The sequence below is a fragment of the Camelus bactrianus genome, chromosome 2, assembly GCF_048773025.1.
Source record: "Camelus bactrianus isolate YW-2024 breed Bactrian camel chromosome 2, ASM4877302v1, whole genome shotgun sequence".
NCBI classification, from domain to species: Eukaryota; Metazoa; Chordata; class Mammalia; order Artiodactyla; family Camelidae; genus Camelus; species Camelus bactrianus.
Window position 1 is genome coordinate 283,329 of NC_133540.1, and position 126,815 is coordinate 410,143.

The 126,815-nt window shown below is 40.8% G+C and overlaps 1 long non-coding RNA gene across 1 annotated transcript; it reads right to left on the minus strand.

Annotated features, from left to right (window-relative positions):
• Positions 1 to 53,986: 53,986 nt before the first annotated feature.
• Positions 53,987 to 120,292, minus strand: LOC141579447 (uncharacterized). Its single transcript, XR_012510898.1, has 7 exons — positions 120,267 to 120,292; positions 115,701 to 115,853; positions 93,637 to 93,709; positions 91,625 to 92,270; positions 88,354 to 88,425; positions 75,793 to 76,439; positions 53,987 to 60,572 (listed from the first exon to the last, which is right to left on the minus strand). It is a non-coding gene; the product is annotated as an uncharacterized LOC141579447 (long non-coding RNA).
• Between the last annotated feature and the right edge of the window lie 6,523 nt (positions 120,293 to 126,815).

Genomic DNA, 126,815 nt, shown 5'->3' on the forward strand with positions numbered 1-126,815 from the left:
ACTCACTTACAAACACCTCCCAGTCCATCTAGGGGTGGACCCATGGGTGGGGGCAGAGGAGGAGAATGAAGGGGGCAGCCTTAGGACCCCTGACCCACACAGGGAGCCAAGGGTCAGTGGGAACATCTTGGGAATCAGACGCAGGAGAGGAAGACGGGCACTAAGAACATGCCAAGTCATGCAATAAAGTGACCCGTGACCACAAGACACAGGCGGCCTTCCACCAAAGCAGGGAGATAGAAATTTAGACCCAGGCTCTGAGAAACTTGAGTGGGGCTGGAGGGCCACAGGAGCCCTGAGGAGCAGCTCTCCTAGGGGCAAAGACATTCCAATACACACATTTCTCATGGATGCTTTTTGGGGTGCAGAGTGAGTTACCAGAATCCTGAACTTAGTATGGAATCCCATCCCCTTGTTCATCAAGGTTCCTGGCAATAAATTGCTGTCATTTGTCCCTGGACATGCACAGGGGAGCTGACTGTTGTGGGGGTCACTGCAGGACTGGAAGCTTCTGGTGTGGGCTCTGTGACCACAGAAACCCAGGGGGATTTCTTAACGGGAGCAGCTGGAGATCATGCCTGCCAGGACCACCCTCATGGGATGGTCAAGGAGCCCATGGTACCAGGCCACCAAGTGACCAATTTGTAAGGCTGCCTGGGGTTTCCTGGGAGCGTGTAGATTCCTCTGGTCAGCACGTGGGCCCAGGACAGCAAGACGGTCTGCCCAAAGAGGGGCCTGCCCTTCTGATGATGGCTCCTAACACCTGCAGGGAAACTGCTCCCAGGTCTCCTGGAGGTCCATAGTGAGAGTGGCCTGCCTGCCACGTGGGGTCACCTTCCCCTGATGCAGAGGCACACGTCTCCCCCTTGAGGCCCAGGGGACACCTGGCTCAGGTCCCACCTGTGTGCCCTGGACAAGCAGAGCCCCAGAGCTCTGGCACAGCCTGGGGTGTGGTCGTGTTGGGGCAGGGAAGGCCCAGGGAAGGGGTTCATTCAGGGTCAGGGTCCACTCTGCAGGGATGCTGTACCTGGCAGCGATGTGGTGCTTCAGAACTCCCCTGGGTTGGGTTTCCAAGCTGTGGGATGGAAGGGTCTCTCCTTCCTGCGGTGCAGTGGGGGGAACTAGATCCATCATGAATGTCAGCCCTGAAAATGGAGGCTGCGCTACATCCATTCCTGGAAAGAAAAATCAGGCCCCTCCATCCCAGGTGACTCAGAAAGTCATTCAGTCCCCAGTTTAGGCTTTGAATTAGAGCTGAGTGGCTCAGGAGGCCAGATCCCCGTCCGTGGATCCAGGAGTAGGCTTTCTTCTGGGAGACAGGATCCTCACAAACACCTGTGTCTTTGTGGGACACTCCCCTCTGACCAGCTGGGAGGCAGGGTGCAGTTGTGGGAAATCTTGTTTCCATGAGCAGAGGGCCACCAAGTGGTGGGGGCACAGGAGACAGTGAGAATGAGTCCCGTAGCCTTTCTGGAATCAAAAAACTGGCAAAGGTGAAAAACTGCATAATTTGTTTTATTGAACAGGCTGCTTATGTACGTTTGGAGGGCCAGGATCAAGGACTGCATCCCTCCAGGACAATAGCCTCAAGAGAAGAACAGACAGACCAGGAGGAGATCTGGGGTTTCTCCCAGGAATGAGGCAGAACTGGGATTTCTGCACATTTGCAAGGAGTCCCTGCCCACTGAGCACAGGGTTACCATCCACGTGACCCCTGTCGTGTTTGGCTTGGGCTCTGGGTCTGGCCTGACCTTGTATTCTTCCAGCTGAGTTCCAGAAGCTCAGAGGGTGGGCTTAGAGGGGCTGCGTTTGGAACCCGGTGAGGAGTTGGAGGGTCCTTTATCCTGAGTCCCCTCAGCCTAATCACTGTAGCTGAGGCCCAACACCCCTCAGGCCCCCAGGGTGGCCGTGGAGGGAGAGCAAGCCTGGAAGGAGACCTGGGGGTCCCACTGCTGTGTCCCTCCCTTGTCTGTGTTCCCTTTCACCCCGGAAGGTGTGATTGTCTCATGTCACGGCAATATATTCTCTGTCAGGTGGGGTCCCCACCCCCGCTCAGCCTTCTCTCTGCATGGATGCTGAAGGACCAGGCCCACCTAAGTTCTGAGCTTGAGCAGTAAGGTGGAAACAAAGAAACCAATGGAAACAAAGAAACAAGTGATTGTGGCAAAGCTCCCCACCACAGAGAAGCTGCCCTGAGTGGAAGGGAGGGTGTGGGCATGCCCATTTGCTTCCTGTCTCCCAGTGCTCTTAGCTTTCTTATTGCAGACCTGCATGGTTATAAAAAAATGATCTGCCAAACTGAAAATATTTACTCTCTGGCTTTTACGGAAATGGCTGGCCAGTCTCTGGTTCCCATACCGGGCAAGTGACTGGAGTACCTTTCCAGTATGGAAACATCTGGGCAGGCCCAGGTTTGCACATGTCTTTAAGAGTAGTTACGGGGTTTTGCTTCTAAAATTTTTTTGACGGCTGTATACTTCTGAGCTGAGGTTTTGCTGTGTAAATCTGAGCTGGGATTTTCTCACACTGTTTCTCACTTCTTATACCGGACATCCCTAAATTCCAAGGGGAACTGGATATTAAGGAAGCCATGGAGTTTAGGAAAAGGATACAGATCTCATTTCCTTTTAAGCATCGGTGTACCTCCATCCTAGGCCGTATCGGTTATGTGTTATTGCTATGGGAAATAAATAGTAACCAAATTTATAGAAAACAGTGGGTCTTTAGGTATACAAGTTCATCTTTTCAACATTTTTTGTAATGTTTTCAGTTTAAGATGACCATTCCTGAGAAACCATTCTAACAGGCATCCTGTTAGAATGAAGTAGCATTTTCCCTGAGCCATACTTAATTTTTATTTCGTAGACAGCAGGAAGGGCAATCACACATCACACATTTGTGGACCTCAAAGATAAAATGTGACTTTCTGGGAGCACACTCACCCCATCTCCCCCTGCTCTTTTCACTGTCCCATTCTCCCTGAAGGCTCTTTCGTATCATCTGCTCATGACTCCAGTAACTCTTCCTTCCTCCTCGTTCCTCAGCTGGTGAGTTTACTTTTTTACTTCTCTTCTGAAGCCAACAGAAGAGAACTTTCACCAGCAACTCCCAGCACATCTGCTCGCTTTCAGATGTCTGTGACCTCACTCTCACTGCCCCACCTCTTATTACAGGTGACATCAAAAGCCAGTTTCTCCAAAAGTCCCCGGGGCCCTGTTCCTCCTATCTTCTCCAGGCTATCACTCCCAAAACTATCCTCTCTCTCACTACCTCATCTATTTTGTTCTTCTGCTTGTTGGCTCCTATCAGTATATAAACGTCCATCCTCTTAAAATAAACAAACAGCACTCCTTGACCCTAATTCACCCCCACTAATTGCCACCCCATGTCTTTGCAGAAAATCTTTAAGGAGTTGTTTAAATTCACTGTCTGCATCTTCTCTTGAGCCATCCCTTTTTACACCCACTCTGGCTTTTCCCCTGATCCCTCGCTCTATGGAAACTGCTCTGTCAAGGCCATCAGTGACCCCACGTTGCTAAATATAGTGGTCAGTTTTCAGTCCTCATCATGCGTGGCCCCTCGGCAGCATTTGTCCCAGCTCTTCCATCACTCCTCCCCCATGTTTCTGCTTTACTTGGCCTCCAGCCCATCGCTCTGTCTGCTTTCTGCTTTTGGTCCACTGGCTGGTCCTTTGCCAATGTCTCCTCTTTCTTCCAAACATTTACTGTGGGTGTACCCCAGAGTTGGGTCCTGGGTCTCTCCTCTCTCTCTCTGCTATATCTTAGGTGGAAGAAACCAGCCTTGAAAATTGACATGCCATCAATTTGTCGATTTGTCAAAAACTCCCTGATTTGTCCTTTCCATTTGGACCCCTCTCCCTAAGACACATACTCTTTTTCTTTCATTCATCTTGCTTTCACATTCATACATATGTTCTACTATGTAAGTTACTTTTCCAAATTTTGAACCAGTCCATATATATCATGTAAAATGCTCAAATCTCTATTATTTCCACTAAGATGCTTATTCTACCTTAAAATATTTCTGCATTTCTGTATTTATGTGAATAAAGCAAATAGTATTTCTACAAGCCTCATAGTTAAACAGTGTGTTTGTTTGGGGCTCTTATGTAACATGAAATAATGATACATCAAGATAGTCTTTTTTCATTTATTTTTATGTAACACCAAGATGAGGTTTTTGCACTGAGGACTGGTTTTATTGAAATTTTACCCACGTTATGGACAGTCAGTTTATGTGAAAGCCCTCATTTCTCCCCTTTTCTGATATATTTTCCATTTGGCTATGTATAACATATACCTTGGCATGATATAAAATTCCAAAATCATTCACATAATACAATTAATATATATAAATTATAGTTTTTAAATGTTAAAAAGAAAAAAAAAACCAGACTCCTCTACCTATTAGGCATTTCTGTGGCAATATCTAATAGACCCCTTAACCATGACATTGAAGAACTGAGCTGATTCCAGCCTCTTTCCACCTGCTCAGACTCACCTTGTCCCATCCCCTGTGGATGGAGAGGACATCCCTCCCATTGTCCAGGTCCAGATGTTCAAACCATGTTCTTTCTCTCTCTTTCTCTTACACACACACACAGCAAATCCAGCTTGTTAGAAAATTCTGGCTACTCTGTCTTAATTAACCATCTGCTCCCTGCTCCCTGCCCTCATAAGAGCCACCTTCAGCCCCTTCTTGGACACCAAATAGCCTCTTTCTTCCATCTTTGCTTTTATACAATCTCTCATCCATACAGAGTCAGAGGGAGCCTTTAAAAGCATACATTGAGGTGGTGAGTGTAGCTCAGTGGTATAGCGCATGCTTAGCATGCATGAGATCCAGGGTTCAATCCCCAGCACCTTCATTAAAATAAATAAATTACCATCCCCCCAAAAAAAAACAAAACCAAAGCATAAATTGGACATGACCCATCCCATCAAAACTCACTAAAAGGTTCACCATTTCATTAAGAGCCAAAGTTGTCACAAAGGCTTCCAGGACCTGGAGTGCTGTGCCCCTCTGCCCACACTCTCTCCCTCAATTTGGGGGCCTCTGGCCCCTGCTCTTCCTTCTTCTTCTGGAACTATTCTGCTTCAAGTTCATTACTCCGTGAGATCTGCCAGGACTGCCTTATTCCCTCCTGCCTGCCTCCCACCCCACCACCATCACCTGAGTTTGCACATATCACTCTTTTTTTCCCAAGCTCTTGTTACCTCCAACATGCTGCCTGTTTCCTCTACTAAAACTCTGAGCCCCCAGTGATGGGGAGTCTTGTCTATTTTGTTGACTAATAAAGCCCAAGAGCCTTGGGAACGGGTTTAGTTACTAGATTCCCATACATAGTAGGAGCTTATACAGATTTGCTGAATGAATGCAGAGGCCCGGGTCCAATCCGATGGAGCACTTCTGTGTCCTGCTCAAAGAATAACTCTCCTTTCCTCCTGAGATGGGGTGACCACTTCCTTGCTGATCAAAGGCAAGATCTTTTAGCTTTATGCTGTTAACCTTAGGCGGGGGACTGGGGAATCTTCATATATATTTTAAAATTTGATTCACTTTGCAGTTTGTCTTCGGTCTATGTATCCTTTTGAGAAACGGTTTATGAGTGATCATTCTTCCATCAGATTGAACAGGGTCCAGGGGGGAGGACCAAGCCTGTTCCATCGGCCATCCTGTGTGTCATGTCCTGTGACCCAGTGGATGCTCAGCACGTAAATGAACAGAGAGGAGTGAGTGAAGAGATGGGAGCATCTCCTTATTGTGGTGGTTGCTCTCTGCCCGATGCCTTGATATTTGGTGAAGGGCTTACAAGTGCAGAGGGGTGAAGACAGGGCCTCTGTGATCTTCCTAAGTGCCCTGGCCTTACCCATTCCCCCAGCCCCCTCTGGGCAGCCAAGCCGAGGAGCTGGGCCACCGGGGGTTGTGCTGATCACTTCACCCCAAGTCCGGGGGTAGGAGCGTCTAGCACACATGGTTGTAGACACTGGAGTCAGGTCCTTGGAGGAATTCCTCACTGAATGATGTTTTGGACCTTTTATTTTTCTCTATAGCCTCCAGCTGAAGAAGCAGATTGCCTTAGATACATGAAAGTTGAGGACGCCTACTATCCCCATGAAGCCCAGTTGGGGCTGTGAGTCTGCTGTTTGTACAGCCGGTGGGCTCGTGTTGCTTCGGGCATTCCTGTGCCTGAATTCCTGCAGTACACTCGGTGGTAAGGATGGGGGTGCCTGGCAGGGAGGGAAGCGGGTCGGGAGTCTGCACAGCTGGGGATACGTTAACCTGGGGTGAGCGGGAGCCAGCTGATGCATGGCATCTCGCTGCAGGGAACTCTCCACACTCAGAGGGGTTCCCACTCCCACAGAGGCCCTTTGATCAGGGTGCTGGGCTGTCAGCACAGCAGGGTCCCTTTGAGGATCATGGTGCCTTCAGGCAATGGGAATTGAGGGGTCCAGTGGCACTTAAATTAACTGCATCTGAAGCCAACCCCCATCTCTTTCAGCCTGTTTCCTAGTCTGCAAAACTGGAATGATGTTAACCATCCCGCAGGGTCATTGATGGGCTGGGACACACTAGACAGTCAGGAGCTGGAATTCCTCTATCCCCTGATTGTTTTCCTTCCTTCTCACTATTTGCTCTCAGTCTCTCTGCCTCTCTCTCTCTCATTCACTTGTAACTTCCTCTCCTACTCTGTTTCATTTGATTTCCACCCTCCTCCCAATTCCCAGATGAGTGAACTTGATTTCTGTGTGTCAGTTCCAAATTCCCAGGAAACATGCTCTGTCTCCCTCTGGATCTGTTGTCCAACCCATCAGTTACAGCTAGAGGAGCGATTCCCTCTGGGACCAGCGGAAGGGCTCTGCCCAGCACCCAGCCACCACTGTGGGAGCACATAGGTCTCCGAGGAGGAGGTACTGGCTGTGACTTGGTGTCACTAAGTGTGAATTTATGTCTCCTCTTGCCTCACCTTCATCCTCCTAAACAAAGATGAAAAACACTCCCAGGATTTGTGTCATGGAACACTCAGGATGGGGGCTCAGGAGGCTGGATTCCCTGCTGCATTTTAGGGGCTACAGTGACCCCCAAACGAGAGCCTGCAAAGGGAACAGCACTGGCCCCACCCGGCACTTAGGGTGCTGAGTCTGCGTGACATTGAGCCAGGCTTCTGACCACAGCTCAGTGGTCTGGTCCGACCGGTTAGCCTTTGAAACCAACCAGCTTTGGATTCCTCAATCCCTCCCTGAGATTTTACCTGAACCACCAGCTTCTGTATCTCTGAAGACAGATGATGTGGACCCTTCACGTAAGCCGTTCACACAGCCCTGTGCGGGAATTTTTGCTGCTCGGTCTGCCCCACGAGCTGACCGAGGTTGGTATTTTACTGATCTTAGAAATAGTCTGGTTTCCCGATGCACTGTTTCACTGAACAAGCAACAGAAGCCACCTCTGGCTGATAAAAGCAAAACAGGGACTTAATGAAAAGATACTGGGAGAGTACATGGAGTGGCCTGGACCAAAGCTGACCCGGGGGCCGTGGGAGGTTTTGGGGAGCCCCAGGCACCAGGCCGGGCAGGGTACTGCTGGGTCCCCTGCTGCCCGAGCAGGGACTCCCCTCCTCCTGACCCTCCACCTCACTCACTGCAGGTTCATGTCCCAGCAGGGCCAGGTCACACTGAATCCACCAGCACACACCTCAATGGGGGAGTTGGCCCCGTCTCAGCTGAGGGCGTGCCTGGTGTGGAGAGATGCCCAGTTAAAGGAAGGCGGTTCTCCTACTGTTCCGAGTTAATGTGCAAGTCAGTGCCCGTCACTCAGGAGAGCCAGGCTGGTTGGAACTCATTGTGGTGACTAGGCCGTCTGAGTTCACTTATTGCTTTTTATGTTCGAAGGCCCTGGAGGGAGCAAAACTGGAGGTTCTAGTACTTATTTTATATTTCCCATGTACCAGGTATGGTAAGCGAGCCACTTCAGACAAGGCCCAGAACAACCACGTAAATAAGCCATGGAGCAAATCATGCAGTCAGGCCTCTGCAGCCCCGAAACCCATGTCACCATCAGCTCCGTAGTTACCAGTGGAAATTGTAGGGATTTATGGGACTGTGTGCTCCTGTGGGGGCTGGGATGTGTGTGTTTAAATCCACAGCTTCAGAAACTCGGCTAAAACCACAGCCACTGATTGTCTGCATGGAGGGAGAGGAGGGGAGGCTTCCAGCTTCTGGTCCAGCTTGTGAGGAGCTCAGAAATTGCTCCTTCTTTCCTGAAAACAACACCAGAGCTGAGGGAGCTGCAAACCCACAGCTCTTCTTAGATCCACCAGAAAACTGAGGGGAAAAGCTACTCCTAACCCAGAAAGGCAGCCAGGCAGGCTTGGAGAGTCACATCTCCCAGGGCAGAACACACTGCTGTAAGACCCGCTGGGGCAGGCAGATTTCAAAGCTCCCTGTGACCATCAGGAGGCTCAGCGTGGGGAAGTCTGAGTGTGACAACTCCAGGAGGCCAGTCAGAGGGGCCCTCTGCTCTTTTACATGCATTTTACCTCCAGGACCATGCACTGTTCTCAGAGTGAAGATCAGAGAAGAACCCCTCATGCTTCCTGCCAGTAAAGGAGAAAATATCTCTATTGAAATACACCCAGAACATTCTGTTCCATTGTGGGGGGTTGTGTTTGTTTTTTAATGAGAAATTATTTTACCAGAGCCTAACCAACCTAGGGGAAGGGAAATATCTTCTGTGTCACCCAAATTGGGGAGGGGGGAAAGAGACACACTTGTGGAGGTCACAGCTCAGGGCACAGGCTCAATGAGAACTAATCACAGGAGTATAGATGCTCTGCTCTGTCCCGCTACCCCAACACCTTACCTCCATGTCATTAGGGCCCCTGTGTGATAACAGGAATAAAACTAAAAGAAGTAAATGTCTCAGTAGTGCTAGGGAAAACCCAAAGACTGTGGGGAGATGAAAACAAGGACACAGGTGGCTTTAGCCTCTCACACCAATAGCTGCAGCAAACTACACACAGCCCAGCCCCAGTAGATTAACAGAAAACCTCACAGAAGAAACTATAAATTTTGGTTCTCTTACCCAGTGCATTCCATGGTGCATCCCCGCCTAGAATTGAGTGGAAGCAAATCCATCTCAGAAGAGACCTAACTGAAAAGGGATGGCTTTCCAGACTCTGACTGGCAGAGAAAGCACCAGCCTGGGTGAGAGCAAGGTGAGGGCTGGGGTAGGGGGTAGGCTGCCCCCTTCCCCAAATAAACTTCCTGAGGCCAGCACCATGGGAGGGAGGGCCATGGGGTGGAAGCAGCCAGACTTCTTCCTGAGAACTGATGGGATGCCTCCAAGGGACCATTCAGGTGCCCAAACTTGGCCTTGAGGCTGGGAGCCAGTCTGTCAGCCTCAGAGACAGGACTGAGGTGGGTGAACAGCAGGTCTTACTTGGCCGGGGCCATTTCACTTCCCCAAAGCCCTGTGTAAAACATGAAGCATGGAAGGCCAGGGGAGCACAGCTCTGCCCTCAAGACCAGTTTCAAGTTCTCTCTTCCCAGAGTGTTATGGAAACGACCGGCCAGTCAAGAAACAAGCACCACTCGAAGGGTTGGAGCACTCAGATGTATTACGCCAGCGGGCTCAGAGGGGTTTCTGCTCCGAAGCTCTGAGCACCTCCAAGAAGTGCGCATGAGGTCTTATAGGGTAAAGTGCAAGCTTGGGGTATTCGGCCAATAGGCATGGAATAGCTTTAGCAGCATTATCATCACAAAAGTGGAGGCGGGGAGGCAGCAAACCACCATTCCAAAGCCAGATATGTATCTTCGAAAACCCAGCTGGCTAGCAAAACAAAAAACATGAACAACAAACCAACACTAATTAACTTAGATTTACAAGTTAGTCCAGCAGAACTCAGATCAGTATACTGATACATAGATTTGTGACTTATCTTTTTAGACCAGCCCGGCTTTTCCTTCACACTAGTAGATCTTTTGCATTCTGATTGGATCACCAAACTTGCATCAAAATGCTTGATCTTAGTTTAGACTTCAAACAATTTATGGTTGAAAATGCAGATTCACAGGACTAAGTTTGCCAAAGAAACATACTTTTCAATATCTGAATTAAGTGCCAAAGTTTTTTCTTTTAGTGTTTTTATCTAATTTGATAAAACTCTTTCATTTTTTTAGAATTTAAAGCAAAAGTTTAACAGTTTCAAATCTGTGCTACTTAAATTAAGCAAATTCACTAATTCTTGTGTCAACTTAGCGTTATTAACATCATTTCCTAAGGATATTGCATAAATTGAACACCAACTTTAAATTCGGTCAAAACAACAAACTGTTCAACTATTTCTGATTATTTTTGCAGCCAATTTTTACAACACTCTGCATTGTAAATAAAATATTCTGTATATTGTTTCATGTTAGAGAAAAATGTAAAATCTTTATTATCAATTCATATTATTGTGGGTTCGTCACCAGTCGTGGGTTCTGGCCAGCAGAAGCCCAACCGAGACGGAATTAATTACTCAAGACTGTGGGAAAGTCAAGTGAGCAAGAGGGAGTTGGGAACCTGGAGCCTCTCAAATCTCCCATATTTGTTGAGTACAGTCAAAGGAGGAATGCAGGAATTTAGGAAAGGATAGGTTCGGATCACAATGAACACAAAGGCTTTGTTTATAGTTGGTGTTTGGCTCAAGGTCAGAAGAGTCTTTTTGGTGAATCATGTTTGTGTTGAGCCTTTCAGCTTATCTGGGCGGAACGTATGAGAATCAGCTGTTTAACAATTTGGACTCAGGCGGCCGTGCCTGTCTTAGGTTGCCCCTCTCAGGGTACCTTTCCGGTCATTGGCTAACCAGCCTTCTCACCTCTGAGTCTACAGCTTTTTACCATTCCAGCCCAAGGCTGTTTTGGGGATAGAAGACTAACAGCAGGCACGCCCAGCGTTTATAGCCAGGGGCCTTTCTCATTGCTAAAACCTCAAGGCAGTTACTAAGCACATCTCCTTTAAGGAGATAAGCGGCTGGGATCTGTTACAATTTGTTAACCCATCATGGGCTCCCACAATTATGAGAACTTTCAATTTCAACATAAATGTCTGTACCTGTGTAACTAGGTCGTAGGTACAATTTTTCTTTCTTTGGTACTTCAAGCCATGCTTGTTTACCTGTACTGAGATACCAGTGAAAAAACATAAGCACTACCATTTTTGTCTTTGATTATTGAATATTGAAAAAAATACTTTCTTGATCAGTGTTAATAATACAGTAAATCTTTGTGAACTTCTTCCTCTTCTCAACTGAGCAAGATACACAAGATTCTTAAATGTATTGTTTTCTATTTTTCCAATAGTTTTGCAAGCTGGTTAGGATTCTTATTATTTTCATGTACATACTTATCAGTTTTAACAACTTAATACATGCTACTTTTCATAGCTTTAGAATGCTGAGCACAAACATTTTTTCATTCTATTTTTTGAGGGGGAGGTAATTAGGTTTATTTGTATGTTTGTTTGTTTTTGATGATGGCACTGGGGATTGAATCCAGGACCTTGTGCATGCTAGACACACACTTTATCGCTGAGTTATACTCGCCGCCTCACAAATCTACGCTATGTATATCATATATTGGAGCAGAGCCATAAGAGGAATATCAGTTTCTTTTTTAAAAAATCCAATAAGTGTAGCTTTTTAACCTAACATGGCTGGAGCTCTCTATTGAGACAGAGACTAATATTTTAATATATAGCTGAAATTCTTTGGCCGTGTAAAAGATGAAAAATTATCCATGCTACAATTTTGATTTTTTTAAGGTATATATTGACATTTATTCTTAAGTTTGGAAGTTCTTTCAAACAAAATGTGTCTAAAGTTGTACTTTGGTAGTGTCTCTTGTATCACATGGCTTATCTAAAGCTAAAAGAAAAGTAATTTCTCATATTTTGAATCTACTGATTTTTGATAATGTTAGACATGTCTTCCATATGATGGAGAGTTGTTTCGTGGCTTCATTGAAGGCCTTCTACTTTTTCTATAATATCTGTTTTAGTATTCCTCATAATTTTCTAATAAAATATCTATAATTGAAATAATTTATTTACCATCTCTCTACTTAAATGTGGTTTCTTCCCTCTTCCCTTCCTTCCATTCTTCCTTTCTTTCTTTCATATCTCTCTCCCTCCCTCTCTTTCTTTTTGCAAGAATCCACACCATTTTATAGCTCACTAGATTAAAAAGCCCAGATCCTTTATAAATCTTTTAAAAATGTTTGTTGGACATTTAATTCTGATCTCAGGTGAATAAGTTTGTTGCTTCTCTTTTGAATTAGGAAACTTCTTATGAAAATTTACTATGTATTTCCTGAAAATGTCTCTTAATACTGTCTACTTTTTTTGTTTAAAATATTTTTATATAAGTAATAGTTTCTAAATTTTGCTTTACCAGAGATAATTGTGATTATTATTCATGTTAACATTGGTTCATTGTTTTCTTCTAGTCTCACTTCACTGTGCCGGTGGCAGCGCTATCACAGCATCTGCTCACTTTATGTCTTTGTGTTACATTTTAGCAATTCTTGCAATATTTCAAAATTTTTCATTATTATTATACTTGTTTTGTAATCTGTGATCAGTAATCCTTGATGTTACTATGGCAATTGTTTTGGGGTGCCAAAAACCACACCCATTTAAGATGGCAAGCATAATTGGTAAATGCTGTGTGTTCTGGCTGCTCCACAAATTGTTCATTCTCCCATCTGTCTCCCTCTCTTCAGACCTCCCTATTCCTTAATACACAACAATATTGTAATCAGGGTAATTAATAACCCTACAGTGGTCCCAGTGTTCGAGTGAAAGTAAGAGTTGCATATTTCTCACTTTAAATCAAAAGCTAGAAACAATTAAGTGCAGTGAGGAAGATATGCTGAAGCTGAGATAGACTGAAAACTAGGCCTCTTGTGCAAATGAGCCAAATTGTGAGCAAAGGAAATTTCTTGAAGGAAATTTACAGTGCTACTCCAGTGAATACACAAATAAGAAGAAAGTGAAACAGGCTAATTGTTGATACGGAGAAGGCTTTATTGTTCTAGATAAAAAATCTAAGCCACAGCATTCCCATAATCCAAAACCTAATCTAGAGCAAGGCCCTAATTCTCTTTAATTCTTTGAAAGCTGAGAGAGGTGAGGAAGCTGCAGAAGAAAAGTCTGAAGCTAGCAGAGGTTCGCTGATGAGGTTTAAGGAAAGACACAATCTCCTTAACAAAAAAGTACAAGGAGAAACAATAAAGGCTGATGGAGAAAGTGCAGCAAGTCAGCCTCAAGACCTCAATAAGAGAATTCATTTTGGGGTTCACACTAAATGACAGATTTTCAGTGTTGATGGAACAGCCTTATATTGGAAGATGCCATCTAGGACATTCATTCGGGTCTAACATTGCTGGTGACTTTAAGTTGAAGCCAGTACTTATCCAGCATTCTGAAAACCATCAGGCCCTGAAGAATTATGTTCAGTCTGCTCTCCTGTGTTCTATGAATGGAACAACAATGCCTAGATGAGAACACATCTATTGACAACATGGCTTATTGAATATTTTAAGCTCACAGTTGAGACCTCAGAAAAAAACAAAAAGATTCCTTTCAAAATATTTTTGCTCATTGGCAATGCAAATGATTACCCAAAAGCTCTGATGGAGATTAATGTTATGTGCCTACTAAAAAAACTTATGTTCTGCAGCCCATGGATAGAGTGACTACAACTCTCAAGTCTTATTATTTAAGATATGTTTTGCAAGGCTACAGCTGCCATAGGTAGAATTTCCTCTGATAAATCTGTGCCAAGTAAAGTGAAAACCTTCTGGAAATTATTCCCCATTCTAGATGACATTAAGAACATTTGTGACTTGCGGGAAGAAGTCAAAGTATCAACATTAACAGGAGTTTGAAAGACATTGATTCCAATCCTCCTGGATGACTTTTTGAGGAGTTCAAACCTTCAGTGGAGGAATGAACTACAGATGTGGTGGAAATAGCAAGAGAATGAGAATCAGAATTGGAGCATGGAGATGTGACTGAATTAGCTGCAATCTCAGGATAAAATGTGAATGAGTGAAGAGATGCTCCTTATGGATGAACAAAGACAGTTATTCTTGAGATGAAATCTACTCTTGGTGAAGATGTTATGAAGATTGTTGAAATGACCAAAAAGGATTTAGAATATTACATAAACTTGATAAAGTGGCAGTAGGGTTTGAGAGAATTGAGTCCAGAATTGAAAGAAGTTTTACTGTGGATAGAGTGCTATCAAACAGCATTACACATTAGAGGGAAAACACTTGTAAAAGGAAGAACCAATTGATGCAGCAAGCTTCACTGCTTAATTTTTAGAAATTACCACTGCCACCCCAGCTTCCAGCAAACACCGCCCTGGTCAGTCAGCCGCCACCAACATGGAGGCAAGATCCTCCACCAGCAGAAAGATTACAGCTCACTGTCAGCTCAGTGGGTGATTAGCATTTTTTAACAATAAAGTATTTTTTGATCAAGGTATGTATAATTTTTGACATAAAGTTATTGTGCACTTAATAGGCTATATTATATTGTAACTATAACTTTATATGTACTAGGAAACCCCAAAACTCCTGTGACTTGCATTGTTGCAACATTGACTTCATTGTAGTAGACTGGAATTGAGCCTGCAGTGTTTCCAAGGTATGCCTGTACTTGCATTGTCTTTGTGGCATGCCTCATAGTCATGCCAAATTAAAAAGAAAAAAAATTCAAACACTGTTTATGGATAAAGGCTATTTAGGAATCAAATATTTGGACACATGTATTATATTTGAAATCATGGCTCATCCCCCATTATTCTCCAAGTATTCTGCAGGAGTACTTGGGGAGTGGGGGGCATGTCTATATTCTAAAGCTGATTTCATCATTTCAGTGAAAGACCAAATGACAACAAAAGAGGGGAGTAATTTTGTTTAAGCACTCTCTCACAAGTTAAAATTTAAGAACATCTCATCTATAGAGATCTATAGATATCTCATCAGGCATACAACAGATGTTTAAATTAGGAAGTTTAATTTCAGCTGACATGGACTGTGGAAAGAGGTTAATGGAGTTCAAGTATTTAATATTCTGAGTTTGGGTAAGAATGAAAATGTTTTTTTATGCACACCTCAACTGCTTTGTGATTTTTAAAGCTAGGGCTCTCTCAACTAGTTATAGTACCAGCCTTTCTCTCACTCTTTCTTTCTTTCTTGCTTTTCCTTTTGCCTTCTTTTCTTTCTTTCACTGTTCTCCTTTGAGCAAGCCAAGCGTAAGTTCTCCATGTTTCTGATTTCCACAAAATAAATGAGTGTAAATACATATTGAATTCTCAGCCATGATCTGTGAATAGAGGGGGATGTGTAAAGACCTATTTTAAAAATCAGAGGAGCAACTCTATGAATAAAAAAAGGAATTGAAACTTGTCAATTAGAGAATTTGTCTACTAGATTGTTTCCAAATGCATTCTGTAGTAGTCACTAGAGATGGCCCTTGAAGAAAGGTTTCTGTGATTAAGTTTGAAGAAACACTGTGTACCATAATAGTGGCCTATTGATGATTTGTAAAGCACAATGGTATGTTAAAGATTCTGAGACATCTTACAAGAAAGAAACTTGTAAAAGCTTATTTATCTTTTGTCTCTTAAAATTCTTGGACAGTGGAATTCTTTTATATTTTTCATACTTGTATGAGAAATGCTGCCCTCTAGAGGCATAATTTTTTTGTTCTTTTGGTTGGGGGAGAAAATTTTCTTATATCTTATATGTCTAACATGAGAAAAAGGACAAATCTCATGGACTAAATTCCATAAATTTAATGTAATTGTATGTTTTTCATTTTTTAAAGTTGTATTTTAAAAAATCTGAGACAAGAAAAACATATAAAACAACGGTGAGAAGAGAAAACAGTAAGACCTACTGGTAATGTCTAAGTAAGAGCTGGTTAATATTTTCAAATCAGAAGTTCTTAGAAAAAATAAATAGAGCTCTATCTCTCATGTCCAAATGCCTTTAGATGATTCTCCCAATTTTCGAGAAATACATTATTTTTCTACACATATTTTCCTTTTCTGCAATTTTACCTAAATGGTTTTTTATAAGGCTAATACTACACAGATGACAAAATTGGAGAGACGGTACTCACACAAACTTCACACTTTTATTTTATTTTACAAACACATAGAGGTTACATACCACAGTGTTATAATAGCACAGAATAGAGGTAGAAATTGACAAAACAGAACATTGTCTAGGAAAGGATCCATATAAAATGCAGTTTTGCATGTAACACATTTGGCAATTGAAATGGTGAGGAATGGCAGATTATGCAATATATTTTGGGATAAATGATTAGGAAAAGCCCATAAAAATGAAAATATTAATTTAAAACAAGTACAATTTCTAAAATAAAAGAATTACAAGACAAAAGAGAGCAAGATGATGAACACATGACTGTAAAGAAATGGAAATAGTGTAAGCATAAAAATATGCTCAGTTGCAGTCACCAGAGACACTGCAAATTAACCCAACCAGATACCAGCATCCTATCAAATTAGCAAAGAAAAAAATTTAAAGTGATAATCAACGCTCAGAAAGTTGAAAATAAACAGGTAATTTAATCTCTGCTGCAGGGACTACAGGTACAGCTTTACAGGAGGACAATCTATTAATATACAAATAAACATATACTACAAACTGGTGATTCCATTTCTCAGTGTCTACCCTAGAGAAATAGGTTTTATCTTTTACAAATTGCACTGCAGCAATTTGTAAGGGAAAAATTGAAAAATCTAAATATATATCACCAAGAAATACATATATATATATATATATATATACACATATATAAACTTGGATATATATCCCTACACTGTGGAATATTTTGCAATGATTCAAAGGAGACATACATGCATAATATATATAGAGAGAGACAAGGAAACACAATCAAGACATTAAGTGGGAAAAAATAAGTTCAAGAACATATATTCTTCCAATAACTCATGTAAAAGTGGAAAAGAAAATTATTCCTACATATTCCACATAGACCCATATATACACACACACATACAGACATATACAGACAGACGTACATAATCGTGTTGGAAAAGCACTGGTAGAAAAACTGACAAGCAATCATTATCTGCAGGAAAGAATCCGTGACTGGTAGAAGGCAGTCAAGGAAAAAATCAATATATACATTTATTATTTTTTCTGCAACATTTAATTAGGAATATTTGCAAATACATAGAAAGGTTAGAAGAAATGTAAGTGAACATCCATAAACCCACCTAGATTCTACAGTAGTCTACTATATTTATCTTATATCTATTCACCATCTGTTTTTAATGCATTTCATGTTGCAGATGTCCATACACTTTACCCTTGAACACTCCATGCATATTAACTAAAATTGAGAAAGCAAATTATATTCAGTGAAATGCACAAACCTCCAATGTACCATTACTTGAGTTCAGCCTATATGACCCAAGCCACTATCAAGATAGAGAACATTACTATCACCCTATGAATGTCTCTCATGTCCCTACCCAGTCAACACCCACACCCACCATCCTAGAGGCAGACATAATTTTGAGTTTTTTTCAAGCACAGATACATATTGCTTGTTTTATAATTTCATAAAAATGAAACTATATAGTAATGTTCTCATAAATAAAATACTGAAACGCTAGTTTACATATTGTTTATGGCCACTTTCAAGCTACTAATAGCAGAGTCGAGGAGCTGCAACAGTCTATGGCTAGCAAGGCCTAAAATATTATCTGGTCCTTTAAAGGAAAAGTTTGCAGCCTCCCGTTCAAAATCACTTATATAGGCTTTTTCATTCCAAACTGATACCTGAAACTATCTTATGCAACTTTTCCCTTATAGAGGAAACTAAGACCAAGAGATTTTAAATGACTTATCTAAGCTTAGGTAGAAATGTAGAACTCAAATTTAGGTCTGTATTCTGAGTCCTAGTCTGATCATCTTCTCAATATACCAGTAAATGTCTACACTTATCAAGTAAAAATATATATGCCCACAGGCTCACTTTGACTCTCATGCCCTAACTGTAAACTTCAAAATGAGTTAGAAGTTTAGAGGAACAGAATCATGGTAAGCTAAGGGAAATTTCACCTTTATGAACAAGTTTTTCCACAAAGAAGACTTTCATAGTGTGGAGCTAAACCAATGAATCCACAGTACTCTCAACTTACAAACAGGTGGATCACAGGTGGCAACTGATTAAGTGACAATTTTTTCATCAAAAAAATAGCAAGTGCTTATTATGTGCTGGATGCTGTAGGGATATAAAGTCCTGCTGTGAGAACATCCAGTGAGTAGGAGCAGTGCACAGAAAAAACTATCATTCCATTGTACAAAGTTTTAGGTGTTAGAGGTGATAAATGTGGTATTATTTTCATCTGGGCATGCCAGAGAAGGCTTAGGATGGAGCTGGAACTGAAGAGTTTATGACGTAGAGGATGAAGGGTGTGGGGGAGGGAATGAACAGGGCACCCCAGACCAGCGGGCCTCAGATACACATATCTGGCTGTGTCAGGAGGTATACCAGGAATATGGTGTAAAATAGCAGGTTATGAGGTTGGAAACGTAGTTCTAAGCCAATATGTAATACACTCAGAATGCCAGGCTATCTGGAACTTACGTAAACATTCTGAAAGCAGCGGGAATCCAAATAGTTTTGGGGTACAGGGAAGTAGCATGTGCAAAACTACAGTCTTAGAAATAATGAGAAATACTGGTTTAGGTTTGTCAGCCGTGGGAGGCTGGAGAGGGGATGCAAAGAGGTGAGCTTCCCAACTGGAAAAAAATGCACAAGGAGCTGACATAATGCGTGAGGAGCTAACATGGAGCAAAACAGCAGCTTATTGCATTACAAGCGGGTGAAGCGCGTCCTCGGGCGTATGTACTTGTCCTTTTATTATGCCCGCGCATGCGTATTGTTCATAATAATTTCTCATGCTATTGGCACATGCATACATTTACTTCCCACCTCACACACATGTAAGTTATTGTGAACTTTGACCTTGGTCCCATGGCCTACTCACTTAAGACTATCGACAAGGTCACAACAATTCCAAATGATTCTTGGATATTTCTAGAGGGGCCCCAGTATTTAAGAGACCATGCTCCCCTGTCAAAAAACACTGCACTGCTTTTAAACAGCAGATAAAAGCTAAAAGCCAAGGGTCTATTTAAACTTGGAACAATTTTGAAAGAAAGTTACAAAAAAACTTCATCTGGTGCTTAAGTTTTACAATCAGAGAATTCACATGAAAAGGCACTGCCAGGTCCTGATAAAGAGGGGCAGAACTGATAGGAATGTTAAGGGCTATGCAATTTGCAACAGGTGGTTAGCATTGCAGAGCTAGGAAAGACAAGCACCCGAGGCTCCCTGTGAATGTGCACCTTCACAAGGCATTGGAGGATGAGGCCAGATGGAAGAGTGGTGAGCAGGTCAGAGAAAATTCATTCCTGAACTGACCGTGGTAGGGTGTGCATCATAGAGGTATTCAGGAGGTGTTACGGGAAATAGAACTGGCATGATCTGGCCAGGTTTAGAGCCCAGTTGACAGCAGTGATAGTGACAGTCTTCAAAAACTACAAATACAGGAGCAGCTCAGAACTTCAGTGAAGGAAGGGGAAAGAGCCCCGCTTAATCAGTTGACGTATAAGGTACATGAGTTATCTAAGCCTCACTCTCAGGTTTACGGGATATGCAAGAAGCAACTGCAAACTGACATGATAACCAAGAAGTAAAATTTGTCAATAATCTTTGCAATTGTTTTAAGATGAAGATGAAGAGAAGACAAGGCCCAAAAGAGCACCTGGGAAATACATATTCAGGAAACAAGAGAACCAGGAAAGGAATGGCTAGAGAAGTGTGGAGTGGGGGTAAGGGCCGCTTTTTATGGGCCACATACTGCCAGCCGGTCAGAAACCATCAAAAAAAAGTACCTCATTCTGTACACAAGGGCCAGTTCTTTACCATGGTATTAGCAAAATACTAAGAGGAAATCATAAATAAGAGCCAGCTCCACAAATGTCTCAACAACAAAGTTTAAACAGGTATGGGGAGGCTGTTAGGTTAGAGAACTCTTTCCAAACATATTATTAGCTAACAGCACCATATAGGGAGAGGATGAGACTTAAATTAACCTCCACTGAGTCTGAGGGCAGGTAAGTTAAAAAATAATCAGAAGCCTCTATGAAGTTCTCATAAGAGCTGTATAAGCAGCTGAATAGGGCAATAAAGCCAGACACAGCAGAGCTGGGTAATAGCTCTGGTTCTGTTATCCTAATCAGGTGCACCACCCAGGAGTGTTAAGCTCAGCTGAGTCTCCCATGAGAAAGTAAAGGGGAGGCTTCTTCTGAACACTGAACTATGAAAACCCATTCGTGCTCTACTCAAAAGAAAAAAAGAAAGGAAAATGCCCAAACACTGGGTGAACCTTAGTGCTATTAAATGCCAATACCATCAAAGACATTAAAAATAATGTAGAAGACTAATTACAGCTAATTAGACTGGGGACACTTCATAATACTGCTCACTTATCCAAACAATTTTTATTACGTCCCTATTAAGTGCCAGGCCCCAGACTATATGTTAGGAAATTGTGAATAAGAAGTTTATGTCTAGTAAACAGGCAACAATATTACTATATGAAGTGACAAATGCTATGGTGGAAAAAGGTATCAGAGGGTACATTGAAGCACTTGACCCAGTCTTAAGGAGGTCAAAGAGGAGTTCAAAAACATTTCCCAGAGATCAGGCTCTGAAACCTGATGTCTGAGTAGCCAGGCCAAGTTGAAGGAAGGAGATGCTAAGAAGCTAGGAAACCAGCCCAGAAGGGGTGGGAGAGAACTAAGTAGAACAGTAAGGCGACAGGAGAGAAATATACCAAAGTGATTGCAAAAAGTTTGTAGGTCATGCTAAGAGCCCCAGGGGAGAGTAAAGATTTACATGAAGAGGTGACTATAAAACATCCAGTTGAAAATTTCTGGCAGGTAGTTAGAAGAATATAAAAAAGCCTTAGGGACTAGAGATGCAGATTTGAATCCCAACATAGAGACAGTAACTAAAGCCACAAGAACACCAAAGTTTTAGCAGGAACTGTGGACAGTCTCCACACTGAGAGGTGATGGAGAGGCCCAGGGAGACTCCCAACGCATCAACTTGTAAGAAGGTGGCAGAGGGAAAAAATCATTCCCATTACACGTTAAGTGATACGACTAAGAATCTAGCTGAATATACATATATATTTTTTTTTCTTCTCCTTGACTTTTTATTTGGTCAATTAAGCTTTTCTAAAATTATACTGTTACAATTTGTCAATTTCTAGTGATCAGCATAATGTTTCAGTCATACATATACACAAATATATTCATTTTCACATTTTTTATTATAGATTACTACAAGATATTGAGTATATTTCCCTGTGCTATACAGAAGAAATGTGTTTTTTAATCTATTTTTTATATAGTAGTTGTTTGCATATCTCAAACTATCAATTTATCCCTCCCCATCCCCTTTCCCCCAGTATCCATAAGATTGTTTACTATGTCTGCAAGTCTCTTTCTGTCTTGTAGATGAGTTAATAAATGTCTTTTTTCTTTTTTTAGATTCCACACATGAGTGATAGTATATGGTATTTTTCTTTCTCAGTCTGACTGCCTTTATTTAGACTGATGATCTCCAAGTCCATCCATGTTGCTGCAAATGATATTATTTTATTCTTTTATAGGGCTGAGTAGTGTTTCATTATATAAATATACCACAGCTTGTTTATCCAGTTATCTTTTGATGGACATTTTAGGTTGGTTATAGTAAATAGTGCTGCTATGAACATTGGGGTCCATGTGACTTTTTGAATTAGAGTTCCCTCCAGATGTATGTACAGGAGTGGTATTCCTGGATCATATGTTAGGTCTGTTTTTAGTTTTTTAAGGAATCTCCATACTGCTTTTCATAATAGCTGCAACAAACTACATTCCCACCAGCACTCTAGGAGAGTTCTCTTTTTTCCACACTCTCTCCAGCATTTATCATTTGTGGACTTTTGGGTGATGACCATTCTGACTGGTGAGGTGATATCTCATTGTAGTTTTAATTTGCATTTCTCTGATAATTAGCGATACTGAGTATTTTTTCATGTGCCTATTGGCCATTTGTTTGACTTCATGGGAGAATTACTTGTTTAGGTCTTCTGCCCATTTTTGGATAGAAATTCTTTTTTTTGTTATAATGTATCTGCTGACTTTTATAATATTCTGGGAATTAAGCAGTTGTCAGTTTCATCATTTGCAAATATTTTCTCCCACTCTATATGTTGTCGTTTTGTTTTGTGTATTGTTTTCTTTTCTGTGCAAAGATTATAAGTTCAATTAGGTCTCATTTGTTTATTTTTGCTTTTATTTCTATTGCCTGGGTTTACTGCCCTAGGAGAACATTGCTAAGATTTATTTCAGAGAATGTTTTGCCTATGTTTTCTTCTAGGAGATTTTTTTTTAATTGAAATAAAGTTAGTTTACAATGTTGTGACAATTTCTGATATACAGCATATTGCTTCTGTCTAGCTGTATATTTAAAAAATTTATTTATACATTAAAAATTGCACATAGAAAAATGTTAACAGTGATTATTCAAAGTGATTAAAGATTACAGGTTTTACTTCAAAATAAATGTAATAAATGCATAATTAGAAAATAATAAATTTATTTTTGAAAGTTAAAATGTTTTTTCTTCTATTACAAACACAATGTTAAATGGTCCTTAAACAAACATGAAGACAAGTCATGGTAAAGTTGTTACTAAAGGTAGGGTTTTTAAACTTGTTTGAATGCAACTAATTTAATTCTGTAAATCTTTATTCAAAAATCAACTTCAAAGAAATTAAATTATTTCAAGAGTGAAGGGAGGAGCTCTTTAACATAGTAAAGCACATACTACAGTTATTGCAAAGGTACTGGAAGGCCACAGAGACACACACACACACTCTCTCCCTCCCTTCCACTAGCAGTAAAGGAAGTGCTGCCCCCTGCTGGAGGACGGCTCAGTAAGCCTATGCGGCTGCCACTGCCAAGCCCACGACTGACCTTCATTTCCAGCCTGAGCACAGGGTAAGGCAAGTCCTGTTACTTTCCCAACAGCACACATTTATGTAAAGTATCTCCAATATGTCACCTCACAGGACAAAGAGCATCCTAGAAAACTGGGAGAATACACACATTTGCCTTCTCCTCTACAGTCAGACACCCAAGATAGGATGGAGTCTGATATCCGAGGCAGACAGCATTATCTGAGGTATGACCTAGAAAGGGAAAAAGTGACTGAAAAAAAAAATGGCACTTCATGGACCTACAATAAAACAGATGCACATGAACAAAGTGGAGATTTTAATAGTTTTGATCCAGAAATCTGACCTTGCTTGGAACCAGTAACTTGAGTTTTCAGTTAATATTAACATAAAGTGTCTATTGACAGATAACCTTAAGATAATGACAAGTGGTCGTCGTCACTAAATGACACCATGTCACGACATAATTTGAAGAGTAAAGAAAAGTTCTGTCCATAGAGGGAATTGAAAGGCCAAGGATTCTATTACTGAGTGAGTGAATTTTGATAGATCATATCTGTGGGTTCAATGTTCACATCTATGAAATGAAGGCACAAGATTAGTTTAGTAACTTTCAAGCTTTTTTTTTTTTAACTGTGGGTCATAGTAAGATGTACATTTTACAGCAGGGTATCTGAATACACAAAACACAGGCAAGTTTCATGAAACAACATTATCTCTTAAACTTAGGAAGAATAATGTTCATGGAAAGAGAGACAAATGAGATTAAAGCAATTGAACTTTTAAGCAGGAGGGAGATGATTAAAAGAACAAGTTTCTGGAGGAGATATGGGGTAGACAAAATCAAAAGGACTGATATCAGTCTTGGGAATGATAGGGATCACCCTTTTCTTCACAGACAGGAAGGAAGGAAAGAGGAATCAAGAAACAAAAACCTTCTAGATTGAGAGGTAGCAAATTGACAGAAGCCTAGCTCTGAAATCTTCAATTATCTCGATGAGGAGAGTAAAACACTTACTGAGCAGTGTAAGCTCTAGTTGTTAAATAAACATTTTATTTTATGTAGGACTGTTCAATTTTGATTCTTATTTTGTTTTATCACAGTGGAAATTTAATAACTTTCAATATTGATATCTTTTAGTAACTTACTTTACCAGAGTTAAAATTTGATTAGGGTTTGACATTCTTAAAGTATTAGTGATGTCTTAGACACGTTACAGAGAGAGATTTAAATGAAGAAGCCAACTTAGTAATGTGTATTTTCTGTGACCAGTATTGGTAAATATTGTTTTCTCCTTAATAATTTGACATTTTCATAAGGAAAATAATCTCAAGTATAATGTCTGTAGACTAATTCTAAGGAAAAAAGCTATATTATTATTGTAACGAATGTCATCTTCCTTGTGGAATTAAAAAAGTTTTTTAACTGACTCAAAATATTTTTAATACATAGTATATATTAGAATTTACATTTAATTTAGCATAATTTTGAGATCATGTATTCTACTTCTGTTAATATAATCTGTATTTTAAAACATTATCTTCTATTTTTGTTTATTTCAAATATTTCACTCCAACTCTTTTTATTTCTTAAAGTAAAAATAAAAATGGGCAATGATTTGGTTTGACAAAGTAATTCTTAAGTGTTTAGCAACAATAAAGTTTATTTAACCTCTCAGTGTAGATTGGTTTTACTCTGTAACAGCAAATACTGAAGAACTTAGACTAGGTCTGAATAAAGCTGGTGGTGAAACTAGGATTTCTTCAATACCATAATACAGGCAGTTCTCTTGTAAAGCAATATATGTGTCTCTGGAAAAAAATTAAAGTTCTGCAAAATTATACCCTAAAAATATGGACAAGCAACTCAGAACTATGCAGCCTTGTAATCTCTGTACTAGCAAAACTGGTAACAGTTCTCATAAAATGCTAGTATAGCTGAACATTTGCACCCAATATCAGTTAGTCTTCTTTGAAATGTAGTTCCATGAGGGCATTCAATTCTGTTAAAGATAAATTGTCAAAATTAAAAATTCTGATCCAGGATATAGACTTTCTTCTTTAGATACTCCCCTCTTATTTTTCTTTTAAGTAAACATGTGAAAATATTTTCATGGCTTATTTGTATTCACAGCTCAGCCAGATAGTCTAACATTGTAGAAATCCTAGCAGTTCTTGAAGCCATTAACTGGCCTCTGTTCACCCTCTTCCACAGGATGGTCATGTGTTTTCCTTAAGGTCATCATATATTGCTAAGACTCTGTGAGAAAGCTCATCCCTCAAGGGTTTAAAACATTACTCTGCTGGAAATAATTCTTTCTGGACCAATGTGACTCACATTATACTGACCTCATCACTTAATGATGAATAATTGAACTAATTCTCCATGCAGAAGTGTGTTATGTAGAAAAAATTAGACAGTAGTCTCTAGCTGTCCCATTGTTATGTCATGATTCATGTAGTGGAATGTATTTGTGCACATTCATGTTTATATATACATAGTACCATGTAGTAAAGGAAAAGGGCTTTGGAGTTTGGCTGACTTGGCCAATGGAATCAAATTTAGGTGACTGAGTTTTGGTTATGTGAAGTAAATTCTAATTATCTGGTAGGATTCTTTTGGAGATTGAGATAATTTACATAAAACATCTAGCACAGTGATTGGCATATTGCAGAAACTCAACAAGTGCTATTTCATTTTCTAGTGATGAATCTTAAGGCTAAAAATACTGTGACTAGTTACCCCTGTACATAGCAAAAGTCAGATTCATTATGTAATTCTTATGAGAAATTCCTATACAGGCATACATACCTGTAGGTGCATAGATAAATGCAGATTCTCCTACAGATTTAAGGTTTATTCTTCCCTTAATTGATTAATGTTTCACTAGTTCATATCCTTTTCTATTCAGATATTGAGGCTGATAATGATAAAAAAAAAATTGGTAGGGAAGCTCTTTCCTTGACGTAACTTCCTATACTAATTAGACTAGGATGCTGTACTAAGGTTGTGTCAGCAGTTTAATTCATGCCTGTTTGCACTTTTCCAGTAGACTATAAAATGTTTCCCTAGCTGCCTGATAATAGTCAGACATTGGCAAATTCATTGCTTCCTTTTTTAAAAAAATGGCATCTCCCCCAGTCAAAATAAAATATAGCAGGTTGCTTGTTTTATGTGACTGCATTATGTTGATTGTGTGAGTTTTCCTTTAGAGTAATTTATAAATGAATATGAAATTCATTAATATGAAGTTAACACCTTTCTATTTCTTTTTCAGTAAAACTTCTACATGTTAAGATGGTCAGTATTTTATTCTTTTATTTATAGGTAAAATTATAGCAACAAAATTTATTTTCTTTTCCCCAGCTTTCCAACTTTTAGTGTAAAATGGGAAGAATATCTTCCGTATTTCTATAACAGGTTTGTTTACAGTATCTGCAGTTATTTACCTCACAGCACCGTTTGCAGTAACATTGCAGATTCTGAATGCTCTAGATTTTAAGATGTGCTGTATGAGTTTGTAGTGGTTGTAATTTTGTTGTTTTATGCTTTGAATCTTTAAGAATTAGATCTCACAGGATTTGACATCACAATTTTTCATTGGCTTTCGTTAAGTTTTTGAGCTGTTATGTATAATAAAAGTTATAATAAGCTATATAAATTTACATGTGTTAAGTGATTAATTTTGAAATCATATTACATACAATAACATTTTTTAGAGTCAATCAATATGTTTGATCAAATTTAAGATGCTTGAGATACACATTTATTTTAACTATTAGAAAGAAAAAATGCTACTCTTTAAATTATGGCATCTCATCAATTTCTGAGAAGCTGAGACATGAAAACAGATATGTGCCTTTAGACTCAATGAAATATTTCAGGTGTGTATTTAGACTTGAGGGCTTTTCTTTGGCGAGGAGCAGATTTTGTGTTGCTGGTTGTTGAAAACCCTGCTCAAGCCTATGTATCTGCACAGCTATGCTGGTTTTACTTGTTCATTCATTTGTTCCCTCATTTATTATTTACTGAATGTCCTTCAGGTGCAAAGCTATGTCATGTTTCAAGTCACACAAGATTTCTTCTCTTGGTACTTCCTTTATATATCTGGAATATAACACTAAACTAAGTAATTGTTTGATGGCACAGCATAGTACTTATGTCTCCAGCTAGATTCCAAACTATCATAAAGATTGCTCTTTTTCACATGTTTTGTATCTGCTTCATGTCCTAGGACATAATTTGTAAATCATTGTAACTTCTTGATTAATTGAACTTTGTTTATAATGATAAGAAAAAAGTGTATTCTGTACACCTGACAAGTGTGTCTGTATGATTATGCATTAATATAATCAGAAGTTTTGAATTTTAGAAAAATGGAATAAAAAATTTTAACTGTAAAATGAGATACCAAAGATTTCTGCAAATAGCAAATGACTTTTCTGGATTTCTTTGACATTACAAGAAATCTAGAAAAGCCCAGTGGTCTGGCAGCTGGCAGCTGTGGCTTATTACACAGCTGCACAAGTGAATTACTGTTTTGAACACTGTGGAATCATGGAATGAAGAGGTGTCTAGGTGTTCTATTGCTTGGGTAGACTGCCCTACAAGGACATTGCTAAGATTTATGTCAGAGAATGTTTTGCCTATGTTTTCTTCTAGGAGATTTACAGTGTCTTGCCTTATATTTAATTCTTTAAGCCATTTTGAGTTTATTTTTGTGTATGGCGTGTGGGAGTTGTTCTAACTTCTTTGATTTACATGCTGCTGTCTGGTGTTCCCAACACCATTTGCTGACGAGACTGTCTTTAATCACTGTATTTTCTTGCCTATCTTTGTCATAGACTAATTGACTGTAGGTCTGTGGGTTTATTTTTGGGCTTTCTAGTCTGTTCCATTGATCCATATGCCTGTGTTTATGTCAATAACATTCTGTTCTGATGACTGTAGTTCTGTAGTGTTGTCTGAAGTCTGGGAGGGTTATTTCTCCAGCTTCATTCTTTTTCTTCATTATTGCTTTGGCAATTCTGGGTCTTTTGTGGTTCCATATAAATTTAAGATTATTTGTTCAAATTCTATAAAAAAAAAAAAAAAAGTCCTGTGTAATCTGATAGAGATCACATTAAATCTGTAGATTGCTTTGGGCAGTATGACCATTTCAACAATATTGATTCTTCCAATCCAGGAGCATGGGGTATCTTTCCATTTTTTAGAAACTTCTTTAATTTCCTTCATCAATGTTTTATAGTTCCCCGTTGAATTTTATTAAGTGTGTTTTCTGCATCTATTGAGATTATGATGTGGTTTTAGTCCTTTCTCTTGTTGTTGTGAATTATTACTTTGATTTGTATGTGTTAAACCACACTTGTGTCCCTGGGATGAACCCAACTTGATCATAATGTATGATCTTTTTTATGTGCTGTTGCATTCTATTTGGTAGTATTTCCTTGAGGATTTTTTGCATCTATGTTCTTCTGTGATATTGGTCTTTAATTCTCTTTCTTGGTGGTGTCTTTGCCTGTTTTTGGTATCAGAATGATGGTGGCTGCATAAAATGAGTTAAGGAGTATTCCCTCATGCTTGTTTTCTTTCTATCAACTTTATAATGTTCTGGAAAGCACAAGAAGAAAATATGGTAAAGTGGCATAAGGCTGTGACTATGGTAAGTCCACCTAACGAGTAGTTTTCCCAACAACATAAATTCTTTTGTAACAAAAAGGGAGGGAAAATGACTGCTTTAAGTTGTAAGATGTGAAAGGCTATTCTACCACACACATTTCTTGTCAGTCACACAGAAGTTGTCAAATAATTATCCTCTGCAACTCAGAAAAAGGTAATACTGTGAGAACACACTGTTCACAGAACCCCCCGTCCACTTCAGCATAGGCATCAATTTTTCTGCCCTGCTCAATGAGGACACACAGCCGTGGCTACAGGAAAGTGTCCTGATGCCCAAGCACCATCACATCCCATGACAGGAGCAATTCCCTTCCCCTGGGGGGGGCAGACAAACTCAGAAAGCCCCCAAAGCCTGGGCGGATGGCCTTAGTAATGTTCGTTTTTCAAGGCTCCGAGCCCCAACCTATGTTGTTTGCATTCAAAAAGAGGCCATATTAACAGATACACACCATTATATATAAAATAGATAAGCACAAGGACCTACTGTATATCACAAGGAACTATATTCAATTTCTTGTAATAACCTACAGTGGAAAAGTAACTGAAAAAGAAAAAATATATATATATATACTGAATCACCCTGCTGTACACCTGAAACTAACACAACATTGTAAATCAAATATACATTAATAAAATGTTTTGAAAATGCAGCTCCAAAGAGCAATACAGTCATGGTTTGAGCTGCCAGGCCCAGTGAAGGAATTTTGAGAGGTGAATGTTTTAAAAATTAATTCCTAATTCCCTGAGATAACTATTTCCAGGATGGTGCAATTTTACCTTTAAAAAGGGAAAGAAAAAAAAAAACAAAATACAAAAAACTCAGACATCACCATCCTGGAATTAACCAGCACACAATTAAATTTTGGAAAAGAAAACACAAAACAGTAATGCAGTCATTCATCAAATTCAGAAAGTAAAACCAAAAATACTAGCTCCTTACTGCTTGATTTCAAACAGAAGTCTGGTATAGGTTACAGCATGAAAATGTAATTCTAATAATTAAACAAAACTTCATAAAATGAACAGGACTGGCAAAAGTATGATTCTGATAATTCAACTCAGGGGATGTCCAAATATAATGCAAACAACTCATGCAGTTTTAAATTTTCCAGAAGCACCCCCAACATTTTTAAATAAGTAAAAAAAAAAAAAAAAGGAATTGATTTTAGCAATATATTTATATTTAATCCAATAGAGCCAAAATATTATCATTGCTGCATATAATCAACAGAAAAATACATGAGATATTTCACATGCTTTTATTCATACTAGACCTTCAAAATCTGAGTCTATTTTACATGTACCGCGCATCTCAACTTCAGCTGGCTATGTATCAAGCAAGCAATAGTTACATGTGGCTAGCGGCTGCCACTTTGTTTTTCTGTGCTTTGTTTTGGTTTTATTGTTTGTTTTGTTTTGTTTGTTTGGGAGGGTAATTAGGTTTTTATTGATTTATATTTAATGGAGGTACTGGGGAGTGAACCCAGGACTTCGTGCATGCTGAGCACATGTTCTATCACATAGCTATACCCTCCCCCCTAGCAGCTGCCACTCTGGACAGGGCAGGTCTCAATGGATAATTTGCACTTATTTGTAAGTCCAAGTCTTCTCAAAAAAGAATCCCAATGGCAACCACTTAAATGGATGCCTTCAGAAAATATAATTTCAAATAAAATTTTTAAGTTTTTCCACTTCACCAAGGATGCTCTCTACTGTGATAATCAAGCAGATGGCTTCCCTATCCCTCATGGAGTCCCTGAAAGCAACTGGTAATGGGAGCAGAATGGGAGACTTCTGAACTCTGTGCCTTTGAGGATCCCTTTGGAGAAAAGAGACATTTTACTTCTGTTCCAGTCTCTTCACCTCCCCAGAAAAGTGTCTTCACTTCATCACCATGTCCTTTCTTTCCTCGAATCCACCTCTCATTCCACTGCTGTCGGTTTTAGCCTCCCCAAACACAAAACCAGGGGTACTCCCCCATTTTTAACAAATCACCAAGCCTCAGTGTGTCCTTCTACAAAAATACCCCACTACTTTTCCTCACCCTGACTGGCTTCTCCACACCCAGTCTCTTGTAGTCTACATGTGAACTAAGATTTAAGAATTACCCCACCTCCCAGCCCCAACACATACACCCTCACTGCTGTTCATGGCCTGTTCCCACTTTCTCAGACAGTGGCCTTCATCTCCCCCACACCTGTGGTCCTGGTTGTTCATGGACCTGGGAATCTACCTTTGTGGGACTGTGGAATTCTGTTCATGCTAGTTCCATTCCAGGCCATCTGGTTCTAGACACATGTCCCAGGAAACCATTTCCAGTGATTCTGGAATCCCTGACCCCACCTTTCCTTGGAGCACATGCTCATCAACAGCACCCCACCAACCCTAACCTCAGCAGGTCCACAGTGGAATCTGCACTCGGTTCCTCTCCACTCCCCACAAGCATGACTCACTCTGCTCTTCTACACATTCAGGGAAGAGGTAAGGTCCTTCCTATAGTTACATTGTGTCTCCTACCACCATTCATCCCTACCTTCCTCCAGGGTGTTTCCAAATTTGGAATAAATGACACATGTAAAAATCATCTGAACTTTGGAGAAGCTAGTGTGTGAATCAACCTATCTATCTTGCTATGGTGGCTTCAGAGATCTTTTAAAAGAACTAGATTAAACTGCATCCTGATTTTTCTTTATTGTACGTGAAAGTGTAAATAAGAAGACAATGGAAGACCTTCCTAATGTCTAATATAAACCAGGCTATAGCAAGTTGCCCGTTTTTATTAGGTTTTGAAGATTTTTATGGATTTTATTTATTTTTTAAGTGAAAGGTCTTTATTTTAGAAAACAAATCAATATGATTAAATTTAAGTTTGACAGAATCTACTGTTAATGACAAATTAATAGCAAGTAATTCATGCCAAGAACTTGAGCTACACATTTCCATCTTGCATCTGCCAGGTACCAGTGATCAGTACAGAGACCGAGCTTGGTTTGATATTTATACTTGTAGCTGTGCTTCTTTAACTTTTTCTCAATGGAGGCAGCTAGCCCACCAAAATAATGTTTTCGATTTCTTTAAATTTTAAAGACAGAAGAAAAACTCATTATGTTATTTGTCAGATCTTGTAAACTCTTGTAATTCTAGTACCCTCAGAGACCATAGTGATGGCTTCATAAGCAGTATATACAAGTGAATATTTTGATGATGCTGATTGGTAGACATATATCTCAAAACGTTTTGAGAAACTATTTCTTTGTGCTGTGGATGTATTTGAGGTCCCCCACTGGCCTTGGTGCTGTGTTCTTCCACTTGGAGTGAGACACTCGCTCTCCTGTCACAGCTAAGATGGCTGATCAGAGAACATGGAGTGAGCATCAGCTAGCCTGAAGTCCCTAACCCTTCCCTTCCATGTCGGATTTCCATGAGAATGAAGCCCACAGGGAAAAACAAAGAGTGGAAGATAGTAAATTTGGTTTGGGGTCATTGCCAGTTTTTCTCAAAATCAGTGCAAGTTTCCTCCTAACCCACTGTGATTTCATTTTGACAGTGACAGTGGGTTCATCTGTATGTGCTCTCTGAGCATTTTTGCTAGTTTAATGACAACTTTTTTTTTTACTTTTTAAAATTGAGTTATAATTAGTTTACAATGCCTCAATTTCTGGTGCACAGCACAAATCTTCAGTGATACATAAATATACATTTATTAATTTTCATATTCTTTTTAAAAAATTGACTACCACAAGATATTGAATATAATTCCCTGTGCTATACAGTAAAACTTATTTATCTATTTTATATATGTCACTCAGTATCTGCAAATCTCAAATTCCCAGTTTATCCTTTCAAAATCCCCTCTCCCCTGGCAACCACAAGTTTGTATTATATGTCTGTGAGTCTGTTTTTGTTTTACATATAAGTTCATTTGTCTTATTTTTTAGAGCCCACATATAAGTGTTATGTGGTATATTTCTTTTTCTGGGTTAATTCACTTAGAATGACATTCTCCAGGGACATCCACGTGGCTACAAATGGCAATATGTTCTCAATTTTCATGGCCGAGTAGTATTCCATTGTATAAATATACCACAACTTCTTTATCCAGTCATCTGTCAATGAACATTTAGGTTGCTTCCATGTCTTGGCTATTGTAAATTGTGCTGCTATGAACATTAGGGTGCAGGTGTCTTTCGGAATTAGGGATTCTTCTGTATATATGCCCAGGAGTGGGGACACTGCATCATATGTTAAGTCTACTTTTGGTCTTTTCAGGAATCTTCGTACTGTTTTCCACAATGGCTACACCAAACAACATTCCCACCAACAGTGTAGGGGGGTCTCTTTTCAACAACACGCTTTCCAGCATTTGTCATTTATAGAATTTTGAATGATGGTCATTCTGACTGGTGTGAGGTGAAGCCTCATTGTAGTTTTAATTTGCATTTCTCTGATAATTAGAGGTATTGAGCATTTTCTCATGTGCCTTTGGCCATTTGTATGTCTTCATGGGAGAATTGTTTGTTTAGGTGTTTTGCCCATTTTTGGATTGGGTTTTTTTCTTTTCCTTATTAAGTAATATGAGATGTTTATATATTCTGGAGATTAAGCATTGTCAGTTTCATCTTTTGCACATATTTTCTCCTAATCTGTAGGTTGCCATTTTGTTTTGCCTATGGTTTCCTTTGTTGTGCAAAAGCTTTTAAGTTTAATTAGGTCCCATTTGTTTATTTCTACTTTTATATCTATTTCTTTGGTAGACTGCCCTGGGGAACATTGCTGAGATGTATGTGAGATTATGTTCTGCTTGTGTTTTCTTCTAAGAGGTTTATTGTGACTTGTCTTATGTTTAAGTCTTTAATCCATTTCGAGTTTATTTTTGTTTATGGTGAGAGGGAGTATTTTAACTTCATTGATTTACATGCTGCTGTCCAATTTTCCCAACACCATTTGCTGAAGAGACTGTCTTTTTTCCATTGTATGTTCTTGCCTCCTTTGTTGAAGATTAATTGACCAAAACATTGTGGGTTCATTGCTGGGCAATTTTGTTCCATTGGTCCATATGTCTGTTTTGTATCAATACCATGCTGTTTTGATTAATGTAGCTCTGTAGTATGGTCTGAAGTCTGGGAGGGTTGTTCCTCCAGCTCATTCTTTTCCTTCAGTTATGTTTTGGCAATTCTGGGTCTTTTGTGATTCCATATAAGTTTTATAATAATTTGTTCCACTCTGTGAAATATGCCTTTAGTAATTTGATAGGGATTGCATTAAATCTGTAGATTGCCTTGGGAAATGTGACCATTTTAACAATACTAATTCTTCCAATCCAGGAGCATGGGATATCTTTCCATTTTTTAAAGTCTCCTTTAATTTCCTTGTAGTTATCCATGTATAAGTCTTCTGCTTCCTTGGTTAGATTTACTCCTAGATATTTTATTACTTTACATGTAATTTTAAAAGGGATTGTTTCTTTATTTCTTTTTTCTGTTGATTCATCATTAGTGTAAAGAAATGCAACTGATTTTTGTACATTAATCTTGTATTGCTTTGTACATTAATCTTGTGATCTTGTATCCTTGTATTTTGCCAAATTCTTTCATTAGTTCGTGTAGTTTTTGCCTGGGCCTTTTAGGGTTTTCTATATATAGTATCATGTCATCTGCATATAGTGACAATTTTTTAGCTTCTTTTCCAATTTGGATCTCTTGTATTTCTTTTTCTTTCCTGATTGCAGTGGCTAGGACTTCCAAGATTATGTTGAATAAAAATGGTGAGAGTGGAGAACCTTGCCTTTTGCCAGATTTTAGTAGGAAGGTTTTCCGCTTTTCACCATTGAGTTCTATGCTGGCTGTAGGTTTGTCATAAACAGCTTTAATTATGTTGAGATATGTCCCGTCTATACCTACTTTGGTGAGGATTTTTATCATAATGGGCATTGAATCTTATCAAATGCTTTTTCTGCATCTATTAAGATGATCATGTGGGTTTTGTCCTTTCTCTTGTTGTTGGGGTATATTATTGATTGATTTGCATATGTTGAACCATCCTTGTGGACCTGGGATAAACCCGACTTGATCATGCTGTATGAACTTTTCTATGTGCTGTTGGATTCTGTTTGCTAATATTATGTTGAGAATATTTGTATCTATGTTTCCTCAGTGATATTGATCTGTGAGTTTCTTTTTTAGTAGTGTCTTTGTCTGGTTTTGGTATCAGGGTGATGGTGACTTCATAGAATGAGTTTGTGAGTACCCCCTCCTTTTCAAACTTCTGGAAGATTTTGAGAAAGGCCGGTATGAGTTCTTCATTGTATGTATGATAGAATTCCCCAGGGAAGCCATGCAGTCCTTGACATTTGTTCATTGGGAGTTTTTTTTTTTTTTATGCTTATTCAATTTCATTTCTAGTGATTGGTTTGTTCTGGTGGTCAATTTCTTCTTGATTCAGTCATGTGGACTGTGTGTTTCCAGAAACTTGTCCGTTTCTTCAAGGTTATTCATTTATTTTCCATAAAGTTGTTCACAGTATTCTCATATAATATTTTGAATTTCTGTGGTATTGGTTGTAATTTCTCTTTTCCTTTCTTATTTTGATTGTGCTCTGACTTTTCTCTTCTTTGTGAGCTAGGCCCGAGGTTTGTCAATTTTATTTACTGTTTCAAAAAAAAAAAAACAGCTCTTTGTTTGATTGACTTTTTCTATTGTTTTTTAAATCTCTATTTTATTTATTTCCTCCTTGATCTTTACTGTTTTCTTCCTTCTGCTGACTTTAGGTTTTGTTTGCTCTTCTTTCTCTAATTCTTTTAGTTGGTTAGTTGTTTATTTCAGAGTTTTCATCTTTTTTGAGGAAGACCTTTATTGCAATGAACTTTCTTCTTAGGAATGTTTTCGCTGCATCCTATAGATTTTGTGTGGTTTTGATTTTTGTCATTTGTCTCAAAGTAGTTTTTAATTTCTTCTTTGATTTTATCATTGACCCATTGGTTTCTTAGTATCATGTTGTTTAATTATCATGCTGTCATTTCTTTCTCCTTTGTTTTTCTGTAGTTGATTTCTACTTTCATGCATTGTGTTCAGAAAAAAATGCTTAAAATAATTACTATCGTCTTAAAATTGTTGTCTTCTTTTGTGCCCAAGTACATGATCCACCCTAGAAAATGTTCCATGTGCACTTATGAAGAATGTATATTGTATTTTTTTTAGAATGTAATGTTCTGAAATATCAACCATGTCTAATTTGTATATTGTATCATTTAATTTCTGTTGCGTTATTAAATTTGCATCTGGAAGGTCTTCCAGTGAGGATAATGGGATGCTTTAATTTCCTACCATTATTTTATTCCCAGCAATTTCTCTTTTTATATCTGTTAGTATTTGCTTTATGTATTTAGTTGCTCCTACATTGGGTGTAGTTATGTTAATGGATGTAATATCTTCATCTTGTATTGCTCCTTAAATCATAAAACGTTCTTCATCTTTCTTTATGGTCTTTGTTTTAAAGTTCATGTTGCATGAAATCAGTATTGCTACCCCTGCTTACTTTTCATTTCTATTTGTGTGTAATATCTTGTTCAATTTTCTCACTCACAGTCTATTTTTGTCCTTTTCCCAAAGGTGGATCTCTTGTATGTGGCATATTGTAGGTTCTTGTTTTATTATCCAGTCTGTCATTCTAGGTCTTTTCATTGGAACATTTAACCTATTGAAATTTAAAGTAATTTCTGATAAACTTTAGTTTATTGCGATTTTGAACTTAATTTTGCAGGTGATTTGGCATTTTTTCCCTTGTTCCTTTCTTTTTCTTATTGTGTGTTGTTTTTTCTTAAGTTTTCCTTCCTATTATCTTGGTTAATTTTTAGTTTTTGTGACTCTCTTGTAAGTTTTTCCCTTATGGTTACCCAATTTTGTACATATATTAACCCATTACTGTATCTGTTTGTTTTAAACATATAGAAATATAAGCTCAAACCCATCCTACCGAGAATGATTTAGATGTCTTCTTTTACTATTCCATGTTTATTCTGTTGTAATTCATGGTATTTATCACCTTTCCAATTATGGTTTTCTCCTTTCAAAAGCAACCTACTTCTTTTTGATTTAGAGTATACCATTCAATATTTCTTTTAGCATAGATTTAGTGTTGCTAAATTCTTTTATTTTTGCTTGTCTGTGAAGATATTTATTTCTCTTTCTATTCTAAAGAATAGACTTGCTGGATAAATTATCCTAGGCTGAATCTTTTTTGTTTGTTTGTTTTTCATTCAGGACTTTGAATATATCTTGCCACTACCTTCTGGCTTGTAGTGTTTGTGTTTCTGTAGAGAAATCAGCTGAAAGCCTTATGAGGTTTCCTTTGTAACTAACACTGTTTTTCTCCTTATGCATTTAGAATCATTTCTTTATCTTTAACCCAGGCCATGCTGATTATTATATATCTCAGTGTGTGTCTGTTTGGTTTCTTCTTGTTTGGGTCCCTTTGTACTTCCTGTATTGGTATATCTGATTGCTTCTTTATGTTTCAGAAGTTCTTAATTAAGATTTCTTCAAATACCTTTTCATTCCCTTTTGATTTTTCTTCTCCTTCTGAGACCCCTGTTATGCATAGGTTTTGGCAAGTTTTATATTATCCCATAGGATAATTGTTTTCATTGAATTTTGTTCTTTCATTGGTTTTTGTTTTCCTCTCTTCTGTTCTGATTAGTTGATTTCTGTTGTCCTGTATTCTAAACCACTTATTAATTCCTCTGCATTAAGTAGCCTACTTTTTTTTTTTTTTACAACTTTTAACTCAGGTCTTATCGCAGCAAATGTGTTTTCCTATTTTAATTCACACTTCTTTATAAAGTTTCAATTTCCTATTTGACATAGTCTTTGCCTCTATACACAATCACCTTTTGTGTCTTTAGTACTTTTATCTCTCCTTCTTTGAAATCATGATTTAATAGATTACCAAGGTCTATTTCATTGATCTCTCTTTCAGGGGATTTTACCTGCTCTTTTAAATGGGAGTTGTTCCTCTACTTCTTTATTTTACTTACATCTGTCCGGCACTATTGATTATGGAGCATCAGTTATCTTTTCTGTTTCTAAAGGTTTTCTTTTTGCTTATTTACCTAAAACAGATGCAGAAATAAAGCTAAAAAATAAATTTAAAAGAAAAGAATAAGATTTGAAAACAGATTATGAACAATAAAAGAAGTCAAAGAGAAATAAAAATTGAGTTGAGACAAATTTTAAAAGCCTTAAAATTAGAAAATAATATCTGAAAACTGATTATAATAAATAAGAGAACAAAACAAAGAGATAAACAGCAAATTGTGAGAAATTAAAAATCTTAAAAAAGAAAAAAATTTGAGAACAGAGTCTAATCAATAATAGAAGATTAAAGCAAAGAGAAATAAAAATGAAATTGAGACAAACTAAAAACAACTTAAAATATTTTAATGTCCAATTTTAAAAAGGGTAAACAGAAACATAAAAAATCTTTTAAAAGTAAAAATTTAAAAATTAATAGAAAAAAGTGAAAATATGTGGATGTGTTCTTGTGGGCACTATGTGCTCTTAATAATTTTGTCGATAGCTCTGTCTGAAGTATGGGTGGTTACTATGTCTTCCTGTCTTTTGCCTGTTATCCTTTTTGTTGGGGATTTGGCCTGTGATCTGGTAGTAAGAGTCTTCCCTGACTATTAAATGAGATCTCCTTTTTATTTTGTGGTTGTTGCTGCTCCTGTTCTCACCCTGCTACATGAACTCCAGTCACTGGTTCCAGAGGCCCTCCAGTTGTGCTCCTGATGTGTGCTTCTCCTAGTGCCATGTGTCATGTCTCCTCCAAATGCTTCATTGTGGTGGTGCACTTGTGCATGATAGGTGGTTGGGTCACTCTGTTTTTCAGTGCCTCTCTCAACTTCACTTCAGTTCCATGCTCTCTAGGTGGACTTGGATAAAATTGTCATACCAGCCATCACCCCTGCTCTGTGCCAGAACTCTGCTCCTTGTTCATTTGTCTTAGAAGCATTAGTTCACAGAGGTACTGCAGCAGAACTTTCCTATTTTCCTGGGGCTGCAAACAAATCTGACTCCCCTCTATGAGGTTGCAGAGCCCCTAGGTAGGGATTGAGATTTCAACCCTGCCTCCACCTAGGTGCACATTAGAGTATATGGTGGGTGTGGTGGAGTCCCACCTCTCTTCTCCAGAAAATGCACCAGAAATGATGCCACAAGACTTCAAAGACAAAAGCTATGGCACCCCTCCCCCCAGGGCACACCAGCAGTGTTGCTTTGCCTTTATTTTTTCATATTATATGTGGGACTCATGATGTTTTGCTCTGTATACCTTCCCAGCCATGGCACACAGCACATTGAAATCTCCTGAGGTTGTCTCTCTACAGTTGGCCCAAGTCCTACATCAGGCTCAGGCAGTCTGTTTCATCGCACACCTGCTGGTTCGTGTCTAAGCTTGGGGATCATGAGGACCCTTTTTGCCCACTTAACTTTGTTCTGTCAGTCAAGGGCTATTCTACACAATTTCAAGCCTCAGAGGTTCCCCCTCCATCCAGCTGACATCTTCATTGGAGTGGGAGAGACCCAACAAATGAGCACTATACCACCTTTGCTGCTCCCTCCCCATGGGACTAGACTGCACTATTTCCCTTTTTCTTCCTTTTATTTTCCTTTTCTCCTACCAGATTAATGGCATGTTTTGTCTTTTGATGAAGGTGAAGTTCTGTCAAAGTTCATCAGACTTTCTGATTGGATATGTGGGTAAGTGGATGTCAGTCTTGGTGCATTTGTGGGAGAGGGTGAGCTAAGAGTGTTGTTCTACTCTACCACCTTGGTCCTTCTTGATTTTTTTCTTTTTTTAAGTGTACAGTAGTCTAGTGTCTGTATAAGTGTCAATTGTAGTGGGATTTTGTTCAGTAAGCCTGAAATCTCTACTTTGAAATAAATTACTGGGTTTATAAAAAAGAACTAAGTTAACAGCTGCAAGCCAGCATCATCCATTCAAGGGTGTTTTAAAGAAGGATGGAGGGGAGGAAGGGGAGAGGGGGAAGAGACACAAAGGGTGAGAGAGTGGAGAAGGGGGAAGTCCTACCTGCTAAAAAGTGGATGCTTGCTGCCTTTCAACAAAGGTCAGTTCAGGGGCACCCTACTTTATGCAGGAAGGGCTAGCTGTCTGGACTCTGATCTACAGACACTGCTCTCAGTTTCTACTCTGGAGTTGAGCTGGTGCTGCTGGAGGAGAGGGTGGTGTCAGGGCAATGGTGGTTGGATGGAAGCCTCTGATGTGAACAAGGAGCTGTGAGTTCAGACTTGCTGCTTAAGCCCCTAAAGGACAATGAGCAAGTGAGTCCTTCTAGAGAGACAAGGAGGGAGATGGCCCTGTGGTGCTCCCACTGACTCTCCAAGCATCCAACTTGGAATTCTGCCTCAGGCTGAAATCTTTGATCAAGAAACAACACAGGTTGCTTTTATTTCCTAATTTAATAAAAGCCTTTTGTTCACATCCATGGGAAGCATAATAACAAATCTGAGCTACTTTAAGAAGAAGGAAAATCCTCACTGAGCACCTACCCTGCACCAGACATGGTATAAGGAACTTCGTGGCTGTGATCTCAGTGACATCTGACAAGTCACTAAGAACTGGGATGAAAGGACATGATCAGAAACCAGAAGACAAAGGCAAGCTGAAGGCAAATATCATACAGACAATTCCACAAGAATGAATAGCAGAAGCAGAAAGTGGAGCTTGTGTGGGACCACATGGGCAAATTCCTAGGTTTGAATTCCAATGAACTAGGCAGGGAGGTAATCCTGGACTTAAAGCATAAAGATCATTGGTTTCACAGTTTCTCTGCATGACCAATTATTTTTGTTTGTTTGTTTCTTTTTGCTGTCCTAGATTTTCCGAAATGGCAATTTTTATACTTCTTCATCAACCATTCCCTTGACTGCTTCTCTTTCAACTCATATGCATAAAATACTTCACCACAGGACCAGATAACAAATCAGTTAATAACAGGAAGGATAAGCCTTCAGAACTTGCCAAGCAAAATGAGAGATTGGTATGCACAATGGTAAATATGTAAGATGATGAATAATTGAAATTTAAATGAGTGGCTCAGAGTAGTGCTCAAAAAATTCAAAGAGGAAAGGAAGGCAGGTGGAAGTGGTCCTGTTTGTGTGTGTTTGTGTGTGTGAGCATGCATGCTGGGAAAGGAATTGGGTAATGGATGAAGACATCATGCAAGATGGTTGAAGTGTCAGTAACAGTCTTTGGAATATGAGTTGAGAAAGGGAAATAAAAAGTTGAATTTGGAAATGATGCTTGAGGCCAGAATGTAAAAGGCCTTGAAGGTCAAACTAAGATATGCTATCATATTTTATAAGTCTTGTCTTTCACACCAATATGTGTTGACCCTCTTAGAAATGGTGAATTAGAGAGGAGATGAAGGGTTCCTTTAAAGAAGAAATCTAGGCAAACAACAGCACACTGAGGCAATGGTACCCAGCAGTTGCATTCCACAAGATTAAGTACATTAGCATTTCTAAAGAAAAATAATAATTTATAGTAGAGTATGTTTCCTACTACCTACAGAGTTAGAAAATAGCTCAGTAACATTAAATTTGAAATACTCAAAGGGTGAGCTAGACAGACACCAAGTAATCTTTCGTGTGGTTCAGTGTGTGTTTCAAAATATTTCAGTTTTTCCTGACAGTGGCCACTTTTATTAGGTATTTACCTAGAAGCAGATTTGCTGGAATAGATTTATCTATATGTTCAGGTTAAAGTGGATACTGACAGATATTTGCTTCTCAGGTGATTGTACCAATTTACATGCTCATCAGCAATGTAGCATTCTTTATGTGCTCCTGAAAGTTAGGAAGTTCTGAGCCTCAATTCAGTTCTACAAAGGGTAAAATTTTAAGCAATCTCCTTTGTAGTTCTCATGCATACCAAATTTTTAGAGTTATTATCAGTGGTATAATAAATAAATTGTCTGTCCTTTATTTCTGGTACCATACACAGAACTTCAAAACTCTTGGAATTTCTTGAGTGAGAAGACCGTCTATTATGCTAATGAGGTGACTCATGGTAGTGGGCCCCAAGTTAACTTCAGCATGAGCACTAATCCCAGAAAGACCAGCCACATAATTAGAGGGTTGAAAATTAGGGACATGCTGGACTCTGGGAAGATGGGAGTAGATGGTGCTGGAGATGGAGATTAGTCATGTGTCCAATGATTTAATAAATTATAAAGCCCAAGTAAAACCTCTGGACTTCAAACTCAGTGATGCTTTCTGGTTTGTGAATACCCTGAATCCACTTGCAGCCAGTGTCTGAGTTTGGCATATACTAAGTCTGTGTAATTTATTTTTTGAACAACTTAATGCACTGATTCTAACCTAAGTCTTACATCCAACTCTTGTATCATTCTGGAAGTATAAAGTCTACGAGCTTGTTTCTCTCATGGTGAAGCTTGACATTTCTGTCCATGTAGGGAGATTCAGGAAAGGTATGAATAAACAGTGGGAATATTATGGTGTGGAAAAAGGTATCATCATAGGAAATGAAATCCTCTAACGCAACAATTTTCAGTTCAAAGCAAGCCAAAACAAATTGACTAATCCACTTGTGACCTAGGCAGTGAGCATTGCTCTCTCCAGTAAGATTTGGCCTCTCCAGTAAGATTAACAAGAGGACAGATGACTGGATAAAAAGTTGTATATTTATACAATGGAATAATGCACATCCATAAAAAAATAATAATATAATGCCATTTAAAGCAACATGAATGGACCTGGGAAATATCATTCTAAGTGAACTCAGAAAGAGAAAGAAAAATGCCATATGATATCACTTATATGTAGTATCTAAAAAATAGATGAAATTATTTAAAAAAAAAAGACTCACAGACATAGAAAACAAACTTATGTGTTCCAGAGGGAGAAGAGAGTGGGAAGGGCTAAATTGAGAGCTTGAGATTTGCAGATAATAATATATATATAATATATAAAAAACAATTCCATATTGTATAACAGAGAACTATATTCAATATCTTATGGTAACTTATGATGAAAAGGAATATAAAAAAGAATATATGTATGTAAATGTATGACTGAAACATTATCCTGTACACCAGAAATTGACATAACATTGTAAATTGACTATACTTCAATAAATAAATATAAATAAATATATATAGATATATTTTAATTATGCATTAAAATTCAACCATAAACTTTTATTCTCTAAAAGAAAGAGGAGAAGTGAGTGGAGAAGCAATTTGAAATGTATTTTGTATTTCATTATCTCATAATATAAGGATGATTCTAGTCTATAATTAATAAATAACTTGTAAGACTTAAACCCAGCAGAGAAAATACTTAAATATTTACTTTTGGGAAATTAGATTTTGCCCAAGAGGAAAAAAATCTAAAACTGATATTAGACATCCACCAATAGACATTCAAAAGAAGTGCAGTGTCTTCCAGTATTAGACTGACATGTTCACCTTTATTTCCTAGAATTATACGGATTGTGGGGGAATGGATTTAAGATAAAACTATGTTGGACTTTGGATGTCTGGCTAAGACATTTTAGTTTTAATTTTTGTTCACAGTGGAGAGTGGAGAAGTTTTGAAAGGCAGCTATGCTAACCACAATACCACCAATGGCTTCGAATGGAGAAGTTTTGATCAGTAGAGGGAAGAGAAGGAATTAGTACCACAGAAAAAGGCATTATCAAGGAAGGTAGAACAAAGATAACTGATATTGACTGTACATGGCTACCAGACTTTCCATTAGTTAATCCTTTTATTGAAAATTCATAGGATTACACTTATATTTACTTCTTCCCTGCAGAATGTGCTGTCAGTTTCTTTTAAAAGTAAGAAATGTCATGTTAATTTTCAGACAGGTATACAATATCTGTCTGAATAGATCATGGAAACATTGTTTGAGAATTCTGGCCAATTATTAGTAATTTCATTATCAAATCTAAGAAAGAGGAGTCAGGAGCAGCCAAGATGGTGGAGTAGAAAGAAATTAGTAGCTCACCCTTTCCCACAAATACACCAAGAGAAACACCCCAGGACCCACCCATTCACTCAGAACACCTACTGAACATTGACAGAACATCACCTTCTTCAAAATACAAAATTCACCACAAATCTGGTAGGAAAAAAGTAGAAGGAAAATAGCGTGGGATGGATTCCACAGTGTGGGAGTGACAAATAAGGATTCACACTCTTAAACTGGGGGGAACGGAGGACTCCAAGTCTTGTATCTGTGCAAAGTAGCCCTTGACCCACAAAACAATAAGTAAAATGAACACTAAATTTCCCTGTGACCTCAGCCCTAGACACAAACCAGCAGGGGGTGGGCTGGGGATGGCTGCCAAAGCCACATGGTGGACTGGGGCCAACTGCACAGAGGCAACCTCAGGGGGCTGGAGTATGCTATGAACTATGTCTGGGAGGATATAGAGAACAGAACAACCTGAGTTCTCCATAAAATTAAAAAAAGAATACAATACTGCTGGTGTGCATTGTAGGGAGGAGCACAATGCAGCTGGGCCATAGCCTTTGTCTACACAGGCCTGTGGCACCATTGCTGATGTGTTCTTAGAAGAGAGGCAGGGCTCCAGCACAACCACCATATCCCTTAGTGTTCAGCTCCCAGGCAGAGGTGGAATTGAAACACGAATTCATACCCAGAGGGTGCACAACTTCACAGGCTGGACTGAAATTTGTTTACAACACCAAGCAAAGGGGACCATTTTGCTATGCAGGTGCCTTTGTGGACCCACACCTCTAAGACAAATGGGCAAGGACTAGAGTTCTGGCACAGAGTGAGGGTGAGTGCTGGTGTGGCCATTTTCTGTGAGCCCACCTACCCTGAGTGGATGCAGCACTGAGAGTAGTTCTGACCAAGTAGCATGGCCTGTGGGCCTCTGGAAGAGTGAGCAGAATTTGCAAAGTGGGGTGATTGAAGGGGCAGCATTTGGCACTTTGCATGGTGCTGATCTGCTAGCATGAATACAGTCACTGAGTGCTGGAAGCCCTACTGGTGTAGGCATCTAAGGCAGTTGAGCAGAGTTTGTGTATCAGGGCAAGTGCAAGTGCAGTGTTTGCTTCTGGTGATGTCACTGACCTGATAGTGCATCACAAACCAAGTGTGTGACACTGACATTCCTGTAACTAAAGCTAGGACAAGGGCAGAGTCAAGAAAAAGTACTTAAACTGCTCCAACCCCACCTACTATGCACCAGAGCTCAGAATCAGGTCTGGAAGCCTCACTCCCAACAAAAAGGAAACAGACCCAGTCCCTGACAGAGCTGTGACAACCACAGAACAAAAATGAGACCACACTAAAAAACCAGAGAAGGCTCTGGTCACTACAACACCAGCCACATCCCTAATCAAAAGGATAACAGATAACACACATAGAAGAAAAACGTGGCTACCATCCATACTGAAAACAGACATAGCGAAAAAATTATTAGGTGCGCACAGTCTACACAGGAACACATCCTCTTCAAAACAAAAATCCCTTGAAGGCCAGAGAAGATAACTGATACTTCATAATCCATAGTGCCAGAGAGATATAAGTAAAATGAAGAAGGAGGGGAATGATTCTCAATTAAAAGAACAATAGAAATCCCCAGAAAGAACAGTCAATGAAATACATATCAATAGTCTACTAGATCATTACTTCAAAACTGGAGTGATGAAAGCACTGAAAGAAATAAAAGAGACTATAAATAGAGAGAGAGAACATTATGAAAAGGAAATTGAAACTATAAAGAGGAGATAATTAAAAACATAATACTCAATGGCTATGAAAAGAGCCAAGCGATAGAGAGTCAAAAACAGACTAGACAATGCAGAAGAATGAATAAGTGACTTAGAAGATATGATAAGAGAATTCACCCAATCAGAACAGCAGACAGAAAAGCAAGAGAAAAAAAGAAGAAAAAAAAAAAAAACAATGAAAGCAGTATAAGGGATCTATGGGATAATATATTACATTCCAATCTATGCATAATAGGGGTCACAGAAGGAGAATAAAAAGCAAAAGGGATTGAAAAGTTATTTGAAGAAATCATGACTGAAAATATCCCAAACCTAAAGAAGCAATCAAATATCCAAGTACAGGAAGCACAGAGAGTACTCAAGAAGAAGAACCCAAGTAGACCTACACCAAGACATATTAAAATTAAGATGGTGAAGTTTAAAGATAAAGAAATTATACTAAAGGCAGCAAGAGAAAAATGAATTGTTAGTTATAAGGAAAACCCCATAAGGCAATCTGTTGGTTTCTCTTCACCAACACTGCCAGCCAGAAGGGGGTGGCAATATATATTAAAACTTCTGAATGAGAGAAAGCTGCAACCTAGGAAAATTTATGCAGTAAGGCTGTACTTTAGAATAGAAAGAGAAAGAATTTCACAGATAAGCAAAAACTAAAAGAATTCAGCAATACTAAACCTATGCTAAAGGAAATAATGGAAGGTTTACTCTAAATAGAAAATAAGCAGAGGACAAGGGCAAAGATGGTGGAGTAGAAGGACACTTGTAGCTCACCCTCTCCCACAAATACACCAAGACTGATATCCATGAACCCACCCATCCAATCAGAACAATTGCTGAACTTTGACAGAACATTGCCTTCTTCAAAAGACAAAATACATTGCAAATTGAGTAGGAGAAAAGAAAAAAAAAAGGAAGAGAAAGTAAAATAGTGGGGAACCGGTCCTGCAGGGAGAGAGTGACAAAAGAGAAATAGCATTCATTTGCTAGGTCTCCTTCACTCCAAAGGAGAGGTCAGTGGGAGGGAGGGGGAACTTCCAAGGTTTGGATCTGGATGGAATGGCCTTTGACTGACAGAACTAAGTTAAGTGGGCACAAAGGATCCCTGTAATCCCCAGGCATAGACATCAACCAGCAGGGTTGGGACAGGACAGGCTGCCCGAGCCAGGAAAAGGACATGGGCCAACTCTACAGAGGCAAGCTTGCGGGACTTCAGTGAGCTATGTCCCATAGCTAGGGGGATATACAGATCAGAAAAGCCTGGGTCCCTCATAAAATACACAGACACACACACACACACACACACACACACACACACACACACAAAGCAACACTGCACACACACACACACAAAGCAACACAACAGTGCCCTAGGGAGAGGGGCACTGTAGCATTTGTCTCTGCAGACCCATGGCACCATTATTGGTGTATCCTTGGGAGAAGAGAGGCAGGGCTTAATGACAACCACCATATTCTCCAGTGTGCAGCTCCCAAGTGAAAGTGGGGTTGAAACCTGAAGCTATACCTAGGGTTCGGCAACCTCATAGGTGAGAGTGAGATTTGTTTACAGCCCCAGACAGAGGGAAACTTTCTGCAAATGTGCCTCTGTGGACTCATGCTTCTAAGAGAAATGAATAAAAAGCAGAGATTTGGCACAGAGCAGGGGCAAGGGCTAGTGAGGCCATTTTCCCTGATCCAGGGACATGACTGGTGGGCCTCTAGAATCAGTGAGTGGAATTCAGGCAGCAGGGTGAGGATAGGGTCGGTGACAACAACAGAACAAAAAGGAGGCCCCACTAAATAGCCAGGGCATGCTCTTGCCACCAGAACGCTGGCCACACCCCCAACCAAAGTAATAACAGGCAAAAGGGAATGAAGGAAGACTTGGCAACTACCCGTAAGTAAGAAAGAACTCTCAACAAAATTATAAGGGCACACAGTCTATTGAGAAATATATCCATATTTTCTTTAATTTTTACTTTAATTTTTTTATATTTTATTCATTAACAAAATTTTTCTTTAAAATATTTTTATTAATTTTTAAAATTGATTTCAATTTGATTTTTATTTGTTTTGTTCTTCTGTTATTGATTATACAGTTTTCAATTTTTTTTATTTTGCATTTCTTTTTCATAGATTTATTTCTGCATCCACTTCAGATAAGTAAATGAATAAATAAAACCTTTCAGGGCCAGAGTAGATAACTGATACTTCATAATCCATAGTTCCAAAGAAAGATGAGCAAGATAAAAACCAAATAATCACTCCCAATTAAAAGAACAAGAGAAATTCCCTGAAAGAATAATCAATAAAACAGACTTTGATAGTCTGCTACATCATTATTTCAAAAAATGACTGATCACAGTACTGAAGGAACTAAAACAAATTGTGCATAGAGATAGAGAATATGTCAAAAAAAATAAATTAACACTATAAAAAAGAGCCACATAAAATTGGAAAACCCATTTATTGAAATGAGAGCTAGTGGGCTAGATAATACAGAGGAACAAATAAGTGACTTAGAAGACAGGAAAACAAAATCACCTAATCAGAACAGCAGAGAGAGAGAAAAAAACAATGTAAACGATATGTGACCTATGGTATAATATAAAGTGTGTCAATCTATGCATAATTGGGGTCCCAGAAGGAGAAGAAAGAGCAAAAGGGATTGAAAAGGCATTTAAAGAAAAAATAACTGAAAACTCCCCAAACCTAAAGAAGTAATCAGATATCCAAGTACAGGAAGCACAGAGGGTCCAAAACAAGAAGAAACCAAACATAACCACACCAAGACATATTATAATCAGGATGACCAGTTTTCTACTGAAAGGGAAAAAAAAGTAATTGGAAAGGTGATAACTACAATGAATAACAATAGGATAAACATGAAATTGTAAGAGAGACGTCTAAATCATTAAGAATGGGAGAGGGAAGCAAGTAAATTAAGAGTATTTTTCTTTTTTTCTTTTTCTTTTTCTTTTTGGCAGGATGGTTTGAACTTATATCACTATCTGTTTAAAACAAACAGACATAGTAATGGGTTAGTATATGTAAAAACCAGAGTAACCACATGACCAAAACTTACAACGGAGACACACACAAAATAAAACAGAGATAATACAAGGAAAATTATCAAACCACAAAAAGAAAAAAGAAAGAAACAAAGAGGAAATAACAAATCAACTGCAAAACCAAGTTCAAAATGGCAATAAATAGAAGTCTATCAATGATTACTGTAAATGTCAATGGAATAAATGCTCCAATAAAAAGACAGAGTGGTATATTGGAAAATAAAACAACAGCATACCATATGCTGTATACAAGAGACACACTTTAGGGAGAAGAAGAGACTTAGAGTGAGAATGAGAGGATTGAAAATGATATTCCATGCAAATGGAAAAAAAAAGAAAAAAAGGTAGGAGTAGCAATACTGATTATAGACAAAATAACTTAAAAACTAAAGCCATAAATAAAGATAAACAGGGCACTATATAATGATTGAAGGCAAAATGCAAGATGAGGATAGTATACATGTTAACATACAAGAACAAAACATAAGAGAACCTAAATACATAAAATGAATACTAACAAATATAAAGAGAGAAATCTATGGGAACACAATCATGGTAGGAGATTATAACACCCCATTCACATCACTTGACAGGTTCTTCTGACAGAAAGATAAAGGCAACACAGCAACTAAATGATACAATGGAACAATTAGACTTGGTTGATATTTTCAGAATATTACATCCCCCCAAATTACAATATACATTCTTTCCAGTGCACATGGAACACTTTCTAGGATGGACCATGCACTTGGGCACAAAATAAGACTCAACAATTTTAAGAAGATAGTAATTATTTTAAGCATTTTGTTCTGAACACAATGCCATGAAACTAGAAATCAACTACAGCAAAACAAAGGAGAAAAAAACAACAGCATGATGATTAAACAACATGATACTAAGAAACCAATAAGTCAATGATAAAATCAAAGAAGAAATTAAAAAATACTTTGAGACAAATGACAAAAATCACAACCACACAAAATCTATGGGATGCAGCAAAAGCAGTCCTAAGAAGAAAGTTCATTGCAATAAAGGCCTTCTTCAAAAAAGATAAACAATCTTAAATAAGCAACCTAACCAACCAACTAAAAGAATTAGAAAAAGAAGAGCAAACAAAACCTAAAGTCAGCAGAAGGAAGAAAACAATAAAGATCAGGGAGGAAATAAATAAAATAGAGATTTAAAAAATAGAAAAAGTCAATCAAACGAAGAGATGGTTTTTTGAAAGTGTAAATAAAATTGACAAACCTCAGGCTTAGCTCACAAAGAAGAGAAAAGACAGAGCACAAATTATCAAAATAAGAAAGGAAAATGGAGAAATTACAACCAATACCACAGAAATTCAAAATATCATATGAGAATACTGTGAACAACTTTATGGAAAATAAATGAATAACCTTGAAGAAATAGACAAGTTTCTGGAAACATACAGTCCACATGACTGAATCAAGAAGAAATTGACCACTAGAACAAACCGATCACTAGAAATGAAATTGAATAAGTATTAAAAAAAAAAAAACAGAATATTTACATAAACTCAGAATATTTACATAATCTAAAATTAATAGATGCTTAAAAATAGTGGGTGAAATTTTGATGAAGAACAGAATATTTACATAATCTCAAGTTACTGGTTAGTCAGAAAGGAAAAAAGAACTTTATAGGGAAGAAACCTAGTAGACACCACCTAATGCAGTGATGAACTTAACATCACCCATAAGTGGAAAAACTGACATCTTGTGCCATCTAAAGTAACACTTTGGGAAGAACATAGCATCACTGATGCCTGTTGTGCTCCTGCTAACAATACATGACATGGAACTAGTCATGAGGCAATACCAAAAACTATAAAATGGACACTATAAAATTAATGACATGTGTTCTTCAAAAATCATAAGATCATGAAAGAAAAGAAATGTTGAAAATTGTTCCATACTAAAGGAGAATAAAAGTACAAATCAAATGAATACTATTTTTCAATATCTGAGCACAGATATTAGATATTATAGATATAATATTAGACATTATAACTCCTATAAGAACAAAAAGTCATGATTAAAATTTTAAAGGAAGATATGCAAAAGTCTCATCCAATAGAAAATAATAAGAAAGAACTTACTTTAAAAAAAAAGGAATGGAAAACCTGAAGTTGAAAAGTATAACTGAATTTAAAAATTTGCCAGAAAAATGATAATGTCAAGAGAATGACAGAGAAGACATTTGGAGAAAATCTTTTCAAAAGGCACATATGATAAAGGACTGTTATCTTCAATATACACAAAACACTTAAAACTCAACAGTGAAACAAAAATACCTGATTAAATGTAGCCAAAAGTCATTAACAGACATCTCAACAAAGAAAATACACAGAAGGCAAATAAACATATCAAAAAATGTTCCGCATCATATGTCATTAGGCAAATGGAAACAAACCTGTTAGAACACCCGAAATTCAGGACACTGACAGCACCAAATCCTGGTGAGGATGTGGATCTATAGCAATTCTTATTCACTGCTGATGGGAATGCAAGATGGTAGGGAATCTGTGGAAGACAGTTTGGCATCTTCTTAAAAAGCTAAACACTCATGCACAATATAATCCAGCAGTTGCACTCCTTGGTATTTACCAGAAGGAGTTGAAAACTTATGTCCACACAAAAAACAATATATAGATGTTTAGAGCAGCTTTATCCATCATATCCAAATCTTGGAAGCAACCAAGATGCTCTTCATTAGGTAATGGGTAAACAAACTGTGGTACAGCTGGACAACAGAACAATATTCTATGCTAAAAACAGATGAGCCATCAAGGTATGAAAAGACATGGAAGAAATTTGAATGCTTTTTTTTTTTTTTGAATGGCTATTACTAAGTGAAAGAAGCCAATTGGAAAAGGCTACATATTGTATGATTTCAACTATGTAATATCTTAGAAAAGGCAAAACCATATGGACAGTAAAAAGACTGATGGTTGCCAGGGATTTTGGATGGGAGAGCTGAATCGGCAAGCAATGAAGATTTTGAAGCTGGTGAAAATACACCATTTGATACTATAATAATGCATGTATGTCATTACACATTTGTCCAATTCCACAGAATGCACACCAAGAGTGAAACTTAATAAAAACCATGAGCTTCAGGTGATAAAGATGTGTCATTATTGGTTCATCAACAGTAACAGATAGAAAAGTCCCCCACCAGAGTGGCCTAATAGGGAAGTTTGTGCAAGTATGGGGACAGAGCATATGGACAATCTCTGTACCTTCCTCTCAGTTTTGATGTGAATGTAAAACTGCTCTTGGAAAACATCTATTTAAAGTTTTACTAGTCATAACCACAGAGAATATATGCTTTGCAGGAAAAGCAGTCCTAGGAGGGAAGCTCATAGTAATACAGGACTTCCTCAAAAAAGAAGAACAATCTCAAATAAACATTCTAACCTACTAGCTAAAAGAATCAGAAAAACGAAGAGCAAACAAAAGCAAGTCAGCAGAAGAAAGAAAATAAGAAAGATCATGGAGGAAATAAATAAAGATTAAAAAACAATGGAAAAAATCAATATACCAAGAGCTGGTTTTCTGAAAGAGTAAACAAAATTGACACATCTCTGGCCAAGCTCATGAAGAAGAGAAAAGAGGGAGCAGAAATAAACAAAATAAGAGAGGAAAATGGAGAAATTACAAATACCAAAATATACAAAATGTCATATGAGAATACTATGAACAAATATGAGGAAATAAAATGGATAACCTAGAAGAAATGGACAAGTTTCTGGAAACATAGTGTCCACCAAGACTGAATGAAGAAGAAATTGACCACTTGAACAAAACAATCAGGAGAAATCAAATTGAATTAGAAATAAAGGCTTACCTAGAAACAAAAGTCCAGGAACAGAAGGCTTCACTGAGGAATTTGACCAAACATACAGAGAACTCATAACAGTCCTTCTTGAACACTTGCAGTAGACTGAAAAAGAGAGAGTACCTCCAAACTCATTCTATGAAACCACCATTAGCCTGATACCAAAAACAAAGGTACTACCAAAAAACAACATTCTGTACTAATATCACTGGTGATCATAGATGCAAAACTCCTCAACAAAATATTAGCAGAGTCCAACCGCACATAAAAGAGATCATACACCATGATCAATTTGGATTCATCCCAGGAACACAAGGATGCTGCAACATACATGAATCAATCAATGTAATGCATCTCAACAAGAGAAAGAAAAAAAAACACACACACAATCATCTCAATAGATGCAGAAAAATCATTTGATAAAATTCAACACTAATTTATGATAAAACACATTACCAAAGTGGTTATAGAGGGAACACATCTCAACATAATAAAAGCTTTTTTAAAACTTTTTAAAATTGTTATAGTCATTTTACAATGTTGTGTCACATTCCAGTTTAGAGCACAATTTTTCAGTTGTACATGAACATACATATATTCATTGTCACATTGTTTTTTGCTGTGAGCTTCCACAAGATCTTGTATATATTTTCCTGTGCTATATAGTATAATCTTCATAAAGGACAAGGTTGTCACTCTCACCACTTGTATTCAATATAGTCTTGGAAGCCCTAGCCACAGCAATCAGGTAAGAAGAAAGAAATAAAAGGGATCCAAATAGGAAAAGGAAGAGGTAAAATTGTAACTATATGCAGATGACATGATACTGTATACAGAAAAATTTGAAAGTTTCACACAAAACTTCTAAAACTAATAAAAGAATTTGGCAAGGTAACAGATACAACGTTAATGGACAAGAATTGGTTGCATTTCTTTATACTAATAATGAATAATCAGGAAAAGAATTTAAAGAAACACTCCCTTTTAAAATAGCACTCAAAGTAATAAAATATCTAATAATTAATTTAATCAAGGAGGTGAAAATTTTATAAATGAAGGACAATGAAACATTGATTAAGGAGATTAAAGAAAACCTGAAAAAATGGAAAGATATCCCATGCACCTGGATTGGAAGAAAAATATTGTTAAAATGCTCATACTGCCCAAGGCAATTTACAGATTTAATGCAACCTGTATTAAATTAACTATGACATTCTGCACAGAAATAGAACAAATAATATTAAATTTTATATGGAATCACAAAACACACAAAATTGCCAAAGCATAGCTGAAGAAAAAGAATAAGGCTGGAGAAATAACCCTCCCAGGTTTCAGAAAAGACTACAAGCTACACTAATTAAAACAGCATAGTATTAGTACAAAAACAGAAATATGGATCAATGAAACAGGATAGAAAGCCTAGAAATAAACCCAGAAAACTTTGGTCAATTAATCTTCAACAAAGGTGGCAAGAACATACAATGGAATAAACAGAGTCTCTTCAGCAAATGGTGTTGGAGAAACTGGAGAGCAGCATGTAAATCAATGAAGTTAGAATACTCCCTTACACCATACACAAAAATAAATGCAAAATGGATTAAAGACTAAAACATAAGACAAGACGCAATACACATCCTAGAAGTAATCATAGGCAAAACATTATCTCGCATGCATCTCAACAATGTTCTACTAGGGCAGTCTACCCAAACAATAGAAATAAAAGCAAAACTAAGCAAGTGGGATATAATTAAACTTACAAGCTTTTGCACAGCAAAGAAAACCATAAACAAAACAAATCGGCAACTTATGGAATGGGAGAAAATATTTGCAAAAGATGAATCTGGCAATGGCTTGGTCTCCAGAATATATAAACAGCTCATATGACTTAATAAGGAAAACAAACAACTCAATCCCAAAATGAGCAGAAGACCTAAACAAGCAATTCTCCAATGAAGACATATAAATGCCCAATAGGCTCATGAAAAAATGCTTAAAATAACTAATTATCAGAGAAATGTAAATCAAAACTACAATGAGATATTATCTCACACTAGTCAGAATGGCCATCATTCTAAAGTCTACAAATGAAAAATGCTGGAAGGGGTGTGGAGAAAAGGGCACCCTAATACACTGTTGGTGTCAATGCAGTTTGGTGCAGCCATTGTGGAAAACAGAATGGAGATTCCTAAAAAGACTAAAAATACAAATAACTTATGATGCAACAATCCCACTCCTGGGCAATTGTACAAAGGGAATGCTAAATCAAAAATACGTCTACACATCCTACAGCCAGCATAGTACTCAATGGTGAAAAACTCAAAATCTTCCCACGAAAATCTGGAACAAGACACGATTACCCACTATCACCACTCCTATTCAACATAGTCTTGAAAGTCCTAGCCACAGCAATCAGGCAAGAGAGAGAAATAAAATGGATCCAAATTGGAAAAGAAGAGGTAAAATTGTCTCTATAGGCAGATGACATGATATTATATATAGAAAACCCAAAAACTACTAGAAATAATCGCAGAAATCAGCAAGGTAGCAGGTTACAAGATTAGGATTCAAAAATAAATTTCATTTCTTTACACTAATGATGAATCAACAGAAAAAGAATGTAAATAATAAATCCCCTTTAAAATAGCCCCAAAGTAATAAAATACCTAGGAGTAAATCTAACCAAGGCAGTGAAAGACTTCTACACAGAAAACTATAAAAAGCTGATGAAGGAAATTAAAGAAGACTTTAAAAAAATGGAAAGATATCCCATGCTCCTGGATTGGAAGAATCAATATTGTTGAAATGGTCATATGCCCAAGGCAATCTACAGATTTAAGGTGATCCTTATCAATTTACCCAGGACATATTTCACAGAAGTAGAACAAATCATAATAAAATTTACATAACCATGTTTAATAAAAGCTATTTTTGACAAACCTACAGCCAGCACAATACTCAATGGTGAAAAACTGAAAACCTTCCCACAAATATCTGGATTGCAGTTGGACCAAAAAAAAAATTATTAAGAAGAACATGATTAGAACAGCTGGTACAATTTGAATATGAACTGTAGCATACATAATAATACTGAATAAGTATTAAGTATCCTGATTTTGATAAATATATTGTGATTGCATAAGAGAAAACCTATATCTTAAAAAATAGTCACTGAATTTGAGACACGATTTCTATAAATTATACTCAGATCATTCAGAAATAGATATGCCCAGGAGTGGATCATGTGGTAAGTCTATTTTTAGTTTTTTCAGACATATCCATACTGTTTTCCATAATGGCTGCACCAAGCATATGATCTAGCAATCCCACTCCTGGATATATATAAAGAGGGAACTCTAAATTGAAAAGATATATGCACCCCAATGTCCATAGCAGCACAATATACAATAGCCAAGATGTGGAAACATCCTAAATGTCCATTGATATATGACACTATAAAGAAGCGGTGTTATATTTATACAATGGAATACTATTCAGCCATAAAAAAGAATACTATCATAACATGAATGGATATAGAGATCATCATTCTTAAGTGAAGGAAGCCAGAAAGAGAAAGAATATATATGGTATCACTTATATGTGAAATCTAAGAAATGAAAGAAAAGGAACACAGTAATGAACTCATCTACAAAGTAGAAACAGACTTGCAAGCAAAGTAAATATTCTTATGGTTACTGGGGGAAAGCGAGTAGGAAGGGATAAATTTGGGAGTTTGTGATTTGCAAATGTGGGCCACAATATATAAAAACTGGATTAAAAAAACAAATTTCTTCTGTATAGCACAGGGACCTTTATCTCCTTCTGCTTCTTTTCCAATTTGGATCTCTTTTATTTCTTTTTCTTGCCTGAGTGCAGTGGCTAGGCCTTCCAAGATTATGTTGAATACAAATGGGGAGAGTGGACAACTTTGCCTTTTCCCAGATTTTAGTAGGAAGGTTTTCAGCATTTCACTATTGAGTTCTAGGCTGGCTGTAGGTTTGTCATAAATAGCTTTTATCATGTTGAGATATGCTCCCAATAAGCCCACTTTGGTGAGAATTTTTATCATAAATTGGCATTGAATTTTATCAAATGCTTTTTCTGCATCTATTAAATTCAAATAAGAAATTATATGGAACCACAAAAGACCTAGAATTGCCAAAGCATTGCTGAAGAAAAAGAAAAGAGGCTGGAGGAATAACTCTCCGAGACTTCAGGCAATACTACAGAGCTACACTAATCAAGATAGTATGGTATTGGTACAAAAACAGACATATGGAACATTGGAACAGAATAGAGAGCCCTGAAACGAACCCACAAAATTTTGGTCTACTAATCTTCAACAAAGGAGGCAAGAATATTCAGTGGAATCAAGAGAGTCTCTTCAGCAAATGGGGTTGTTAAAACTGGACAGCAGCATGTAAAGCAATGAAGCTAGAACACTCCCTTACATCATACAAAAAAATAAACTCAAAATGAATCAAAGACTTAAACATATGACACGATACAATAAACCTCCTAGAGGAAAATATAGGCAAAACATTATCTGACATACATCTCAAAAATATTCTCCTAGAACAGTCAACCCAAGCAATAGACATAAATGAAAAATAAACAAATGGGACCTAATAAAATTTACAAGCTTCTGCACAGCAAAATAAACCATAAGTAAAACAAAATGACAACCTAGTGAATGGGAAAAAATTTTTGCAAATGAAATTGACAAATGCTTGATCTCCAGAATATATCAGCATCTCACACAATTTAATAAGAATAAAAACAAACAACACAATCCAAAATGGATAGGAGACCCAAATAAGCAATTCTCCAAGGAAGGCATGCAAATGGTCAGTAGGCACATGAAAAAAAGCTCAATATCACAAATTATCAGAGAAATGCAAATCAAAACTAAAATGAGGTATCACCCCAAACAAGTCGGAATGGCCATCATTCAAAAGTTCACAAATGACAAATGCTGGAAAGGCTGTGGATAAAAGGGAACCCTCCTACACTGCTGGAGAGAATGCAGTTTGGTGCAGCCACTGTGGAAAACAGTATGGAGATTCCTAAAAAGATTAGGATTAGACAACATATGACCCAGGGTACCACACGGGCATATATACAGAAGGAACCCTACTTCAAAATGACACTTGCACCCCAATGTTCATAGCAGAACTATTTACAATAGCCAAGACACAGGAAGAGCATAAACGTCCAACAACAGATGACTGGATAAAGCAGATGTGGTATATTTATAAAATGGAAAACTATTCAGACATAAAATCTGACAAAATAATACCAATTGAAGCAACATGGATGTTACTGGAGAATACTGTTCTGAGCGGATTAAGCCAGAAAGAAAAAGAAAAATACAATATGAGATCACTTATATGTGTAAATATATATATATATAACAGAGACAGACTCATAGACATAGAATAAAAACTTCTGATCAAAGGGGAATGGGGGTGGGAAAGGACTGGGATATCAAAATATAGAAAATATACACAAGACTGTACTGTGTAGCACAGGGAAATATATACAAGATTTTTTGTTGGCTAAAAAAGAAGAGAAATGTCAATGAATGTATATATGCACATGCATAAGAGAAAAATGGTGCTCTACACTGGAATTTGAGACAAAATTGTAAAATGATTATGAATCAATAAACAGTTAAAAACAAAAAGAAAATTTAGTGGATGAGATAATAGCATGGCTAAAGACAGGAATTTGCAGACTAGATAATGAAGAGGGACTTAAAAGTGTTTGAGAAGACATGAGAACACAAAACTGTCAGTAAAAAGATGACATACAAATTCAAGTGTAAACCAATGCAAACATTGCTGTTGAAACATGGGAAAAGACAAAGAATGCAAGGTTAGGACATATAGGATTCCCAGATGAAAAAGAAAGATTATAAAAGAATAAGAAAAAAACAAAAAAAGGGCTGGAAATGTATTCGAAAAATATCAGACTGGAATTTGCTGAAAGCCAAGAAACAATCATCTATACGAAATCAGGAAGCAAACAGCTTCCAAAGAAGGCGGAATCCCAATAGACTTACAAGCAGCTGTATTATCATTGAAATCATCAAAGTTCATGTTCAACCCAATGATTTTAAATACACCTAGAGTAAAGCAACTTAGTCACAACAGAATCTCCAGAGGGGTTTCAGCTGATATCCCGACAGAAATATTGAAGGACAGGAAGGAGTGCCAAGAAATAGACCAAATCCTGAATGAGAAAAAGCTGCAAACTAGCGTAGCCTATGCCACAAGACCGCCCTTTAAAATAATGGCAGAAGTAGAGAAATTCACAGACCAGCAAAACTTAAAACAATTCAGCAGTTCTAACCTTATCCTAAATGAAAGATTGAGATTTCTACCCTGAATAGAAAAGAAGCAAGACGAAATCGAAATAAGAAAACCGTCATTGGAAATGTAAGAAGAGCTATGACTTGCAGAGAATAAACAAAAAGAAGGCAAGGAGGACATCAAAACCCTAAAGATGGGATAGGGTAGCAGGAAAACATTGGTGAGTTTCAGCACTATACTAAGTGAATCAGCTTATATGACCCTCTGTTTGAAGCAAATGGAGAGATGCATGGCCTAATGTGTTTGTAAAACAAAGAACAAGCAAACACACAATCAAACAAACAAACACCAAAACAGTACGGTTGGATGATATATATCCAAAGAACCATGATAATTCAAAAGAAAATACTCAAAGGGATGTCAAAGAGCTTTCAGCACGCATCGACACAGTATTGCTGCTTTCATGTACACAACAGACTTGTATTCAGAAAACAGATGCGTGCAATAATATTCAAAAATATTGATTCATAAGAGGAAATCGTGACCTAAACCAAATGCCTATTTTGAATAAAATCGATTCGTATTCCATGATATAGATTTACTAGTCTTCCAATAGGAAGAATGAATGGCCTATTCGACCCTACATAGAGAATAAATGGCATATGCCTTTAACAAAGACAAGTAGCTCTACAAAACTGCACTAAGAACAAAAGAGACAGACAGTAAATTGCACATTGTGATTGGATTAATTTCTAGGAATTTCAGCCCCCATGAATCAAATGGATCCATTTTCTGGGAGTGTGGGTGTTTCAGCCGAAAAGCAACAGACGGATATGTATTCTGGGTGAAAGGCTATTACACAAACATAAGATTCCTATAGTGGGGTCTTTTTGTACTTTTAACTGTGAGAAAAGTTAAAGATGTGTGGAACCATAAAATTAACATGAACACACTTCCCTATTTTGTACTGTGTATAGAGTTCTGAACTAAAGGAAAGAGGGTAGGAAATAAAGGACCATGGGACGCTATTGGAGAGAATCACTTTTATCTTAGGAATCTCTAGTCTGATGCAGCCCCTCCCCCAACACTGGAAAGATGCAGCAAATATTGGGGATGGCAGTTACCGGTTGCATTCCAGATGGAATATTGGTGTGTTCAACCAGGCTTGTTGTGGCTGGTGGATCCAAGTTAACTGGACAGAGCTCTGTGGGTGGATCAGTGTCATGAAGGGACTGCCACCCTCTGTGGAGCTTGGCTTAGGTCTAATTTTCGGAAAGATTTGTAAGTTCGAGATACTGCTGCTTCCCAATGGACTGAGATCACGGGTCAGTTTCAAGAAACTGAAAAGACAGACTGTGGAAGATCTGCCTGTCATCAGCATACTGGTGAGGCTGTGAGGTAATTTCAGATTTGCCCAGTGCTGTAGAAGTCGACTTTATTGAAGACACGAAGAGAAGCTGGCAGAAAACCTGGCTGCACAGATTGAGGAGAGATGCGAACACATTGATGAGAGTTGTTCTGCTACAATGGAGAATACTGGCATGGAGACTTCTTTAGAGAATACCAGGCTTGAAAGACTCACGAGTCATGTTGAGCCTCACTGATACCAGCAGAAACATGTGGAGGGTCAACGTTTACTTGAGGAAGGTACTCAATTCTCTGCTCCAAGAAGTGGTCCAAGATTCCTGACGTCTAAAAGAGAAGAAATGGCAGGGATGATAAAACCGTTCATGTTCTTGGAAGGGTTTGTGAGAATCCACACGTCCCAAGGGGCATTTAAAAATCACACAGACCACAGAGCATGAGGCCCTGGTAAGCTTTCCCCGGGGTTGGGCCTAGATATCAAGAAATTGCTCTTTCCTCCCCTCCACTCAGGCATCCATTTCAAAGGATCAGCACTTGAGCTGCAATGAAGCCAGTAGGAGAAAAGCAAGCCACTCCTATGTACAGTGTTCCTCCAACTTCACACTTTGTGCACAACACTTAAATCCTCAAAGATCAAATACTGTCGGTTATAATAGATAGGAATAGAATAGATAGCTCACACAAAGAAATGATGAACTTAGCCTAGTTTCAGCAAATGCTGGGGTTACATCTAACTTGGTGTGAAGGGAGTGTGGTAAGTGAGGGGAATCTCTGACTGAACTTGATATATATTAGGCCTCAGTTTTTCTAGACAGTATAGGTAACAGTTATAAGTCAGTTAGTGAAGTGAACTGTAAAAGTCGCCATAGACATGTAAGGACACATGATATGTGGACCATCTTTTCACTTCATTGAAGCCCCAGGTGCAGTATATCATGTTGTTGCATAATTTGTTGGGTTAAACTACTTTACCCAACATGATCAACCGATTGTTCCCATGGTTGATAGAAGAGCACCTGGTTCTCAAAAGCAGAGCAAAACTGCAGCAGTTTTCTCATAGCTATAATGCCTCTAGGAGTTTTGGAACCAAGAATACATATAAATATGGTGTTTTAGTTTAATTGGGTTTCCCTAGAGAGAAATGTTTCCCCTTGAAATGACCACATTGGCCAGTATGTGTCATTGGGCGGAAAGTGCCGCACATGCAGAAGGGAAACCCAGGATGGGGGTTATTTCATGGTTCCAATAGTTATTCCATGGTTCCTGTTGGTGTTGTAGGTATCAACAGTAAAGATTTGACCTGTCCCCTTCATCATTTTGGACTGCTACTGTACATTCTATCTGTCTATTTTTCCTTTACACCTGACAAAATTGTAAAAGAACTTCACAAGTCTGGCTTGTAATTAGATTTAGTATGTTTCAAAATCTAACTTCATTTTCATATAAATCCCAAAATATGTAAATCAATTCTATTAACCTTTTGAAAGACTGCAACTGAGGTATTAACACAATGTCAAAACTGTAGTCTTCGAAAAAACCCTCCCACCATGGCTGTATAGAAAACAGAGATAAGCAAGAATCACATTTCTGTGAGTTATATATGGAATGTGTTGATTTCTTGATGCCCAGTTGGCAGGGTACCAGTGCCAACTATGCTCACTCGTTCCCATGTACACAGCAAGATAAACATCCACTCACAAAGCCCTTGGTTCAGGACACATGCTGAAGAGTGGTCCCTTAGTTCCAAGAGAGAATGAGGCATCAGAAAACCTGGGAGGAGGAGAAGGCAAAGTAGAGAATGGAAATCAGTGCAGTACCTGACGTCTGGTGATGGAGCAGCAAAGGTGAAACTCTGTTTTACTTGGACACACAATCTCAAGCAGAAAGGACACATGGGATTGAAAGCGATGTGCTGAGTGTTAGAAGCATGCCCAGCAAATACTTGGCTGACAGAACTCAAAGAAATCAGCACAAAATATCCCCACAATTGATTCTGAGACCAAGATCCGAGCTGCCAAATTTGAGCTAGCATTGGCTGCGGAAAATGAGGTATAGGGCTATCCATAATGTCACACGCTGTGTCTCAGGGATCCGGAGTGTGTTGTGGATTGTGGTTTGCCCTACCAAGAGAGGAAACTGACCTTGGACCCCAATGTGAAAGCAACGACCCTGTGCGCAAAGTTGAGTTTATCGAAATGTCCTATGGCCACATTCACTGCATCTGCAGGCCAAGGGAACAATTTGATATTTTGCCAATAGAGCACAAGTGGGGCTCATTTAGAGAAATCATGCATCTGGTCTGAGGGATCCAGGGGTCCTTGGGGTTGAAATCAGATTGCAAAGTGTTAGGATCAGCTAATTTCCTAGCTTGGACTGGGATTAAGTTTTGGTATGAGGCAGAGGATGCGGGACATCGCTGTGTTTGCCTTCGTGGTCCCAAGCCACAAGGATGAGAGAACAAAGATTAGTTGTCTAGGTCCGCAGCGTGAGAAGATGAAGCATTTCATTCACCATTACCTCCCAAATGCAGATGCTACATTTTGGATAGTACTGAAATTGTATGGCACCGAGGACAACTTGGTGGGGTTGTGGGATAATGGCAGCAGGCCCTGATGCATGACATCCTTAGATATGTTTCCACAGGTTTTTCTGTAGACAGAGAAGCTCTGGGAAGAACTGGTAAAATTGGGACATTCCCACAGAACTAGAAAGGACAAGTGCACTAACAATATTCTGTTTTGAAAACACTCCAAAATGACATACAACGGCCTACAGAGCTGAAAACATTTAGATGCTCCATTTCCACAAGAGGAAGGGTCCTGTGCACTTTCAGAAAAGTGACATAAGCATAATAAAAAGGAGATTATTCTAAATGACGCGCGTATGGTGTGTTCATCACAACAAAGGTATCACCAGTAAATAGAGGTATACCAGACAACACACACAGGAAAACGAAATGGCTTCGATGTCAAGGAAAATTTGTCTTCAGGGAAATATCATGGGATTGGGTACACCAAATAGACTAAAAGCTTCACTTAACCAAGCCTTACAAGTCTGCATTAGATACCTGATAGTACTTGACTAATAGAGATAAAGATATAGTAAAAGAAACAGGAAGTAACAATTTCAGTTCCAAAGAGATTGAAGGCCAAAAATAAAGCTTTCAAACAACTAGATTTTGAAACATTACTAGAGAAATTATTGTAAATGGAAGTGAGAGAAACAATAAAGAACAACAGTGTCTCAGAATCACAAAAGGCAGAATATCAGAAAAGGGGAAGAGAACCTCTAAGATGAGCCAAATAAAATAAGTAAACTCAATGTATAAGATAATAGCAGGTTAAAAGTCAGTCCTGAGCAGTCTAGATAATGCAGAGCGACTCGTGAATGTCTGTGATCAAAGGGGAACAGAAATCCCTCTGTCAGAAGATGACACAGAAAAGCTAGTGTAAACCAATGCAAATATTGCTGTTGAATCCTGGGGTAAGACAAAGCATGAAAGACTAGGATTCATAAGAGTCTCAGAAGGAAAAGCTGGGTATAAAAAAAGAAAAAACCTCAGAAAAGATATTTGGAGAAAAATCTGACTGAAATTTGCTGAAAGCCAAGAAACAATCATCTATATGAAACCAGGAGCAAACAGCATCCAAATTATGTGGAATCCCTATAGACCTACAAGCAGCTGTATTATTCAAATCATCAAATTTCATGATCAACCCAGTGATTTTAAATGCACCTAGAGGAAATCAACTTAGTTACAACAGAAAGACCAGAGGGGTTTCAGCTTATACCTCGACAGAAATATTGCAGGACAGGAAGGAGTGCCAGGACATAGACCAAAACCTGAATGAGGAAAATCTGCATTCTAGGGTAGCCTATGCCACAAGACTGCCATTTCTGATAATGGCAGATCTAGAAAATTTCATAGACCGGGAAAACGTAAAACAATTCAGCAGCTCGAACCTTATCATTAAGCAAAGATTGAGAATTTTACCCTTAATAGAAAAGTAGCAAAATGAAATTGAAATAAGAAAACCATCATTGGAAATGCAAGAAGAGCAAAGAGTTGCAGAGAATAAACAAGAAGAAGGGAAGGAGGACATTAAAACCCTAAAGATGGGAGAGGGAAGTAGGTAAACATAGGTGATTTTCAGCACTATATAAAGTTAATCAGCTTATATGACTCTCTGCTGCAAACGGAGAGATGCATGGCCTAATGTGTTTGCAAAACAAAGAACAAGCAAACAAACAAAAAATCAAACAAACAAACACCAAATAGTATGGTTGGCTGACATATACCCAAAGAAACCATGATAATTCAAAAGAAAATACTCAAACGGGTGTGAAGAATCATTCAGCACGCATCGATACATTATCGCTGCTGGCATGTACTCAAAACACTTGTATTCAGAAAACAGATGCGTGCATTAATATTCAAAAATGTTGATTCATTAGAGCATATCGTGTCCTAAACCACATGCCTATTTTGAATAACATTGTTTCGTATTCCATTATATAGATTTACTAGACTTCCAACAGAATGAATGAATGGCCTATTCAAACCTACGTAAGAATAAATGGCATACGCCTATAACAAAGAAAAGTAGCTATACAAAACTGTACTAAGAACAAAAGAGACAAACATTAAAGTGTACATTAGGATGGGCTTCATTTCTAGGAATTTCAGCCCCCATGAATCAAATGAATCCATGATCTGAGAGTGTGGGTGTTTCAGCCAAAAAGCAAGAGACAGATATGTATTCTGGGTGAATGGCTATTACACAAACTTAAGATTCCTATAGTGGGGTCTTTGTGAACTGTTAACTTTTAGAAAGGTTAAAGACGGGTGAAATAATATACTTACAATGGACACACTTCCCTCCGTTTGTACTGTGTTTAGAGATCTGAACTAAAGGAAAGAGGGTAGGAAAAACGGGACCATGGGATGCTAATGGAGAGAATCACATTTACCTTAGGAAACTCTCTTCTGATGCAGTCCCTCCCGCAACACTGACAAGATGCAACAACCTTTGGGGATGGCAGTTACCTGTTGGATTCCAGGTGGAATGTCAGTGTGTTCCGCGAGTCTTGGTGTAGCTGTTGGATCCAAGTTAACTGGGCAGAGCTCTGTGGGTGGATCAGTGTCATGGAGGGGCTGCCGCCCTATGTGGAGCTTGGCTTAGGTCTATTTTTCAGGAAGCTGTGTAATTTCGAGATACTGATGCTGCCCAATGACCTGAGATCACGGGTCAGTTTCTAGAAACTGAAACGGCAGACAGTGAAGATCTGCCTGTCATCAGCTTACTGGTGAGGCTCCGAGGAACTTTCAGACTTGCCCAGTCCTGCAGAAGTCGACTTTATGGGAGACACGAAGAAAAGCTGGCAGAAGGATTAGTGCACGGATTGAGGAGAGATGTGAACACATTGATGAGTGTTCTTCTGCTACAATGGAGAATACTGGCATGGAGACTTCTGTAGAGAATACCAGGCTTGAAAGACATTCATGAGACATATTGAGCCTCGCTGATACTGGCAGAAACCTGTGGAGGATCAACGTGCACTTGTGGAAGATACTCAATTCTCTGCTACAAGAACTGGTCCAAGAATCCTGACGTCTAATAGAGAAGAGATGGCAGAGTTGATAAAACGCCTCTTGTTCTTTTAAGAGGTCATGAGAATCCATACATCCCAAGGGGCATTTACAAATCACTCAGACCTCAGAGCATGAATCCCTGGTAAGCCTTTTCCCAGGGTTGGGCCTAGCTATCAAGCACTTGCTCTTCCCTCCCCTACACTCAGGCATCCACTTCAAAGGATCAGCACCTGAGTTGTTTTGAAGCCAGTAGGAGTATAGCAAGCCCCTCCTAGAATCAGTGTTCCTACAACTTTACTCTCTGTGCACAACACTGTACACCTCAATGTTCAAATACTCCCGACTAAAATAGATAGGAATTGAATATTAACTCACACAAAGAAATGATGACCTTCCCCTAGATTCAGCAAATGTTGGGTTACATCTTCTTTTTGGTGAAGTGAGTGTGGTAAGTGAGGGGAATCTTTGACTGAACTTGTATATGTATGTGTCCTCAGTTTTTCAATACAGTTTATGTATTATTATAAGTCAGTTTGTGAACTGAAGTGTAAAATTCGCCATAGACATGTAAGGACACATGATATGTGGACGGTCTTTTCCTTCATTGAAGCCCCTGGTGCAGTATATCACGTGGGTGCAGACATGGTTGTGTTTAATTACTTTACCCAACATGATCGGAAGCTTAAGCATTCTCATCGTTGATAATAGGGGACCTGGTTCTCAATAGCCTATCAAAGCTGCAGCAGTTTTCTCATAGCTATAATGCCTCTAGGTTCTTTTGGATCCAAGCCTATATATAAATATGTGGTTTGGGTCACCTTCTGTCTTCCTACAGAGAAATGTTACCACTTGAAATGACAACATTGGCCAGTGTGAGTCACTGGGAGGAAAGGGCAATACATGCAAATGGGAAACATTTTGTGGGGGTTATTTCATGGGACCAAAATTTATTTCATGCTTCCTGTTTGTGTTGGAGGCATCAAAATTTAACCATTGACCTGTCACCTTCATTATTTTGGACTGCTTTTTTCATTCTATCTGTCTTCTTTTCCCTTAGAGCTGAAAAAATGATACCTTAACTTGACAAGTCTGACTTGTAGGCAGATTTAGTATGTTTCAAAATCTATCTTTATACTCATGTAATTCCCCAAGTATGTAAATCAATTCTACTAAATTTTTGAAAGACCACAATTGAGGTATCAACACATTGTCAAAACTGGAGTCTTCGGACAAACCCTCCCACCATGGCCATATAGCAGAAAGAGATAACAAGAATAACATTTCTGTGAGTTATATATGGAAAGTGTTGATTTATCGATGCCCAGTTGTCAGGGTACCAGTGCAACATACGCTCACTCGCTCCCATCTACACAGCAAGATAAACATCCACTCACCCAGTCCATGGTCCAGGACACTTGCCAAAGAGTGATCTCTTACATCCAAAGACAGAATGAGGCCTCAGAATACATGGAAGTGGGAGAAGTCAAATTAGACAATGGAAATCAGTGCAGGACCTGATCTCTGTTGATGGAGAAGCAAAGGTGAAACCCTGTTTTACTTGGAAGCACACTCTCAAGCGAACAGAATGCATGGGATTGAAAGTGATGTGCTGAGTGCTAGAAGAGTGCACAGCAGATGCTTGGCTGACAGAACTCAAAGAAATCAGCAAAAAACATCGCCACAATTGATTCTGAGACCAAGATCGGTGCTGCCAAATGTGGGTTCACAGTGGCTGCGAACAATGAGGAATAGGGAAATGGATGATGGCACACGCTGAACCTCAGGGATCTGGAGTGTGTTGTGGATTGTGGTTGGCCCTATCCAGAATGGAAACTAACTTGGGACCCCAATGAATATGCTACAATCCTGGTGCATGAGGTTGAGTTTCTCGAAATGTCCCATGGCCACATACACTGCATCTGCAAGCCTAGGGACCAATTTGGTGTTTTGCCAATAGAGCACATGTGGGGCTTAATCAGAGGTATCATGCATATGGTCTGAGTGATCCAGGGGGCCTTGTGGTTGAAATCATTTTCCAAAGGCTTAGGATCTGCTACATTTATAGCCTGGACTGGGATTACGTTTGGTATGAGGCAGATTATGCAGGAAAGCTCTGTGTTTGCCTTCGTGGTCCCTAGCCACAAGGATGAGAGAACAAAGAACACTGGTCTAGGTACACAGCATGAGAAGATGAAGAATTTCCTTCATCATTATCTCCCAAAAGCAGATGCTACATTTTGAATGGCACTGAAAGGTTACGGCACCGAGGACACCTAGCTGGGGCTGCGTGAAAATGGCAGCAGGCCCTGATGCATGACATCCTTAGATATGTTTCCACAGTTTTTTCTGTAGATAGAGAATCTCTGGAAAGAACTCGTTACATTGGGAAATTCCCATGGAAATAGAAAGGACAAGCTCACTGTCACGATGTTGTTTTTGAAACACAAAAAAATGACATTAAAGAGCCTGCAAAGCTTAAAACCTTTACATGCTTCATTTCCACAGGAGGAAGGGTCCTGTGCACTTTCAGATCAGTGACATAAGTGTAGTAAAAATGACGTTATACTAAACGAGAAGAGTATGTTTTGTTCATCACAACAAAGGCATCACCAGGAAATAGAGATATACATGACAACACACACAGGAAAACGACATGGCATCAATGTGTAGGAAAAATTGTCCTCACACAAATATCATGGAATTGCGTACAGAACAGACTAAACTTACACTTAAAAAGCCCTATAATTCTACATTATATATCTGATATTACTTGACCAATAGGGATAAAGTAGTATAGTAAAAGAAACAGGAAGTACCATTTTCAGTTCCAAAGGGATTGAAGGCCCAAAGAAAAGCTTTCAAACAACTAGACCGTGAAACACTATCAGAGCAGGTATTGAAAATGGAGGGGAGAGAAACACTGAAGAAGAAGAGTGTCTCAGAATCACAAAAGGCAGATCTCTAGAAAAGGGGAAGAGAACCTATAAGGACGAGAAAATAAAATCAGAAATCTCAATGGATGAGATATTACCAGGGCTAAATTCTGTCCTAATCAGACTAGATAATGCAGAGGGACTCGTGGATGACTGTGAAAACAGGGGAACTGAAATCCCTCTATCAGAAGATGACATAGAAATGCAAGGCATAACCAATGCATATACTGCTGTTGAATCCTGGGGTAAGACAAAGCATGAAAAAATAAGTTTCATAAGAGTCCCAGAGGGAACAGCATCATATAAAACAAAAGACAGAAAAGATATTTGGAGAATAATCAGACTGAAATTTGCTGAAAGCTAAGAAACAATCATCCATACAGAAAAAGGAAGCAAATAGTGTCCAAATTATGTGGAATCCCCATAGACTTACAAGCAGCTGTATTATCATTCTAATCATCAAAGTTCATGATCAACCCAGTGATTTTCATTGCACCTAGAGGAAAGCAACTAAGTCACAGCAGAACCGTAAGAGTGGTTCCAGCTTATATCTCGGCAGAAATTTTGCAGGACATGAACGACTGCCAGGACTTGGACGAAATCCTGAAAGATAAAAATCTGCAATCTAGGGTAGCCTATGCCACAAGACCACCATTTCTAATAACGGCAGAACTAGAGAATTTCACAGACTGGAAAATCTTAAAAGAATTCAGCATTTCGATACTTATCTTAAAGAAATATTGTGAATTCTACCCTGTAGAGGAAAGAAGCAAGAATAAATGGAAATAAGAAAACCATCATTGGAAATGCAAGAAGAGCAATAAGTTGCAGAGAATTAACTAGAAGAAGGCAAGGAGGACATCAATAACCTAAAGATGGGAGAGGGAAGCAGGAAACATAGGGGATATTCAGCAAAATACTAAGTAAATCAACTTATATGACTCTCTGTTTGAAGCAAACAGAGAGATGCATGACCGAATGTGTTTGCAAAGCAAAGAAAAAGCAAACAAACAAATAATCAAACAAACAACAAACACCAAAAGAGTACGGTTGGCTGATATATGTCCACAGGGTCATGATAATTCAAAAGAAAATATGCAAAGTGATGTCAAGGATCATTCAGCACGCATCGACGAAATATCGCTGCTTGCATGTACTCAACACACTTGTATTCAGAAAACAGATGCGTGGATTAATATTCATAAATATTGATTCATAAGAGCACATCGTGGCCTAACCCAAATGCATATTTTGAATAAAATTGATTCATAGTCCGTGATACAGCCATACAAGTCTTCCAAAAGGATGAATGAATGGCATATTCAACCCTACGAAGAGAATAAATGGCATACACTTATAACAAAGAAAAGTAGCTCTACAAAACTGTAGTAACAGTAAGAGAGACAGACAGTAAATTGCAGTTTGGGATTGGTTTCATTTCTAGGAATTTCAGCCCCCATGAAACAAATGGATCCATGTTCTGAGATTGTGGGTCTTTCAGCGGAAAATCAACAGACAGATATGTATTATGGGTGAATGGATATTACACAAACATATTTTTCCTATAGTGGGCCTTTTTGTACTGTTTACTGTTAGAAAGTTTAAAGACGGGTGAAACCATAAACTTATCATGGACAAACTTCCCTTCATTTGTATTGTGTTTAGAGTTCTGAACTAAAGGAAACAGGGTAGGAAATAAAGGACAATGGGACGCTAATGTAGAGAATCACATTTACTTTAGGAACCTCTCATCTGATGCAGCCCCTCCAACAACACTGTTAAGATGCAGCAACCATTGTGGATGGCAGTTACCGGTTTGAATCCAGGTGGAATTGTTGTGTGTTCCACGAGGCTTGTTGAGGCTGGTGGATCCAAGGTAACTGGGCAGAGCTCTGTGGGTGAATCAGTGTCTTGGAGGGGCTGCTGCCCTCTGTGGAGCTTGGCTTAGGTGTATTCTTCAGGAAGATGTGTTATTTCGAGATACTGATGCTGCCCAATGGCCTGAGATCACGGGTCATTTCCTAGAAACTAAAAGGCAGGCAGTGGAAGATCTGCTTGTCATCAGCTTACTGGTGAGGCTCTGATGTACTTTCAGACTTACCCAGTCCTGTAGAAGTCGACTTTATGGGAGACACGAAGAGAAGCTGGCAGAAAGGCTGGCTGCACGGATTGAGGAGAGATGTGAACACATTGATGAGAGTTGTTCTGCTACAATTGAGTATACTCTCATGGAGACTACTTTAGAGAATACCAGGTTCGAAAGTCATTCATAAGACATATTGAGACTCGCTGATACTAGCATAAAACTGTGGAGAGTCAACGTGTATTTGAGGAATGTACTAAATTCTCTGCTCTAAGAAGTGGCCCAAGGCTCCTGACGTCTAAAAGAGAAGAGATGGCAAAGATGATAAAACTGTTCATGTTCCTGGAAGAGGTCATGAGAATCCACACATCCCAAGGGGCATTTACAAATCTCAAAGACCACAGAGCATGAAGCCCTGATAAACGTTTTCCCAAGTTTGGGCTTAGCTATCAAGCAATTGCTCTTCCCTCCCCTCCACTCAGGCATCCATTTCAAAGGATCAGACCCTGAGCTGCAATGCAGCCAGAAGGAAAATAGCAAGCCCCTCCTAGAACCAGAGTTCCTCCAACTTCACACTCTGTGCACAACACTGAACTCCTCAAAGGTCAAATACTCTCTAACAAAATATATAGGGTTTCAATATATAGCTCACACAAAGAAATGATTATCTACCCCTTGATTTAGCAAGTGCTGGGGTTACGTCTTATTTGGGTGAAGAGAGTTTGGTAAGCGAGGGGATTACTTGACTGAACTTGAATACGTATTTCTCCTCAGCTTTTCAAGACAGTATAGGTAAGTATTATAAGTCAGTTAGTGAACAGAAGTGTAAAAGTCGCCATATACATATAAGGACAGAAGTTATGTGGACCGTCTTTTCCCTTCGTTCAAGTCCCGGGTGCAGTATATCAGGGGGTGCCCACTTAGTTGGCTTAAATTGCTTTACCCAACACGGTCAGATGATTTACCTTTCTCATCGTTGATAAAAGAGAACCTGTTTCTCAATAGTCTAGCAAAGCTGCAGCAGTTTTCTCATAGCTATAATGCCTCTAGGTGTTTTGGAACCAAACCTATATTTAAATAAGTGGTTTGGGTTGCCTTGTGTCTTCCTAGAGAGAAATGTTACCCATTGAAATGACAACATTGGCCAGTATGAGTCACTGGGAGAAAGGGCACCACATGCAAAATGGAAACACTGGGTTGGGGTTATTTCATGGTTCTAATATTTATTTCATGGTTCCTGTTTGTATTGCAGACATCAACAGTAAACAGTTGACATGAAACCTTCATCATTTTGGACTGCTATTTTACATTCTATCTGTCTATGTTTCCCTTAGAGCTGACAAAATGTTACCTGAATTTGACAAGTCTGGCTTGTAGGTAGATTTAGTATGTTTCAAAAACTAACTTCATTTTCATATAAATCCCCAATTTGTACATCAATTCTATTAACATTTTGAAAGACCGCAACTGAGGTATCAACACAATGTCAAAACTGGATTCTTTGGAGAATCCTTCCCACCATGGCTTTATAGAAAAAGAGATAAACAAGAATCACATTTCTGTGTGTTATATATGGAAAGTGTTGATTTATTCATAGCCAATTGGCAGAGTACCTGTGCAAACAACGCCCACTCGCTCCCATGTACACAGCAAGATAAACATCCACTCACACACCCCGTGGTCCAGTACACTTGACAAAGAGTGGTCTCTTACTTCCAAAGACAGAATGAGGCCTCAGAAAAACTGGAAAGTGAAAAAGGCTTTGTAGAGAATGGAAATCAGTGCAGGACCTGACCTTTGCTGATGGAGCAGCAAAGGTGAAACCCTGTTTTAGTTGGACGCACACTCTCAAGCAGACAGGATGCATGGGATTGAAAGAGATGCGCTGAGTGTTAGTAGAGTGCACAGCAGATGCTTGGCTGACAGAACTCAAAGAAATCAGCACAAAATATCCCCACAATTGATTCTGAGACCAACATCAGTGCTGCCAAATTTGGGCTCGGTTTGGCTACGAACAATGAGGGATAGGGCTATGGGTGATGGCACACGCTGAGTATCAGGGAACTGGAGTGTGTTGTGGATTGTGGTTGGCCTTATCCAGAGAGGAAACAGACCTGGGACCTCAATGAAAAAGCAACAAACCAGGTGCATGAGGTTGAGTTTCTCGAAAGGTCCCATGGCCACATCCACTGCATCTGCAGGCCCAGGGTCCAATTTGGAATTTTGCCAATAGAGCATGTGTGGTGTCTAACTAGAGACATCAAGCATCAGGTCTGAGGGATCCAGGGGGCCTTGGTGTAGAAATCAGTTTCCAAAGCCTCAGGATCTGCTACACTGATAGACTGGACTGGGATTACGGTTTGTTATGAGGCAAAGGATGCGGGACAGCACTGTGGTTGCCTTCATGGTCCAAAGCCACAAGGATGAGAGAACAAAGAACAGTGGTCTAGGTTCACAACGTGAGAAGATGAAGCATTTCATTCACCATTATCTACCAAATGTTAATGCTACATTTTGAATGGTACTGACAGTGTACTTCAGGGAGGATATCTAGCTGGGGCACTGTGATAATGACTGCAGGTCCTGATGCATGACATCTTTAGATATGTTTCCACAGGTTTTTCTGTAGACAGAGAAGCTCTGGAACGAACTCATAACATTGGTACATTCCCATAGAAATAGAAAGGACAAGCTCAGAGTCATGATGCTGTTTTTGAAACACTCCAAAATGACATTCAACAGCTTGCAGAGCTGAAAAGCCTTACATGCTTCATTTCCACAAGAGAAACAGTCCTGTGAACTTTCAGTACAGTGACATAAGTGTAGTAAATTGAGGTTATACGAAACGAAAAGGGTATGCTGTGTTCATCACAGCAAAGGCATCACCAGCATTTAGATATATACAAGACAACACACATAGGAAAATGACATGGCATCAATGTGTAGGAAAAATTGTCCTCACACAAATATCATGGAACTTTGTACACACAAGAGACTTAAACTTTCACTTAAAAAGCCCTACAAGTCTACATTAGATACTTGAAATTAACTGACCAGTAGAGATAAAGAAGTATAGTAAAAGAAACAGGAAGTAACATTTTTAGTTCCAAAGAGGTTGAAGGCTCAAAAAAAAGCTTTCAAACAACTAGACTGTGAAACACTATCAGACATTTATTTAAAATGGAGGTGATAGAAACACTGAAGAACAACAGTGTCTCAGAATCACAAAAGTCAGAATTCCAGAAAAGGGGAAGAGACCCTCTAAAGACGAGCAAAATAAAATCAGCAAACTCAATGGATGAGATAATAGCAGGGCTAAAGTCAGTCCTAAGCAGACTAGATAATGCAGAGGGACTCGTGAATGACTGTGAACACAGGGGAACTGAAATCCCTCGATCAGAAAATGACATAGAAATGCAAAGGAAAACCAACGCAAACATTGCTGTTGAATCCTGGGTTAAGACAAAGCATGAAAGAATAGGATTCATAAAAGTTCCAGAGTTAAAAGCAAGAAAAGGTTATTCAGTCTGAAAAGATATTTGGAAAAAAATCAGACAGAAAATTGCTGAAAATGAAGAAGCAATCATCTATACAAAAAAAGTAAGCAAACAGCATCCAAATTATGTGGAATCCCAATAGACCTACAAGCAGCTGTATTATCATTCAAATCAACAAAGTTCATGATCAACACAGTGATTACCAATGCACCTAGAAGGAAGCAACTAAGTCACAACAGAACCTCCAGAGGGGTTTCCGCTTATATCTCGGGAGAAATATTGCAGGATAAGAAGGAGTGCCAGGACTTAGATGAAATCGTGAATGAGAAACAGCTGCAATCTAGGGTAGCTTATGCAACAAGACCGCCATTTCTAATAACGGCAGAGCTAGAGAATTTCAGATACCTGGAAACTTTAAAGAATTCGGCAGTTTGAAACTTTTCCTAAAAGAAAGATTCAGAATACTACCCTGAATAGAAAAGAAGCTAGACGAAATGGAAATAAGAAAACCATCATTGGAAATGCAAGAAGAGCCATGAGTTGCAGACAATTAACAAGAAGAAGGCAAGGAGGACATCAAAACCCTAAAGATGGGAGAGGGAAGCAGGAAAACATAGGGGATTTTCAGCCCTATAATAAGTGAATCATCTTATATGACTCTCTGTTTAAAGCAAACAGAGAGATGCAAGGACGAATGTGTTTGCAAATCTAAGAACAAGCAATCAAACAAACAAACAAACACCAAAAGAGTATGGTTGGCTGATAATATCCACAGGAACCGTGATAATTCAAAAGATAATATGCAAAGTGATATCAAGGATCATTCAGCACGCATCGACCCAGTATCAGTGCTTGCATGTACTCAACATACCTGTATTCAGAAAACAGATGCGTGCATTAATATTCATAAATATTGATTCATAAGAGCACATAGTGACCTAACCCAAATGCCTATATTGAATATAATGGATTCATACTCCGTGATATATTCTTAAAAGTCTTCCAAGATGAAGATTGAATGGCATATTCCACACTACGAAGAGATTAAATGGCATACGTCTATAACAAAGAAAATCAGCTCTACAAAACTGTTCTAAGAGTAAGACAGACAGACAGTGAAGTGTACTTTGGGAATGTTTTCATTTCTTGGATATTCAGCCCCCATGAAATAAATGGATCCATGTTCTGAGACTGTGGGTCTTTCAGCAGAAAATCAACAGACAGATATATATTATGGGTGAATGGATATTACACAAACATATGTTTCCTTTAGTAGGTCTTTTTGTACTGTTAACTGTTAGAAAGTTTTAAGATGGATGAAACCATAAACTTATCATGGACACACTTCCCTCCATTTGTACTGTGTTTAGAGAACTGAACTAAAGGAAAGAGGGTAGGGAAAAAAGGATCATGGGACGCTAATGGAGAGAATCACTTTTACCTTAAGTACCTGTCGTCTGATGCAGCCCCTTCACCAACACTGTAAAAATGCAGCAACAATTGAGGATGACAGTTACTGGTTAGATTCCAGGTGGAATGTTGGTTTGTTCTATGAGGCTTGTTATGAGCTGGTGGATCCAAGGTAACTTGGCAGAGCTCGGTAGGTGGATCAGTGTCATGGTGGGGTTGCCACACTCTGTGGAGCTTGGCTTAAGTCTATTGTTTAGGAAGCATTGTAAGTTCGAGATACTGTTGCTGCCCAGTGGCCTGAGATCATGGGTCAGTTTCTAGAAATTGAAAAGTCAGACAGTGGAAGATCTGCCTGTCATCAGCTTACTGGTGAGGCTCTGAGGTACTTTTAGACATGCCCAGTCCTGTAGAAGTCGACTTTATGGGAGACACGAAGAGAAGCTGGCAGAAAATTTGGCTGCACGGATTGAAGAGAGATGCGAACACATTGATGATGGTTGTTCTCCTACAATTGAGAATACTGGCATGGAGACTTCTGCAGAGAATCCAAGGCAAGAAAGACAATCACGAGATATATTGAGCCTCGCTGATAATGGCAGAAACCTGTGGAACACCTACGTGCACTTGAGGAAGGTACTCAATTCTCTGCTCCAAGAACGGGTCCAAGATTCCTGACGTCTAAAAGAGAAGAGAAGGCAGAGATGGTAAAATCGCTCATGTTGGTGGAATAAGTCGTGAGAATCCACATGTCCGAAGGGGAATTTACAAACCATTCAGACCACAATGCACCAAGCCCAGGTAAGCCTTTTCCCAGGGTTGGGCCTAGCTATGAAGCACTTTCTCTTCCCTCCCCTCCACTCAGGCATCCATTTCAAAGGATCACCACATGAGCTGCAATGAAGCCAGTAGGAGAAGAGCAAGCCCCTCCCAGAATCAGAGTTCCTCCACATTCACACTCTGTGCACAACAGTGAACTCCTCAAAGGTCAAATACTCTCGAATAAAATAGGTAGGAATTGAATAATTAGCTCACAGGAAGGAATGATGACCTTCCCCTACATTCAGCAAATGCTTGGGTTATGTCTTCTTTGGGGTGATGGAGTGTGGTAAGTGAGGGGAATCTTTGACTGAACTTGAAATGTATTAGGCCTCAGATTTTCAAGACCGTATAGGTAAATATTATAAGTCATTTAGTGAACTGAACTGTAAAATTCGCCATAGACATTAAAGGACACACGTTATGTGAACGGTTTTTTCCCATCAGTCAAGCACTATATCATGGGGGTGCAGACTTGGTTTTGATAATTGCTTTACCCAACATGATCGGACAATTAAGCATTCTCACCACTGATAGAAGAACACCTAGCTCCCAATAGCCTAGCAAAGCTGCAACAGTTTTCTCATAGCTATAATGCCTCTAGGTTCTTTTGGAACCAAGCATGCATGTATATATTTTGTTTGGTTTGTCTTGTGTTTTACTAGAGAGGAATGTTACCCCTTGAAATGCCAACTTTGGGCAGTATGTGTCATTGGGAGGAAAGGGCACCACATGCAACAGGGAAACCCAGGTTTGGGGTTATATCATTTTTTCAATAGTTATTTCATGTTTCCTCCTAGTGTTGGAGGTATCAACAGTAAAGAGTTGACATGTCCCCTTAATCATTTTGGACTGCTATTTTACATTCTATCTGTATATTTTTTCCTTAGGGATGACAAAATTTTACAAGAATTTCACAAGTCTGGCTTCAAGGTAGATTTTGTATGTTTCAAAAACTAACTTCATTTTCACATAAATCCCAAAATATGTAAATCAATTCTATTAACCTTTGAAAGACTGCCACTGAGTTATCAACACAATGTCAAAATTGGAGTCTTCGGACATACCCTCCCACCATGTCTGCATAGAAAAAAGAGCTAAACAAGGATCACATTTATGTGAGTTATCTCTGGAAAATTTTGATTTATCGATGCCCAGTTGGCAGGGTACCAGTGGAAACTACGCTCGTTCGCTCCCATGTACACAGCAAGGTAAACATCCACTCACAAAGCCCTTGGCTCAGGACACAAGCCTAAGCTTGGTCTCTTACTTCCAAAGACAGATGGAGGCCTCAGAAAACCTGGAAGGAGGAGAAGGCAAAGTAGAGAATGGAAATCAGTGCAGGACCTGACCTCTGGTAATGGAGCAGCAAAGGTGAAATTCTGTTTTCCTTGGATGCACACTCTCAAGTGGACAGGATACATGGGATGGAAAGTGATGTGCTGAGTGTTAGAAGAGTGCACAGCAGATGCTTAGCTGACAGAACTCAAATAAATCAGCACAAAATATTCCCAGAATTGATTCTGAGACCAAGACCTGAGCTGCCAAATTTGAGCTGGCAGAGGCTGCAGAAAATGAGGGATAGGGCTATGGATGATGGCACACGCTGAGTCTCAGGGATCTGGAGTGCGTTGTGGATTTTGTTGGGTCCTATCAAGAGAGCAAACCGACCTGTGACACCAATGAGAATGCAACCAGACTGGGGCACGAGGTTTAGTTTATCAAAATGTCCCATGGCCACATCCACTGCAGCTGCAGTACCAGGGACCAATTTGGCATATTGCCAATAGAGCACGTGTAGGGCTCAATCAGAGATATCATGCATCTGGTCTGAGTGATCCAGGGGGTCTGGGGTTTGAAATAAGTATCAAAAGCTTTAAGATCTGCTACATTCATAGCCTGCACTGGGATTATTGTTTGGTTTGAGGCAGAGGAGGTGAAACAGCCCTGACGTTGCCTTCATGGTCCCTTGCCACAAGGATGAGAGAACAAAGAAGACTGATCAAAGCCTACAGCATGAGAAGATGAAGCATTTCCTTCCTAATTATCTCCCAAATGCAGATGCTACATTTTAGAAGTCACTGACATGGTACGGCACTGAGGACACATAGGTGGGGCTGTGGGATCATTACAGCAGACCCTGATGCATGACATCCTTAGATATCTTTCCAATGTGTTTCTGTAGACAGAGAAGCTCTGGGAAGAACTAGTAATATTGGGACATTCCCATGGCAATATAAAGCATAAGCGCACTGTCGTTATGCTGTTTTGGAAACACTCCAAAATGACATAGAGCAGCCTGCAAAGCTGAAAACCTTTAGAAGCCTCGTTTCCACAAGAGGAAGTGACCCGTATACTTTCAGAACTGTGATTTAAGCGTAATAAAACTGAGGTTATACTGATGGAAAAAAATAAGTGGTGTTCAAAACATCAAAGGCAACACCAGCAATTAGAGATATACCAGACAACACACACAGCAAAAGGACATGGCATCAAAGTCTATAAAAAATTGTTCTTACAGAATTATCATGGTTTTGTGTACAGAGAAGTGTCTAAACATTTCACTTAATAAAGCCCAATAAGTCTACATTTGATACCTGAGAGTACCTGTCCAATAGAGATAAAGAAGTAGAGTAAAAGAAACAGGAAGTACAATTTTCAGTTTCAAAGAGATTGAAGGCCCAAAAAATAAGCTTTCAGAGAACTAGACTGCAAAACGCCACCAGAGTAGGTGTTGGAAACTGAGGTGAGGAAAACACTGAAGAAAAACAGTGTCTCAGAATCACAAAAGGCAAAATACCAGAAAAGGGGAAGAGAAACTCTCAAAACTAGCCAAATAATATCAGAAAACTCAATTGATGATATAGAACCAGGGCTAAACTCAGTCCTAAACAGACTAGATACTGCATAGGGACTCCTGAATGACTGTGAAGACAGGGAAACTGAAATCCCTCAATCAGAGAATGACAAAGAGATGCAAGTAAAAACAAATGCAAACATTGCTGGTGAATCCCGTGGTAAGCCAAACATGAAAGAGTAGGATTCATGAGAGTCCCAGATGTAAAAACAAGTGTTAAAAAAAAAAAGTCTCAAAACTTATTTGTAGAAAAATTAGACAGAACCTTGCTGAAAGCCAAGAAACAATCATCTATAAGATTCACGTTTTAAAAAGCATCCAAAGGAGGTGGAATCCCAATACACCTACAAGCAGCTGTATAATTCAAATCAACAAAGTTCATGATCAACCCACTGATTTAAAATGCACCTAGAGGAAAGCAACTTAATCACAACAGAAATTCCAGATGGGTTTCAGCTGATATCTGGACAGAAATATTGCAGGACAGGAAGGAGTGCCAGGACTTAGACCAAATCCTGAATGAGTAAAAACTGCAATCTAGGGTAGCCTATGGCACAAGACTACCATTTCTAATAACTGCAGAGCTAGAGAATTTCACAGACCAGCAAAACTTAAAAGACTACAGCAGTTCAAAACTTATATTAAAATAAGGAATGAGAATTCTAAACAGAAGAGAAAAGTAGCAAGATGAATTGGATATAAGAATATCATTATTGGAAATGCAATTAGAGCAATGAATTTCAAAGAATAAACAAGAAGAAGGCAAGGAGGACATCAAAATCCTAAAGATGGGAGAGAGAAACAGGAAAACATAGGTGATTTTCAGCACTATACTAAGTTAATCAGCATATATGACTCTATTTGAAGCAAACGGAGAAATGCATGGCCTAATGAGTTTGCAAAACAAAGAACAAGCAAACAAACAATCAAACAAGGAAACAAACATCAAAAGAGTACGGTTGGCAGACATTTATCCAAAGGAACCATGATAAATCAAATCAAAATACTCAAAGTAATGTCAAGGATCATTCATTACGCATCGAACAAGTGTTGTGGCATGAATGTACTCAAAAGACTTGTATTCAGAAAACAGATGCGTGCATTAATATTCATAAATTTTGATTCATAATAGCACATTGTGACCTAACCCAAATCTCTATTTTGATTAAAATGGATTCCTAGTCCGTGGTATAGATTTAGAAGTCTTTCAACATGATGAATGAATGGCATATACTACCCTACATACAGAAGAAATGGCATAAGCATAAAACAAAGGAAAATAGCTCTGCAGAACTGTACTAAGAGCAAAAGAGTCAGACAGTAAAGTGCACATTGGGATTGTTTCATTGCTAGGAATTTCAGCCCCCATGAAAAAAATGGATACATGTTCTGAGAGTGTGGGAGTTTCAGCAGAAAAGCAACAGATGAATATGTATTCTGGGTGAATGGATATTACAAAAACATAAGATTCCTTTAGTGGGTCTTTTTGTACTGTTAACAGTTAGAAAGTTTAAAGACGTGTGAAACCATAAACTACAAATGGACACACTTCCATCCATTTGTACTGTGTATAGGGATGACAACAAAAGGAACGAAGGAAGAAAAAAGGACCATGGGATGCTACTGGAGAGATTCACATTTACCTTAGGAACCTCTCGTCTGATGCAGCCCCTCCCAAACACTGACAAGTTGCAGCAACCATTGGGGATGGCAGGTACCTGTTCGAATCCAGGTGGAATGTTGGTGTGTACCGTGCAGCTTGTTGTGGCTGGTGGGCCCAAGGTAACTGGGCAGAATTCTGTGGGTGGATCAGAGTGATGTAGGGGCTGCCGCCCTCTGTGGAGGTTGTCTTAGGTCTTTAGTTCGGGAAGCTGTGTAAGTTCGAGATACTGCTGCTGCCCAAAGGCCTGAGTTCATGGGTCAGTTTCCAGAAACTGAAAGGGCTGACAGTGGAACATCTGCCAGTCATCAGCATACTGGTTAGGTTCCAAGGAACTTTCAGACATGCCCAGTCCTGTAGAATTCGACTTTATGGGAGACACCAAGAGAAGCATGCAGAAAAGCTGGCTGCAAGTATTGAGGAGAGATGTGAACACATTGATGAGAGTTGTTCTGCTACAATGAAGGACACAGGCATGGATACTTCTGTAGAGAATACCAGGCTCAAAAGACATTCATGAGACATACTGAGCCTCGTTGATACTGGCAGAACTTATGGAGGATCAACATGCACTTGAGGAAGTTACTTAGTTCTCTGCTCCAGGAATGGATAAAAGATTCCTGACGTCTAAAGAGAAGAGATGGCAGAGATGATAAAATCGCTCATGTTGGTGGAATAATTTGTGAGAATCCCCATGTCCCAAGGGGCATTTACAAACCATTCAGACCAAAATGCACCAAGCCCAGGTAAGAATTTTCCCAGGTATGGGCCTAGTTATCAAGCAGTTGCTCTACCCTCCCCTCCACTCAGTAATCCATTTTAAAGGATCAGCACCTGAGCTGAAATGAACCCGTATGAGAAGAGCAAGCCCCTCCTAGAATCAGAGTTCCTACAACTTTACACTCTGTGAACAACAGTGAAATTCTCAAAGGTCAACTACTCTCGTCTAAAATAGCTAGGATTTGAATATTTAGCTAACTCAAAGAAATGATGACCTTCCCCTAGATTCAGCAAATGCTCTGGTTATGTCTTTTTGGGGTGAAGGGAGTGTGGTAAGTGAGGGGAATCTTTGACTGAACTTGAATAGGTATTATGCCTCAGTTTTTCCAGACAGTATAGGTAAATATTATGTCAGTTAGTGAACTGAACTGTAAAAGTCGCCAAGGACATTAAAGGACAAAATTTATGTGTACCGTCTTTTCCCTTCAGCCAAGCTTCGGGTGCACTATATCATGGGATGCAGACAATGTTATGTTAAATTGCATTACCCAACATGATCAGACGATTAATCTTTGTCATCACTGATAGAAGAACAACTGGTTCTCAATAGCCTGGCATAGCTACAGCAGGAATCTCATAGATATAATGCCTCTAGGTGCTTTTGAAATGAAGCCCAAATGTACATATTTTGTTTGGTTTTTCTTGTGTTTTCCTCTAGAAGAATGATACCCCTTGAAATGAAAACATTGCCCAGTATGTGCCATTGGGAAGAAAGGGCACCACATGCACAAAGGAATCCCAGGTTGGGGGTTATTTCTTGGTTCAATAGTTATTTCATTATTTCTGTCAGTGTTGGAGGATTCAACATTAAAGGGATGACATGCCCCTTCAATATTTTGGACTGCTATTTTACATTCTATCTGTCTATTTTTTCCTTAGAGCTGACAAAATGTAACAAAAATTGACAAGTCTGGTTTCTAGGCAGATTTAGTATGTTTTGAAAACTAACTTCATATTCATATAAATTCCAAACATGTAAATCAATTCTTCTAACCTTTTTAAAGACTGCAACTGAGTTATCAACACAATGTCAAAACTGGTGTATTTGAACAAACCCTTCCACCATGGCTGTATAGAAAATAGAGCTAAGTAAATATCATATTTCTGTGAATTATATCTGGAAAGTGTTGATCTATCACTGCCCAGTTGGCAGAGAACAAGTGTAACATGTGCTCACTCGCTCCTATGTACACAGCAATGTAAACTTCCACTCAACAAACCCTTGGCAAAGGACACTTGCAGAAGAGTGGTCTGTTAATTCCAAAGACAGGATGAGGCCTCAGAAACCTGGAAGGAGGAGAAGGCAGTGTAGAGAATGGAAACCACTACAGGATCTGACCTCCGGTAAAGGAGCAGCAAAGGTGAAACTCTGCTTTACTTGGATGCACACTCTCTAGCAGACAGCACACATGGGATTGAGGGTGATGCGTGGAGTGTTAGAAGAGTGCACAGCAGATGCTTGGCTGACAGGACTCAAAGAAATCAGCACAAAATATCCCACAATTGATTCTGAGACCAAGACCCGAGCTGCCAAATTTGAGCTAGCAGAGGCAGCAGAAAATGAGGGATAAGGCTACGGATGATGTCACACGCTGAGTCTCAGGGATCTGGATTGCGTTGTGGGTTGTGGTGGGTCCTATCAAGAGAGCAAACTGACCTGTGACCCCAGTGAGAAAGCAACCACACTAGCGTGCGAGTTTGAGTTTATCGATATGTCCCATGGCGACATCCACTGCATCTGCAGGACGAGGGACCAATTTGGAATTTGCCAAGAGAGCACATGTGGGGCTCAATCAGAGATACTGTGCATCAGGCCAGAGGGATCCAGGGGGCCTCGTGTTTGAAATCAGAATTAAAAGCATTAGGATCTGCTACATTCATAACCTGGAGTGGGATTACGGTTTGGTTTGAGGCAGAGGATGCAGAACAGCTCAGTTCTTCCCTTCGTGCACACATGACACAAAGATGAGAGAACAAGGAAGAGTGGTCAAAGTCCACAGGGTGAGAAGATGAAGAATTTCATTGAGCATTTTCCCAAATGCAGATGCTACATTTTCGATGGCACTGAAATGTTACTGCACCGAGAACACATACGTCAGTCTGTGGGATCATTTCAGCAGGCCATGTTGTATGACATCCATAGATATGTTTCCACTGTTGTTTCTGTAGACAGAGAAGATCTGGGAAGAACTGGTAATATTGGGACATTCCCATGGCAATAGAAAGCACAAGCTCACTGTCAGTTTCCTGTTTTGGAAACACTCCAAAATGACATACAGCAAAATGCAGAGCTGAAAATCTTTAGAAGCTTCATTTCCACAAGAGGAAGTATCCTGTGCACTACCAGAATTCTGAGATAAGCGTAATAAAACTGAGGATATAATAATCGAAATATTATAGTGTGTTCATCACAAGAAAGGAAACACCAGCAATTAGAGATATACCAGACAACACACACAGGAACAGGACTTGGCATCAATGTCTAGGAAAAATTGTCCTCACAGAAATATCATGGAATTGTGTACACACAAGAGTCTATAATATTCACTTAACAAAGCCCTATAAGTCTAAAATAGATACCTGATAGTACTTGAAAAGTAGAGATAAAGAAGCATAGGAAAAGAAACAGGAAGTACCATTTTCAGTTCCAAAGTGATTGAAGGCCCAAAAAATAAGCTTCCAAACAACTAGAATGCAAAATGCTACCAGAGCAAGTATTGAAAGCGGAGGTGAGGAAAACACTGAGTAACAACAGTGTCTCAGAATCACATAAGACAGAATGCCAGAAAAGGTGAAGAGAAACTCTAAAGACAAGCCAAATACTATCAGTAAACTCAATGGATGTGATAATAACAGGGCTAAAGTCAGTCCTAAGCAGACTAGATAATGCAGAGGGACTCTTGAATGATTGTGTAAACAGGGGAACTGAAATCCCCCGATCAGAGGAAGACATAGAAAAGCAAGTGTAAACCAATGCAAACATTGCTGTTGAATCCCGGGGTAAGACAAAGCATGAAAGTTTATGGTTCAAAAGAGTCCCAGATGGGAATGCAAGAGATAAAAAAAAAAAAGTCTGAAAAATTATTTTTAGAAAAATCAGAGTGAAACTTTCTGAAATCCAAGAAAGAATCATCTATACTATTTCAGGAGTACACAGGGTCCAAAGAGGTGGAATCCCAATAGACCTACAAGCAGCTGTAGAATTCAAATAAACAAAGTTCATGATCATCCCAGGGATCTAAAATGCACCTCGAGGAAAACAACTTAGTCACAACAGAACCTCCAGAGGGGTTTCAGCTCGTATCTCTGCAGAAATATTGCAGGACAGGGAGGAGTGTCAGGACATAGACCATACCCTGAATGAGAAAAAGCTGCAATCTAGGGTAGCCAATGCCAAATGACCGCCATTTCTAAGAACGGAAGAGCTAGGGAATTTCACTGACCGGCAAATCTTAAAAGAATTCAGCAGTTTGAAACTGATCCTAAAACACAAGTTGAGAATCCTTCCCTGAAGAGAAAAGTAGCAAGATGAAATGGAAATAACCATTATTGGAAATGCAAGAAGAGCATGAGTTGCAAAGAAGAAACAAGAAGAAGGCAAGGAGGACTTCAAAATCCTAAAGATGGGAGTGGGTAGCAGGAAATCATAGGTGATTTTAAGCACTATCTTAAGTGAATCAGCTTATATGACTGTCTGAAGCAAAAGGAGAGATGCATGGCCTAATGTGTTTGCAAAACAAACAAACAGTCAAACAAACAAACAAACACCAAAAGGTTACACTTGGATGACATATAAAAAAGAAACATGTTTATTCAATACAAAATACTCAAAGTAATGTCAAGGATCATTCAACACGCATCAACCCAGTATGGAGGCTAGCATGTACTCAACACACTTGTATTCAGAAAACAGATGCGTGCATTAATATTCATAAATATTGATTCAAAAGTGCATATCGTGACCCAAACCAAATGACGGTTTTGAAAAATATTCAGTCATACAACGTTATATAGACTTACAAGTCTTCCAACAGGATGTACGAATGCCATATTCTACCCGATGTAGTGAAGAAACGGCATAAGACTATAGCAAAGACAAGCAGCTCTGCAAAACTATACTAAGAGCAAAAGAGACAGACAGGAAACAGCACATAGGGATTGGATTCACTTCTAGGAATTTCACCCCCATGAAACAAATGGATCCTTATTCTGAGAGTGTGGGTGTTTCAGCAGAAAGCAACAGACGGATATGTATTCTGGGTGAATGGATATTACACAAACATGAGTTTCCTTTAGTGGCTCTCTGTGTACTGCGAAGTGTTAGAAAATTTCAAGACGTGAGAAACCATAAACTAAAAATGGACACACTTCCATCCGTTTCTACAGTGTATTCAGATCTGGAACAAAGGAAAGAGGGAAGATAAAAGGACCATGGGACGCTAGTGGATTGAATCACATTTAACTAAGGAACCTCTAGTATAATGCAGCTCCTACCCCAACGTTGAGAAAATGAAGCAAACATTGGGGATGGCTGTTACCGGATGGAATTCCAGAAGGAATGTTGGTGTGTACCGCGAGGCTTGTTGTGGCTGGTGGATCCAAGGTAACTGGGCAGAATTCTGAGGGTGGATCAGTGTGATGGAAGGGCTGTCGCCCTCTGTGGAAATTGGCTTTTGTCTTTTGCTGAGGAATCTGTGTAAGTTCGAGTTACTGCTGCTACCCAATGACCTGAGTTCATGGGTAAGTTTCCAAAATCTGAAAGGGCAGACACTGGAATATCTGCCTGTCATCAGCTTACTGGTGAAGCTCCGAGGTACATTCAGATTTGCCCAGTCCTGTTGAAGTCGACTTTATGGGAGACAAGAAGAGAACCTGGCAGAAAAGCTGGCTGCACAGTTTGAGCAGAGATGCGAACATATGGATGAGAGTTGTTCTGCTACAATGGAGAATACTGGCATGGAGACATCTCTAGAGAATAGCAGGCTCGAAAGTCTTTCATGAGACCTACTGGACATCGGTGATGCTGGTAGAAATATACGGACTTTCAATGTGCACTAGAGAAAGTTACTCAATTCCCTGCTCCAAGAACAGGTCCAAGATTCCTGACGTCTAAAAGAGAAGAGATGGCAGAGATGAAAAAAGCGCTCGTGTTCTTGGAAGAGGTCGTTAGAATCCACACGTCCCATTGGGCATTTACAAACAATTCAGACCAAAGTGCACCAAGACCAGGTAAGACTTTTCCCATTATCGCCCTAGCTATCAAGACCCTGCTCTACCCTCCACTCCACTCATGCATCCATTTTAAAGATCAGCACCTGAAGTGAAATGAAGCCAGTAGGAGAAGAGAAATCCCCTCCAAGAATAAGAGTTCCCCCAACTTCACACTCTGTGAACAACTGTGAACTCCTTAAAGGTCAAAATCTCTCGACTATAATAGATAGGAATTGAATACTCAGCTCACACAAAGAAATGATGACCTTCCCCTGGATTCAGCAAATGCTGGGATTATGTCTTCTTTGGGGTGAAGGGAGTGTGGTAAGTGAGGGGAATCTTTGACTGAACTTGAATATGTATTAGGCCTCAGTTTTTCAAGATAGAATTGTCAAATATTATAAGTCAGATAGTGAACTTAACTCTAAAATCATGAAAGACATTAAAGATACTGGTTATGTGGAGCGACTTTCCCTTCAGTCAAGCCTCGGGTGCACGATATCATGGGGGTGCACACTTGGTTGTGTGAAATTGCTTTACCCAATATGTTAGGATGATTAAGCATTCTCATCAATGATAGGAGAACACCTAGTTCACAATTGCCTAGCATCGCTGCATCAGGTTTCTCATAGAAAAATTCCTCTACGTGCTTTTGGAATCAAGCATAAATGTATATATTTTGTTTGGTTTTTCTTGTATGTTCCTAAAGAGAAATGTTACACCTTGAAATGCCAACAATGGCCAGTATGTGTCATTGTGAGTATAGGGAACAACATGCACAATGGAAACCCAGGTTCTCGGTTATTTCATGGTTCCAATAGGTGTTTCACAGTTCATGTTGGTGTTGGAGGTTTCAAAAGTAAAGAGTTGACATATTCCCTTCAAAATATTGGACAGCGATTTTACTTTCTAACTGTATGTATTTTTCTTAGAGGTGACATAATGTTACAAAATTGGCAAGGCTGGCATTTCGGTGGATTTAGTATGTTTCAAAAACTAAATTCATTTTCCTATAAATACCAAAAAATGTAAATCAATTCTGTTAACCTTCTTAAAAACTGCAACTGAGTTATCAACACAATGTCAAAACTGGAGTCTACGGACAAACCCTCCCACCATGGCTGTATAGAAAATAGATCAAAACAATCTTCACATTTCTGTGAATTATATCTGGAAAGTGTTGATTTATCAATGCTCAGTTGGCAGAGAACCAGTGTAACCTGTGCTCCCTCCCTCCCATGTACATAGCAATGTATACATCCACTCACCCAGCCCTTGGCACAGGAAAGATGCCGAAGAGTGGTCTGTTATTCCAAAGACAGGACGAGGCCTCAGAAAACCTGGAAGTAGAAGAAGACAAAGTAGAGAATGGAAACCAGTGCAGGATCTGACCTCTGGTAATGGAGCATCAAAGGTGAAACTCGGTCTAACTTGGATGCACACTCTCAAGCGGGGAGCACACATGGGATTGAAGTTGATGTGCGGAGTGTTAGAAGAGTGCACAGCAGATGCTTGGCTGACAGAACTAAAAGAAACCACAGAAAATATCCCAACAATTTAATCTGAGACTAAGATCCAAGCTGCCAAATTTGAGCTAGCAGAGGCAGCGGAAAAAGAGGGATAGGGCTACGGATGATGGCACACGCAGATCTCAGGGATCTAGAGTGCATTGTAAGATATGTTGAGTCCTATAAAGAGAGCAAACAGAACTGTGACCTCAGTGAGAAAGCAACCACACTGGCGTGTGTGGTTGAGTTTATCGATATGTCCTATGGCCACATCCACTGCATCTGCAGTACCAGAGACCAGTTTGGCATTTTGCCAGCAGAGCACATGTGGGGCTAAATCAGAGATATCATGCACCTTGTCTGAGCGTTTCAGGGTGCATCAGGTTTGAAATCAGTATTAAAAGTTTTGGATATGCTACATTCGTAACCTGGACTGGAATTATGGTCTGCTTTGAGGCAGAGGATGCGGAACAGCTCTGTGGTTGCCTTTGTGAACACATGACACAAGGATGAGAGAACAAGGAAGAGTGGTCAAAGTCCACAGCGTGAGAAGTTGAAGCATTTCCTTCAGCATTATCTCCCAAATGCAGACGCTGCATTTTGGATGGCATTGACATGGTAATGCACCGAGGACACATAGGTCGGTCTGCGGGATCATTCCAGCAGGCCCTGAAGTATGACATCCATACATATGTTTCCACTGGTGTTTCTGTAGACAGAGAAGCTCTGAGAAGAACTGGTAACATTGGGATATTCCCATGGCAAAAGAAAGTACAAGCGCACTGTCTGTTGGCTGTGTTGGAAACAGTCCAAAATGACATACAGAAAAATGCAGAGCTGAAAACCTTTAGAAGCTTCATTTCCAATAGGAGAAGGGCCCTGTGCACTTTCAGAATTGTGAGATTAGCATAATAAAAGTGAGGTTATACTAATTCAAATAGTATTGTGGTTTCATCACAACAAATGCAACACCAGCAATTAGAGATATAACAGACAATACACGCAGGAACAGGACATGGCATCAATGTCTAGGGAAAATTGTCCTCACAGAAATATCATGGAATTGCGTACACCAAAGAGTCTAAAGTTTTCACTTAACCAAGCCTTATAAATCTATATTAGATACCTGATAGTACTTGACCCTCAGAGGAAAAGAAGTATAGTAAAAGAAACAGGAAGTACCATTTAAGTTCCAAAGAGATTGAAGGCCCAAACAATAAGCTTTTAGCAACTAGACGGAAAAATGCTACCAGAGCAAGCATTGAAATCGGAGGTGAGGAAACCACTGTAGAACAACAGTGTCTCAGAATCACAAAAGGCAGAATACCAGAAAAGGGGAAGAGAAACTATAAAGAAGAACAAATAATATCAGGAAACTCAATGGATGAGATAATAACTGGGCTAAAGTCAGTCCTAAGCAGACTAGATAATGCAGAGGGACTCGTGAATGACCGTGAAGACAGGTGAACAGAAATCCCTCGATCAGAAGAAGACATAGAAAAGCAAGTGCAAACCAACGTAAACATCGCTGTTGAATCTTGGGGTAAGACAAAGCATGAAAGAATAGGATCCATAAGAGTCCCAAATGGAAAAGCAAGAAATAAAATTAAAAATTCTGAAAAGCTATTTGAAGAAAAATCACAAAGAAACATGCTGAAAGCTAAGAAACTATCATCTATACGAATTCAGGCAGTACACAGTGTCCAAAGTAGGTGGAATCCCAATAGACCTACTTGCAGCTGTATAATTCAAATCAACAAAGATCATGATCATCCCAGTGATTTAAAATGCATGTAGAGGAAAGCAATTTAGTCACAACAGAACCTGCAGAGGGGTTTCAGCTCATATCTCGGCAGAAATACTGCAGAACAGGGAGGAGTGCAAGGACATAGGCCATATCCTGAATGAGAAAAAGCTGTGATCATGGGTAGCCTATGCCACATGACTGCCATTTATAATAACGGCAGAGCTAGGGATATTCACAGACCAGCAAAGCCTAAAAGAATTCAGCAGTTCGAAACTTATCCTAAAAGAAAGATTGAGAATTCTACCCTGAATAGAAAAGTAGCAAGATGAAACGGAAATAAGAAAAACCATTATTGGAAATGCAAGAAGAGCGTGAGTTGCAAACAAGAAACAAGAAGCAGGCAAGGAGGGCATCCAAGCCATAAGATGGGAGAGGGTAGCAGGAAATCATAGGTGATTCTAAGCACTATCTTAAGTGATTCACTTATATGACTTTCTGATTGAAGCAAACGGAGTGATGCATGTCCTAATGTGTTTGCACAACCAACAACAAGCAAACAAACAAACAATCAAACAAACAAACAGACACCAAAAGGGTACGGTTGGCTGACATATACCAAAGAAACCATGAGTATTCAAAACAAAATTCTCAAATTGATGTCAAGGATCATTCAGCACGCATCAACCCAGTATCGCGGCTTAAATGTACTCAACACACTTGTATTCAGAACACAGACGTGTGCATTAATATTCATAAATATTGATTCAAAAGAGCATATCGTGACCTAACCCAAATGCCGATTTTGAATAAGATTTGGTCATAGCCTGTGATAAAGACTTACAATTCTTCCAACAGCAAGAATGAATGCCATATTCTACCCTACGTAGAGAAGAAATGGCATAAGCCTACAACAAAGACAAGTAGCTCTGCAAAACTGTATTAAGAGCAAACGACACAGACACGAAAGTGCACGTTGGGATTGGTTTCATTTCTAGGAATTTCAGCCCCCATGAAACAAATGGATCCATTTTCTGAGAGCGTGGGTGTTTCAGCAGAAAGCAACAGACGGATATGTATTCTGGGTGAATGGATATTACACAAACATGAGTTTCCTTTAGTGGGTCTCTGTGCACTGTGAACTGTTAGAAAGTTTCAAGACGTGAGAAACCATAAACTAAAAATGGACACACTTCCCTCCGTTTGTACTGTATATACAGATCTGAACCAAAGGAAAGAGGGAAGAAAAAAGGACCATGGCCCGCTATTGGATAGAATCAAATTTACCTTAGGAACCTCTCGTCTGATGCAGCCACTCCTCCAACACTGTCAATATTCAGCAACCATTGGGGATGGCAGTTACCGGTTGGATTCCAGGTGGAATCTTGGTGTGTACCGCGAGGCTTGTTGTGGCTGGTGGATCCAAGGTAACTGGGCAGAATTCTGTGGGTGGATCAGTGTGATGGAGGGGCTGCTACCCTTTGTGGAGATTGGCTTAGGTCTTTTGTCCGGGAAGCTGTGTAAGTTCGAGATACTGCTGCTGCCCAAAGACCTAAGTTCACGGGTAAGTTTCCAGAACCTGAAAGGGCAGAGAGTGGAAGATCTGCCTGTCGTCAGCTTACTGGTGAGGCTCCGAGGTACTTTCAGACTTGCCCAGTCCTGTTGAAGTCGACCTTATGGGAGACACGAAGAGAAGCTGGCAGAAAAGCTGGCTGCACGGATTGAGGAGAGATGCGAACATATTGATGAGAGTTGTTCCGCTACAATGGAGAATACCGGCATGGAGACATCTCTAGAGAATACCAGGCTCGAAAGACATTCATGAGACATATTGAGCTTCGCTGATACTGGCAGAAACATTCGGAGTGTCAACGTGCACTTGAGAAAGTTACTCAATTCTCTGCTCCAAGAACGGGTCCAAGATTCCTGACGTCTAAAAGAGAAGAGATGGCAGAGATGATAAAAGCGCTCATGTTCTTGGAAGAGGTCATGAGAATCCACAGGCCCCAGGGGGCATTTACATCCATTCAGAACAAAATGCACCAAGCCCAGGTAAGCCTTTTCCCAGGTTTGGGCCTTGATATCAAGCACTTGCTCTTCCCTCCCCTCACTCAGGCATCCATTTTAAAGGATCAGAAACTGAGCTGCAATGAAGCCAGTAGGAGAAGAGCAAGCCCCTCCTAGAATCAGAGTTCCTCCGTCTTCACACTCTGTGAACAACAGTGAACTCCTTAAAGGTCAAATACTCTCGACTAAAATAGGAATTGAATATTTAGCTCACACAAAGAAATGATGACCTTCCCCTAGATTCAACAAATGCTGGCTTTATGTCTTGTCTGGGGTGAAGGGAGTGTGGTAAGTGAGAGGAATCTTTGACTGAACTTGAATATGTACTAGGCCTCAGTTTTTCAAGACAATATAGGTAAATATTATGTCAGATAGCGACCTGAACTGTAAAAGTCGTGAAAGAATTTAAAGACACAGGTTTTGTGGACCGTCGTTCCCTTCCGTCAAGCCCCGGGTTCACTATATCTTGGAGGTGCAGACTTGGTTGTGTTAAATTGCTTTACCGAACATGATCAGATGATTAAGCGTTATCATCACTGATAGAAGAACACCTGCTTTTCAATAGCCTAGCATAGCTGCATCAGGGTTCTCATAACTAAAATTCCTGTATGTGCTTTTGGAATCAAGCCTAAATGTATATATTTTCTTTGGTTTTTCTTGTACTTTCCTAGAGAGGAATGTTACCCCTTGAAATGCCAACATTGGCCAGTATGTGTCATTGGACTATAGGGCAACCCATGCACAAGGGAAACCCAGATTCTCAGTTATTTCATTGTTTCAATTGTTTCTTCATTGTTCCTGTTGGTGTTGGAGGCTTCAACAGTAAAGGGTTGACATGTCTCCTTCAACATTTTGGACTGTGATTTTAGTTTCTATCTGTCTATATTTTTCTTGGAGCTGACATAATGTTACAAAAATTGACAAGTCTGACTTCTAGGTAAATTTAGTATGTTTCAAACACTAACTTCATTTTCATATAAATCCCAAAACATGTAAATCAATTCTATTAACCTTCTTAAAACCTGCAACTGTGTTATCAACACAATGTCAAAATTGGAGTCTTTGGACAATCCCTCCAACCATGCCTTTATAGGAAACAGAGCTAAACAAACATCACATTTCTGTGAATTATATCTGGAAAGTGTTGATTTATCGATGCCCAGTTGGCAGAGAACCAGTGCAACTTGCGCTCACTCCCTCCCATGTACAAAGCAATGTAAACTTCCACTCACCCAGCCCTTGGCACAGGACACATTCCGAAGAGTGGTCTGTTACTTCCAAAGACAGGATGCAGCCTCAGAAAACCTGGAAGCAGGAGAAGGCAAAGTAGAGAATGGAAATCTGTGCAGGATCTGACCTCTGCTGATGGAGCAGCAAAGGTGAAACTCTGTTTTACTTGGACGCACACTCTCAAGTGGACAGCGCACATGGGATTGTAGGTAATGTGCTGAGTGTTAGAAGGGTGCACAGCAGATGCTTGGCTGACATAACTCATAGAAATCAGCACAACATATCCCCAAAATTGATTCTGAGACCAAGATCCGATCTCCCAAATTTAAGCTAGCAGAGGCAGCGGAAAATGAGGTATAGAGCTACAGATAATGGCACACGCTGAGTCTCAGGGATCTGGAGTGCGTTGTGGGTTGTGGTGGGTTCTATCAAGAGAGCAAACCGACCTGTAACCCCAGTAAGAAAGCAACCACATTGGCGTGTGAGGTTGAGTTTTTCGATATGTGCCATGGCCACATCCACTGCATCTTGCAGGCCCAGGATCAATTTGGCATTTTGCCAATAGAGCACGTGTGGGGCTCAATCAGAGATGTCGTGCATCTGGTCTGAGGGATTCAGTGTCCCTTGGGCTTGAAATCAGAATTAAAAGCTTTAGGATTTGCTACAGTCATAACCTGGACAGGGATTACGGATTGGTTTGAGGAAGAGAATTCGGTACAGCTTTGTGGTTGCATTCGTGCACCCATGACCCAAGGATGAGTGATCAAGGAAGAGTAGTCAAAGTCCACAACGTGAGAAGCTGAAGCATTTCCTTCAGCATTATCTCCCAAATGCAGATGCTACATTTTGGATGGCACTGAAATGGTACTGCCCAGAGGACACAAAGATCGGTCTGCGGGATCATTCCAGCAGGCCCTGATGTTTGACATCCATACATATGTTTCCACTGGTGTTTCTGTAGACAGAGAAGCTCTGGGAAAAACTGGTAACATTCGGACATTCCCATGGCAATAGAAAGCACAAGTGCACTCTCAGTTTGCTGTTTTGGAAAGACTCCAATATGACATAAAGCAGAATGCCGAGCTGAAAACCTTTAAGCTTCATTTCCAGAAGAGGAAGTGTACTCTGCACTTTCAGAATTGTGAGGTAAGTGCAATAAAACGAAGTTTTACTAATTGAAATAATATGGTGTGTTCATCACAACAAAGGCAACACCAGCAATTAGAAGTATACCAGACAACACACACAGGAACAGGACATGGCATCAATGCCTTGGGAAAATTGTCCTCACAGAAATATCATGGAACTTTGTACACCCAATGGTCTAAAATTTTCACTTAACAAAGCCCTATAAATCTATATTAGATACCTGATATTACTTGACCAGTAGAGATAAAGAAGTATAGTAAAAAGGAACAGGAAGTACCATTTTCAGTTCCAAAGACTTTGAAGGCCCAAAAAATAAGCTTTCAACCCTCTAGACTGCAAAATGCTACCAGAGCTAGTATTGAAAACTGAGGTGAGGAAAACATGAAGTACAACAGTGTCTCAGAATCACAAAAGGCAATATACCAGGAAAGGGGAAGAGAAACTCTAAAAACGATCCAAATAATATCAGAAAACTCAAGGATGTGATAATACCAGGGCTAAAGTCAGTCCAAAGCAGACTTGATAATGCAGACGGACTCGTGAAAGACTGTGAAGACAGGGGAACAGAAATCCCTCGATCAGAAGAAGACATACAAAAAGAAGTGCAAACCAATGCAAACACTGCTGTTGAAGCCTGGGTGTAAGACAAAGCATGAAAGAGTATGATTCGTAAGAGTCCCAGATGGAAAAGCAAGATTAACAAAAAAAGTCTGAAAAGATATTTGTAGAAAAATCAGACTGAAACTTGCTGAAAAACAAGAAAGAATCATCTATACGAATTCAGGAACTACACAGCTTCCAAAGGAGGTGGAATCCCAATACACGTACTTGCAGCTGTACAATTCAAATCAACAAAGATCATGATCATCCCAGTGATTTAAAATGCATGTAGAGGAAAGCAATTTAGTTACAAAAGAACCTCCAGAGGGGTTTCAGCTCATATCTCGGCAGAAGTATTGCAGAACAGGGAGGAGTGCCAGGACATAGACCATATCCCGAATGAGAAAAAGCTGCAATATATGGGTAGCCTATTCTACAAGACTGCTATTCCTATTAAAGACCGAGCTAGATAATTTCACAGACCAGCAAATCCTAAAAGAATTCAGCAGTTAGGAACTTATCCTAAAAAAAAGATTGAGAATTCCACCCTGAATCGAAAAGTAGCACGTAGAAATGCAAATAAGAAAGACATTTTTGGAAATGCAAGAAGAGCAGTGAGTTGCAAAGAATAAACAAGAAGGCAATTAGGAAATCAAAATCCTGAAGATGGGAGTGGGGAGCAGGAAATCATAGGTGATTTTCAACACTATACTAACTAAATCATCTTACATGACTCTCTGAAGCAAACGGAGAGATGCATGGCCTAAGGTGTTTGCAAAACCAACAACAAGCAAACAAACAATCAAACAAATAAACACTAAAAGTGTACGGTTGGCTGACATCTATCCAAAGGAAACATGATAATTCAAAATAAATTACTCAACGTGATGTCAAGGATCATTCAGCCTGCATTGACCCAGTATCGCAGCTTAAATGTACTCAACACGCTTGTATTCAGAACACAGAAGCGTGCATTAATATTCATAAATATTGATTCAAAAGAGCATATCGTGACCTAGCCCAAATGCCGATTTTGAATAAGATGCAGTCATAGTCCATGATATAGTATTACAAGTCTTCCAACAGGATCAATGAATGGCATATTCAACCCTACGTAGAAAATAAATGGCATACACCTATAACAAAGACAAGTAGCTCTGCAAAACTGTACTAAGAGCAAAAGAGACAGACAGAAAAGTGCACATTGGGATTGGTTTCACTTCTAGGAATTTCAGCCCCCATGAAACAAATGGATCCATTTTCTGAGAGTGTGTGTATTTCAGCAGAAAAGCAACAGACGGATATGTATTCTGGGTGAATGGATATTACACAAACAAAAGATTCTTATAGTGGGTCTTTGTGTAATGTTAACTGTTAGAAAGTTTAAAGACGTGTGAAATCATAAACTAAAAATGGACACACTTCCCTCCGTTTGTACTGTGTATACAGATTTGTACAAAAGGATAAAGGGAAGAAAAAATGAATCATGGGACGCTAATGGAGAGAATCACATTTACCTTTGGAACCTCTCGTCTGATGCAGCCCCTCCTTCAACACTGACAAGATGCAGCAACCATTGGGGATGGCAGTTACCGGTTGGATTCCAGGTGGAATCTCGGTGTGCCCCACCAGGATTCTTGTGGCTGGTGGATCCAAGGTAACTGGGCAGAATTCTGTGGGTGGATCAGTGTGATGGAGGGGCTGCCGCCCTTTGTGGAGATTGGCTTAGGTCTTTTGTTCGGGAAGCTGTGTAAGTTCGAGATACTGCTGCTGCCCAAAGACCTAAGTTCACGGGTAAGTTTCCAGAACCTGAAAGGGCAGAGAGTGGAAGATCTGCCTGTCGTCAGCTTACTGGTGAGGCTCCGAGGTACTTTCAGACTTGCCCTGTCCTTTAGAATTTGACTTTATAGGAGATATGTAGGAAGCTGGCAGAATAGCTGGGTGCATGAATTGAGGTGAGATGCGAACATATTGATGAGAGTTGTTCTGCTACAATGGAGAATACTGGCATGGAGACTTCTGTTGAGAATACCAGGCTCGAAAGGCATTCATGAGACATACTGTACCTCGCTGAAACTGGCAGAAACATATGGAGTGTCAACGTGCATTTGAGAAAGTTATTCAATTCTCTGCTCCAAGAACGGGTCCAAGATTCCTGACATGTAATAGAGAAGAGATGGCAGAGATGATAAAAGCGCTCATGTTCTTGGAAGAGGTCGTGAGAATCCACACGTCCCAAGGGGCATTTATAAACCACTCAGACGACCAAGCACGAAGCACAGGTAAGCCTTTTCCCAGGGTTGGCCCTTGGTATCAAGCACTTGCTCTTCCCTCCCCTCCCCTCATGTATCCATTTCAAAGAATCAGCACTTGAGTTGCAATGAAGCCAGTAGGAGCTGAGCAAGCCCCTCCTAGTATCAGAGTTCCTCCTCCTTCACATTCTGTGCACAACAGTGGACTCCTCCATTGTCAACTACTCTCGACTAAAATAGATTGGTATTGAATTCTTCGCTCACACCTTGAAATGATGATCTTCCCCTAGATTCATCAAATGCTGGGCTTATGTCTACTTTGGTGTGAAGGGAGTTTTGTAAGTGAGTGAATTTTTTGCCTGAATTTGGATATTTATTTATCCTCATTTATTCAAAACAGTATTTGTAACTATTATAAATCTGTTATTGAAATGAAGTGTAATTGTTGGGATAGATATGTAATGACACTTTTTTTGTGGACCATCTTTTCCCTTTTGTCAAGTCCCAAGAGCCGGATATAATGTGATTGCTGTATTTTTGGGGTTAAATTGCTTTTCTCAACATAATTAGTCGATTAAACATTCTCATCTTTGATAGAAGAGCACATGATTCTCAATAGCCTAGCAAAGCTGCAGCAGAGTTTTCATATCTTTAATATCTCTAAGTGCTATTGAAACCAAGCCTATGTAAAAATACATTGTTTGGGTTTCTTTGTGGTTTCCTAAATAATAATTTTTCCCCTTGAATCGCCAACATTGACCAGTATGTGTCATTATTAGGAAAGGGCACCACATGCACAATGGAAACCTAGGTTTGTGGTTGTTAATGGTTCTAAGAATTATTTCATTGTTTCTGTTACTGCTGGAGGCACCAAGAGAAAACTGTTGACCTGCCTCCTTCGTGACTCTTGGCTGCTAATTTATATTTTCTGTGCATTTTTCTAATTTGGATATTTCAAGCTGGTACCTAAATTTGGCAACACTGTCTTATAGTTAGATTTAGTATGTTTCTAAAACTGTCTTTATTTTGATACATTTCCCATGTATGTAATTCAATTCTGTTTATTATTTGAAAGTCTGCAACTGAGGTATGAACACATTGTCAGACCTGGAGTTTCCGGACACATCCTCCCACAATTGATATACAGAAAAATAGCTAAACAAGAATCAAGTGTCTGTGAGTTATGACTAAATTGTGCTAATTTATCCATGCCAATGTGGAAGAGTACCAGTGCAAACTTCGCTCACTCTCTCCCATGTATACAGCAAGATAAACATACTCTCTCCCAGCCCTTGGCTCAGGTACCCTGCTGAAAAATGCCCAAACATCTCTTACTTCAAAAGTCAGAAAGAATTCTCACATAACCTGGAAAGAGTAGAAGGCAAATTAGAGAATGGTAATCAGTGCAGGACCTGACCTTTGTGAGGGAGCAGTAAAGGGGAAACTGTGTTTTACTGGAATGCACACTCTAAAATGGACAGGTCATTTGAGATGGAAGAAAATGTGCTGAGGGTTAAAAGAGTGCATAGTGGACGTTTGGCTGACATATCTGAAAGCAATAATCACAAAATTTCTCTGCAATTCATTCCCAGACCAATACTCCACCTGTTAATTTTGAGCTAGGAGTGCCTGTGGAATCTGTGTGTTAGGGCTGTGGCTGATGTCACAAATTTATTCCCAGGGATTTGGAGATTGTTTTGGGCTGTGGTTGGTACTATCTAGAGAACAGATCTGCCTGGGTCCTCTCTTAATATTAAATCTGCTGGCATATGTGTTGTGGATTAGCTTAGTAACCCAGGGCCTTAGTCACAGTCTTTCCACATCCATGGTATAATTGCTCACTTTCTCCATAAAGGAGAAATGGGTCTCATTCAGAGCCATCTTCATCTAGTTTCTAGAATCCAGGGCAATTTATTGTTGAAATCAGATTCTATAGCCCAAGGATCTGCAACTTTCATAGGCAGGATTGAAATTTCTTATTGTCCAAAGCAGAGGTTTTTGAAATGCCCCATTCTTGCCTTTGAGTTCCAATGCCTTATTGCAAGAGTTCTTGGAGCAGAGATCTGCTGAACAATAGGTGAATTTGAAGCCTTTCCATCAGCCTTGACTACCACATGCTAATGCAACAATAGTTGTGGTGCTGACCCAGTACTACACTAAGGACCCAACTGTGGCACTGCACGCTTCAACAGGTTCTAATGTGTGACATCAATAGATTTGTTTCCACTTTTGTTTTTGTTTGCAGAGAACCTGAGGGAACCCATTATAAAATTTTGACTTTTCCGTGGCAATAGTAAGGACGAATGCACTTTCATGAGAGTGTATTGGAACCATTCCCTATCCACATATCCAGCCGGCAGCCCAGAAACCATTTGGAAGCCTGTATTCCAGCAAAAATTACTAGTCCTAGCACTGTCAGAGCTATGATAAGCATTTAACCAAAATGACACTGCTAACTTTACTAGAATAGGTTGTATTCACCACAACAAAAACCATAATAGCAATCATAGATATAACAGGCAACAGACACAGAAGGAATGCATGGCATCATTACATACCAATAACAATCCTCACAGCATTAATAATAAATGTGCACAGAAATGATTTCACCTACAAAAGCTGTTCAAGTCTATAATAGATAAATGATAATCCTTAACCCATAGCGATAGAGAGATATAATAAAGTTAAAAGAACCATTCCAAATTTTCAAAAGACAGAGTCTCCTGAAAGAACATCCAATGTATTAGACCACCAAAATTTACTAGAACATGACTTGAAAAGGGAGGACATAAAAACACTGAAGGAAATCTTGAGTCTATGAATACAAATGCAGGCTAGTATAAATGGAAAGAGAAACACTTTAGATGAGCCAAATAGTATCAGAAAACTCAATGGTGAGAATAGCTAAGCTAAAGACAGTCCAAATCGGACTAGATAATGCAGAGGAACAAATAAGTGACTTCGAAAGCAGGATAAACGCAATCACTCAGTCAGAACACGACATAGAAAAGCAAGTGAAAACCAATGTAAGCAATGCAACTGAAACCTGGGATAAGAGAAAACATACCAGTCTATGACTCATAGGGATCCCACATGGAAAAGAAGAAAGACAAATGGTTTGAAGAGGTATTTGAAGAAATCAGACTGAAATTTTCTTAAACCAAAGATAGAACCAGCTATCTCAACACAGGAAGCACAGAGGGTCCAAGCATAATGAACCCCAGTAGGCCTACAACAATATATATCCTAATTTAAATGGCCAAATTTGATAATAAAGAAATGATTCTAAATGCACCAAAATAGAAACAAGTGCATTGCAAGAGAACTTTCTAATGTCTTCAGCTGATTTCTCAATAGATAGATTGGTAATTTTTTCTTCCCTCTTTCATTTTGTGTTGATCTCTATTCCAAGAACTGATGAAAGGCAGATTCCTTCAGTCTAAACAAGATGAGTTGGCAGAGATTCTAAAAGTGTTCAAGTTCTTGGAAGAGGTCATCATAATCAACACATCTCAAGGGGCTTTTTCAGACAATACAAGAGACCATGCACCAAGCCCTGTTTATACTTTTCCCAGGAGTGGGCCAATGTATTAAGACTTGCTGTTCCTTCACACTAAGCCAGCCATGCAGGTATACCCTCAGTCTGCTACTGCACTCGAATTAGAGCCAGGTCCAATTTTACCAACACTGTAGGGAGAAACTGAGCCTGCTACTGCAGGAGACACAGCACTGTGTCCCATTTCACCAATCTTTCAAGGAGGCTCTGAGCCTAATCCTGCAGGAGACTCAGAGCCAAATCACATTCCACCAGCTTTGTAGGAAGACCCCCAAGCCTTCACTTGCAATGGATCCAGGAATGTGTCCAATTCCACTAGCCTTGTAGGGAGACTTTGAGCCTATTCCTGCAGGAGAACCAGATCTCTGTCATATTCCATCATCCCTCCAGGAAGATGCAGGGCCTCCACCTGCAGGAGACTCAGGAATGGGTCCAATTTCACCAGTCCTGCAGGGAGACTCTGAGCCAATTCCTGCAGGAGACCCAGGACTGGGTCCCATTCCATCAACTCTGCACTAAGACCTTGAAGTGGGTCCAATTCCACTAGCCTTGCTGGGTGACCTACAAGCCTGATCCTGCAGGAAAATTAGAGATATGTCATATTCCAGAAGCCCTGCAGGAAGACTGAAAACCTGCTCCTGCAGGAGACCCAGGAATAGGTCCAAATCCACCAGCCTTGCTGGGAGAGCACAAACCTGATCCTGCAGATGATACAGAGCGAGGTACAATTCCAACAGCCCTGCAGGGATATCCTGAGGCCACTTCAGCAGGAAACACATGACTGGGTCACATTCCAATATCCCAGAAGGGAGACTGTGAGCCTACTACTCCAGGAAACCCAGGACTTCGTCCCATTCCACCAAACCTGCAGTCAAACACTGAGACTGCATCTGCAGAAAACACAGAGCGGGTCACATAACACCAGCCCTGTAGTGAGACTACAAACCTGCTCCTGGGGGAGAACAACCCCTTCCCAGAGAACATGAGCCAGCTCCTGCAGAAGAACAAGAGTTGTGTGATATTCTACCAGCTCTGTAGGTAATCCCTAGGCTTGCTCCTGCAGGAGACAGACATCCCAGTCCAATTTCATCAGTCTTTCCAGGGAGAACCCCAGCTTCCTCCTGTAGGAGAGCCAGAACTAGATCTCATTCCACCAACCCTGCATGGAAACACTGAGCTTGCTCCTGCAGGATACCCACAGCCAAGTCATATTCCACAAACCCTGCAGGGAGACACTGAGCCTGCAATTGCAAGAGACCGAGGACTGGGATGAATTCCACCAGCTCTGCAGGGAATCCCTCAACTGCTCCCATAGGAGACTAAGAGCCATCAGTTCTGGTGGGGTCCCTAAGCCTGCATCTGCAAAAAATGCTACAGAGTGGAGTCACATTCCACCAGCCTTGCAAAGAGAACAGAACCTGCTGCTGCAGGAGACAAAGAACTAGGTCCCATTCCACCAAACTTGCAGGGATACCCTGAGCCTTGGACCAAGGAATGGGACAAATTCTGCTAAACTTCTAGGGAGACCATGAGCCTCTCCTGCAAGAGAACCAGAGATGGGTCATATTACAGTATTCTTCCAGGAAGACCCAAGGCCTGTTCCTGCAGGAAATGCAGGAACAGGCCCAATCCCTCCAGACTGAAGGTAGAGTCCAAATCTGTTCTGGCAGGTGACCCAGAGATGGGTCCCATTCCACCAGCCCTGCAGGGAGACTCTGAGCCTACTTCTACAGGAGACCCAGGAATGGGTCCCATTAAACCAACCCTGAAGGGAAACACAGAACCTACAGTTGCAGGAACCACAGAGCCAGGTCACATTCCATCAGCACTGTAGTGACCCCTGAGCTGGGTCCAATTACACTATCCTTGCAAGGAGATCCTGTGCCTATTCCTGAAGCAGAACCAGTGATGGGGTCATGTTCCAACAGCCCTGCAGGAAGACCTGGAGCCTGCTTCTGCAGAAGACCCAGGACAGGGTCTGATTCCACCACCCCAGCAGGGAGAAAACTAGCCTGCTCCTGCAAGTGACCAAGGTCTGAGTCATATTCCACTAGCCCTGTAGAAAGAACATAAGACTGCTGTTACAGGAAACTCAGAGCCATGTGCCATTCCAGCAACACTGCAAGGAAACTCTGAGCCTGCCCCTGCAGGGAACAGAAACCCAGTCACATTCCACAAGCCCTGCAGGGATCCCTGAGCCTGCACATGCAGGAGACCCAGGCCTGGGGCCAATTCTACCAGCCCTGTGGAAAGACCCTGAATCAGCTCTGGCAGGAGACTAAGAGCCATGTCACATTCCACCAGCCCTACAGGTAATTTATCAGCCTGCTCCTGCAGAAGACCCACAGCCAGGTCACATTCTATGAGCAATGCAGGGAAACTTAGAACCTACAACTTCAAAAGACCCAAGAATTGGACCAATTCCAATGGCACTGCAGGGAGACCATGAGCTGTGTCTAATTCCACTAGCCCTGCAGGAAGGCCCCGAGCCTACTCCTGCAGGAGAACCTGAGATTGGTCATATTGCAACAGCTCTAAAATGACCCAGAGCCTGCTCCTCCAGGAAACCCAGGACTATGTCCCATCCACCAGCCCTGCAGGGAAACCCTGAGACTGTTCCTTCAGGAGAACCACAACTGGCTTACATTTCACCAGCAATGCAGGGAGACTTAGAGCCTGCACCTTCAAGACACCCAAGAATTGGACCAATTCCAACAGCACTGCAGGGAGACCATTAGCCAGGTCCAATTCCACTAGCCCTGCATAGAGACCCCGAGCATGCTCCTGTTGGAGACCCAGCACTGGGTCTCATTCCACAAGGCTTGCAGGGAGAAACTCTGCCTGTTTCTGCAGGAGACCAACAGCTGAGTCACATTTCACCAGCCCTGAAGGAAGACCCCAATCCTGCACCTGCAAGGGACCAAGGACTGGAACAAAATTGACTAGCCCTGTAGAGGTACCCTGAGCCTGCTTCTGCAAGAGAATCAGAGTTGGGTCATATTCCAACAACCCAGCAGGGACAGTCTGAGCCTGCTCCTGCAGGTGATACAGAGTAGGGTGAAATTGCAAAACCTTGCAGGGACACCATGAATCTGCTGCTGCAGGAGAAAAAGGATGGGGTCTCATTCCACAAGCCTTACAAAGAGACCCTGAGCCTGGTCTTGCATGAGATCCTGAGCTGGATCCTGCAGGAGACACAGGACTGGGTCCCATTCTACCAACCCTGCAGGGGAACCCGAACCTGCACCTGCAAAAAACACAGAACCGTGTCACATCCCACCAGCTCTGCAGGGAGACTGTAAGACTAGCCCTACAGGAGACCTAGAGCCAGGTTACATTACCAGTCCTGCAGGGAGACCCTGAGCCTGATCTTGTAGCTCCTCCTGCACCTACACACACACTTCTATGAGACCCAGAGCCAATTCAGGCATCACCACCCCTAAGGGCTGAGATGCCTCTGCAAACACCAACACTGTCATCTAATTCTCAGAATCAACCCACTCCCAGACCCGAACTTTACTTCCCTTCTCGTGGCATCATTTTTGTTTGTTTTTTCTGTAATTTCCTTGTTTACTTTCATGTCATTTAGAGTATCATCTATTTTTATGTTTTAAGTTTACAATAATAAAATTTAGATATTTTTCCATTTTAAATTGTGCAATTCAGGAGCATTAAGTGCATTCACAATGCTGTGTAAGCATCATCACTGTCTAGTTTCAGACTGTTTCTTTCCTCATAATAAAACCCTGTATCCAAAGCACACATTCTTTTTTCTCCCTCCCCCAGCCCCTGACAAGCCCTAATCCTCTTTCTTTCTGTGTGTCTTTCCCTACCCTGTATGTTCCCTATCAATGAAATCATACAAAAGGTGGCTGTTTGTGTCTGCTCTCATATTTTAAAAAGGGAGTGTTGTTTTAGGTTTTTTTTTTTACTTGAAGTAGCATTTTGGTTATTTGAAAGGGAAACCCAGGTGGATTAAACATGAGATGTACAAAATGAAAATTTTTAGTAACTATGTGCATAATCTCGAGATAGGCACTGCTATTCTATGTGTGAAACCAGAGCCAGAAGGGAGATGCTTAGCTCTTCCTGTGGCAAAACATAACCTACAAAATAAAAAATAAAAATATTCAAAAGCCATGAAAGTCAAACCACAAACTGGAAAAATCATTTTTCATAACCTAAAGTCAGAGAAAGTTTTCACATACCTGTGGTCCAAAAACTTCTTGAAACACTGTGTTCTAAACAGAAACAGAACAAACACATGCAATTCCAACAAGAGGAAATGCAGGTGGCCAGTGTATATTAGAGGTGCTTGAACTCTCAAGTGAGGATGCACACAGATGTACACACTTTGGAGACAGCATTGGTCACCATCACACTGGCAGGGCTATAGCCTGGTGACAACCAGCTCTGGTGACAACATGAGGAGGAAGAGGCCACAGTACATCCCCTGGAGGGAAGAGTGAGCAGACACTCCTCTCTGGGAGAAGAGTATGCAGGATGAATTACAGTTCCACAAGTTCACCCCTTTCCGAGTAGTGCTGATGCTTAGTGTTGATCATACTAAAATTCTTGCACAATTTTTCAAAGATGTCTTTTCAAGGATGTTCATCACAGTTCTGGTTTAACTGGTAGGAGATTGGAAGCAACACTAATGTTCATGGAGAGGGGGTGGGATTCATCAGTTCTGGTTCACATGGAGGAATGATTGTTGTGCAGCTGGAAAAATGACTGCTAGGTCTTTACCTGATGTCAAGGAAGCCCTCAGTTTGGATGCTTGTTAATCCATCATCTACATCCCAGATGCCATCTATGACCACATATGTGTCAAAACATCATAGATGTAAATGAATCTTGTGGTGTGTGAGAGACAGAGGCAGAGAGAATAAGAGAGATAGAGACTGAGAGATGTTCACCAAGCCATTCATGACTGTCACTTCTGGGGGTGGGATTTGCAAATCTCTGCACTTTTCCTTTAGGCAACATTTCAAGTGTTCATAATGTATCTATATTGCTTTACTAATTCTAAGGTATTTAAAGCATATGTTACTTGAGATTCATTCATATTGAATCCACAGCATAAAGTTTATTATTTTGAAGTATTTGTTACAAGTACAATCAGCATTTATGAGAGTAAAATGATAAATTCTAAAGAATTAAGAATCAGATAAAGAACAGAACCTTTTGGTGACTCAGACACAGCCAGCTAGTTGGCAGCAAATGGCAGGGTGGGACAGGTTTCTCTAGAAGGTTGTGTATGTTCTGAATCAGCATCCAATAGAGGCAAGGAAAAATTACAAGACATGTATGCTGGAAACTACAACAGCTTGTTGAGAGTAATTAAGAAAGACCTAGCCCTATTTTAAAATTTGAAGGAGCCAAAGTGACAGAGTAGACAGACTCACAGCTTGACCTGTCCCACAAATACACAAAGAATTACATCTACAAAAACATTGAATTGCACAGAAACCTCCTGAACTCTGGCACAGTGTCTCTCATTTTGAAATACAGGAAGATTCTCACAAAATATGGTAAGGAATAAAAAGAAAAAACACAAATTCAGTGCAGGACTGATCCTGCAGGGAAAAAGTAGCATAGGAAGAAAGGCACCCTCACACTGGGACACAACCTCTCTAGCTGGGAGATCAGCTAGGAAAGAAGCAGAGCTTCCAAGGTTTGGAGGAGACAGTGGCAACTGCATGGCAGGCAGAACTGGGGAATACTGACACAGAGGGTCCCTGTGATGACCAGCCCTAGACATGAACTAGCAGGGATGAGCCAGGACTGGCTACTGGAGTCAGTGAAGAGCCCAGGCAGAGGGCTGGGTCACACTGCAGAGAGGTAGCATCAGGAAACTAGAGGGCAGTGTGAGCTCTGGCTGTGTGTGTGTGTGTGTGTGTGTGGAACAGAACAGACTGAAACTCTCATAAAAAAGCACCAATGTTGGTATAATGGGGGAGGAATGATGCATGGCTGTGCCAAAGTCACTTTCTCCACTTGGCTCCATTGTTGGTGTGTTCTCATGAGAAGAGAAATGGGGCTTGGTCATAGCCAACACTGCTGCACAAAGGCAGAGCTGAATGTTGAATCCATATCCTGTGCCATTGCAACTTCACAGGCGGGACTGAGATTTGTTTACAGCCCCAGGCAGAGAGGGTGGATTTGCTCTCTCTGGTCACTTTGTGGATCCACACCTCTGGGACTTACAGGCAGTTAGTGGAGTTCTGACTCAAGAAGGGTGGCCAGTGAGGGTATTTAGAACAGGGTGGTGTATGGTTCCATATGTGGATGCGGGATTGGGGTTTGAGCTGAACCTGTAGTGGACCACAAATTCATGTGTGTGACTACACACTTGCTAAGGCAGGTCCAAGGGACTGACACTGCTGGATCTGCACTGATGTTTCCTGGGGCTCAGAACCTGAGGGGCACCAGAGTAGGTGGCTGACATTCCCATAGCTAAGGCAGGGATAAAGCCAACATCAACAAATAGTACTTTGTAAGTCTGCATAACAAGTGACAGACAACACCACAGAGGGAAATCCCCAGTGTACACCTCCTGCCTATTTTTCTTCAAAACTGAAGTGCTCCCACCCTGCCTACTACACACCACAGCTCAGAAACGGGTCTAGAAGAAATACATAGAGCCAGAGAAATATAAGTAAATAAAGAAGCCGAGGAACCACTTTCAATTAAAAGAACAAGAGAAATCCCCTGAAAGAACAATCAGTAAAATTGACTGATAGTCTACAAGACTTCAAAAAGGGAATGATCTACGCACTGAAAGAAATAAAAGAGACTATCAAAAGAGACAGAAAACTTTGAAAAGAAAATTTAAACTATAAAGAAGAGCTAGTTGAAAATAGAAAATTCAACTACAGGCAATCAAAAGCAGACTAGATAATGCAGAGGAATGAATAAATGTGTTAGGAGACAAGATAAAAGTAATAACCCAATACAGCAGACAGAAAAGCCAATAAAAACCAATTAAAGCAAGATAATATAAAGTGTGCCAGCCTATGCATAATAGTGGGTCCCAGAAGGAGAAGAAAGAGAAAAGGGGATTGAAAAGATAGTTAAAGAAATTATGACTGAAACTTTCCAAACCTTAAGAAGGAAAGAATTATCCAAGTACAGGAGGCACAGAGGGTCCCAAACAAGAAGAAACCAAACAGACCTACACAAAGACATATTATAATTAAAATGGTTAAAGTTAAAGATAAAGAAAATATTCTAAAGGCAGTGAGAGAAAAACAAAATGTTAGTTACAAGGGAGCCCCATAAGCATTCAGCAGGTTTCTCTACGTAAAAACTTCTGGCCAGAAGGGAGTGGCAAGTTATATTTAAAGTCCTGAATGAGAAAAGGCTGCAAACTATGATATTCTATCTAGAAAGACTCTCCTTTAGAACAGAAAGAGAGAGAAAGAATTTCACAGACAAGCAAAACTAAAAGAATTCAGCAGTACTAAATCTATGCTAAAAAAAAAAAAATTGAAAGTTCTAATCTAAATAAAACATAAACAGGGAGCTATAGAAATTAGGAAACCATAATTGGAAATGCAATAAATACAGTGAATTGCAAGGGAAAACATGAAGATATAAATTAGTCAGCAAGTCAATAAAGACAGCAAGAAAGAAAGAGAGAATAGCAAAATCATAAAAGGTGAAAGAGGAGAGCAAGAGAATATAGATTTTGTTCCCTTTCTTTTTTTTTTTTCTTTCTTTTTGTCTTCTTTCTTTTTAGGATGCACTTGAGCCTACATGACTATCAACTAAAACCAAACAGATGAAGTAAGAGGTTACCATACTTGAAAGACAAGATAACCACAAATCAGAAGTATATAAAGAGTCATAAAACCCAAAAAGAAACCAAGCTTATAGAAAAGAAATATCAAATGACAAAAATAAAAATAATTAAAAGAAAGAAACAAATAAGAAATACCAAATCAACTGGAAAACAAATTTCAAAATGGCAATAAAACCACATCTATAAAATAACTACTATAAATGTCAATGGACTAAGTGTTACAATCAAAAGAAAAAGTGAAGGAGGAGGAAAGATGGTGGAGTAAAAAAGATGCTCAGAGCTCACCGTCTCCCAAAAATTAACCAAGAGTGACATCCACAGACACACCCACCACCCAGAACACCTGCTGAACTTTGACAGAATATTGCCTTCTTCAAAAGATAAAATTTTCCACAAATCTGGTAGGAGAAAAGGAGAAAAGAAGAAAAAGGAAAATAGTTCAGGACCATTCCAATGAGGAGGGAGCTGCAAAGGAGTAATAGCATTAATACACTGGGTCTACCCAACTCCAATGGCGAGTTCAGCAAGATGGAGAGGGAACATCTGCGGCTCAGATCTGTACAGAATAGCCTTTGACTGACAGAACTAAGTTAATTGGGCACAAAGAGCCCCAATGATCCCCAGCCCTAGACTTGAACCAACAGGGGTGGGATGGGACAGGATGTCTGAGTCGAGCAGAGGACTCGGGCTGACTGTACAGAGGAAACATTGGAGGACTGCAATGTTCTGTGTGCCATGGCTGGGAGAGTATACAGATTAGAACAGCCTGGGTCCCCCATAAAATCAAAAAAAAAAAAAAAAAGACAAAGCAACACTGCTGGTGTGCCCTGGGGGGAAGGGGATCTGTAGCCTTTGTGTCCACAGACCCACAGTGCCATTATTGGAGACTTCTTGGGAGAAGAGAGTCAAGGCTCAACCATAGCCACCATATTTTCTGGTTCATGGATCCCAGGTGAAGGAGGGTTCAAAACCTGAATCCCTACCTAGGGGCTCCACAACCTCATAGGTGGCACTGAGATTTGTTTACAGTCCCAAGCAGAGGGGACCATTACACACCGATGCCTCTCTGAATTGGCTCTTCTAAGACAAATGGACAAGAAGCAGTGTTCTGGAACAGAGCAGGGGTGAGAGCTAGTGCAGCTGTTTTCTCTGAGTCCACCTATGAAGCATGGACCTAATGCGGCAGGGGAGCTACCTGCCAACAACCTTGCATGAGTGTGGTGCTGGGACCAGGCATCTGGTGGGGGTGCAGACCACCCACTTACTGATGCTGGGACACAGACCAGGAGCACGACTGGAGGGCCTCTGGAACCAGCAAGTGGAGTTTTCACAGCAGGATATGGGCAGGAGTGTGACAACCACAGGAAAAAAAGGAGCTCCTGCTCAATAGCCAGGGCAGACTCGGGCCACCAGAACACCAGCCACACGACCAACAAAGGGGATAACAGGCAAAAGGCATGGAAGGAAGACTTGGCAACCACCCATAATTAAAAACAACCTTATGACAAAATTATTAAGAGTGCATATTCTTGGAGAAAGGCCAAGTTAGTGGAGTAGAAGGATAATTGTATCTTATCCTCTCCAATAAATACACCAAGATTGACATTCACAGACACACCCATCCACTCAGAACATCTGCTGAACTTTGATAAAACATTGCCATCTTCAAAAGACAAAATGTGCCACCAATCTGGTAGGAGAAACGGAAAAAAGAAGGAAGAAAATGCAAAATGGCTTGGGTTTGGTCCTTTGAAGAGGGAGCAGCAAAGGAGGGATAGTGCTGGTTGACTGGGTCTCCCCTTTCCAACGGAGAGGTCAGCAGGATGGACAGGGAACCTCTGAGGCTCAGATGTGTACAGAACCGCCCTTGACTGACAGAATTAAGTTACATGGGCACAAAGTGTTTCAACAACCCCCAAACCTAGAAGTGAATCAGGGATGGGAAGGGACAGGCTGCTGGATCCAGGCAGACTCTGGTTGACTGTACAGAGGTAAACCTGGGGGACGACAGTGTGCTGTGGACAAATGCTTGGATTGTATACAGAGCAGAACAGCCTGGGCCCCCCATAAAATAAGAAAAAAAATAAAGCAAAGCAACATTGCTGGCTTGCCTGAGGGAAGGGGAATTTTGTCCTTTGTCTCTGCTGACCCACAGCAACATAACTGGTGATTTCTCAGAAAAAGAGAGATGAGGCTCAGCCACAGCCATCATACCCACCCAGGCAGAGGTGGGGTTGAAACCTGAATATGTACCTGGCAGTTCTGCAGCCTCATAGGTGGGACTCAGACTTGTTTACATCCCCAGACATATAGGAAGGTTCTGTACTGGTGCATCTATGAACTCGCACCTCTAAGAGAAATGAACAAGGAGCAGAGTTCTGGCAAAGAGCAGGGACTAGGGCTGGTGTGGCCATTTGCCTCAAGCCCACCTACAGAGTGTGGAACAGATGTGGAGTGGGGAGTAGCACTGAACAGGGGAGCAACCAACCCAACTACTGTGCAGGACTGCTGCGCCTGGACATGGCATTGGGAAGGGGCACACCCTGCCCACCTAACATGCAGGAGAGCAGCACCAAGATGCAGCATTGGGAGGAGATGTGACATGTCTACCTACAGGCACTGGGAGCAGCACAGACCAAGGGTGTGACCAGAGGGTCTCTGGAACCAATGAGCTGAGTTCATGAAGCAAGGCAGGGGCAGGAGCCATGACAACCACAAAACAAATAGGAGTCCCCATTCAATAGCCAGGGTAGGCTCTGGTTAACAGGTTAATGGCCACATCTGTAACCAAAGGGATAACAGACAAAAGGCACAGAAGTAAGACTTGGCAACCACACTTATTTAAGAAAGACCTCTTGATAAAATTATTAAGGGCACACAATCTCCACGGGAACATCCTCACTTCTTTTTCTGTTCCATTTTCTTTTACTTTTTAAATGTTACTTCTTAAATATTTTTTATATATATATTTATAATCCCTTTTAAAATTTTCTTTTAAAATACTTATATTATCTTTCAATTTGTCCAATTTCATTTTTATCTTTGTTTTGTTCTTCTGTTTTGATTATACTCTGTTCTCAAATATTTTTCTTCCTTTAATATTTTAAAAATTCATCCCAACTCAATTGTTATCTTGTTTCAATATGTTCCTCTGTTATTGATTATACTGCTTTTAAAACTAATTTCTTTGTGCTTAGTTTTATTTCTGCAACCACTTTATATAAATAAATAAACTTCTAAAGGACCACAGTAGATAATTGATACTCCATAAGCCATAGTGCCAGAGAGATATAAGCAAGATGAAGAAGCAGAGCCACCTCTCTCAATTAAAAGAACAAGAAAAATCCCCTGAAAGAACAATCAATGAAATAGATATTGATAGTCTACTAGATGATTTCAAGAAAGGAGTGATCAAAGTACTGAAGAAACTAAGAGATTGTCTATAGAGACAGAGAATATGTCAAAAAACGAAATTGAAACTCTAAAGAGGAGCCAGTGAAAATTGGAAAACTCATTTGCTGGGATGAGAGTTGAGCTAAAGGCTGTAAAATGTAGGCTAGATAATTGAGAGGAATGAATATGTGACTTAGAAGACAGGACAACAGAACAGCTGAGAGGAAACAAATAAAAACCAATGAAAGCAATATAAGAGACCTATGGGATAACATAAAGCATGCCAACCTACTCATAATGGGGGTCCCAGAAGAAGAAGAAAGAACAAAGGGGATTGAAAAGGTATTTGAAGAAATCATGACTGAAAACTTCCCAAACCTAAAGGAGGAATCAGATATCCAAATACAGGAAGCACAGAGCGTCCCAAACAAGGAGGACCCAAACAGACCCATACCAAGACATATTACAATTAGGATGACCAGGGTTGAGAATAGGAAATGATTCTAAAGGCAGCAAGAGAAAAACAAAGAATGAGATACAAGGGAACCCCCATAAGATTTTCAGCTGATTTCTCTACACAAACAGTACAGGCCAGAAGGGAGGGGCAAGGAATATTCAAAGTCCTGAATGAAAAAATGATGCAGCCTACGATACTTTATCCAGCAAGGCTATCCTTTAGAATAGAAGGAGAGATAAAGAACTTCACAGACAAGCAATATCTAAAAGAATTTAGCAACACTAAACCTATGCTAAAGGAAATATTGAAAGACCTACTCTAAATAGAAAAGAAGCAGGAGGCTACAAAAAGGAGAAAACCATAATTGGAAAGGTGATTGCTACAATGAATTACAACAGAATAAACATGAAATCATAAAAGAGGACATCTAAATCATTAAGGGTGGGGGAGGCGAGCAAGAAAATATACAGGTTTCTCTATCTCTCTCTCTGTCTGTCTGTCTCTCTCTCTTTTTTGTTCTTGGTAGGATGAGTTTGAGCTTATATTACTGTTTGTTTAAAACAAACAGATATAGTAATGGGTTAATATATGTACAAAGTAGGGTAACCACAAGCCAAAAAGTTACAATAGAGTCACAAAACTAAAAAGACACAGAGATAATAAAAAGGAAAATTATCAAACCACAAAAAGAAAAAGAAAGGAACAAAGAGGAAATACAAAATCAACTGCAAAACAAAGTTCAAAATGTAATAAACACATATCTATCAATAATTATTATAAATGTCAATGGACTAAATGCTTTAATCAAAGGACATAGAGTGCAGAGTGGATAATAAAGCAAGTATCTACAATACGCTGTATACAAGAGACCCACGTTAGGGAGAAGGACACACATAGTTTGAAAGTGAGAGGATTGAAAAAGATATCCCACAAAAATGGAAATGACAAGAAAGCAGGAATATCAACAGTGATTTCAAATAAAATAGACTTTAAAACAAAGATTATAAAGAAAGATTAAGAAAGACATTTTATAATGATTAAAGGAGTAATAGATGAATATATTACACTCATTAACATATATGAACCCAACATAGGAGCACCTAAATACATAACAGATAAAAAGAAAATACTAACAGATAAAAAGGGAAAATTTGATCAGAATACAATCATGGTAGAAGACTTTAACTATCCATTAACATCACTGGACAGATCTTCCATACATAAAATTAATAAGACAACATAGAAATTAAGTGATAAAATAGAATAATTTGTCTTGGTTAATAATTTCAGAACATTATATTTCCCTAAAATAGAATATACATTCTTCTCAAGTGCACATACCACATTTTATAGGATAGATCATATACTTTGGCACAAGTATTTGGCACAAAGGAAGCATTAACAATTTGAAGACGATAGAAAATATTTGAAGCAACTTTTTCTGACTACAATACCATAAAACTAGAAATTAACTACAGAAAAATAAAGGAGAAATAAATGACAGCATGGAGATTAAACAACATACTACTTTAAAAAAAATGGGTGGATGATAAAATCAAAGAAGAAATAAAAAAACACAGTGAGACAAATGATGATGAAAACACAACCACACAGAACATATGGGATCCAGAAAAGGCAGTGCTTAGGGGGAAGTTTATAGCGAGATAATCAGGTCTACCTCAAAAAAGAGGAACAACTGCAATAAAAAATCAAACTTACCTAAAAGAATTAGAAAAAGAAGAGCAAAAAATAACAAAAGTAAGCAGAAGGAAGGAAATAATAAAGATCAGGGAGGAAATAAATAAAATAGAGATATTAGAAACATTTGAAAAAATCAAGCGAAGAGATGGTTTCTTGAAACAGTAAACACAATTGACAAAATTATGCTCTATGCTGGAAATTGACACAACAATGCAAACTGACTATAACTCAATAAAATAAAAATTAAAAAAAATATATTAACAAAAGAAAAAAGAAAAGGTAGTTTCTAGTCACCAGACTGGAGGAGGGGACTGCACCCAATGTGGGGTCACACCCCATGGGAAAGCCTGGGGTCAGGATGGGAAGAGCAGGGTGCTGTGGACAGGATCTGTCACAGGGTTTCTGCAGGAGGGGAGGGTGAGGCATGTGAGCAGGCTGAGGACTGGCCATTTGAGTAAGTTCATGGGCTCTGGGGTGGAGGGGCTCCCCCAAGTGTCTGGACTTGACTCTGGGTGAGTTGGGCAGGTGGACAGTGGCTCAGTGTGAGTCCAAGTCCAGTGGAGGGGGTAGTGCGTTAGATCTAGAAGGACTCCTTCTGGGGTGGGAAGGCCCATAATGGAGGCAGGAGGCCAAGCCCAGGTGACTGAGAACAGGGTGTGTCCTGCATAGGCCTGCAGGGCAGACGAAAGCATCCAGTCTACAGAAGGTGGAAACATGGTCCATACAAGGGCTCAGCTCAGATGTCACCCCCTCAGAGGAGCCATCCTTGCCTGCACAGTCTACAGGGACAGCCTCCTCCACGCACATCTCCAAAGCAGACACCTGCTCCATCTCCAGCATAGCATTCAGGAACCGGGCCCCTGCTCCACGCCCAGCCATGGTTCCGCTGCCCTGAGGAAAAGCCCTCACAGGAGCCATCAAGCCCTGCACGACCTGGGCCCCACTTCTCTGTCTCTTCTGCCACCATTGTCTCCACCTGGACCCCTTCTCCTCCACTCCTGCACTCCCCCAGCCCTGTGTGCTCTCCAGAGCACGTGTCCCTCCTAACATGCTGTGTATGCTCACTGTGTCTCATCCACTGCATGCCTCCCACCCAGGTCAGTATCCAGTGCACAGTAGGGCTCAGTAAGTAGAGAATGAATGACTCTTACCATCACTGCTGGGAAGACCTTTGTCTGTGGCCTACAGTGATCACACATCCGTCACATATTCGCTGAGGTCCTACTGTGTGTTGGGCGGGTTCCATATACCGGGCACAGCAGGGAGTGAAGCAGGCAGGTCTCCATTCTCATGCAGCAGACAGCCTGGTGGGGGACACAGAGAAAATTAAGTAAAATATACAGAATGTCCGGAGGTGATATGTTCCATGGAGAAAAATAAGGTCAGGGAGGACATTTGAGCACATTCCTGGAGGTGTTCAAGAAGCAGGCGGAGAGAGATCCTGGCTGAAAGAGCAGCCAGCGCAAAGGCCCTGAGGCCACAGTGGGATGCGCGTGGAGGGTCTTAGTTATCCGTGTGAGTTCTTAGTCCTGCCTTGAGTACGTATGTTGCTTTTATTTGTAAACCTTGATTTCACCTTTAAAGCAAATTAAACAGCATCATCTGCATAATTTAGCCAATTCTGTTTCAGGTGTTGTGGGCACAATGGCGGGCTAGTTACTTGGGTTGGTAAAGAATTACCAGCGTCTGAGAAGGGTCTAGGAAAGTTTAATAGGGACACTGCTATAGGCAACATCAGGCCACACAGGCAAGAGGTGCCTACACGAGCGCCAAGGTTGAGTGTGTGGGGTCTGTTATTGGGGGGGTGCTGTTCACACAAGGAGGAGGGGGCTGCATGATCAATTCATGCACAGGTACCTGGTTGGTTGTGAGATCTGTCAGGGGCTTCTCTGAACAACAGGCTTTACCACTTTAATAAGGGCAGGATGTGAGGCCTCTCTTCCTTGGGCAATGAGTTTTCATAGGGTAAACACTCAGCAAGAGAAGATGTTTTATAGCTTGTGGAAATGCAGGTGTGCAAAGGGTCCTGCAGTGGGGAGTGGGAGGTAAGGTGCCACTGGGCTCTAGGCACACAGAGAGCCCAGGGGTGAGGGTGTATGACTCTAAAGAGTGCCACCTGGCTTCACACCAGGGACTTTATGTGAAAACAGGTGAATCTAGGTTGTCAGCACGTGTCTACTCAGTGACCTCCCTAAGCCTAGCTCTGTCAGGCACCAGGTGGCTGTGAAATGAACATGAAGATCCCCACCCTGAGGACCCCAATGAATGAACATCTTGACATCCTAAAGCCCCTTCCCCTGCACCAACACCCCACCTCATCTGGGTCTCAGGCTCTGAACCTGATATCAGTGGCACATTTGTTCCCTATATCCAGCTCCTCTGGACGTCTCTGTGATGAGGTGTTCCATGTCAGTGAGCCCCAAACTGAGCTCTGCCTTTACCCCATGAATGCTTCCTCCCTGTGAAGCCCCTTGTGAAGGAGCCACCACTAGCAGGATCCTTCAGCCCTGAGTCTCTGCCTTCCCCACCCCTCCGATTTCCCCCAGCCCATGATCCCCTCTGGAGGTCCCTATTATCCTCTCCCTCCCACTTCAGTCTTGGGCTGCACACCAATTCCCTCTTCACAATCTCCCACAAGAGAGGTCCAGGTCCACTTGGGGACACTGAGGTGACACAGGCTGGTGTTGCTGGGAATGAAGAGCAGGATCCTGGAGCAGAGGAGAGGCAAGGGCTCCCAATCCACCAGAACACATGCTAAAGTGGGGGCAAGACACCCATAATGGTTGAGGCAGGCATCACACTGCAGCCCCGCCCTCTGCTCCCCCAGGTTGCCCTGTGTTTCCTGCTTTGGCCTGGGGGACTTCCCCCCTCACTCTCTGTTAGAGGGGTGCCCATTCATTCATTCACAACCTCATTCACCATGTACATGGGTCCTGCTCAGTGCCAGGCCTCAGCTGAATGACAGCTCATCCTTGGGGACACAGCTCAGATCTCACCTCCTCCATGAAGCACTTCTGGATTCCCACCCCTCCTGAAGTTCCTCTGGCCTCAGTTGGGACCACTAGGGCTGAGACCACACTCTGATTACCTCCCAAGTCTGTGATCTCTGTGAAAGCCCTGGGCCCAATGTGGAAAGAGACTCAGAAAAATGGGGCCAAAAGGGGCTAAGAAAAATGTTACTAGTTCTCTATTACAGAGAAGGGCACTGAGCAGAGGGAGGGAAGTGTCCAACCAAAGCTACAGAGGAGGGTCTCAGTGAGCCCTCCCTTGGCCCTGTTACTAGTTCTCTGTTACAGATGAGGACACTGAGCCACAGAGAGGGAGCAGAGCCCTGCTATATTCTTGGCCCCACGGCCTGTGTCCTTTATGAGTAGCTCCATGCTGCCAGCAGGGGTGTGGGCCTGGAATGGAGGTTGAAAGCAGCCTGACCCCCAGGACCCCTTCATACACAAAGTCAGTCTCAGGAAACACCCCTCAAGACCTACTCTACACCCCTGGGATTGGGACCTGATTGCTGTTCCTGGAAGCTGGCTGGGCTTCCCTGTGAATTGGCCCAGGAGATGCTTGGGACAGCCACAGGGCCCCTGAGGCTCCCTGTCCCCAGATGAGCAGCTCTGGTCCCCTTGACTGTCCCTGGCAGAGGCCTGATGAAACGAGGTGTTGGTCGGGCAGCCAGATGTGGAGATGAGGAAATGGGAGCAACATGCAGGTACATTCAGAGTTTCAGGTATTCACTCAACAATCATTGATTCACGCTTTGCAGTGTGGCTGGCCTGGGGCCAGGCCTGTGTGTCCAGTAGTGAATACAGTCAACCCCTTGAGACTTCTGGGAAAGCAGTGCTCGGAGAAACGGGCCCTCAGTGCCCCCCTCCTGCTCCCCATGAACAATCACACTGAGATGAGGCTGCAGCCATGGGTCCCAGTGGAGGGTGAAGGGAGGAGGGAAACCCAGAGTGGGCACTGACCATGAGCCTGGACACTGGAACCAGATGGCCTGGGCTCTGTAATCTGGGGTGGTCACCTCCCCTGTTCTCTCTGTGCCTCAGTTACTTCTGCAGAAATGGGTGATAACGCCTGTCCCTGCCCCACAGATTTTCATGGGGAGTCAGTGAGCTTCCCTTATGCGTGTAGGACAGTGCTTGGCTATGGGTCAGAATCCTGCTCAACTCACAATAGTCTGTCCCACTTTAAAGATGAGAAAGCCAAGGCTAAGGGGGTTATGAGACCAGCCTGGGCTAGCCCCCTTCTCATGCTCTGCTGTCCAGGTCTCCTGCTTTTACATCATCCCTCTGCCCCCATATCCACCCAGCAAAGTAGGTGCTGAGAATCTGAGCAAATCAGAATATGAACGGAGGCACACTCTGTCCCCAACTTGGGATCTTGGGGCGGTGGGCAGGATGGGGATATCCGGCACCCCCAGACTGTCCAGGAGGCCCAGCATGACTTTCACCTCCTTTCCACTCAACACGGAGTAGGTGTGTGTCCAAGGGCCAGAGGGCGATGGAGTAACCCAGGGTGGGTGGATGCTAGGTAGGTGTGGGAGGCACAGAGTGGCCCCTGGAAGACAGTGTCCAGGCAGCCAAGGTGTGGGGAGTGATGGTGCCCAGAAGGGGCAGAGGAGAGTCCAGCCTGGACACCACCCCCTGCTGGACCCTGATCTGGGGTGAGAATTGGGACAAGCCAGGACACTGCTAGGACTCCTCATCCAGCAAAGAGGTGAGGAAAAGTTAATGAGACAATGGAGGCTGACACCACCGTGCTCCCTGTGTGAGGGCACTGCTTCCAGGATCCTGGAGGTTCCTTAGACCCTTGTGAAGTGGCTGCTGTTTCCAGCCCCATGTGGGCAGAAGAACTGAGGCAGGGAGGAAAGAGTGACTCAGGACAGAGATAGGATTCATCCAAGAGTGTGTGCTGGGCCTCTCGCTGAGAGCAGCTTCTGGGCATCATGGACTCAGGATGTGTCTTGTCCTCCCTCTTAAGGCTCATGGCATGTTAGGCAGGAAATGTCCCAGTGCCCATACCTGAGCCTATCTGGGTGATGCTGACATGTGGGATCATGATGGTCCTGGGAAAGGAGAGAGAATATGGGCTGGGCGTCAGGTCTGCATCAGAACGTAATGATGCCCCTAATGTTGTGTGACCTGGAAACTCCCTGACCTCTCTGTGACTGGCTTTCGAGCCCTGACTCAGAGGACTGCTGTGCTTGGCATACAGTAGGACCTCAATCAGAGGAAAAAGCCAGCCCTTCCCCAGGAACCTCTCCTAATACATGCCCAAAGCTAAGCCCATGTGCCACACATCACCAGAGCTGATACTTGACAAACAGGGCAAGTGAAATCCAGCAACTCCTCCATCCTGCCTGAGGCCCTTCCCTCCTCAGTGACAGTGGCTCAGAGCAGGTCTCTGCATCCCAGAAGTCTGAACTGAGCCTTGTGACCTGGAGGAGTCCCTGTTCCACACAACTCTGTTTCCAGTTCCTTCCAACAAGACACAAGAGCACATGGTCAGTCTCTTAACTGCAAGGTACTCCCTTTGCAAATTCCCCCATCACATCCGGGCAAGAAGATGTGAGTTCCAGGGCACATGTACATCCAAATGATGACTTCAGGGAAATATCCCTGCCCACACTGCCCTCTTCAGAGCCCACCTTCTAAAAGAAGGGGTAGTGACCCACGGTTGTGCACAGTTTTATCAGAACAAAGCCCTCACCCACTCACCATTGGAAACACGTGAGAAGCAGAGATTCCCAAGTGCCTGGACCCCTGTCATCCAGAAAGCAGAGGTTAGGGTAACAGACAGAAGGGGAGAAAGTACTTTCAGACTGTATATCTGATAAGGGGTTAACACCCAAAACATATAAATAACTCTTACAATTCAACAGCAAAAAACAAGCAATCTGATTTAAAAAGAGGGCAGAGGAACTGAATAGACATTTTTCCAAAGAAGGCACACAGATGTCTAACAGGTACATGAAAAGGTGCTCAACATCACTCACCATCAGGGAAATGCAAATCAAAACCACAATGAGATATCCCCTCCCATCTGTCAGGGTGGGTGTCATCAAAATACAAGAGATAAAAAGTGATGGTGGTGGTGTGAAGAAAAGGGAAACTTCTGCAATGTTGGTGGGAATGTAAATTGGTGCCATCACTCTGGAAAAGAGTAAGAAGACTCCCCCAAAATTTAAAATTAGAACTTCCATATGATCCAGCAAGTCCACTGCTGGGAATATATCCAAAGGAAATGAAATCACTATGTCAATGAGACAACTGCACCCTCATGTTCACTGTATCATTATTTACAATAACCAAGATATGTAAACAACCTAAGTGTCCATCAACAGATGAATGGATACAGAAAACGTGACGCATATATATGTATATATAATGGAATCTTATTCAGACATTAAAAAAATGAAATCCTGCCATTTGTGACAACTTGGATGGACCTTCAGTGTATTATGCTAAGTGAAATAAATAAGACAGTGAAAGACAAATACCTATGATCTCATTTACATGAGGAATCTACAAAATAATCCGAAACCAATAGAAACAGAGATCAGGTTGGTGGTTGCCAGAGGTGAGTCAGGGGGTGATTGAAATTCGGGAAGATAATCAAAATGTACAAACTTCCACTTAGAAGATAAACAAGTCCTGGGGACATAGTGTACTGCAAGGTGACTGTAGTTAACAACACTGCGCTGTGCATTTGATAGTTGTTAAGAGAGTACCTCTTAAAATTTCTGATCACAAGGAAAATAGTGTGTGTCTATGGGTGATGACAGACATCAAGTAAACTTAAAGCAGTGATCATTTCACAATATGCACATGTAATAAATCATTATGCTGCACACCTAAAGCCAACAAAGTTATGTGACAATTGTATCTCAGGAATACTTATCCCAGGAAGCGGGGGTGCAAGCCTGGACTACCAAATGCAGGAGCTGCCTTTGCCCTCCAACAGCAGAGGGTGGTAATTGTGACAGGGACTGTAGGTCCCTCAAAGCCTAGAATGTTAACTGTCTGGACCTTCACAGGGAGAGTGTGCAGACCCTGCCCTGGAAGACGGTGGTCATGGCAGCAACGACGGCCTGCCTGTGTGCAGGCTCAGCCCAGACAGCTCCTGTGCTCTGCTGTCACCGCATTTACTTCCCTCCCCACCCTCAGAGGGAGAGGCTTCAATGTTGCGATTTTACACATGAGAAAACTGAGGCTCATTTGCTTTGAATTATTGACCAAGTGGTGGGGGAAGCTTTGAACCCCAGTGTTCGGATTTCAAAGCCACATCTCAGTCCTGATTTTTACAAGGTGGAGTTCCAGGCACTGGGGACCCTCCACCTTCCTCACTTGTAGTCTTACTCCAGGGCTGCCATCCCCGAGGCGTCTGGGTGAACACATTTAATCTGCTTACTCTGCACCAGCTGAGCCCTTGGCTGCCAGTCTGTTGTCTCTGCCTGACACCAGCTGAGGTTTTACACGTAAATCATCCCACCTGCCCTGCCAGCCCACCTGCACTGCCATGTGGGGCAGACTCCTCCTAGCCTGGTCATTCTAAACCCTTAGCTCACACATTTGCACAACTGCATCGAAAGGGCCCTACTCCCTGTGTGGAGGTATCGACAAGGGGAAGGGAGGGGAGTTTTGGGTGGCCGCTTACTGTGAAGGTGACACATGACAGGGACATATTCATGTCCATAATTGCACTCAATTTGAATCTAAGTACACGGTCACAGCGAGGGGTAAAAGCTGAGGGGCTACAAGGCTGCTGAGAAAGGGGCTTGACTATTGAATTGTAAATGTGTAATTTAATTTAAAAATTAGCCTCCTGGGGGATAAGAATTTGCCCTAAGGCCAGAATGGGCCACCTGACCCCTGGGAACCCCTCAATTCCAGGATGTAAACATCTGAGCATGGAGGGGGCTTAAATTGGGGTGCTGTCCTCTCAGTCATGGTGCACCTGCCCACATGTGCACCAATGAACTGCAGTTCTCACACATCAAGGCACCTCTCATGCCCTGCCAAGGAGGTCCAGGTCATAAGGAAGGGATGACAGACTGTGAGGTCACACGTGTGCCCCTGCAGGGGTGAATTTTGTATAGGGCAGAGCCCCCCCACTCTCACCTCCAGGAGGGGTGGTGGAGGGAGCAGGACTCCTGAGCCCCTAGGCTTAGCAAGCATCCTGGCTGAGGGTGGGGAGGCTGTCCACTCTGAAGTCATAGGTCAGATGGTAGATTGGGGTCCCACCCCCACAGCTCACCAGTGAGACCGTCTAGTCTGTTTCTCTGTAAACTGGAACACAGTCACCCTCACCCTCAGAAGTGGGGGCAGCCTGTGTAAATTACAACACAAAGCCATGCGCTGTTTCAAGTGCCCGGGGTGTCCAGCCCCCCTAGGCCGGGCAGGTGGGAGAGGAGTTGTGTGGGTTAGCAGGTGTGAGAGCAGGGCTGAGACTTGGCTGAGTGCATACACTCTAATATCCAGGAACTGCGAGCTACCACTAGCAAACCTGTTCATTGGGGCCATGTGTACTCTCCCTTGTCATTTACAATCCCCTGTTTGAACAGAGGCCTCTGGAGTCTATTAGCCACATTGTTGCCTGTCACCACACTGTTGCAGGTCCAGGGTCTCCATTTAGCCAGCTTGAAGGAATAGTCAAACTTTTTCTTAAAACCAGTGACAGAAAACCAAAGTGGCTTAAAGAAGCAAACAGGGCAGGAGAGAATGACTTAACTAACTGAGACATCCACAGGGAGATAGCTTCAGGCAGGGCTGTACCTGGTGCTCAGTGACATCAGCAGAAGTCATCCTTCCCCACCTCTGGGTTCTGCCACTGGTGTCAACTTCACATGGCTCTGCTTTTACGAGAGCAAGATAGTCACCAACTGCCACAGGCTGACATCACCACCCCTCAACTCCCAACTGAAATAGAACTTCTCTGCTCCCAGGATTCCAGCAACTAGGCCTGACCTCCGTGGAGCCTGATTGGGCTGGTGCCCAGCCCTGAGCCAATCACAGTGGCCAGGGAGGATGGAAAATGCTGATTGGCCAGATCAAGGCCATGTGACCATCCTCTCCGGGAAACCTGTGAGCTGTCCACCTGTTTTCAGGTTGGGAGAGTGTGATGTCTCCCAGAGGATCCTGCTACTAGCACAAATTGCAGGTGGCACAATGAGCTGAAATGAGCCTGTCTGCTTGGTGACAAGTGACAGGTCACTTAGTGGTTCACTGTTCCAGGGAAGGAGGCTTGTCCACACAGTATTGGGGCTTCAGAGCCAGAATGTAGTAGAAAAGCCTCCCAGTCTCCCAAAAGGTGGGAAAGTGAGCAGTGACACAGGAAAGGCACTCCTCTCTGTGGCCCTTGGCTTTCTCCTTGTTACAGTGGAGAGTGCAGTGTTGCCCCTGACAGCCCACTTCCCTGCTGGGAGGCCTTTGCAACAGGTGGAGAGTGCTTGGAAAAGCCCACTTATTCTGAGGAAATGTTATTGCTCCTGTTTGCATTATTATTTTCATGTCACTTGTGAGTTGGGCCCTGAGGGGTCCCTGATCTGGGGGCACAGACACCCACAGAAACATGGCCCACTATTACTGTTCATTCAACAATGACTTACCGAGCACCTACTGTGTGCCAGATTCCCAGGGTAGAGCAGTGGTGTTGACAGCACAAGCCCCTGCCTCACCTCATCTCTGCATCCCAGGTGGGGTCAACAGAGTGGGAGTTCAGGAAGCAGAGGTCCTGGCCGAAGCCTTGTGGGAACCTGTGGGTTTTTCTCTGTGCTGAGGGCACTAGCAGCACACCGATTGTGGGACTCAGTACCCGCAGGACCCAGCATGATGGGTAAAGGAGAGGGGCATTCCTAAAAGCCCATCCTCACTAACCCAAGGCTCTGGAGGGCAGCTCCACTCTGCTCAAACCCAGGGGGCATCTTCCACCATCCTGATCACCCTCTGGTATTACTCCCCGCTCAGATGCACTTTTCACTGTGGCAGCTATACTCAGAATATGTGTTTGTTTCTCTCCTATGTGGTTAAGTGGACTTCAGATACATAATAGTGATGGAGTGGCTAAGCCTCTGGGCAGATTGCTGGGTGACCCGCGGAAATTGCTGCAAATGGTGAGCTCCCTTTTGCCAACCAACGGACCAGGGCCCACCACTGTTCTGTCTGTTCTACCTCACTTAATCTGCACAGACACTCTGTGCAGGACCTCCTGTTATCCCCCATCTCTGCTGACCTTGGGTGGACAAAGCTTGGGTTTGAGAAAGTTGCCCAGGTCACATGGTTGACAAGTGGAGAGCTGGGGATTTGCACCCTTGTCCCAGGAGTCTGGATCAAGGAAAGGCCTGGGTGGGGCAGCTTATTGCCAAGGGAAATCCTGCCCAAGCCTCTCCCATGAGAGCCCAGCCAACAGCACATCTAGCAGAGTCAGCATTTCCTGGACCAGATGGACAGAACCTCAAAACTTCTTTGCAAACAGATTGTTTCCATGTTCTTTTTTCAAACACAGAAAGGCCACAGGCCAGGGAAGGATAAGGCCAAGAGTTATTTCATTGGGGAGAGTGAAGGACAAGTGTGAAGACACAAAGCACTCCCAGCAGGCCTCTCGGCAGAGCCTGCCACTGGGTGAGCAGCTACCATGACTACTTACCATAACCCTGTGAGGTTCATGCCTGTACAAGCCTGCCTGTGAGAAGAGCAAAGTGAAGCTCAGAGAGGTGTGGGGACACTCCAAAGACAAACAGATAAGGTGGGATCATCACCACCATGCTGTGCTGGGACAGGCAGTCACCTGTCACACTGCTCATGCATGGCCTGCTGGGAGTAGTGAAGGCCTGACAGGAGCACAGGAACACTGTGGTGAAGGTGATGTTTCTACCTGGGACAGATGGTACCGGGAACTCTAGCTGATTCTTCATTGTGCCTGCTTTGAGTGCCAGCATGTTGCAGCCTCATGTAGGGGAAGGGCTGTCTCCTTTCCACAATGGTGGACAAGGAAAAGCATGTACACACTGGCATCACCATAGACCACCGGCAGGATCAGGATCTGGAGCTAAGAACAGAAACTGCCAACACCTCAGGAACTGGTGCAAGAGGAGGACCTGAGTGCCCCCTGAAACATGTCTAGTTTTAAAAACATACTTAATTAGGGGGAAGTGATAAACAGTTGATCCCTTCAAAATATTCGGTTATCCAAGGAACAACAGCACCTCAGCATTGTAAGAAGATTAAGTCAGTCATCAATAACCATCACTATAGGTATGAGTAAACAGTGTTAGGAGATACAAAAGGGTCTCAGGATCATGCAGGTCAGAACTGAGAACCGTCCAAAGCATGGGCTGCATGATAGCCTCTCTAAGCTACCTGAGGCTTGGTCTGCTCCTGACACAGGGCAGATGGTTTTGAGAAAACTACACTCCTCAGGGGACCCCAGGGAGTTGAAAGAGTTGAGTTTGGATTCCTGATCATCTTCTAAGTTTGGAATTTTGAGATTCTTCTGCACCTGTCCTTCCTCCAGAACAGAATCTGATTCAGGCGGGATTCCAAGGACTGAGGCATGTGCCAGGCAAGAGAGCAGGCATGGCTGAATGAGAGCATCGCCAGTTCCATCAACAAAGAGGCCAGGGCACTGAGATTTCCAGTGATTTAGCATTCTGGCTGGGAGGGGTCATGTGTTTTACAGTGAGTACTGAGTATCCTGCACCGCCCTCGAGGACCTGCAGGGGGCGCGCGAAGCCAACGTGTCTTAGGTGGCAGTGCGCATACGCAGTTCGCGTCAGCAACTAGCGTCTTCTCTGGGGGCGGAGCTTGTTTTCCTCAGGACTGAGAGGGCGGCGACAGGGAGGCTCCGGGACAGCGCTGCCTGCGTGTCCGCGGGAGAAGGACGCTCCCTGCCCGCTGTCTGAAGTTACGCCGGTTTCCCACGGCCTGAGCCCGCTTCCTGCCGGGGTGTGTGTGGACCTGACCGAGCTGGGGCCCCGGCCGGCTGGGCAGGAGGGGACGGGTGCGCTGGCGGGCCCGCTTCGTCTATTCTCCTCGCCCGCAGGGAGCGGGTGAGTGTCCGCGCCCCTTGTCCTCACCGCCCGGGTCCCCTTCCCCCGTGTGATCGGAGGTGTGTACACAAAGGGTCAGGAGCGGGGACGCGGGTGTAATGGGAAAGGGGCTGAGAAAGTACTGAAAGGGTTAAAGAGAAGTGTGTAAAATCACATTATGTTAATTTTTATATTTTAAGTGTGTCAAAGTCGGAGTTTATCATGCTTTTACTTTCTTGTC